The sequence below is a fragment of the Grampus griseus genome (genome assembly GCF_964374135.1).
Source record: "Grampus griseus genome assembly, chromosome: 16".
Taxonomy (NCBI): domain Eukaryota; kingdom Metazoa; phylum Chordata; class Mammalia; order Artiodactyla; family Delphinidae; genus Grampus; species Grampus griseus.
In genome coordinates this window covers 3,664,628-3,808,093 of record NC_139010.1, presented here as the reverse complement: position 1 = coordinate 3,808,093, position 143,466 = coordinate 3,664,628, and the positions used below count along the sequence as shown (strand labels likewise).

Below are 143,466 nucleotides of genomic sequence, written 5' to 3'. Positions count from 1 at the left end.
CAAGTGGAAGCGCAGAATCCTAACCACTGGACCACCAGGGAATTCCTCCTTAATCTTTCTTGTCCTGCTTTAGGAGCACATATTTTTATATTGGAGATGTGTGTCATGGTTTTCTACCAATTTATGTGCCTGACCCAACCCATGAGAAAGTAGTCAAACTTTCCAGGTACGTACAACATACAGTGCTGGCGTCAAGCTGGTCCAACTGGACAAGCAAGCACGCCAGAGGCTTTGATAAGACACAGAGATAATCCGCACAAAGGTTCAGAGGCTTGCAAGCCCCCCCGCCAGCCTGGTGCCTCGGGGTATGACGGTCAGGGGTGTGCTGGGACACACGTACTAAGTGAAAGGCTGATTGCAACTCCTGGCATCCCTCACCACAGAGGAAGAAGCCTCTATGGATTCTTGGATGCCTCCCACGCTCAGGACAACCCCTCCAGTCCATATACCAGGTGACCCAAAGGCACCCCTTCGCATGGGGCCTGGAGCAGGAAGGAAGTCTTCACTGGGCCCAGGCTACAGGCAAAGCAGTTCTGCTCGGGCCACGTGATCCCACGGGCCTGAAGCTAGTGGAGGTGATGCTGTGAGGAGCCATCGGCCAGCTCAAGGGAGAGGCACATGCAGACCCAGCTCTGCTCCTTGGAAAACAGCCCCTGATTATGCTACAGGGCTCTGGAAGGGACTGAATGTCTGACCATGGACACCAAGTGGCCACACAGCAGCACTGCCCATCATGACCTGGGTTCTGTCAGACTCATAGGACTAGGGGAGCCCAGAGACAATCCATAACAAGATGGTGCCTCCAGGCTGAGCCCAAGCAGGACAAGAGGGCACACGCGAGCCGTGTGGGCAGTAGCCAGCCCCCTGCCCCCACCACGGCTGCACTTGTCACACCTCTCCCCACCTCAACTGACATGAATAGCCATGTGGGGGTCCCGTAAAACCAGATGCAGCAGGAAGCAAGTGTCCACACTTGATGATGAGGGGTTGGCTCAGTGAGAGAATTCAAGCCAGAAAATGGATGGCAGCTTCGTTGTAGCCACACTCAGCAGTTACTTGAAGGACAGTGGCATGGGGGAACCTTCCCGATGGGCAGTGTACCTGATTGCATGTGCTGAGTGAAAGGAAAGGCAGCCCAGGATAAAAATATATATGGACTCACGGGCAGTGGTGAGTGACCTGGCTGGCTATTTTGGGCACCTGAAAGACCAAGGATGAGGAGGTCTGGGATGGAGGACGCCTATGTGGATGGACATCAGGGTGTGGGCTCAGGGTGGGAAGACCTGGAGAGCGCACACCACGCTCAGCAGAAAGCATCCACCACAGAAGAGGCGCCCGCCAGTCAGCTACATCGACAGACGGACTCAGCCTGTGGACATCAGCCAGCCAGCACTGGAAAGAAGGTCACAGAAATGGAGTGGCCGTAGTGCCAGAGGTGGACAGCCGACGTGAGCCCCACGGCGTGGACTCCTACTCGCCAAGGCTGATCTAAATACCTCTGCCTCTGAACGTCCAACCTCCCAGCGACTGAAACCATCCCAGAGACCCCGCAGTGGCACTATTTTCTGATAGAACCAACCAGCCACTTAGCGGCAAGTTTCCAGCATCCTGGGAAGGTGTACAACTTGTCCTACAGGAATAAGCACTTATTCCAGGCCGGATTGCCCTTCCTGTCCACAGAACCTCAGCCAGCACCACACTTGGGGGCTGTGAAGTTTCTGACCCACCTAGCGTTCACCCTAGGGACCCACTTCAGCATCCTGCACATCCCAGCCTCGGCGGGACCCAGCACTCGAGGTCCTGCCCCCAGCACAGCGGAGGGGCCCATTTGGAAACAGCCCTCTGCCGCCAGGCTGAGATGCCATCTTCCAGGTTGTGTGCTCTGAGCTTGAGGCCTGTGCGGCGGTGTCTCCAGTAGAGAGGACGCAAGGGTCTGAGAACCAAAGAGCAGAAGTGGGAGCATCCTGCTTCCCATCCTTCTCCAGGGCCCACTGGGGGTCTTCCTGCTGGCCATCCCTCCCCCTCTGCACTCTGGAAAGCCAGGAGACACAACGAAGTGCCCACCGAGCTACAGGATACGGCTGCTTTGTGCCCATGTGTCCAGAGACCCAGAGGTAAGGGGACAAGCCCCACCTTGGCAGGGGTAATTGGCTCTGAGCACCACTAGGGGTAGAGCTGCCGCCCCACAGCAAGGGCAGCAGTCACCACGGTGACCCACTTGGGACCATTGTGACCAGGAACGGTCAAGTGCAGCAACACCAACCCGAGAAGAGGATCGGACCCTCAGAAATGAGGGCTGGGGTCACACCACCAAGCCAGCCACCAGGACTAGCAGGACGGACAGAGGAGGGCAGGAGGAATTGAACGGACGGTGGCGGAGGGGCCAGCGCGCACCATCATGGCCCTGAGTCCTCGAGCAGCAACAGACCGCAGTTCGCCCCACTGTCCAGGAGCCCTGGAGCGGCTGAGCGGAGCCCTGTGGCAGGCGGTGGGCGGGGCTGCCAGGGTGGGTGCGCGTGAATCTCCCTCCAAGACACAGCCCACTGCCAGTGACACTGTAGCCACAGCGTCTGGGGGCTCCATCCAGCCTTCAATCGCGGCCATGCCCTTCCAGGCAGCCCCCAGCCAAGGACTGCCCAAAGTGGGACTCCTTTAAGGGACAGCCTTGACCCTGGCCCTCCCGTTGAGCTGGCCAAAGCTCGCCAGATTGCCAGCCTAGGCGAGGGCCCTCCCTGCCCGGCCCTGCGGCTTTCCTCCGTGCCTTCCACACGCGTGCGTCAGGCCCACGTTGTGACCTGCGAGCTTTTCCCGCTCAGTTTTGCTTCCTCTCCTTGGGTCTTTCGCAAGTTTTCTCCCGCCCCATGCGTCTCCTATCACTGCCAGAACGTGTTACCACAAACCCGGTGGCTGCACACGATAGCAGTTTGTTGTCTTACAGTTCTGGGGGCTAGAAGTCCGAAATCGAGGTGTCAGTAGAGCCGCGCTCCCCCTGAGGACCGAGGGGGGAATCGGTCCCAGCTTCCGGGGGCCCCTAGCCCTTGGGGTGCCCCTCGGCTCGTAGCCATGTCACCCGTCTCCACCTCCGTCCTGAACGTGGCACTCTGTCCTGTGTGTCTGCTTCTCTTTAGTCGTGTCGGACTAAAGGCCCAGGCTGCTCCAGGGTGACCGCCTCCCAGCTTACATTTTGATCACATCTGCAAGGATCCTCTTTCGAAATAAAGTCACGTTCACGGCCACCAGGGGTTAGGATTCCAACATATCTTTTTTTCTTGGGGGCAGGACCCGATTCAACCCACACGCCCCCACCAGCCCACTCGCATTCACTGTCTGCTTCCAGAGGCCCCAACTGAAACAAAAGGTAAAAAGGTGATTGACATGTCAATTCAGTTTACATAGAGAATTAATTATTCAGTCATCTAGCGGAATGCACCAAGTTTGACTTTATTGATCATTTCCTTAAAGCCCAGCTACTGAGAAGCCTACTGTGATATGTGGATTTCTATCAGATAGAAAAGGTCAGCCCAGAGGTTATTGCCCTGTAGGACATTAACCCATTTTGTCTCTATTAGCCAATTCATTTCAGTGTTCCCGGGACTGACTATATAAATCTCTGTTCCTCAAATTCCCTTTTAAACCAGACTTGTTATCTTACTGGTTCCCCCATTAGTTACAAGTTGAATAAAATCTTTGACAGGTGTTCCTTTTGTACATATTTGAGAGTCACATTGCAAACTTGTTGACATTGTGCTTTAACAGCACCTTGGATCTCCCTGTGACCATGAACTCACCCCCTGCATCCCGCCTCCCGGGAGCCGTGGGCAACCCACCCTGAAAGAACAAATTTCTGTGGGCCAGCCTTGCAGAAAAACCACGAGCCCATAATCTTGACACCATAAATGCTTAATGCTCAAAGTTGACAAATTTTCATTGCATTTCATCACCTGATAAATCTATGACGTTGGTGACTAATAGGAAATTGAAGAAGGCCGTTTACAGAGTTGTTCAAATTCAGATTTTGCATGCTAGAATAACGCACTGCCGACAGCTTGATCGGGCTCTGCTACCTAATTCAAACCTCACTATGAGCGACATTACACACACTTTTACAGATGAGAAAACTGAGTCTCAAAGGAATGTAAGCAATCGGTCCGTCTCAGGCACTGCAGGAAGTCAAGTCCACACTTCCAGCCTCTACACCAGCCTTCCTCACGTCTAAACTGCTGAAGAGGGTTCTCTTCCTAAAAGTTACATCACATGTGTTTTACCTAAATACGTGTGAATCTATTAATTATGCACACACAGAAAATAATGGGATATCTACCAGGAATTTCTAAAGTAAATACCACCATTATTTCTCTGTATCTTAGCACAATACAAATCATTACAAACTCAAAAGTGAATCCAAACTCTAAAGTGAATCATGTTTATTCTTTTTTTTTTTTTTTTGGTTGTTTAGTCTTTATTTCATAACCATAAACTTAACTTTGCAATTCAGCTAAACTTGGAGGGGAATAAGGAAAATATGGAACCCAAAGAAGTGCAATGAGAGCACAAAGATTATAGTATATTTGGAGCAGATGGGGATGAAGGGGTGCTCTCCTGAGCTACAGAAGGAATGGTCTGGTGGTTAAGATAAAACACAAGTCAAATTTATTATTAGATTTGTCCACAGTCAGCAATGGTGATCTTCTTGCTGGTCTTGCCATTCCTGGAACCAAAGCGCTCCATGGCTTCTACAATATTCATGCCCTCTTTCACCTTGCCAAAGACCACATGCTTGCCATCCAACCACTCAGTCTTGGCAGTGCAGATGAAAAACTGGGAACCGTTTGTGTTGGGGCCAGCATTTGCCATGGACAAGATGCCAGGACCCGTATGCTTCAGGAGGAAATTCTCATCATCAAATTTCTCCCCATAAATGGACTTGCCACCAGTGCCATTATGGCGTGTGAAGTCACCACCCTGGCACATAAATCCCGGAATTATTCTGTGAAAGCAGGAACCTTTATAACCAAAGCCTTTCTCCCCAGTGCTCAGAGCACGGAAGTTTTCTGCTGTCTTTGGAACTTTGTCTGCAAACAGCTCGAAGGAGACGCGGCCCAAGGGCTCGCCGTCGACGGCGATGTCAAAGAACACGGTAGGGTTGACCATGGTTGGGCTGCGCGGGAAGTTCCGATGTGGCGGCGTCTGCAAAGCCCATGTTTATTCTTTATTTATTTTTTTATGTTGAAGTATACTTGATTTACAATGTCATGTTAGTTTCAGGTATATAGCACAGTGTGTGTGTATATATATATATTCTTTTACAGATTCTTTTCCCTTTTAGATTATTACAAAATATCGAGTTCCCTGTGCCGTACAGTAGATCCTTGCTGATTATCTATTTTATATACAGTAGTGTGTATATGTTGATCCCAGCCTCCCCCCACCCCCTTTCCTCTTCGGTAACCATAAATTACTTTTCTATGTCTGTGAGTCTATTTCTGTTTTGTAAATAAGTTCATCATTTTTTTTAGATTCCATATGTAAGTGATATCATATGATACTTGTCTTTCTCTGTGTAACTTACTTCGCTTAATATGATAATCTCTAGGTCCATCCATGTTGCTGCAAATGGCATTATTTCATTCTTTTTTATGGCTGGGTAATATTAAATTGTATATATATATATATATATATATATATACCACATCTTCCTTATCTATTTATCTCTCGATGGACATTTAGGATGCTTCCATGTCTTGGCTACTGTAAATAGTGCTGCTATGAACATTGGGGTGCATGTATCTTTTCAAATTATAGTTTTCTCCAGATATATGCCCAGGAGTGAGAATGCAGGATCATATGGCAGCTCTATTTTTAGTTTTTTAAGGAGCCTCCATGCTGTTCTCCATAGTGGCTGCACCAATTTACATTCCCACCAATAGTGTCGGAGGGTTCCCTATTTCTCCACACCCTCTCCAGCATTTATTATTTGTAGACTTTTCCATGATGGCCACTTTGAAGGGAGTGAGGTGATACCTCACTGTAGTTTTGATTTGCATTTTTCTAATCATTAGCGATGTTGAGCACTTTTTCATGTGCCTATTGGACGTCTGTATGTCTTCTTTGGAGAAATGTCTATTTAGATCTTCTGCCCATTTTTTGATTGGGTTGTTTGGTTTTTTTTGATATTGAGTTGTATGAGTTGTTTATATATTTTGGGAATTAATCCCTTGTCAGTCGCATAATGTGCAAATATTTTCTCCCATTCTGTGGGCTGTCTTTTTTTTTTTAATGGTTTCCTTTGCTCTGCAAAACTTTTAAGTTTAATTAGGTCCCATTTGCTTATTTTTGTTTTTATTTTCATTACTCTAGGAGACGGATCCAAAAAGATATTTTTGTGATTTATGTGGAAGAGTGTTGTGCCTATGTTTTCCTCTAGGAGTTTTATAGCATACGGTCTTACATTTCAATCATGTTTCTTTAACACAAGGGTAACATATTCCCCTAACACCTTCTCAGTCTGTGAGTATGTGGTGTGGCAGTTATCAAGCCTGGAAAGCATACCCTGAATTGGAGACACAGAAGACCAGTGCTTGATTCAACCTAAGATGCTCAAGTGGGCTGTGTGCACAGGACGAGGGTGGCTGCGCTGGGATCAGCCTACACTCCCACCATTTGTCAGGATGGGATACACAAACGCTTCCTGAAGACCAGATGTGGGTCATGCCAGAGAGCGCTATCATGTGGTCATTTGTGCCCTACAGATACTCTGCAAAGCCCAAGGGGACCCAATAGCAAGATGCTGGAGGCCAAGGCTAAATTCTTAGGGGCTGAGGAAGGAGGACCAAATGAGCACCCCGAATAGTGACGCATCAGCCTAGATCAGGGGAACAAGGGTCCCCAACAGCAGGACTCTCCTGGGATCCTGTGGTATCACCTGCAGAAGGCAACTGACTCATTAGTCAGTTTCAAACATCTACCCTGCCTGGAGAGCATCCTGGACCATGCCAGTTCAAAGAGGGGCTTTCCTACTCTATACGCCGCTCTGCCCCGACCCTTTTCCAACACTGGAGTGGGTCCAAGAAACTGGACGGGATGCAGGAGCAGGAAGACGGGGAGCGAAGAAGAGGCTCTGAGGGCAAGACAGGGAGAGAGCGGAGAAGCCAGCCACCTGCCCCGCCCGCACTGCGGAAGAGAAGGAGATCTGGTGCAGAGCTAGAACTGACTGTTACCTCGGAATAGCAGGACATCCTTGTGCCTGCCTGACTTTTCTTCCAGGAACAAGGGAAGATTACCTCTGCTCAATAACCTTTGTACGGACTGTAGGAGACAAAAGTAAAACTGAATTTCCAGTGTGTTACAAATACCGCTTGTTTCACATACCAGCTATATGCATATTAACGCCCAGTAGGAAGGAAACCTGTTTAGCTTGGGTTTAATGTGTTTATTAAGAAAATTTATCCAAATTTTGGAAAGAGGAAAAAGGGATTATGAGTTGTTGTTTCAGTGTCCCGCTCAGTTTCTAACAAGCTTGCTAGAAAAACCTTCTCCTGACTTGCTACTTAGTATTGGTTAGGATGTTTTAAAGTTCTAAAGGAGATTAACTTGAAGAAAACTGATAGCACAGCAACTGATATTCGTCTTAGAGTAGAGCTAACGCCCAAAAGTATCATTTATTGCCCTGTGGGAAATTAGCCATGTTTGTAGTAATGCAGTAATCTCATTCTACATTTAAAAATAAAGTCTTTCCTGGGCTTCCCTGGTGGCACAGTGGTTGAGAGTCCGCCTGCCGATAGCAGGGGACACGGGTTTGTGCCCCGGTCCGGGAAGATCCCACATGCCGCGGAGCGGCTGGGCCTGTGAGCCATGGCCGCTGAGCCTGCGCGTCCGGAGCCTGTGCTCCGCAACGGGAGAGGCCACGGCAGTGAGAGGCCCGCGTACCGCAAAAAAAATAATAATAATAAAAATAAAGTCTTTCCTGATTAACAAATGGACTCTTGTTCCTCAAATGCTCCTTGAGGCTTTACCATCCTGCTGGTCCTCTCATTAATGACTTAATCAACCCTTGACACATTTTGATTTTATATTTGTATGAGATATTCATGCTTTGTAACTTTTTGAAAATTAAACTTTACAACTGTTTCCAAAACTTACTTAGCTGCCAAAACACTACTAGCTTTTTCCCCTAATCTCATTAAGCCCATTGACATCCCTGGGGACCAGTCTGTCAGCCAGGAGAACGAAGGAAGTGCCTGGTTTGGAAATAGGCATGATGACCCTTGTTGATTAAGCCAAAGGAAGGTTTCAGGCCATCCAAAAAAGACTAAAAATCGAGACAGCGTCCCAATTCAGACACTCCTCTCATCCCCTAATCATCCCTGAGAGTAAAGTGAGGCACTGCTGTTTAGGAAAATGCAACTAACATAAACATCCTCATGTCAAATATTTAATTAGGCATTTGAGCTTTGGTGTAGATACATGTAGGAACATATGAGGTTGTTTTCTAATTAAAAGAGAGGGTTTTTTGTTTTTTGTTTTTGCGTTACGCGGGCCTCTCACTACCGTGGCCTCTCCCGTTGCGGGGCACAGCCTCCGGACGCGCAGGCTCAGCGGCCATGGCTCACGGGCCCAGCTGCTCCGCGGCATGTGGGATCTTCCCGGACGGGGGAATGAACCTGTATCCCCTGAATTGGCAGGCGGACTCTCAACCACTGCGCCACCAGGGAAGCCCGAGAGTTCTTTTTTATTGAAGCCTACTTGGAAAAGACCAATAATCACTAAAGTAAATATTAGAATTACAGGTAACTACACCTTCAGAGAGAATTGAGCCATGTTCAGCTGTTTAATCAACTGTTTGCATTTGCAGAATCAGGATGAAACCTAAGATGCTATTAATGTCATCTCCTTTCTTCATTTAACAATGTCATAAATATTGTCATTAAATATTGTTCTGCATGATTTTTAATGGCCTCAAACTTGTCCATTGTAGGGAGGTACCAAAATTTATTTTATGAATCTTGAACTGTGGACCATTCAGTTTGCTACAAATTCCTAACAATTTCTTTAAGTTAAGTTCCTAGAAGTGGAACATTAAAAATGAAGTGTATTTGTCGAGTTTTTTTTTTAACATGTTGCCAAATAGTCCTCCCAAAAGATTGTACAATTAAGAATTCCACCAATAGGTGTATGAGTGTGCTGTTGCCTTACATTCTCCACAATATTGGGTATGGTAATTTTAAATACTTTGCTGAATTTTAAAAATTGAATTATAGTTGATTGACAATATTGTGCTAGTTTTCAGTGTACAACAAAGTGATTCAGTTATATATATATAAAATATTATATAAATGTTCTTTTTTTTTCATTTTAACATCTTTATTGGAGTATAATTGCTTTACAATGGTATGTTAGTTTCAGCTTCACAACAAAATGAATCAGTTGTATATATACATATGTTCCCATATCTCTTCCCGCTTGCGTCACCCTCCCTCCCACCCTCCCTATCCCACCCCTCCAGGCGGTCACAAAGCACCGAGCTGATCTCCCTGTGCTATGCGGCTGCTTCCCACTAGCTATCTACCTTACGTTTGGTAGTGTATATATGTCCACGCCTCTTTCTCGCTTTGTCACCGTTTACCCTTCCCCCTCCCCATAGCCTCAAGTCCATCCTCTAGTAAGTCTGTGTCTTTATTCCTGTTTCACCCCTAGGTTTTTCATGACATTTTTTTTTTCTTAAATTCCATATATATGTGTTAGCATACGGTATTTGTCTCTCTCTTTCTGACTTACTTCACTCTGTATGACAGACTCTAGGTCTATCCACCTCATTACAAATAGCTCAGTTTCGTTTCTTTTTATGGCTGAGTAATATTCCATTGTATATATGTGCCACATCTTCTTTATCCATTCATCCGATGATGGACACTTAGGTTGTTTCCATCTCTGGGCTATTGTAAATAGAGCTGCAATGAACATTTTGGTACATGACTCTTTTTGAATTATGGTTTTCTCAGGGTATATGCCCAGTAGTGGGATTGCTGGGTCATATGGTAGTTCTATTTGTAGTTTTTTAAGGAACCTCCATACTGTTCTCCATAGTGGCTGTATCAATTTACATTCCCACCAACAGTGCAAGAGCGTTCCCTTTTCTCCACACCCTCTCCAGCATTTATTGTTTGTAGATTTTTTGATGATGGCCATTCTGACCAGTGTGAGATGATATCTCATTGTAGTTTTGATTTGCATTTCTCTAATGATTAGTGATGTTGAGCATTCTTTCATGTGTTTGTTGGCACTCTGTATATCTTCTTTGGAGAAATGTCTATTTAGGTCTTCTGCCCATTTTTGGATTGGGTTGTTTGTTTTTTTGTTATTAAGCTGCATGAGCTGCTTATAAATTTTGGAGATTAATCCTTTGTCAGTTGCTTCATTTGCCAATATTTTCTCCCATTCTGAGGGTTGTCTTTTGGTCTTGTTTATGGATTCCTTTGCTGCGCAAAAGCTTTTAAGTTTCATTACGTCCCATTTGTTTACTTTTGTTTTTATTTCCATTTCTCTAGGAGGTGGGTCAAAAAGGACCTTGCTGTGATTTATGTCATAGAGTGTCCTGCCTATGTTTTCCTCTAAGAGTTTGATAGTTTCTGGCCTTACATTTAGGTCTTTAATCCATTTTGAGTTTATTTTTGTGTATGGTGTTAGGGAGTGATCTAATCTCATACTTTTACATGTAGCTGTCCAGTTTCCCCAGCACCACTTATTGAAGAGGCTGTCCTTTCTCCACTATACATTACTGCCTCCTTTGTCAAAGATAAGGTGACCATATGTGCGTGGGTTTATCTCTGGGCTTTCTATCCTGTTCCATTGATCTATATTTCTGTTTTTGTGCCAGTACCATACTGTCTTGATTACTGTAGCTTTGTAGTATAGTCTGAAGTCAGGAAGCCTGATTCCTCCAGCTCCATTTTTCGTTCTCAAGATTGCTTTGGCTATTCGGGGTCTTTTGTGTTTCCATACAAATTGTGAAATTTTTTGTTCTAGTTCTGTGAAAAATGCCAGTGGTAGTTTGATAGGGATTGCATTGAATCTATAGATTGCTTTGGGTAGTAGAGTCATTTTCACAATGTTGATTCTTCCAGTCCAAGAACATGGTGTATCTCTCCATCTATTTGTATCATCTTTAATTTCTTTCATCAGTGTCTTATAATTTTCTGCATACAGGTCTTTTGTCTCCTTAGGTAGGTTTATTCCTAGATATTTTATTCTTTTTGTTGCAATGGTAAATGGGAGTGTTTTCTTGATTTCACTTTCAGATTTTTCATCCTTAGTGTATAGGAATGCCAGAGATTTCTGTGCATTAATTTTGTATCCTGCTACTTTACCAAATTCATTGATTAGCTCTAGTAGTTTTCTGGTAGCATCTTTAGGATTCTCTATGTATAGTATCATGTCATCTGCAAACAGTGACAGCTTTACTTCTTCTTTCCGATTTTGATTCCTTTTATTTCCTTTTCTTCTCTGATTGCTGTGGCTAAAACTTCCAAAACTATGTTGAATAAGAGTGGTGAGAGTGGGCAACCTTGTCTTGTTCCTGATCTTAGTGGAAATGCTTTCAGTTTTTCACCATTGAGGACGATGTTGGCTGTGGGTTTGTCATATATGGCCTTTATTATGTTGAGGAAAGTTCCCTCTATGCCTACTTTCTGCAGGGTTTTTATCATAAATGGGTGTTGAATTTTGTCAAAAGCTTTCTCTGCATCTATTGAGATGATCATATGGTTTTTCTTCTTCAATTTGTTAATATGGTGTATCACGTTGATTGATTTGCGTATATTGAAGAATCCTTGCATTCCTGGAATAAACCCCACTTGATCATGGTGTATGATCTGTTTCATGTGCTGTTGGATTCTGTTTGCTAGTATTTTGTTGAGGATTTTTGCATCTATGTTCATCAGTGATATTGGCCTGTAGTTTTCTTTCTTTGTGACATCCTTGTCTGGTTTTGGTATCAGGGTGATGGTGGCCTCGTAGAATGAGTTTGGGGGTGTTCCTCCCTCTGCTATATTTTGGAAGAGTTTGAGAAGGATGGGTGATAGCTCTTCTCTAAATGTTTGATAGAATTCGCCTGTGAAGCCATCTGGTCCTGGGCTTTTGCTTGTTGGAAGATTTGTAATCACAGTTTCAATTTCAGTGCTTGTGATGGGTCTGTTCATATTTTCTATTTCTTCCTGATTCAGTCTTGGCAGGTTGTACCTTTCTAAGAATTTGTCCATTTCTTCCAGGTTGTCCACTTTATTGGCATAGAGTTGCTTGTAGTAATCTCTCATGATCTTTTGTATTTCTGCAGTGTCAGTTGTTACTTCTCCTTTTTCATTTCTAATTCTATTGATTTGAGTCTTCTCCCTTTTTTTCTTGATGAGTCTGGCTAATGGTTTATCAATTTTGTTTATCCTTTCAAAGAACCAGCTTTTAGTTTTATTGATCTTTGCTATCATTTCCGTCATTTCTTTTTCATTTATTTCTGATCTGATTTTTATGATTTCTTTCCTTCTGCTAACTTTGGGGGTTTTTTGTTCTTCTTTCTCTAATTGCTTTAGGTGCAAGGTTAGGTTGTTTATTCTAGATGTTTCCTGTTTCTTAAGGTAGGATTGTATTGCTATAAACTTCCCTCTTAGAACTGCTTTTGCTGCATCCCATAGATTTTGAGTCGTCGTGTCTCCATTGTTATTTGTTTCTAGGTATTTTTTGATTTCTTCAGTGATCACTTCGTTATTAAGTAGTGTATTGTTTAGCCTCCATGTGTTTGTATTTTTTACAGACCTTTTCCTGTAATTGATATCGAGTCTCATAGCGTTGTGGTCGGAAAAGATACTTGATACAATTTCAATTTTCTTAAATTTACCAAGGCTTGATTTGTGACCCAAGATATGATCTATCCTGGAGAATGTTCCATGAGCACTTGAGAAGAATGTGTATTCTGTTGTTTTTCGATGGAATGTCCTATAAATATCAATTAACTCCATCTCGCTTAATGTATCATTTAAAGCTTGTGTTTCCTTATTTATTTTCATTTTGGATGATCTGTCCATTGGTGAAAGTGGTGTGTTAAAGTCCCCTACTATGAAAGTGTTACTATCGATTCCCCTTTTATGGCTGTCAGTATTTGCCTTATGTATTGAGGGGCTCCTATGTTGGGTGCATAAATATTTACAATTGTTATATCTTCTTTTTGGATCGATCCCTTGATCATTATGTAGTGTCCTTCTTTGTCTCTTCTAATAGTCTTTGTTTTAAAGTCTATTTTGTCTGATATGAGAATTGCTACTCCAGCTTTCTTTTGGTTTCCATTTGCATGAAATACCTTTTTCCATCCCCTTACTTTCAGTGTGTATGTGTCTCTAGGTCTGAAGTGGGTCCCTTGTAGACAGCAAATATATGCGTCTTGTTTTTGTATCCATTCAGCCAATCTGTGTCTTTTGGTGGGAGCATTTAGTCCATTTACATTTAAGGTAATTATCGATATGTGTGTTCCCATTCCCATTTTCTTAATTGTTTTGGGTTCGTTATTGTAGGTCTTTTCCTTCTTTTGTGTTTCTTGCCTAGAGAAGTTCCTTTAGCAGTTGTTGTAGAGCTGGTTTGGTGGTGCTGAACTCTCTCAGCTTTTGCTTGTCTGTAAAGGTTTTAATTTCTCCATCAAATCTGAATGAGATCCTTGCTGGGTAGAGTAATCTTGGTTGCAGGTTTTTCTCCTTCAACACTTTCAATATGTCCTTCCACTCCCTTCTGGCTTGCAGAGTTTCTGCTGAAAGATCAGCTGTTAACCTTATGGGGATTCCCTTGTGTGTTATTTGTTGTTTTTCCCTTGCTGCTTTTAATATGTTTTCTTTGTATTTAATTTTTGACAGTTTGATTACTATGTGTCTTGGCGTATTTCTCCTTGGATTTATCCTGTATGGGACTCTCTGTGCTTCCTGGACTTGATTAACTATTTCCTTTCCCATATTAGGGAAGTTTTCAACTATAATCTCTTCAAATATTTTCTCAGTCCCTTTCTTTTTCTCTTCTTCTTCTGGAACCCCTATAATTCGCATGTTGGTGCGTTTAATGTTGTCCCAGAGGTCTCTGAGACTGTCCTCAGTTCTTTTCATTCTTTTTTCTTTATTCTGCTCTGCAGTAGTTATTTCCACTATTTTATCTTCCAGGTCACTTATCCGTTCTTCTGCCTCAGTTATTCTGCTATTGATCCCATCTAGAGTATTTTTCATTTCATTTATTGTGTTGTTCATCATTGTTTGTTTCATCTTTAGTTCTTCTAGGTCCTTGTTAACTGATTCTTGCATTTTGTCTATTCTATTTCCAAGATTTTGGATCATCTTTACTATCATTATTCTGAATTCTTTTTCAGGTAGACTGCCTATTTCCTCTTCATTTGTTAGGTCTGGTGGGTTTTTATCTTGCTCCTTCATCTGCTGTGTGTTTTTCTGTCTTTTCATTTTGCTTATCTTACTGTGTTTGGGGTCTCCTTTTTGCAGGCTGCAGGTTCGTAGTTCCTGTTGTTTTTTGTGTCTGTCCCCAGTGGCTAAGGTTGGTTCAGTGGGTTGTGTAGGCTTCCTGGTGGAGGGTACTAGTGCCTGTGTTCTGGTGGATGAGGCTGGATCTTGTCTTTCTGGTGGGGGCAGGTCCACGTCTGGTGGTGTGTTTTGGGGTGTCTGTAGACTTATTATGATTTTGGGCAGCCTCTCTGCTAATGGGTGGGGTTGTGTTCCTGTCTTGCTAGTTGTTTGGCATAGGATGTCCAGCACTGTAGCTTGCTGGTCGTTGAGTGAAGCTGGGTGCTGGCGTTGAGATGGAGATCTCTGGGAGATTTTCGCCGTTTGATATTATGTGCAGCTGGGAGGCCTCTTGTGGACCAGTGTCCTGAAGTTGGCTCTCCCACCTCAGAGGCACAGCACTGAGTCCTGGCTGCAGCACCAAGAGCCTTTCATCCACAGGGCTCCTTAATTTGGGATGATTTGTTGTCTATTCATGTATTCCACAGATGCAGGGTACATCAAGTTGATTGTGGAGCTTTAATCCGCTGCTTCTGAGGCTGCTGGGAGAGATTTCCCTTTCTCTTCTTTGTTCTCACAGCTCCCAGGGGCTCAGCTTTGGATTTGGCCCCGCCTGTGCATGTAGGTCGCCGGAGGGCGTCTGTTCTTTGCTCAGACAGGATGGGGTTAAAGGAACCGCTGATTCGGAGGCTCTGGCTCACTCAGGCCCGGGGGTAGGGAGGGTCACGGAGTGTGGGGCGGGCCTGCGGTGGCAGAGGCTGGCGTGACGTTGCTAGCCTGAGGCACGCCGTGCGTTCTCCCGGGGGAGTTGTCCCTGGATTCCGGGACCCTGGCAGTGGCGGGCTGCACAGGCTCCCTGGAAGGGGGTGTGGATAGTGACCTGTGTTCGCACACAGGCTTCTTGGTGGCGGCAGCGGCGGCCTTAGCGTCTCATGTCTGTTCTGGGCTCCGCACTTTTAGCCGCGGCTCGTGCCTGTCTCTGGAGCTCTCTTAAGCAGCGTTCTTAATCCCCTCTCCTCGTGCACCAGGAAACAAAGAGGGAAGAAAAAGTCTCTTGCCTATTCGGCAGGCCCAGACTTTTCCCCGGACTCCCTCCCGGCTAGCCGCGGTGCACTAAGGCCCTGCAGGCTGTGTTCACGCCGCCAACCTCAGTCCTCTCCCGGCGCTCTGACAGAAGCCGGAGCCTCAGCTCCCAGCCCCGCCCGCCCCAGCGGGTGAGCAGACAAGCCTCTCGGCTGTTGAGTGCCGGTCGGCCCGATCCTCTGCGCTGGAATCTCTCCGCTTTGCCCTCCGCACCCCTGTTGCTGTGCTCTCCTCCGTGGCTCCCAAGCTCCCCCACTCCGCCACCTGCAGTCTCCGCCCGCAAAGGGGCTCCTAGTGTGTGGACAGTTTTCCTCCTTCACAGCTCTCTCCCGCTGGTGCAGAACCCGTCCCTATCCTTTTGTCTCTGTTTAGTTTTTTCTTTTGCCCTAACCAGGTACGTGGGGGGTTCCTTGCCTTTTGGGAGGTCTGAGGTCTTCTGCCAGTGTTCAGTAGGTGCTCCGTAGGAGTTGTTCCACGCGTAGATGTATTTCTGGTGTATCTGTGGGGAGGAAGGTGATCTCCGCGTCTTACTCTTCCGCCATCTTCCCGGAAGTCCTCATAAATGTTCTTTTAAAATTATAAAATTTTAAAAATTCTAAAATTGTAATTTAAAAATTTTTGAATTATAATTTAAATTTTTTTAAATTATAATTAAAAATTTTTTCTTTAAAAAAATATTAAATCTTAAAAATTTTAGGGGGAGGAGCTTCAAGATAGCGGAAGAGTAAGACCACCTTCCTCCCCACAAATACACCAGAAATACATCTACAAGTGGGACAACTCCTACAGAACACCCACTGAACGCTGGCAGAAGACCTCAGACCTCCCAAAAGGCAAGAAATCCCCCACGTACCTGGGTAGGGTGAAAGAAAAAAGAATAAACAGAGACAAAAGGATAGGGATGGGGCCTGCACCAGTGGGAGGGAGCTGTGAAGGAGGAAAGGTTTCCACACACTAGGAAGCCCCTTCGCGGGCGGAGACTGCGGGTAGCGGAGGGAGAAAATTCAGAGCCGCGGAGGAGAGCACAGCAACAGGGGTGAGGAGGGCAAAGCGGGGAGATTCCCGCATAGATGATCGGTGCCGACCAGCACTCACCAGCCCGAGAGGCTTGTCTGCTCACCCGCTGGGGCGGGCGGGGCTGGGAGTTGAGGCTCGGGCTTCGGTCGGAGCGCAGGGAGAGGACTGGGGTTGGCAGCGTGAACACATCCTGCAAAGGGTTAGTGCGCCACGGCTAGCCGGGAGGGAGTCCGGGGAAAAGTCTGGACCTAAGGAAGAGGCAAGAGACTTTTTCTTCCCTCTTTGTTTCCTGGTGCGCGAGGAGAGGGGATTAAGAGCGCTGCTTAAAGGAGCTCCAGAGACGGGTGCGAGCCGCAGCTGAAAGCGCGGACCCCAGAGAGGGCGTGAGACGCTAAGGCTGCTGCTGCCGCCACCAGAAGCCTGTGTGCGAGCACAGGTCACTATCCACACCTCCCCTCCCAGGGAGCCTGTGCAGCCCGCCACTGCCAGGGTCCCGGGATCCAGGCACAACTTCCCCGGGAGAACGCACGACACCTCATGCTGGTGCAACGTCACGCTGGCCCCTGCCGCCACAGGCTCGCCCCGCACTCCGTGCCCCTCCCTCCCCACGGCCTGAGTGAGCCAGAGCCCCCGAATCAGCGGCTCCTTTAACCCCGTCCTGTCTGAGCGAAGAACAGACGCCCTCCGGTGACCTACATGCAGAGGCGGGGCCAAATCCAAAGCTGAGCCCCAGGAGCTGTGCGAACAAAGAAGAGAAAGGGAAATTTCTCCCAGCAGCCTCAGGGGCAACGGATTAAATCTCCACAATCAGCTTGATATACCCTGCATCTGTGGAATACCTGAACAGACAAGGAATCATACCAAACTGAGGAGGTGGACTTTGGGAGCAAGATAGATTATTTTTTCCCCATTTCCTCTTTTTGTGAGTGTGTATGTGTATGCTTCTATGAGAGATTTTGTCTGTATAGCTTTGCTTTCACCATTTGTCCTAGGGTCTGTCCGTCCTTTTTTTACTTTTTAAAATTTTTTTCTTAATAATTATTTTTTATTTTAATAACTTTATTTTATTTTATCTTTATTTTATCTTCTTTCTTTCCTTCTATATTTTCTCCCTTTTATTCTTATCCATGTGGAGGACAGGCTCTTGGTGCTGCAGCCAGGAGTCAGTGCTGTGCCACGGAGGTGGGAGAGCCAAGTTCAGGACACTGGTCCACAAGAGACCTCCCAGCTCCACGTGATATCAAACGGCAAAAATCTCCCAGAGATCTCCATCTCAACGCCAAGACCCAGCTTCACTCAACGACCATCAAGCTACAGTGCTGGACACCCTATGCCAAATAACTAGCAAGACAGGAACACAACCCCACCCATTAGCACAGAGGCTACCTAAAATCATAATAAGGCCACAGACACCCCAAAATACACAACCAGACGTGGACCTGCCCACCAGAAAGACAAGATGCAACCTCATCCACCAGAACACGGGCACTAGTCCCCTCCACCAGGAGGCCTACAGAACCCACTGAACCAACCTTAGCCACTGGGGACAGACACCAAAAACAACGGGAACTACGAACCTGCAGCCTGCGAAAAGGAGACCCCAAACACAGTAAGATAAGCAAAATGAGAAGACAGAAAAACACACAGCAGATGAAGGAGCAAGATAAAAACCCACCAGACCTAACAAATGAAGAGGAAATAGGCAGTCTACCTGAAAAAGAATTCAGAATAATGATAGTAAAGATGATCCAAAATCTTGGAAATAGAATGGAGAAAATACAAGAAATGTTGAACAAGGACCTAGAAGAACTAAAGAACAAAGAAACAGTGATGAACAATACAATAAATGAAAATAAAAATACTCTAGATGGGATCAATAGCAGAATAACTGAGGCGGAAGAATGGATAAGTGACCTGGAAGATAAAATAGTGGAAATAACTACTGCAGAGAGAATAAAGAAAAAAGAATGAAGAGAACTGAGCACAGTCTTAGAGACCTCTGGGACAACATTAAACGCACCAACATTCGAATTATAGGGGTCGCAGAAGACGAAGAGAAAAAGAAAGGGACTGAGAAAATATTTGAAGAGATTATAGTTGAAAACTCCTGTAATATGGGAAGGGAAATAGTTAATCAAGTCCAGGAAGTGCAGAGAGTCCCATACAGGATAAATCCAAGGAGAAATACGCCAAGACACATATTAATCAAACTGTCAAAAATTAAATACAAAGAAAACGTATTAAAAGCAGCAAGGGAAAAACAACACATAAGGGAATCCCCATAAGGATAACAGCTGATGTTTCAGCCGAAACTCTGCAAGCCAGAAGGGACTGGCAGGACAAATTTAAAGTGATGAAGGAGAAAAACCTACAACCAAGACTACTCTACCCAGCAAGGATCTCATTCAGATTTGACGGAGAAATTAAAACCTTTACAGACAAGCAAAAGCTAAGAGAATTCAACACCACCAAACCAGCTTTACAGAAAATGCTAAAGGAACTTCTCTAGGCAGGAAACACAAGAGAAGGGAAAGACCTACAATAATAAACCCAAAACAGTTAAGAAAATGGTAATAGGAACATACATATCAATAATTACCTTAAATGTAAATGGATTAAATGCTCCCACCAAAAGACATAGACTGGCTGAATGGATACAAAAACAAGACCCGTATATATGCTGTCTACAAGACACCCACTTCATACCTAGGGACACATACAGACTGAAAGTGAGGGAATGGAAAAAGATATTTCATGCAATTGGAAATCAAAAGAAAGCTGGAGTAGCAATTCTCATATCAGACAAAATAGACTTTAAAATAAAGACTATTAGAAGAGACAAAGAAGGACACTACATAATGATCAAGGGATCAATCCAAAAAGAAGATATAACAATTGTAAAAAATTATGTACCCAACACAGGAGCACCTCAATACATAAGGCAAACACTAACAGCCATAAAAGGGGAAATCAACAGTAACAAAATCATAGTACGGGACTTTAACACCCCACTTTCACCAATGGACAGATCATCCAAAATGAAAATACAAGGAAACACAAGCTTTAAAGGATACATTAAACAAGATGGACTTAATTGATATTTATAGGACATTCCATCCAAAAACAACAGAATACACATTCTTCTCAAGTGCTCATGGAACATTCTCCAGGATAGATCATATCTTGGGTCACAAATCAAGCCTTGGTAAATTTAAGAAAACTGAAATCATATCAAGTATCTTTTCCGACCACAACGCTATGAGACTCGATATCAATTACAGGAAAAAATCTGTAAGAAATACAAACACATGGAGGCTAAACAACACACTACTTAATAACCAAGAGATCACTGAGGAAATCAAAAAATACCTAGAAACAAATGACAATGAAAACACGACGACCCAAAACCTATGGGATGCAGAAAAAGCAGTTCTAAGAGGGAAGTTTATAGCAATACAATCCTACCTTAAGAAACAAGAAACATCTAAAAAACCCAACCTAACCTTACACCTAAAGCAATTAGAGAAAGAACAAAAAAACCCCCAAAGTTAGCAGAAGGAAAGAAATCATAATGATCAGAGCAGAAATAAATGAAAAAGAAATGAAGGAAACGATGGCAATGATCAATAAAACTAAAAGCTGGTTCTTTGAGAAGATAAACAAAATTGATAAACCATTAGCCAGACTTCTCAAGAAAAAAAAGGGAGAAGACTCAAATCAATAGAATTAGAAATGAAAAAGGAGAAGTAACAACTGACACTGCAGAAATACAAAGGATCATGAGAGATTACTACAAGCAGCTATATGGACAATCTGGAAGAAATGGGCAAATTATTAGAAATGCACAACCTTCCAAGGCTGAACCAGGAAGAAACAAAATATGAACAGACCCATCACAAGCACTGAAATTGAAACTGTGATTAAAAATCTTCCAACAAACAAAAGCACAGGACCTTTTGGCTTCACAGGTGAATTCTATCAAACATTTAGAGAAGAGCTAATACCTATCCTTCTCAAACTCTTCCAAAATATAGCAGAGGGAGGAACACACCCGAACTCATTCTACAAGGCCACCATCACCCTGATACTAAAACCAGACAAAGATGTCACAAAGAAAGAAAACTACAGGCCAATATCACTGATGAACATAGATGCAAAAATCCTCAACAAAATACTAGCAAACAGAATCCAACAGCACATTAAAAGGATCATACACCATGATCAAGTGGGGTTTATCCCAGGAATGCAGAGTTCTTCAATATATGCAAATCAATCAATGTGATACACCATATTAAAAAATTGAAGGAGAAAAACCATATGATCATCTCAATAGATGCAGAGAAAGCTTTTGACAAAATTCAACACCCATTTATGATAAAACCCCTCCAGAAAGTAGGCACAGAGGGAACTTTCCTCAACATAATAAAGGCCATATATGACAAACCCACAGCCAACATCATCCTCAATGGTGAAAAACTGAAAGGATTTCCACTAAGATCAGGAACAAGACAAGGGAACAAGACAAGGTTGCCCACTCTCACCACTATTATTCAACATAGTTTTGGAAGTTTTAGCCACAGCAATCAGAGAAGAAAAAGAAATAAAAGGAATCCAAATTGGAAAAGAAGAAGTAAAGCTGTCACTGTTTGCAGATGACATGATACTATACATAGAGAATCCTAAAGATGCTACCAGAAAATTACTAGAGCTAATCAATGAATTTCGTAAAGTAGCAGGATACAAAATTAATGCACAGAAATCTCTTGCATTCCTATATACTAATGATGAAAAATCTGAAAGTGAAATTAAGAAAACACTCCCATTTACCATTGCAGCAAAGAGAATAAAATATCTAGGAATAAACCTACCTAAGGAGACAAAAGACTTGTATGCAGAAAATATAAGACACTGATGAAAGAAATTAAAGATGATACAAATAGATGGAGAGATACACCATGTTCTTGGACTGGAAGAATCAACATTGTGAAAATGACTCTACTACCCAAAGCAATCTACAGATTCAATGCAATCCCTATCAAACTACCACTGGCATTTTTCACAGAACTAGAACAAAAAATTTCACAATCTGTATGGAAACAGAAAAGACCCCGAATAGCCAAAGCAATCTTGAGAAAGAAAAATGGAGCTGGAGGAATCAGGCTCCCTGACTTCAGGCTATACTACAAAGCTACAGTAATCAAGACAGTATGGAATTGGCACACAAACAGAAATATAGATCAATGGAACAGGATAGAAAGCCCAGAGATAAACCCACGCACATATGGTCACCTTATGTTCGATACAAGCATATACAGTGGAGAAAAGACAACCTCTTCAATAAGAGGTGCTGGGAAAACTGGACAGCTACATGTAAATGAATGAAATTAGAATACTCCCTGATACCATACACAAAAATAAACTCAAAATGGATTAAAGACCTAAATGTAAGGCCAGACACCATCAAACTCTTAGACAAACATAGGCAGAACACTCTAAGACATAAATCACAGCAAGATCCTTTTTGAGCCGCCTCCTAGAGAAATGGAAATAAAAACAAAAATAAACAAATGGGACCTAATGAAACTTAAAAGCTTTCGCACAGCAAAGGAAACCATAAACAAGACGAAAATACAACCCTCAGAATGGGAGAAAATATTGGCAAATGAAGCAACTGACAAAGGATTAATCTCCAAAATTTATAAGCAGCTCATGCAGCTTAATAACAAAAAAACAAACAACCTAATCCAAAAATGGGCAGAAGACCTAAATAGACATTTCTCCAAAGAAGATATACAGATTGCCAACAGATACATGAAAGAATGCTCAACATCATTAATCATTAGAGAAATGCAAATCAAAACTACAATGAGATATCATCTCACACTGGTCAGAATGGCCATCATCAAAAAATCTACAAACAATAAATGCTGGAGAGGGTGTGGAGAAAAGGGAACCCTCTTGCACTGTTGGTGGGAATGCAAATTGATACAGCCACTATAGAGAACAGTATGGAGGTTCCTTACAAAACTAAAAATAGAACTACCATTACAACCCAGCAATCCCACTACTGGGCATATACCCTGAGAAAACCATAATTCAAAAAGAGTCATGTACCAAAATGTTCATTGCAGCTCTATTTACAGTAGCCAGGACATGGAAGCAACCGAAGTGTCCATCAACAGATGAATGGATAAAGAAGGTGTGGCACATATATACAATGGAATATTTCTCAGCCGTATAAAGGAACAAAACTGAGTTATTTGTAGTGAGGTGGATGGACCTAGAGACTGTCATACAGAGTGAAGTAAGTCAGAAAGAAAAACAAATACCGTATGCTAACACAAATATACGGAATCTAAGAAAGTGGTCATGAAGAACCTAGGGGCAAGACGGGTATAAAGATGCAGACCTCCTAGAGAACGGACTTGAGGATACGGGGAGGGGGAAGGGTAAGCTGGGAGAAAGTGAGAGAGTGGCATGGACTTATATACACTACCAAATGTAAAATAGATAGCTAGTGGTAAGCAGCCACATGGCACAGGGAGATCAGCTCGGTGCTTTGTGACCACCTAGAGGGGTGGGATAGGGAGGGTGGGAGGGAGGGAGATGCAAGAGGGAAGAGATATGGGGACATATGTATATGTATAACTGATTCACTTTGTTGTAAAGCAGAAACTGACACACCATTGTAAAGCAATTATACTCCAATAAAGATGTTAAAAAAAAGAAAAAATTAATTTTTAATTAAAAATTTTTTTAAATTCTAAAATTTTAAAAGATTAAAAATTTAAAGCATTAGGGCTTCCCTTGTGGTGCAGTGGTTGAGAGTCCGCCTGCCCCGATCCAGGAAGATCCCACATGCCGCGGAGTGGCTAGGCCTGTAAGCCATGGCCACTGAGCCTGCACGTCTGGAGCCTGTGCTCCGCAACGGGAGAGGCCACAACAGTGAGAGGCCCGTGTACCGCAAAAAAAAAAAAAAAAAAAAAATTTAAAACATTATATATAAAAATGTTGTTTTTCAGATTCTTTTCCATTCTAGGTTGTTATAAGATACTGAATATAGTTTCCTGTGCTATACAGTAAATACTTGTTGTTGTAAATATCTTGGTTCATTTAATATATTGGTTAATGCAACTGGTTTATTTAGTAGGGAGAGACTGGTATCTCATGGCTTTAATTCGCACTTAATTACTAGGTAAGGTCAGTACTTTTTCATATATTTTGGCCATGTTTTCCTAGTTGTATGTTTATTTTTCTACATGAACTTCAGTATCAAATTGATTGGGTCCTAGAAAAGATTTAGTGGTATTTTTATTGAGGTCATGTAAATTCATAAATTAACTTATAGAGAACTAATGTGTTTATGATACTGAGATGTTCCATCTAAGAACACTGGATGTTTTTCCATTTGTTTAAAATTCACTGTTGTATCTTTTAGAAGTGTTTCAAAGTATCCCCATATAAATTTTGCACATTTGTTTTTATGTTTACTCCTAAATACATTCTCTATATTATATTGTCTAAAGGGCAATTGTGTATCTGAAGCCTCTTTTTCTTTTAAGAAATTTATTTCTTTTATTTATTTATTTTTGGCTGCGTTGGGTCTTCGTTGCTGCGCACGGGCTTTCTCCAGTTGTGGCGAGCGGGGGCTACTCTTCGTTGCATGTGTATGCTTCTCATTGTGGTGGCTTCTCTTGTTGCAGAGCACGGGCTCTAGGCACGAAGGCTTCAGTAGTTGTGGCACAAGGGCTCAGTAGCTGTGGCTTGCAGGCTTTAGAGCACAGGCTTAGTAGTTGTGGCACACAGGCTTAGTTGTTCCGCGGCATATGGGATCTTCCCGGACCAGGGCTCGAACCTGTGTTTCCTGCATTGGCAGGCGGATTCTTAACCACGGTGCCACCAGGGAAGTCCCTCTTATTTTTTGTATGCTGATATTGTATAATATTTTGCTATCTTAATGAAACTTTTTGTTGAGTCAGCTTTAATTTTGATTCTCTGAGGCTATTTAGGGTTACTATCATATCATCTGCATTTTTTTTTTTTTTACCAATTCTCCTGTCTCCTTTTATAATTAGCATTGGTTAATACCTCTAGTATCAATACAGTGTTAAGTAGTAATGTACATAATGGGCATCCTTTTCCTGTTCCTGATCTTAATAGAAATGCCTCTAGTATTTCCCCTCTAAGTAGATGGTGGTTTAGAGCTAAGATATATGATATATATACAAATAGGAATAGGAGTTGAATTTTGTCAATGATTTTTCAAAATCTAGGGAGCTGATATTATTTTTCTCCTTAAATCTGTTAATATGGTATATACAGTTGACCCTTGAACAACATGGGTTTGAACTGTGTGGGTCCACTTATACTCAAATTGTTTTCAACAGTAAATACTATAGTACTGCACAATCCATGATTGGTTGAATCCTCAAATGTAGAGCTGGGGATACAGAGGATCTTCAGATAATGGAGAAACTGTGTATACCAAGGGCCAACTATAAATTATTCTTAGATTTTTTAACTGCACAGAGGGTCGGTGCCCCTAACCTGCATGTTATTCAAGGGTCAATTGTACTATATTAATGAATTTCCAAATATTGAACCAACCTTGTATTTTAGGATTAAATTGTATTTGGACATGATGCATTATTTCCTTAATGTGGTGGTACATTCTGTTTACTAATATTTTGTTTAGTATCTGTCTGCTGAATTGTGTCTATCTAAAATGTTGAAGTCCTAAGCTACAGTACCTCAGAATGTGACTGTGTTTGGAGATAGGGTCTTTAAAGAGGTAATTAAGTTAAAATGAGGTCTTTAGGGTGGGTCTCAATCCAATGTGACTGGTTTTCTTATAAGAAGAAGACATTTGGACCAAGACAGGCATGCATACAAATGAAAGGCCGTGTGCAGACTCAAGGAGAAGGGGGCCATCTGCAAGCCAAGGAGAGAGGCCTCAGAAGAAACAAAACCTGTTCTCACCTTATCTTGGACTTTCAGCCTCCAGGACTGTGAGAAAATAAATGTCTGCTGTTTAAGCCACCCAGTCTGTAATATTTTGTTCAGGCAGCCCTAACAAATAATAAAGTATCTTAGCCTTGATAATCATAAGTGACATCACTCTGTAATTGTTTCTGTATTATTTTAATCAGGAATCAGTATCAACATTATACTGGCTTTATAAAAGTTTTCCCCAACATCACTTAGTTGAAGTTCATCCTCTAATAGACTCTTCAAGTGGGGCTCATAAACTCTGTTTTTCCCAAGCTTTTGCATGTTCAAATCAATTTTTCTATAGTCTTGATACTTGAAGGAGAATATAGTGGGTTGAATAGTGTCCCACAAAGAGAGATGTTCAAGGGACTTCCCTGGTGGTCCAGTGACTAAGACTCTGCCCTCCCAATGCAGGGGGCCCAGGTTTGATCCCTGGCCAGGGAACTAGATCCCATATGCAGCAACTAAGAGTTCACATGCCACAAATAAAGATCCCGTGTGCTGCAACTAAGACCCGGTACAGCCGAATAAATAAATTAACATTAAAAAAAAAGAGAGAGGGCTTCCCTAGTGGCACAGTGGTTGAGAGTCCGCCTGCCAATGCAGGGGACGCGGGTTCATGTCCCGGTCTGGGAAGATCCCACATGCCACGGAGCGGCTGGGCCTGTGAGCCATGGCCGCTGAGCCTGCGCGTCCGGAGCCTGTGCTCTGCAACGGGAGAGGCCACAACAGTGAGAGGCCCACGTACCACAAAAAAAAAAAAAAAAGAGAGAGAGATATTCAAGTCTCAACCCCTGGTACCTGTGCATCAACTTATTTGGAAATTGGGTTTTTGCAGATATAATTATCTGCAAATCTTGGGATGAGAGTATCCTTGATTTAGGATGGACCTGAAATGCAATGACTGGTGTTCTTCTAGAGAAAAGAGGGTGAGATTTTAAACAGAGACACAGACATGTGAAGACAGAGACAGAGATTGCAGTTATGCAGCTACAAGCCAAGAATGTCGAGAGTTGCTGGCACCCACTGGCAGCTCGGAGTGAGGCATGGAACAACAGACTGTCCCTCAGAGCCACCAGAAGAAACCAATTCTGCCAACACCTTGATTTCAGACATCTGGCCTCCAGAACTCTGAGAGAATAAATGTCCATTGTTTTCAGCCACCAAGTTTGGTAATTTGTTACGATAGCCCTAGGCAACTAATACAGACTAAAATCTTTAGTTCATACTTTTCTTTTCTGTGCTGCTCCATGGTTGCCTTACTTCGTGTGTTACTTTGGAGAAGTCTGAAGTCTGAAGGCTGTCTAGTTCTCTTGCCCTTGCAAGTTATTTAACCCTTTTGCCTGGAGGCTTTGAGAATTTTTCTGTATCTTTAAGGTCTAATCTACCACAATGTCTCAGAATTGACCATTCTCCGTTAATTTTCTCAAGTGGCTGCGGGTTCTTTATCTATTTTTATAGACAATGATGGAGATTGGTATTTTATATTTATTTATTTATTTATTTATTTATGGCCACACTGCATGGCTTGTGGGATCTCAGTTCCTCAACCAGGGACTGAACCCTGGCCATGGCAGTGAAAGCACCAAATCCTAACCACTACACCACCAGGGAACTCCCTCATATTTTGCTTTTAGGTAATCTTTTGCTATCTTAAAAAATATCTTCTTCCTTTTTTTTCTTATCTTTGTTTTATTAGTTAGTCAATAGTTTTAACTGATTTTTGAATAATGGTGAAAAATCCAAAAGTTACAGGACACCTACCCTTATACCCCATTCACTTCTCCCCAGAGGCAACCACTGTTCATTGTGTATCCTTCCAAATATATTCTATGAATATATGAATATTAGTGTATTTATATTTTTTGTCAGTGTATTTATATATATATATATATATTTACACAAATACACTATATTATACATGCAGCCCTGCACCTTGCTATTTTCATTGTACATCTAGGGTATGGTTCCAAATTGGTGCATGTAGAGCTGCCTCATTTTTTTGAAGACCGCATGGTCTTCCATTGCATGAATGTACCTCAATTTATTTAACTAATGCCCTAATGCTGGACTGTAATTTACAGTCTTGCTATTATAAACAATACTGTAATAAATATTTGGTACATATTTATCATTCCACACATGTGGGAGTATACATATAGCCTAAATTCCTAGAAGTGACACACCTATTAGAATGGCTAAAATCCAAAACACTGACAACACCAAATGCTGACGAGTATGTGGAGCAACAGGAACTCCCATTCATTGCTGGTGGGAACGCAAAATATACAGACACTTTGGAAGGAAGTCTGGCAGTTTCTTACAAAACTAAACATACTCTAATGTTATGATCCAACAGTGGTGCTCCTCTGTGTTTACCCAAAGGAGTTGAAAACTTACATCCACACAAAAAACTGCCCACAGATGTTTACAGCAGCTTTATTCATAACTGTCAAAATTAGGAAGCAACCAAGATGTCCTTCACTAGGTGAATAGATTAATAAACTGTGGTACATCCAGGCAATGGAATATTAGTCAATAATAAAAAGAAATGAACTATCAAGCCATGAAAAGTCATGGAGTAAACTTAAATGTATATTATAAGTGAAAGAAGATAATCTGAAATGCTACATGCTGTATGATTCCAACTATATTATGTGGAATTCTGGAAAAGGCAAAACTATGGAGACAGTAAAAAGATCAGTGGCTGTAGGGGGTTGGAGGGAGGGAGGGATGAATAGGCAAAGCACAGGGGATTTTCAGAGCACTGAAAATACTCTCTATGGTACTATTACGGTGGATACATGTCATTATACACTTGTTAAAATCCACAGCATGTACAGCAGCAAGAGCGAACCCTCATGTATGCTATGGACTCTGGGTGACGATGATGCATCAATGGAGGTTCATCCATTGTAACAAATGTCCCATCTGGTGGGGGTGTGGTGGTTAGCGGGCTGCGCTGTGTGTAGGAAAAAGGGGTCCATGGGAACTCTCTGTACTTTCCACTCAATTTTGCTGTGAACATAAAACTGCTCTAGGAAAATAAAAGTCTATTTCTTAAAATCCTGGGGGCGTCTGCAGGATCAAAGGATATATGCATTTACATTTTTAATAGATATAAGAGCTTTCCAGAACTACTGTGGCAATTTACATCAGCCTTGTCTATTTTTATACCTCACTCTCATCAATACAATATAGTTGAACTTTTTGATCATCACTAAATTGTTAAAGGAATAGGGTATCTGCTTGTCATTTTAATTTTCATGTCTCATTAAAAATTAGACAGAACACCTTTTTTTTCTTTTTTTTAATATGTCTGAGCCATCTGAATTTCCTTTTGGGTGAAGTGCCTGTTCATTTTCTTTGCGCATTTTTCTATTAGGTCTGCACCTAATTTTATAGTTAAAAATCTACAAATTGGAATGGGAATGATGGTGTTAAGATCTTATATTTTGGATTGAAAAATACACTTATCATATACCCTGCAGTCAACCTTGCATCTTTAAGCATGAGGTGAAACTAGAACTGAATGAGAAAAGTAATAGGGTATGGGTACGTTTTCTGTATATCTGGGTACAACCTCAGCCTCTTAACATGAGAAATAATACCATACCTAAATGTTATAAAGAGCATAGAAGCAGGTGCACCGTCTAGTTTCATTTATGCTGTCTTTTGTGGAACAGTCCCGAGCTACATTTCATTAGATCATGCAAGGTTCTTTGTGTAGCCTGAAATCTGGACAGCTGCTGAACATACTTTTTGGTATAATAAAGTAAAGCACTGTACCAGATGTGATCTGCAAACTGACTATTTAAAGTAGCCTGAATAGGGACTTCCCTGGTGGTACAGTGGTTAGGACTCTGTTCTCCCAGTGCAGGGGGGCCGGGTTCCATCCATCGTCAGGGAACTAGATCCCACATGCATGCCGCAACTAAGAGTTTGCATGCCACAACTAAGGAGCCCACGTGCCACAACTAAGACTCAGTGCAACCAAATAAATAAATACATAAATATTTTTAAAAAATAAATAAATAAAGTAGCCTGAATAACTCAGTTGCTTTTTTGGCCAAACATGATTAAGTGGACAAACAGTGAGCATGTGTTGCAGTATCAGACGAGATACTGACCTTTGTACTACTTTCCTAGAGCTACCTTAATAAAACAAAAACAAACTGGGTGTTAAAACAAATTTATTGTCTCATGGCTCTAGAGGGTAGAATTCTGAAATCAAGGTTTTGGAGGGCCACGCTCCCTTTGAAACCTGTAGGGAATCCCTCCTTGCCTGTTGGCAGTTTCTGGTGATTTGTTGGCCATCTTTGGTGTTCCTTGGCTTGCAGCTGTATAACTGCCGTCTCTGCCTTTGTCATCACGTGGCATTTTCCCCGTGTGTCTCTGTCTTCACATGGCCACCTTCTTATAAGGACACCCTACTCCATCTCCAAAATGACCTCATCTGAACTATATCTGCAATAACTCTATTTCCAAGTAAGATTCCATTCTGAAGTACTGGGGCTTAGGATTTCAACATACCTTTTTTGGAGGGACACAATTTAACCTGTAACAACCTTTCTCTAGAATCTTTTGGGAGAAGGTGAGAGAGACAAGGTAAAAGCCAAAGAGGCTGACACCTTCTACATACATTGCATTCAGCCTGCCTGAGCCATATCGGCATTTGCTGTAAGCACAGGGTGGATGACTTACCAAAAGCTTAATTTCAGAGGAACTTACAAAGCACTTCTGCCCCACGTGGATCCTAGTCCTTTCGTTTGTGATTCACTGAACTGTATGCTCCACCTTCAGCCATCACCCTGCCACCCTGTCCCTGACAGGACGAGCTGCAAGCTGCAGAGAAAAAGAAATGAACTAAGAAGGGTCAAATGATCCCCCATTAGATCACAGATCAGACTGCAGGCCGGGGAGACTTCTGTCTGCTTCCCGTGCTATTGTGCTCTGAGGGGGGCCCCCTCCTGTTGTCCACCTTGTCACCCTTTGAGAGCGACAAGGACCCACACATGGAGCTGTTCCTGAAGTAGTCTCAACTGATCTCAAGTTTCAGCCAAAAGACATCCTTTTTGAATTCGACACCTACTGGCCGCCTAACCTATTAAGCATCTATTCACCAAGGGCCAGATTTTACTACTTGGTTCAGTCGCCCCTCTGCCGAGAGCCCTTTCTGTCTCGCTGTGGGTAGCATCTGAACTTCTGCTTGTTGTCTCAGAATTAATGTGCAGCCTTTCCTTGCTTTCCCGAGGAATTTTGTACTACTAATCCACTCATATCTAAGTGGCTTTTTCCCTTCTTTCCCAAAGTCACCTTAGAGCATTTCTTGCCCTTTTCAGTGGCCAAGGAATTTTTATACTAACTTCTAAAAAGGCAGTGAGAAGTTATCCTTATTTTAAAATGGGAATACACACACACACACACACACACACACACACACACATATAAAATTGCCAATATATATTGAATATATATATTTAGAGCAGGCCACACTTTCACTTTTTTTTTTTTTTGGTGTGATGACTATATAAGTCCAGATGAGCCTTCAGCCAATTATTATTCCCTGCTCCATTCCCCCATTGTATTTTTTTTTTAAAGAGCCACGGACGTTTTCTTTAGATTCTTTGCTAGTAAATAAAAAAATTCTTGCCTTGAATATCATATGATAGCTGGGTGGGGTTTTTTTGGTTTTTTTTTTAAGCATGACAGTTTTGTCAGGGATAATTTTCAGATTATCAACTGACTGTTAGAAATGCAAGCAACACAGAGAGTTTTGGTTTTTTCATCAGCTACACTTCAGGTATTTTTCTTTTGACTCCAGGCCCCAGAGATTGCTGGCTGAAAAGGCCTGGCGGACGTCATTCCAGGGAAGGCAGAAAGCAAAGACCAGTCCTGCCTTCCCCAGCGATCAGCAGCAGCAGTTTTCTGGAAAGTAGGAAACAGAAAAGAAGAGGAAGATTAGATTTGAGTTAAAATTGTCACTTTCTCTCCAACTGGGAGAAGGTCATTCTCTGACATGATGTGGGGTATGAGGCACTGTATCTCTCTTGTTTGCAGAAGTCACCTAACAAAATCTTTCCCAGTAGGACATACCTACTCATAAATCAGCAGCGTCAGCTTCAATCACAGCTTGCATTCTAGAATGCAGACACCAGGGAGAGGCTGACCTAAGGTAACCTGGGGGGACTCCATGCCCCCCTGGCTCTCAGGTTGGAATTTAGAGGATGGCATGCTTCCTGCTGTCTTCACAAGGGCATTTAGAGAGCGATTTAATCCCGCATTATCTTTCCATTATGGGTACTTCTCCTCAAAAGTCCTACAGTCTTTATCTACCAGGGCCCCAAGTAGGGGGCGGTAAGTGAGGCACTCTCCTAGGGGCAAAATTTAGGGGAACCCTAAATAGCCCCAGTAATCAAGATAAACGGTATTTTAACGCAAAAAAATTAAACAAACAAATTGGCAAATAAAGCTGCTAACTGCTTGATTTTGGAAATAAGGCTTCCAGGGCTGGGATCAAGGTGAGGAGAGAGAGGTGGGCTCGTACAAGTGCGGGGGCAGATCCTGCATTTGATATTTTGATATATTGTTCATTATGGGTTTTTTGCATTAATTTTGGCCTTTAAAAATTTTTTAACTAAAATACTTATCTTGATTATTGACTTTTGTTTTCGAATCCATAAATACTGCAACTGAGGCAATTGCCTCTCACTGGTCTCACCCGAGTCCCGGCCTTTAAAATACTGACGAGTCAACAAAAAGCTATCCACCTTCCCGAACCACGACTCTTAGATAAGGACCAGGCTCCGGGGTACAGACACCCTGCCGTGAAGTCTCCGCGTCCCAGTGGGTTTAGACCCTCCCCTCCTCCTTTCCGCGCTCCGTATTAAAACACTGCGCGTTCTGCCCGGCCTTAATCGGAGCGGCCGGCGCGCCGGGGCCACGTCCGCTCCCGCACGTCTGTCCACGTTAAGAGATGACCCCTTCCCTCTCAGAGACCCAAGTTTCACTCACCGCCAAGCCCGTCCCGCACAGCGGTCCCCAGGCCCGCGCACTGCCGCAGCGCGCTGTCCGCTCTCCTCTTTCGGGCGCCGGGCCCGTGTGATCGCGCCTGCGCGCTCCGCCGTGCGCGGGCGTGAGAAAGGGCCCGCGCCGCTCCCAGGTTCTTCCGGAGGGGCAGAGGAGGGCGAAACTGCTCCCCGCGCGGCAGTGCGCAGGCGTAGCGGCGCGCGGCGCTTTCTTCCGCCTCAGCCACTGCGGCTCCGGCGGCGCGCCAGTCGCTGGGCTGCCCGGTGGGGGGCGCTGCGGGCCGGGGCGCCCGGGGGTGGTCGGGGCCGGGCTAGCCGCCCCGGGGCGGGGCCGCGCGGGCCGGGATGGGGCGGGCGTCGGGGCGGGGGTCCAAGCCGGCGAGCGGCGGCGGCGAGCACAGGAGAGGCTGCGGACCGAGGCGCAAGGTTCGGACGCGGCGCCATGCGCGGCCCCCCGGCCTGGCCGCTGCGGCTGCTCCTGAGGCGGGGCCCGGCCGCCCGCGACCCCGGGACCCGGCCGCCGCCGACGCTCCTGGCGCCGGCGCGGCTTGGGGACTCGGGGCCATCGCTCCTCAAGGGTGGCGAAGCCGCGCGAGCCCCGCGGTGCCGGGCGGGCCGCTGCCCGGGCGGGGGTCCCGGCAGCCCCGCGGGCGGCGCGGGCCTGGCGCGGCTCCTGGCGCTGTGGACGCGGCCCTCCGGGCCCTCCAGGTGCGGGGCGCTCGCCGGGCCCGGCGTCCCCCGGCTCCCGCGCGCAGCGCTCCCCGGTGGCCCAGCGGCGGTCGCGCGGGCCGGGGGCGAGGCTTGGCTGCGCGAGCCGGCCTTGCCTGCGGCCGCGGCGACCCCCGGACACGACCCGCTGCAGCGGCCCGTGGCTGCCGGGCGCTCGGAGGCCCAGAAGCTCCTAAGGCTGGCGCAGCCCGAGCGCCGGAGGCTGGCAGGTAGGGCCGCCGTCCCCTCCTCTCGGTCACCGCGACCTTACACACGCGAGGTCCGGGGCCGCCGAGAGGGGCACTGCGGTGGCGTCAGGGGGACCCGGGGCCACTGGAAACGGTGCGGAGGACGGGGTGCCTCTACCTAGGCGTCCCCACCTGGAGCGCGGACAGAGCGCGCCTGCTGTAGCGGTGTGGAGCCGGCAGGCCCGCCGGGAATCTGCTCCCAGAGCTAATGTTTGTTTTCTTATCTTGATACATGTTATACAAATGGGGTAGCATCTCAGTGTTGCAGTTTTCGGGTCTATTCCGTTTTTACTTTGCTGGCGTTCTCAGAATGACCTGGGTTTTTTCCCCGTATCTTTGTAAAATTAATCCTAGCCCCAAATAAACCAATGTTGTCATATGTGCGTGCTTCAGGCAAGTTTATTAAGCAGCCAACAATATTTTTACTCTGTGAAGCAAAGCAGTGTAAACTTTTCAGGTTTGTCCCCTGCTTTTGTCTCCTGGGTGGAAGGCAGGAAGTTACTAAGTTCTTATCAGAAGAGTCAACACTGGTCGTGATCACTGATCTGTAAACTCCAGAAGTGTTGAGAAACTGTGAGTCATAACCCAACTAAATCATAATTAAGTAATTTTTAAAAAGAAATCAAAGTGAGTATTTTTAGGGCTTCCCTGGTGGCGCAGTGGTTGAGAGTCCGCCTGCCGATGTAGGGGACACGGGTTCGTGCCCCGGTCCGGGAAGATCCCTACATGCCGTGGAGCAGCTGGGCCCGTGAGCCATGGCCGCTGAGCCTGCGCGTCCGGAGCCTGTGCTCCGCAACGCGAGAGGCCACAACAGTGAGAGGCCCACGTACCGCAAAAAAAAAAAAAAAGAATATCTTTAGAAACAAAATCCAGATAAACAGATTTTTGTATAGCTTGTCATTTTAGCCATAAATGGAGAAATGGTTAAATGCAAGGGCCTTGTAAGATCTCAAAGGTTTTGAGACTTCTCCAAGTCTTCGTTTCTTTAATAAATATTGAGTCTCATTGTGTGCTAGGCCCTTGGGTTCCACTGATGAGCAGGAAGAAGCATGGTTCCCGCTCCTGCTGGGGCTTGCAGCTTAGTGGGGGAGAAACATTGATGAAAAGATATGTGACTGGAGATGAAACTGCACATGTGATGAGGGCTTGCAAAGAGGGCTTGTGAGGTTCTTAGGCTTGAAAGAGGAGAGAATCCCCCCTTTTTTTGTTACAAGTCCATTGCTTTAGGAAGGATAGTCCTAGAGAGCTATTTGTGATGTAGGGCAGGTCGGTGCCGTGGAGGAGGGCAGTAGAGTGGGAACATTTATACCTCTCACTGACTGTTACAGTTTAGGGGGCTTCTTGGTATTACTGAGGTATAAAGAGAACTATCTCATCGCTCAGTTGGTTGTGCGTGTATTTTTATGGAAATAAAGTTTTTTTTCCTTTTTCCTCTTTTAAAAGAAAATTTTGAGGCTAGGAGCTCTCACTGGCCTGTGAGCTGCTTGGGAAAGGGGCTGTGTCTGCCTCATCTTTCTGTGTCTAGTCCTTAGCCTGTGTGTGTGTGTGTGTGTGTGTGTGTACTTTTAAATCAAGAGGCCAAAAACAGCTGAGTTGAAGAAAAGGAATTCCAATGTTAATTTGTTAATTTTTAGGAAAAGGAATACAAAAATCCTTTTTCAAAAATTCCGCTGTACGTTTGAATAACTGTTTTCATCTGTGTTCAGTAGTTTGGTGAGCATGCTGCCTGAACTGTGTGACCAGAAAACTTTGGTCTTAAGTGATTTGTGTCAGAAACTTTAAAAACAGGGTCCGCCATTTGAAATGTTTATAGGTATCTGCTGAGAACAGTCATTTCCATTTCTCTTCTAAAGGAACCACAGTCCTCGATGCTCTCCGCGGCCCCTCCTCCCTGTGTCTCACTTTATGTAGGAATTTGCAGATATCTTCCAACAGCTGTGGCCTACAAGGTTGCTCTGCAGTCTTTTTTCACTGATAATTCTTCGTCTTATCACCTTGGTCACAGGAGTCTTAAAAGATGGAGGAGCTCACTGTGGAGCCCCTGTGGGCTGATGGGATAAGAGGTAACTGGTCAGAGCCGTCCTGCTGGGCCTGGCAGATAGAAGTGGCTGCTGGGGCTCCCAGGGAGTTAGAGGCAGGCTGCGCCGTGCGTGGGGTTGGGAGTTAGGAGGGGGCCGTGAGTTAGGAGGGGGCCGTGAGATGCCGATGGAGGGTCTCTGTGCGGCGGGCCCGGTGCAGGGGAGCTTGTCTTGCTCACGCTTTGCAGGCGGGCCCCTGGTCAGATGTGGCAGGTGCACGTCCAGCCCTCCACCCCCAGGGTGTTCACTTAAACACTGATAAGGGCCTGTGTGGTTTGAGAAGAGGACAGGTCTCAGAACTGATGCCCGCCAGGAGCTTTTGCTGCATTTGTAGTTACATTTTATGGAGATAGACCGTGACGTGACCAAAATGAACAGAGTGGTGAAACCAGTGGGTGCGGTAAGCAAGGAGAGGGCGAAGCATGTTTCCTGCAGCCCAAGTCGGGACAGAGGGTCTGACAAGGACAGCACTGGTGGGACAGTGAGGCTGAGCCTCCGCAATGGAGACTGCTCCAGAAAGCCCTGCGGAAGTACCACGTTGCAGAGAAAACATGAACATTCTGTATCTGTGCTGCGAAATGTGCTAGTCAGAGTTGACTCAAGTCGGAAATACACGCCAGATTTTGAAAGGACTTAGTATGGAAAAAAAATTGTGAACTTTCTTTACTGTTTAATGTTCATCGCATGTTGATTAATATTTTGGATATATTGGATCCAAATATACAAATAAAATACAGTATTAAAATTAATTTTACCAGTTTCTTTTAAATGTGGCAGCTGGAAGATTTTAAGTTCTGTGGGCGGCGCCCGTCGCGTGTCTGCTGGACAGGAGCACCCGATGTTCTGGCCTTGCCCAGACCTTTGTTCTCCAGGTCACTCCACGAGCCTGCGAGGCTTCCTCACCCTCCGCTTCCTGCTGGCTGTCAGCCCCCTTCACCTCCTGCCCTGGCCAGCTTAGCTAGATGCCAGGCTAGCTCAGCCTCCAACCTGCACTGGGCCTCTACTCCTTTGTTCCCTGTAGACACAGAAAGCTCCTTTCCTCCTCTGTCCCACCCGTCAGAGAGTGGAGCTGCTGGCAGGGACACAGGTCATTCCTGACGCCTTGGGGTGACAGCCGTAATGTAGATAATAGCGGATACTTACTGTTTACTAGATACTGGGCACTGGGCCAGAGGCTTTACGTGTGTGTGTGTGTGTGTGTGTGTGTGTGTGTGTGTATGTGTGTGTGTGTGTGTGTGTGTAATTTCTCCTCACAACATTTCTGTGAGGGAGGGGTTCTTTTTATTGCTATTTGACAGATGAAGAAACTGAGGCACAGAGAGTTTGAGTGACCCACTCAAGGTCAAACAGCTAGATGGCAGAGGTAGGGCACTGACCCTGTCAGTCCCAACTTCAGAACTGACCTTCCCAACATGCTTCCCAAATCTGAAATTCTCAGGTCCTGTAGAATCTAGTTCTTAAAAATATCTGCAGTTCTTGTCACTGTCCGTATCCCCTCTGCCCCTCCCCGTTTCACCCCAGTTCCCCTCTCGCCTGGATCAGGGGAGCCTCAGGTCCTTTCTTTTCACTCTGCTGCCAGAGTGGATCATGTAAAATGCAGATCTGACTGTCTCACTCCCCAGCCCGAGGCTCTTTCAGGCCTGCCTTGCTGCAGAGTCCCAGTTCTGCTTTAGAACCCGGAGCCTAGTATGCCTCCACCTTATTTCTCAGTACTTCTCTGCACCAGAGCCCCTGCTCCAGCTTTATCCTGCAGCCTTCCTGCTCCCTGGCTGCCCTCACCCCCAGGCGAGGCCCCTGCTGTGTTCTTGGCTTGGAATGTGAGAAGACGAAGAAGACAAGCTTTGTCTCAGAATGTGGTTCTTCAGTGTATGAACTGGGTGACCTTGGGCAAGCTCCCTCACCTCTCTGTGCTTGAGTTTCCTCTCTGGAAACAAAAATGAGGGTGATAAAAGCATTGTTGGAGAGAGTGCATATCAAATGCTTCAGAGAGTGGTGGGTGGTTGGTGCCTTAGTACTTGAGTGACACGGGGGTAGCTGCACCTGCCCAGCACAGTGAGCAGACGAGTCATTAAAAGATCTGTCCCGTATCCAGTGGTGATAGACATGCTTGAGAGCCTCCTCCGCCCCCCAGACCTGTCCATCCAGGAGCTGTCTACCGGCCACAGCCCTTCTCCCAACAGCCTCTGTTTCAGGTTTTCCATCCCCTTTCTTTTGGAGGAGATTTCTCTTATTCTTTGAACGCTGTGATGCAGTAGAATGAGCGTAACGGAAAGATACTTGAAGATACCTGTCAAGAGACAGATGACAGTTGCTTGGGACCCGTCAAGCAAGGATAGGAACAAGCAAGATGCTTAACCATGGAGAAAAGGTGGAGAAGAGTTTCTAGAAGGATTATGGTATACTTGGCTTGTCAGGTTTGGGGAGGAATCAGAGATGATAGTTGTGGCGCAAATCTACATGATTCATGAATGTCCGAGATGGTGCTATGTAGTAAAACCTTAATTAACAGGAATCCAGCTAACCCAACGCTGAAAAAAAAAATTTAACTTTGTATACATTCAACTTGTAGAAGAAAGAGGCAAATGGCAATAAGACAAGCTGTCAATCGTTCTTTGTTTTTTTAATTAAAAGGAAAGAGAGGGGAGATCCTGGAAAGAATTTTGATTCAGCCCAATTCCTTTCTCTTTGTAATCATTATCATTACTGTGTAAGAACTAGTGTGTGTTCATGAGATACAGGTTCTTATTTCGGAGTTGTAACTCTGAGTTTGAAAACTAGAGGCGGGAGGGAGAGATGGACCTTGATGGCACTCTGCATACATTACACTTACTGAAGTATTTGCCAAAGGGAAGAAACAGACCAGAGAAGCTGGCTGCTGATGACAGATGAAACAGGCCTTTCGGGTTAACCCCCGGCTCGCCAGGCCACTGCTTTCTGGAGCAGCCCGTTTGCCACGACCGTGCCCTGCAGAACCCGAGCTACACTTGCCTCCTACACCCTTCGGGCTTCCAGTCCCTCTGAGAACTGTCATCAGGAACACGGCGATTTGAAACAAGACCCCGGGTCTTAAAGCAGAAGGAAATGGCCCTTGGCCAGGTTCACATTATGCAGTTCGGTTGTGATAAAAGGGGTTTTCAGCCAGTCACATGGGCTTTCTGGCTCTGGTAAAGGAGTCATTGCCACGCACGGACTTCCTGAGCCACCAGATCTTACGATTCTCTTTAGGCGGTTGTCGAACTCTGATACGCTTTCATGCCTCCTTTGCCAAAGTTCAGTTTATTTGTTCATTCATCCAACAAATATTTATTGAGCTTTTCCTATATACCTGTCCCTGTAGGCAGTGGGGATACAACAGTGAACAAAACAGACAGAAATCTTTTATCCTACTGGAGAGAGACAGTAGACAAGTGAAGTGTTGGGAAGTGCTGGGAGGAGAACGGAGGGCGAGGCTGCTGTGTTTGGGTCTGTATTAACAGATAGGACTGCAGAGCAGGCCTCCTTGAGGGGAGGCCGTTAGAAGACCCCCAGGAGGGGAGAGAGTGTGTGCAGTGTTCCCGACTTAAGTCAGGCTCACATTCCTCCTAGAGCTCTGTTTGCCAACTGAACAACCGGTTCACACTGAGTTCGTTCTCTACTCTTTTTATTAAGGTTTCGTGAAAGTAAAGCCTTTCACTGAAGTGTGAGCATTAGGCAAGACACAGATAGAGAAGCTGTTTGCAGGGTGTTGGCAGCGCTCATTCCCCAGGGCTCAACCCACATTGTGTCCACTTGGGGTTCTCGCCATTGATTCTCCAGTGATGGAGCTAGCTGGGCCCCAAGCGGGACCAAACTCAGAAGGTGCACAGTGGCACGTGCCCTGCCCCAGTCACTTGATGCCACTCTTCAGAAGGAACCTCTGTTACTTGTTTCTTGCTACTCTCCTGGAGATATTCTGTGCATTCATGAACTTGAAAATCAATAAGCAAAAAAGTGCCACAGATGTTAACATCTGTGTCCTGGGCTTTTTCACTAACAGTGTATCTTGGTGGATGGTTTCATGTCTCTTCCTATAGACTCACCTCGTTCTTTTTAACGACTGCATAATATTTATAAAATAAATGCTCCATAATTGATTTAACTTTTCTCCATTAATGAACGTTTGGGATATTTTGAATCTTTTGCTGGGATGAGCAATGTCATAATGAACACCCTTGAGTGTACATTTTTTGCATACACATATGGGAGTGTATCTGTAAGTTAGAATCTTAGAGCTGGAATTGGTGGATGAAAGGGAATGTGCATTTATGTTTTGACTGATAAGATCACATCGCTCTGCCATTGCAACTGTACCAGTTTGCACACCCACTAGCAGTGTAAATGCTTCCTTTCCCACAGCTTTGCCAACACCATGCTGTCAAATTCTTTGATCTTTGCCAGTCATTAGATGAAAGTGTAGTGTAAATATGCATTCCTCTTATTAGGAATGTTGTTATCTGATACATGTTGTTCCTAATTGGATTTTCTCGATATTTTCTTTTCTGAAAAGATACTGTGTCCTGTGTCTTTTTTGTTTTTAAGCCGTGTGAACAGTTGTGTTCTTACATGTTTTATTATCATGCTCATACTCTGGTACTTTATCTCCCAGAGCAATAATATTAAGAAGGAACGTATCACATGTGTAATGGCTGCCCATAACTGCTTTCCAAAGGTTCAAGTGTTTTGAAATATTAGACATAATCAAGAGCTTTACCTGCATAGTTTGATCTTCAAGCTAAGATACAGTTAGATGCCAGGAAATAACAGTGTGTAGCACGAGTGTAGGAAAAATGTCATCTCGGGAGGGAGGCCAGAACGGATTTTTGTGGTTAGCTGTCAGTTACTCCTGAGGAAGAAGAGAGCAGCAGACCAGGGTAAAGCAAAAGCCGTCTTGTCTGGGTACTTGGGGACGATCAGTGCCCTTACAGTCATCCTGCCTGATTTGGCCCCAGAAACTACTCGGTTCTTCCCTTTAGTCAAGGGTCCAGGAGCTAAAGGGAGGAGACTCCCGGCATCTGAGAGCATCACATGATCTGAAAAGTTTATTCGGGAAAGAAGCGTGATGAACTCAGCACCCTGCCCCTTGGCCGAGGCACCGATGAACCGGAGAGTTGCTTGTGTTTTCCAGCTGCAGTTGGGTTTCTGACGGTGTCCAGTGTCATCACCATGTCCGCCCCCTTCTTCCTGGGGAAGATAATCGACGTCATTTATACAAACCCCTCTGCGGACTACAGCTCCAGCCTGACCCGCCTCTGCCTGGCGCTCGGCGGCGTGTTCCTGTGCGGCGCCGCGGCCAACGCCGTCCGCGTCTACCTCATGCAGACGTCAGGTGCCACGACCCACCTCCTGGGCCACATGGGGTGGGGGTTGGGGGGGCGGATCTCGTGGGTTACCTGTGCTCCGGCCCCCACCTGTGCTCTCCGGCCCCTGTGCTCTCTTCCTCCACCGCGTGGGGGACAGGGCCAACACTGGGCTGGGGATTGTTGTAGATCATGTGCTCTGTGCTCAACCTGCCTCTCCCGTGAATTGGAGCGCAGTCGCCTGTGTGCCTTCCGGGAGGTTTGAGTGAGGCGGCCGCAGAAGCCGGGCCGTGCCCCGCGCTGTGCCGCCCCTGCAGGCGGAGCCGGGCGATAGTGGTCGGTGTCACTGTGAGGCCTGCTTGTTAGTAGGCGGTGACACCACAGTGACGCTAGAGCCCGGCACACCCGACTCCAAGTCGGTTGCTGGCCATTTAGCTGATGAAATAGTCTGTAGAGAAGTAACCAGTTCTTGCCGTTCGAAGTTAAATCCAGGAAAGAATTGCGAAGGAGAAGCAAAATTAGCTTTTGAGAAGTTAAGGTCGTAAAACTTCTCTGTAAGTTATACTTTACGAAAGTCTCTTGGTCACGTTCCGTTTACTACTGTATCCTGTCCTCGGCATCCTCGGGCTGTGGGCACCGAGAGGAGATCGGTGCTGGTCAACAGCGCGTGCCGATTAGTGCGCCCGGGCTCCCACCGCACCCAAGCCGGCGCAGACAGGCCTCCGGGGCTGCGGCTCAGAAGAGGCGCCGACCTCGGGCCGCGTGGCTGCGTGTTAGCGGCTGAGCCCAAGCCGATGCCACTGCTCTTTGCCTTGCAGGTCAGCGCATCGTGAATAGGTTGAGAGCTTCGCTCTTTTCCTCGGTTCTGAGGCAGGAGGTCGCTTTCTTTGACAAGACGCGCACCGGAGAGCTGATCAACCGCCTGTCCTCAGACGCGGCCCTGCTGGGGCGGTCGGTGACCGAGAACCTCTCGGACGGGCTCAGGGCCGGAGCCCAGGCTTCCATTGGCGTTGGCATGATGGTATGTCGGCCCGGCTGCCGGGGCGCCCTGCGGCCGGGGCTCGGCCCGCGCCCTCTTCTCAGGCGTGAGGTGCGCTCCGTTGAGCTGTTCTCATCGCTGTCGCAGAGGCCACGGGGACCTGGAGCAGCTGCTTCCTTGGTGGCACCTGCGCCTTCACTTCTCCGCCGTGAATTCCTGTCTGGAGAACGGACCGTTGGCATTTAGAAAAACTTAACCTTGTTGCCTGGGTTTTCCGAGAACGTGTGAAAGTGGTGGGAGGGCCCTCGGGTCCTGAGTGTGGGTCAGAGGAGGGGTGTCAGTTCCGTCCCCAAAGGCAGGAAGCTGCCACTGCCGTCTGGATGGGACAGAGGCCTCATTTCCTCTCCTCCTCCTATCAGGAGCAGGTCCCCTCCTGCACGCAGGCAGCTCTGCCCTCCCTTAGGGGAGCCGGCTCCACCCAGGCCCGTGTCCCTTCCTTAGCTGGGGGCCTGAGCCCAGCTCCCTTCTTCACACCAGTGGTCTCTTCAGACCTGCGCAGCTGCCTGGTAGGAATGTAGTGCAGGCCACGTGTGCCAGTGTACATTTTCTAGTAGCCACGTTTTAAAAAGCAAAAAGAGGGAATTACCTGGCGGTCCAGTGGTTAAGACTCCGCGCTTTCACTGCTGTGGGCCCGGGTTCAGTCCCTGGTCGGGGAACTGGTACTAAAATCTCACAAGCTGCGTGGTGTGGCCAAAAAAAATTAAAAAAAAAAAAAAAAGCGAAAAGAAAGGTGAGGTGAGATTAATCTTAATAATTTTACTTAATATAAACAATATTATCAATTCAACATGTGTTTAATATAAAAATTGTTAGATATTTCAAATTATTTTTTCATATTAAGATTTCAAAATATAGTGTGTTTTCTTTTATAAATTTATTTATTTTGGGGTCTTAGTTGCTTAGTGCAGGTAGTTGCAGCGAGCGGGGGCTACTCTTCGTTGCAGTGCACGGGCTTCTCATGGCGGTGGCTTCTCTTGTTGCGGAGCATGGGCTCTAGGCGCACGGGCTTCAGTAGTTGTGGCTCGCGGGCTCAGCAGTTGTGGCTCACAGGCTCTAGAGCACAGGCTCAGTAGTTGTGGCACACGGGCTTAGCTGCTCCACGGCATGTGGGATCTTCCCGGACCAGGGCTCGGACCCTTGTCCCCTGCATTGGCAGGCGGATTCTTAACCACTGCGCCAGGGAAGCCCCCAAAATATAGTGTGTATTTTATACTTACGGAACACTTAAATCTGGATGCTAAATTTTCATTGGGAATACCTGATCTGTATTTAGATTTCATAAAATTTGTGGTTGAAAAAGTATATTAACATACCCAAATTCCCAGACATTCTTAAAACTTTACCAATAACTAAATAGAAATGGAGTATCAGTTTTTAAATTTAAATTTTAATTAAAACTAAATAAAATGTAAGGTTTAGTTCCCCAGCACACTGGCCACATTTCAGGTGCTCAGTAGCTGTGAGAGGCTGTCATCTTAGCACAGTTCTAGACCCCTAGAATGAGGACGGTGACTGATCTTTTCTCACAGGTGGAAAAGCTTGGGTTTCTGTCCTGTGTCCCACAGGGCATTCAGTCCAGAGCAGAAGAATATGTTGAGCCTGTAAGATCTGACATACAGAGTGGAAGACAGCTTTGAAATCTTATGTATGCCCAGCCAAGAGAGAAGCAAAACTCTGGGAGAAGGGCCCTCCTGAACTAAAGCACCATTTCCAGATATTAATAGTCCAGGGCTCAGGAAGAGCTGGGAACCTCTTTTTGTAGCAGGTGAAGAGAGTCCCAGTGTAGGGCAGGTGGCTCATCAGGGGGAGGGAGCCTTAGTACCTTGAGCTGCATAGCAAAGTACCACACCTGGGGGCTCAAACAACAGAAGTTTATTTCCCGTGGTTCTGGAGTCTGGGAGTCCCAGATCAAGGTGCTGACAACGTAGGTTCGTTCTGAGGCCTCTTCTCTTGTCTTGTGGGCAGCCATGCTCTCGCTGTGTGCTCCGCTCACAAGGTCTGTCCTCTGTGCTTGTGGGGAGAGAGCTGACTCGCTGGTGTCTCCTCTCTTAAGGACCCGAATCCTATCAGATCAGGGCCCCCGCCCTTATAACCTCATTTTACCTTAACTCCTTCCTTAGAGGCTCCATCTCCAAGTCCAGCCCCATTGGGGCTTAAGGCATATGAGTGTGGGGGGGACACAAACACTCAGCTCATAGCAGGGCCTCATAAGGGGGCATCCCCTGGGACCTGGCCTTTAGCTCTGGAGGAACAGAAGTGTGCTTTGTTTCTCATGGGCTCCCTGGACCTGACTATGGTAAGCCTGCTCCCAAGAACCTAATGATGTCTGTACCATACTGCCAGTTTGGTAATTTACGTTCGGGGGTCTCCCTCCCACCATTAAGATGTGTGTCCTGATACTCCAGCGCTCCTTGTATGACAGCACCCTGCAATATTCTTCAGAAGGATATTTCTAAGCGTGGAACCGGAGCACGGGGAGGGAGGGTTCTGAGCCCGTCCCCAGGGCCTGGGGGGCACCGAGGGATGCTCCTGCCCCCCGTGCAGAGGGCTTGCTTGGGCTGTGCTGAGACCTGCCTGGGTGCCTCGCTGCCCCTGCATGTGTCCTGTGGCCACTGCCATCCCAGCGTCTGCTTGTCTGCTCAGGGTGGGTCGTCCCATGGATCAAGGTGCTGAGCTCATTGCTGCCTCAGGGCCTCTGTGTACTTGCTCTTCCAAGACCACATGACCCTGTGGTTTCTCTCTCTCTCTCTCTTACCTGTTTGCTCTCCGACTCTCATCTTTGCTGTCCCCTTGGATGAAGCTCCGTGTGGGTCAGTTATCTCCCAGGTGCCTAGAATAGTGTTCGCTGCATGACGGCATTAGGCAACCAAGGAGTAAATAAGTGAATGATTGCGTGCTTCGTCCTTTACTTTACATTTCAGTCTGCAGCTTTTCCTCAGCATTTTAGGAGAGCCTTGTACTGATGATACTATTTTATAATTAATAATTTGTCGAAGAAATGCTAGTACCATTTAAAATACAATCACCTAATTGCAGGGTTGGCTACGGGAAAACCCCACTGTGTTACTTCCCCTTCGAGCAACTCCAGTTGTTAGGAGACTCCTCCTTTTGTTGAGTCTAGATCCATCCGACTGCGATTCCAGTCCTCTGAGCCGCGGAAACAGCTCTAACTTGGTTGTTACACCCCCTGCCAAGTCCTCTTTCAACTCTGTCATATGATGTGGGTATTTTTGGTCTTGCTGCCACCTGAGTCATTTCAGTGAGATATTGCTCAGGTTGTTCAGAGCCCTTGATCTGGACCTGAATGCAGAACTCCTGGTGAGGTCTGGCCAGCGTGGAGCAGAAGGCGGCCTCCTTCCTCTGCTCACATCCTGCCCCCCTTCTCTGTCGGTGAACAGCGTGGCCTGATTTACACAGCACTGGTCCTGCGTTGTGTCAGTAGTGGTGCAGCAGTGGAGGGTAAAAGAGCCCCACCCTTGCTTCAGCAGCTCTCTGTCGCGTCACTCCTGTGTGGCAGGCTGAATATTCATGGGGCTTTGTGAAGATTGAAAATGTTTGAAAAGTTCTACCAAAACTGGATGTACGATTTTGAGACAGCAACCTTTAAGCCTGCCTGTTAATTTCAACACACGCACACACTTAGAGCGGGCAGTGAGAATGTCTTGCTACTCTGTGTAACACAATACGTTTTGGCTTTTGTTTTTGACAGTTTTTTGTCTCCCCTAATCTGGCCACTTTTGTTTTGAGTGTGGTGCCTCCAATATCCATCCTTGCTGTGCTTTATGGCCGATACCTACGGAAACTGACCAAAGTCACTCAGGACTCCCTGGCACAAGCCACTCAGGTAAAGGCCCCTCCCTGGTGTGGTCTCCACTTGAATGAACTCAGAGCCAGGGTATCGGTGGGCAGACCCTAAGGGATGTGCTGAAGCTTTTCAAAAAAGTACTTCCTTTTCCTTACATTAGCCCCCCGGATCTTAGCAACACAAAGTACTCTGCCTTCTAGACTAGATTAGTACCCACACCTCAGCGTTGAGCCCACTTGACTGTACATTGTGTGAACTTCTTACTGTCACTATTTCTTATAGGACGAAAAAGCTAATTATATTCTGAAAATAGTTTCTGGATGATACTCTGTCCTTCATTAATGAATAAGGGTAGCTTTGTAATGCTATTCAGTATTGTCTTTTTTAAAAATTAAAAATAACTTATATTTTCATGTTACAAAACCATGCATATTTATGAAACTAAAATTTTGAGAATATAAAGAGAAAAAATAACATGCATAATTCTAGCTCTCAGAATGAATGTTATTAACATTTTGGAGTCTATCCTTTTCATCTATCTTTTTCACTACGTAAAATATATGTCTTTATCTACCTACCTTCCCATTTATCTCTTTATCTACCTATATATATGATGTGTCTATGTATAAATATATATTTGTTTCCAAAAACAGGATTGTTTATCATATACTCTACTTTGTAATCTATTTTTGACGTAGTTGCGTATCATGAGCAGCTTTCTATTGATAGTATCTTAAAAATGAGAACCACATTTTAATTTTGCCTCCCTCGAAATATATGTATTATTTCTCCCAGCTAGCTGAGGAACGTATTGGAAATATAAGAACTGTTCGAGCTTTTGGGAAAGAAATGACTGAGATAGAGAAATACACCAGCAAAGTGGACCATGTGATGCAGTTAGCAAGGAAAGAGGCATTTGCTCGGGCTGGTTTCTTTGGAGCAGTAAGTAGATCATTTTGGAAAGAGTGGAAAGGGTAGACGTTATGACTGGGAGGGGTTTTTATTCTGTGAATCTTGCCATACGTAGAAAATACTTCTCCCTCAAGAGTAAGAATTACCATCCTTAAAATATTTTTGTGAAGGAGGAGGAAAACAAGTAAATGTAATTAAAAGAAAGGTGGTGAGACCAAGACAGTGTGGGATTGGGCACTGATTCTCAGAGTGTGGTCCAGACCAGGCATGTCAGCTTCACCTGGGAACTGGTTAGGCACACCAGCTCCACTCTGGATGTCCTGAATTGGAAACTCTTGGGATGGGGCTGGCAATCTGTGTTTTAGCCCCAGGTCATTCTGATGCAGGCAGTTTGAGACCCACTGAGGATTAACCAAAATAATCTCAGTGTATTTCAAGAAGGAAGTATAAGAAAATTGATCACGTTGATCACAATGAACTCGGGTAGGACACCGAACTAGAAAATCACCATGATGGCAGATTCATAATATGTTCAAACTGGAAAGAATGTTAGAGGTGATTCAGTAACGGCCGTGACTTAACGGATAGGAAGGCCCAAGGAGGCAGCACTTACAGAGACCACGCACCTAACGCAGGTCAGGGCAGGTGAGCGAGATGCAGGGCTCTAACTTCTCAGTGCAGCCTGCCCAGCCCAACACGGTACAGTGTACTGATTTCCTCCAGTTAGGGAAGGCCTCCTTACTATCATTTTTCTCCTTTGCAAATTGATTAGACTGAGTAAAATAGGGATCTGATGGGTGACTTAGTGTTTAGGTTTCTGTGTTAATGAGATTATTTCCTTCAATACTGTGATATTTCAAAAGTATTTTTAAATTCAGATTAAAACTTATTTAGTATTTTGGAAAAATCTTGCTTGATGGTGAAATGCATAAAGGGAATTATAGGCCATGCAAATGCTTTTTGCATTTGGCGACTTTGGTTCCCACCTGACTTCTGTGTTTTCTTCCCTTGACAGACCGGGCTCTCTGGGAACCTGATCGTGCTTTCCGTCCTGTACAAAGGAGGACTGCTGATGGGCAGTGCCCACATGACAGTGGGTGAACTCTCTTCCTTCCTAATGTATGCTTTCTGGGTTGGATTAAGCATTGGAGGTATATAATTTAAATAGGCTTGGGAATTTACAAATCAAAAATAGGGTTATAGTTTCTGAAATGAAAAGTTAACTTTCCCATTACTCCACCTCTCATCAATTAACTAACTGCAAAAACCTCTCCTAGAATGTTACTCCAACTTGACTTTGAAAGAAAGAGCAGAGATACAAGTGGGATCCTCCGTGGGGTCTGGAATTTCCAGGGTTTTGCAGGCCCCCCGTAGCTGGTGGAGCTCCGGGTCTCACTGGAGCTCTTTCCAGCTGCATGTAGGGCAGCCTGTTCCCTTTCACCATAGGATGGATGCTGGGGAGGAAGGGTGGTGTGAACAGACATGTACAGGAACCCCCGTCCTCTGGTGGTGATGCTTCCATGATGGGCAAGTCACTGGTGGGGAGTAAAGTTCCTTCTGTACAAAGTCAGCCATGTTCAAAACTAGTGAACAATCACAAATATAAGTGATAAAGTACATGAAGCACAGTTGCTTGCTTTTGTCAAGAGCCTCTCAGATGAGCTTTCATCGTCTACTTCTGAGTGAAGGGAAGCAAGACCCGTGGAGTCTGCGAGGTTTTCTTTTCCGTAGCTTTCCTGTGGCCCCAGCCAGCTGGGAGCAGATGATTTCCTGCTTTGGAAAGGATGGAAAGGTTAGATAAACACTGAAGTCTGGTTCAAGGAGCTCAGGTATCCCATGGGGGTCACCTCAACCCGACACTCTTGTTGTTTTCAGGGTTTCAGGGTTTTCTACTGGTTAAAGGTATAGACTTTTCCTTAGACATCTGCAGGCAAGTGAGGATGTTTTCTGGACTGAGATTTCCAGAGACTCCTTTAAAAATAGCATAATAGTTCCTCTGGCTGGTCTTGAAGACAAACCTGATCAAGACACTTCCGGGTGCTGAGTGACTTGGGATGCGAGAGGGCCAGTTCAGGAGGACAGAGCAATGACAGTGTTTCTCTTTTCTCTCCGTCTCTTGGGTTGGGCCCGTCGGGCTGTAGGCTCGCACACCCGTGTGGGTGGGTTCCTTTCAGCCTTTTGTCCCACCTCAGAGCGAACTTGTCTGCCGCCACCTTCCCTCTCTGTGGCCTTCCTGTGCACGGTCCACGCTTGACCGCTGTCAGCTTTCCTCCTGCCCCCCCCAATCTTGAGTTTTCTGCCACATTTGTCTTGATCTTTCTTAGTCCCTCTGCTGACACCTCCTTTTTTCCATAGTACTTGACCTGATAGACACTACCTCTGTTTTGGGGTGTTCTGCTGCCCTATCTTTTGTCCCAGGTTCATAGCTGTGTCTTGCACAGAAATTGGTTGGAAACACAGTTCCCGTCCCCTGGGAGTCAGTTACCTCCCCTGGTCACAGATGTGCTGCTGAGGCTTTGTCTGTGCTTGAGATTTCGGGGGGCTCGGCCTCCTGAGCCACAGGCCACCCCACAGCTCTGGTTGATGGTTCCTGCCGTCTGGAGGTGGAGAGAGGAGTGAAGTGTGGGCGGGACTGTAGGGACCTGTTACAGGTTGAGTTGGGTTTTAAATGTTTTTGTGAAGCTCACTGTTTAGAGTGATTCTGTAATGAATCTGCAATCAAGAAATCCTGTTTTATTTATTAAATAAATCAGAATTTTTATATGTTGGTTCCTGCTTAGAATAGATTTTACTGAAAAAAAAAACCCACAGTAAATTCTACATTTATTTTCTGTTGTGAGAGTGTCAGAGGTGCTATTTGAAGGAAAACATGCTTGTTTCTTTTATACCAGAGAAGGCTCTTACATCTTCCTATCAAACCCAATATCTTTTTTCTTACATTTTTATTGAGGTGAAATTCACATAACACAAACTTAATCATTTTTAATTGTACAGCTCAGTGGCATTTAGTACATTCACAGTGTTGTGCAACCACTACCTCTGTTTAGTTCCAAAGTATTTTCCTCACCTCGAAGAAAGGCCCATACTCATCAAGCAGTCTATACCCCCCTCCCCAGCCCCTAGCAACCAGTTTGCTTCCTATCTGTATGTATTTACTTACTCCGGATATTTCACGTGAATGGAATTATATAGTTTGTGGCCTTGTGTGTTTGGCTTCTTTCCCTTCGCATGTTTTCAAAGTTCACCCACATTGTAGCATGTACTTCATTCCTTTTTGTGGTTGAATAATATTCGATTGTATGGATAGACCACATTTTGTTTATCCAGGGCCATTTTGTCTTTGTTTCTGTTTTCCAGAGTCTAAACTCTTTACTATGTTGTGAACTACTTCCAACTCTTTCCCTTGACTTTTCCTTCCTTCCTTCCTTCCTTCCTTCCTTCCAATTAATAGACTTCTTAAAAGAGCAGTTTTAGGGGCTTCCCTGGTGGCACAGTGGTTAAGAATCCGCATGCCAATGCAGGGGACACTGGTTCGAGCCCTGGTCCGGGAAGATCCCACATGTCACAGAGCAGCTAAGCCCGTGTGCCACAACTCCTGAGCCTGTGCTCTAGAGCCTGTGAGCCACAACTACTGAGCCCATGTGCCACAACTACTGAGCCTGAGCTCTAGAGCCCGTGCTCTGCAACAAGAGAAGCCACCGCAATGAGAAGCCCGCGCACCACAACCAAGAGTAGCCCCCGCTTGCCACAACTAGAGAAAGCCTGCGTGCAGCAACGAAGACACAATGCAGCCAAAAAAAAGGAGCAGTTTTAGGTTCACAACAAAGCTGAGCAGAAAGTACAGAGAGTCCCATAGACCCCCCGCCCCCCATGCACAGACTTCCCCATTTATCAGCATCCCCCACCAGATGGTGCATTTGTTATAATCGATGAACATACACCGAAACGTTATCACCGAAGTCCAGAGTCTACCTTAGGGGGTCACTCGTAGTGTTGTACGTTCTGTGGGTCTGGACAAACGTATAATGGCATGGATCCACCACTGTAGTATCATACAGAGTAGTGTCACTACCCTAAAAATCCTCTGTGCTCTGCCTATTCATCCTTCCTTCCCGCCAGCCCCTGGCAACCACTGATTTTTTTACTGTCTCCACAGTTTTGCCTTTTCCAGATGTCATGTTGTTGAAATCATGCAGTGTGGAGCTTTGCACCTTAGCTTCCTTCACTTAGTAGTAGGCATTGAAGGTCCCTCCATGTCTTCTCATGGCTCAATAGCTCTTTTCTTTTTAATGTTGTCTGGATGGACCACAGTATCCATTAAAAGGACATCTTTGTTGCTTCCAAGTTTTGGCAATTATGAATAAAGCTGCTGTAGACATTTGTGTGCAGGTTTTTGTGTGGATATAAGTTTTCATCTCCTTTGGGTAAACACGGAGGAGCACGATTGCTAGATTGCATACAGTAACAGTATGTTTAGTGTTGTAAGAAATCGCCAGACATTCTTCCAAAGTGGCTGCACCACTGTGCGCTCCCACCAGCCCAGAATGGGAGTTCCTGTTGCTCCACGTCCTCACCAGCATTTGGTGGTGTTAGGATTTCGGATTTTTGCTGTTCTGATAGATTCGTTGTTGTCATAATTTGCTTTTTTCCCTGGTGACGTGATGCAGGATATCCTTTTATATATTTATCTGCCATGGGTGTATCTTCTTTGGTAAGATGTCTGTTTGTCCATTTTTTAATTGGCTGTTTGTTTTCTTATTGTTGAGTTTTAAGAATTCTTTGTATACAATAGTCTCCCCTTATCCTCGGTTTCACTTTCTGTAGTTTCAGTTACTGGTGGTCAACTGCAGTCTGAAAATATTAAATGGAAAATTCCAGAAATAAGTCATAAATTTTAAATTGCACACCATTCTGAGTAGCATGATGAAATCTCACGCTGTCCTGCCTCCTGCCTGGGACATGGGCCATCCCTTTGTCCAGCGCATCCCACCCGTTAGTCTTTTGGTAGCCGTCTCAGTGATCAGATGCACTGTGTAGTACTGCAGTGCTTGTATTGACATGACCCTTGTTTCACTTAATAATGGCCCCAAATTGCAAGAGTGGTGATCTGGCAATTCAGATATGCCAAAGAGAAGCCATGAAGTGCTTCCTTTAAGTGAAAGGGTGAAAGTTTTTGATTTCTTAAAGAAAGAGAAAAAATCATATGCTGAGGTTACTGAGATCTATGGTAAGAATGAGTCTTCTGGTCATGAAATTGTGAAGAAGGAAAAAGAAATTCATGCTGGTGTTGCTGTCCCACCTGAAACTGCAAAAGTTACACCACACTGCTTAGTTAAGTTGGAAAAGGCATTTAATTTGTACAAGATACTTTGAGAGAGACCATGTTCACATGACTTGTTACAGTATATTGTTATAATTCTATTTTATTATTAATGTTACTCTCTTACTTTATAAATTAAACTTTATCTTAAGTATGTGTGTGTAGGAAAAAAATACAGTTGACCCTTGAACAACACGGGTTTGAACTGTGAGAGCCCACTTATACAGATTTTTTTTCAATAAATACGTACTGTAGTACTACACGATCCACGGATGCAGTTACAGAGGGCCTGCTACAAAGTTATATCTGGATTTTCACATGTGAGGGGGTTGGCGCCCCTAACCCCTGTGTTGCTCAAGGGTCAGCTGTAGTATATATGGAGCACCACGGTTTCAGGCATCCACGGGGTTTTGGAACGTATCCCCCGCGGATAAGGGGGAACTACTGTATTTTGGATACCAGTCCTTTGTCAGATGTGTCTTTTGCAAATAATTTCTCCCAGACTGTGGCCCATCTTCTCATTCTCTTGACAGTGTCCTTCACAGAGCAGAAGTTTTTAATTTTAATGAACTCTAACTTCCTTATTTTTTTCTTTCGTGGATTGTGCTTTTGATATGATACTTAAAAAGTCATTGCTGAACACAAGATCATATATGTTTTTCTCTTATGTTATCTTCTCAGAGTTATATAGTTTGGCGTTTTACGTTTAGACCACTTTGAGTTAATTTTTGTGAAAGGTGTAAGGTCTGTGTCCTGAATCATTTTTTGCACATGGATGTCTGGTTGTTCCAGCACCATTTGTTGAAAAGTCTACCCTTTCTTCATTGAATTGCATTTGCTCATTTGTCAAAGATCAACTGACTATATGTATGTGGCTCTGTTTCTGACCAATGCATTCTTAATTTAACCTGAAGGTTTTAATCCACCGTATCTTGTATAAATAACCGTATACCTTAGACAGAATATTTGAATTGCATTTTTTCAGCATCCTTACTGAGGGAAAGTGTTACAAGTATATGTTCTGGCAGTTGACATGGAGTGTACTTGGAGTTTAAATCATTAATTAAATCATAGTTCAAAGGTGGCTTTAAGAAGAGGTTGGAGGCTTCCCTGGTGGCGCAATGGTTGAGAGTCCGCCTGCCGATGCAGGGGACATGGGTTCGTACCCCGATCCGGGAGGATCCCACATGCCGCGGAGCGGCTGGGCCCATGAGCCATGGCCGCTGAGCCTGTGCTCTGCAATGGGAGAGGACACAACAGTGAGAGGCCCGCGTACCAAAAAAAAAAAAGAAGAGGTTGGAGTATTTAACATTGCCAAATTTCTTTTCAGTTTTTAGCCTGGTAAAAGTTGTATTTGTTGAGTGTCTGAAAGGAGGGTTTGATTATGTGGATATGTCTTTTAAATGAATATTGGGGTACCTTAAGTTCCTTATAAGTATGGGATAAGCATTATATTTTATTTATATTGCTATGTTTTTGAGTAGGTAGACTTTTATGTAACATTGTGATTTGTTTTTTGTTTTTTTTTTGCGGTACGCGGGCCTCTCACTGTCGTGGCCTCTCCCATTGTGGAGCACAGGCTCTGGACACGCAGGCTCAGCGGCCACGGCTCATGGGCGCAGCCGCTCTGTGGCATGTGGAATCTTCCCGGACCGGGGCACGAACCCGTGTCCCCTGCATCAGCAGGTGGACTCTCAACCACTGCGCCACCAGGGAAGCCCTAACATTGTGATTTTAATTCAGTGGTTGATTAGTATGACTATATGTATTTATAAATTCCTTGATCTGACCAAACATTAAATCCTTACTAGAAATAATGAAATTGGAGGAGGAGAAACTGAAGGAACACAAGGGTATGAGACTGAGGGAACTCTGATGGATTCCCAGGTAGCTGCTTCAAATCAGATTCTGTATTAACAGCAGGTTGTGGTCACTGTTTCCAGAGGTGCGGGAGTAGCAGAGGGCCGTTTCCTGGTACCAGTGATAGACGTGTGCCTTTGCTTCTCACCCAGGTCTGAGCTCCTTCTACTCAGAGCTGATGAAGGGCCTGGGTGCCGGGGGCCGCCTCTGGGAGCTCCTCGAGAGAGAGCCGGAGCTTCCTTTCAATGGTAGGTCTGAAATGGGTTTGCTCCTCTTGGCTGGGGTTAAACAAATGTGGTTTCGGACCGTGACACCAGCTTCCTGCCCCACTTGGGATGGACGAGCTGGAGCGGGACTCTGTCCCTTGCATGTGGCAGGGACAGGGCCATCAGCGGGGTGGGCGGTGAGGAAGCACAGCTGCTGGGCGCTGTCATGGGGCCCCAGGGCGTCCCTGGAGGCGTGGGGACTGACCACAAAGTGTGCAGCCACTGTTTACCTCCCTGCAGGCGATTTGCTACCACAGACAGAAGGGTAGAAGTGAGTGCCTCTCAGGGGTGCAGATAGGAAGGGCCTGGCCAGTGCCCAGACTCGTCTCCCTTGGTGCTTTTGACGTTTGTGTGGGCAGGGGGAGGGAGGCAGGAAGAGGGATCACATGTATAAAAGCCTCTGAGTTGCCTGGCTTCCGGGGTGGGGTGGAGGGTGCTGGTGCTAATTGGCTGGAGCTGTCTCCTTCATCAGCTGCTTCCCGGAAAGCCGGTGCTCGGGGCAGCTGTGCGGCCTGGGCCAGCCAGCCAAGGGGTCGGGGGACGGGGCTGGGAGCGGCAGCCACTGCCAGCTACTCGCTGATCCCTAGGTACTGGCATTGGCCCCAGGTCAGTAGTGAATGCCCAGTATTCTCCACTATGACAGGCTGGGAGAGACTGAGCCCCTTCTCCCAAGTCAGGAGCAAGGTTACACAGGACAGAGCAGACCTCTGACCCCCCTCTAGCTCCGGGGCTGTTGTGCAGCGCCCGCCTGTTCATCATCATCCTCTGAAAACATTGATTTAGAGAAGGTGAGGTAAACCCTAGACAAGGGAACCGCGGAGGCAGCGTACAGGGAGAAGGCCACTGGGCTCGCCCGGATGGCTCCCGGGCTGGAAGCTCCATCCACGGCTCGGTTGGCACGGGCAGGCTGGCCCCTCTTCACCTCGGCGTCCCGTCAGTAAGACTGGGATGGGGACTTCTGCCTCTCAGGGCTGCGAGGCTCCAGCAAGGTGGCGGGCGTATGGTTGTACTGCCGATGCAGAGCGGGTTCAGGGAAGCGCTGGTCGGAGGCCTCCTGACTTGCCCGGGAAGAGCCCAGACTCCAGGACTCGCCATGCTGGGCCGTGTCTGCAGTCAGACAGGCGGGCACTGGGCTCCGCTGTGAGCCTGAGCTTTGCCCTGAGTGATTGGAGCTCATCTTCCCTTGCAGAGGGGGCCATTTTAAACGAGAAGAGCTTCCAGGGTGCTTTGGAGTTCAAGAACGTGCATTTCGCCTATCCAGCTCGCCCAGAGGTGCCCATATTCCAGGATTTCAGCCTTTCTATCCCAGCAGGATCCATCACAGCGCTGGTTGGCCCAAGTGGTTCTGGCAAATCAACAGTGATTTCTCTCCTGCTGAGGTTGTACGACGCCAGCGCTGGTGAGTGGCTGAGCACATTGTAGGACGGGAGGCCTCTCCTGGGCCCCCAGAGAGGGTCAGGTTACGCAGGGGCCGTGCAGTGCGCGAGTTCTGAACACAGAGGGTTTGTTCCCAGCAAGGAAGTCCCAAACAGAGGATTCACTTTTCGGGCTATGGCAGCTCACACAGAGGGCCCATCAGGCACATTGTATCTTGTGTTCGCCACTCAGGTCCAGAGTGACTTCCTGAACCCCACCTCCTCGTCTCCTGTGTGGTGCTTCCTCCACCAGGAGAGGGGCTCCAAGAAGGTGCCTCGGGGCTGCTGAGCACCACCGGCCACGGCAGCACCAGGAGTACGTGCCACTCTGTGCCAGCCCTGAGCTTGTGCAGGAGCCTGGGCTCTCCCTGAAGCCCTCCGGTCCTCCTGCCTGGGGCTGGTGTGCAGACAGGGCATGTGGCCGTCACTGATTCACTTCTGGGCCGCTGCTCCATTGAAGCTTTCTTGCGGTAGTAGAGATTTTCTTACAGACTTTTCTCATTCAGATTTTTTTTTTTAAATTTTAACTGGATTATAGCAGCTTTCAGAGCAAAGAACATATTATTTTACTTCTTTGTATCTTTTTAAAATATATAGTTGACCTACAACATATTAGTTTCAGGTGTAGAGCATAATGATTCCATATATGTATATACTGTGAAATGATCACCACAGCGTGTCGAGTTAACATCCATCACCACACACAGTTACAGAGTTGATATCCTTCTTTGTATCAGAGCTCGGAGAAGATAGTCTGTTTTTGGATTAAGAAAACAATGATGGGGACTTCCCTGGTGGTCCAGTGGCTAAGACTCTGCGCTCCCAATGCAGAGGGCCCAGGTTCGATCCCTGGTCAAGGAACTAGATCGCACATGCATGCCGCAACTGAGAGTCCGCATGCCGCAACTAAGACCCAACGCAGCCAAAGTAAAATTAAATAAATATTTAAAAAAAGAATGGTATTTCTCAGCAAGAAAACAATTGTCAGTATAAAATAAAACCATGAATTTGAAGAGTATGTCTTATGGTCTTTTTGGTTACAACAGTGTGAGAGCTGGTTATGTGCCAGGTAATTATCTGACTCACAGGTCCTGACCCACAGAACCACGAAGTGCATTAAAATGGGTATTACTACACTGTTGGCCTCTGGAATCACTGCCTTGGTTTACCCTCTACTTGCTGTAAAATTCTGAGTTTAAAAAAATCCTAGTGAGTGGGATGCAAATCAAGTCAAAATACTAAGCCTCTAGTTTCTTCACAACGGTGAGTAAATCAAGGAGAAAAGCAACTACACTTATATTCCTGCCTTGTGTAGCCTATAGAACACTACACTTTTTAAGTCAAGACCTCAGGTTTTGGTAGGTTTATGAAAGTTTACAGCTGGCTTGTATAATGCCACACACCTAACTGAGAAGGAATGGGATTTCTTGTGTTGGTCACTGTCATTGTCATCGGGAAGCATGATTGCGTTCCCTCAAGGTGTAGAGGTAATTCTGTCAGCTGAGGTCACAGAGTTACATCTGACTGTTGAAACACTCTGCCACCGTGTCAGAGTGTTAGTTGCAGACAGCAGACTCTCCAGCTGTGCTTACTCGGGAAGGCGAGCTGGATGGATGAGCTAGGTGGGCTTAGTCATCTAACCACTGCAGGGAGATAGTAGGCGTGGACAATCCAGAAAAGTCCCTTTTAGCTCTGAAATTCCCTAAAATACGTTGGTTTTAGATTCTGTTTGGAGATTTTGAGTATCTGATCTTTAAAAAACTGAGTCTAGAATTTTCACATCAGAGCCTTTCTGTGTTTACATGAGTCATTGGCCCCATGACACTTAGTGACTCTTTCCTTCTTCTCTGCAAGGAACGATCAGTCTTGATGGCCGTGACATCCGTCAGCTAAATCCAGTCTGGCTGAGATCCAAGATTGGGACAGTGAGTCAGGTAGGAGGAGAGGGCTCCATTTTTATTACATTTTCTTTTAAAATTGCTTTTGTCATTTGCTTTTTTCTTGGTCTTGAACCTTTCAAAAGAAAAGGAATGGAAGTTTTCTAGATTTATGAAACCAGTCTCCAGGGCAGGTTGTTTAGGTTTGTAAATAGTGCTGTTTCCTGAAGACCTTAAACATTTTAACCACTCGAAGCATTGACTTTATCAGAAGCTGGGGACTGGCATTACTTTGTAATGCAGATAGTCTAGAAGATTGGGGAGAAAAAGATACAACTGTTTAGCTGCTTCTGGCTCTTCCTCAATTCTCATTTTCATTGCTAGCCAGTCTACTGTTTTGCATAATGGGTTTCAGAGACAAGCAAGCAAAGGCTGTGGCCAGAGCCAGGGTCTCCTTGCAAAGAGGCTGCAGATTTCAAGAACCTTGATGGAATGCGGTGTCTTTGATGAGGCTGTTTTCACAGGACCACTCGGTGCAGGGGAGTTTCGACACAGCTATTGGTATTTTTATCACCAAGCTTCGTGCACAGCAGGCAAACCCAAGCACCCCGACTGCTGAGCCTCTTCCTCTAATGAGCCTTCCCTCAGCACCACTCCATTGGTGGGGGGCAGCGATGGGGGGCTTGGCTCGGTGGTGCAAGGGTCACGGCAGTGCCACAGCCTTATTAGGGAGGGAGAAAGAAGCTGGGAGTTCATTTGCTTTTTAGCACTATTCCACAGAATAGCTCTGTCCAAATGCCACGTTCCCTTCTGCTCTGTGTGTATATCAAAAAGTGATAGAAATGGATTCTCCCATTGCCCTTGGAAGGCAGGCAGCTGGAGAATGCCGACGGGCTCGGGGTCCTCCTCGGGGAGGGGGACTTGCATTTACAGAGCGCCTGCTGTGTGCCGGACGCTTGCAGGTGGCTACTGTGGGACCCCGTGTCCTGCAGTGGGGGACCTACAGGTGATAAAGGCAGTCCTGCTCGTGCTAATGCATGAATTTTTTAATCGCCCATGGGGTATATTTATGGAGAATGAACCAGAAAAACAGTATATATTCTCTGGGAACCGTTTAGTGTCTTAGCTGTAAGTATTGTACTAAGCTCCACTGTATTTACTAGACTGTTGCAATTTGCAATAAATACGTTTTATTGCCAATGTGTAGGAACCAATTTTGTTTTCTTGCTCGATTGCGGAGAACATTGCCTATGGTGCAGACGACCCTTCCTCGGTGACGGCTGAGCAGGTAGAGAAAGTGGCTGGTGTAGCCAATGCAGCTGCTTTCATCCGACACTTCCCTCAAGGGTTCAACACTGTGGTCGGAGAAAAGGGTGTTCTCCTCTCAGGTACCTTTTTGTTACCCCTTTGCAGCAAACACTCTCTAAACACTTCCTGTCGCAGTGTTATTTTCTAATTAGGCTCTTGTCCTTAGAGTTTATGAAATTAACCTTTTTCGTTTTCTCACATCTCTTTTGTATGTGGACAGCTCCCCAGTTCCTTTCACTTTCTACCCCAGACCTGTTTCCAGATTCCCACTGGTGTCCCACTGGGTAGTACTCAGCCACAGCAGCTTTCTCTCATCCCAGAAAAGATACGTTTTGTAACTCGAGATCCTTGAAAATTGTAGAAAATAAGACAGATACCGCAGATGGCAGGATGATTTGTCCAGGAGGCAGAGACTGCATCAGGGCAGACGTGCAGCTGAAGGGGCTCCTTATTCCTCACTTCGTAGGTTATGTGTAGACCCAGGACTTACAAACTTTTCTGTAAAGGACCAGAGAGTAGATGATTTAGGTTTGTGCGTCACACGTGGTCTCTGTCACAGTCTTCTTCTTATTTTTTAACGACTCCTTTAAAACATAAAAAGCATTCTCAGCGTGAGGCTGTGCACAGACAGGCCCTGGTCCAGACCTGGCCCAGGTGGAGTCCGCTCTGCCCCGTCCTGGACGAATGGGGGCTCGCAGGGCTGTGGCACCATCTGGCCCATGGTATCGGCTCCCCCCGCAGGTCAGATCGCCTTTGGGGGTGGTGTTTCCAGGAGGGAAAGAGAAAACAGTTCTATTGCTTTCAAGTACAGAAGTGGGACCAATGAATAGAGGAGTAAATCTTTGGTGAAACACAGATTTTTTTTTTTAATTACAAATATTCAACTGTACTTCCTTTCACGACGAGCTCTGTCACGGGATGTGTGCGAGCAGGGGGTAGAGACCTCCACGTCAGAGTGAAGCTGCCGGGTTGGGTGGGGGCAGGAGTCCTTCCAGTGCTAAACCGTTTGCTTGAACTTAGACTGCAGACTTTAACACAAAAACGTTTTAATTTTGTTGTGTATGATTTGTTTCAATGATAGGCAGTAGATGAAAAAATATTTTTTGATAGATTGGGGAAGTTCCGGGGTTTTGATAGATTGGGGAAGTTCCGGGAGTAGAACCACTACTGTGTCGCTGGAACAGACGTGTCCTTGGGCAGGACTCCAGTGTAAGCTGCTGGTGGTGAAATTACCGAGATGGAGGGGTGGGGTTGGGAGCTACCTGGCTCTGTCCCATGAGCACAGCACCTGCTCGCTTGGAACAGGTGCTGCATGTCCTTCCCTTCGACCAGGATGCTCAAGCTCCACCTCCAGTGAAGTAACCGAAGGTCACGGTCTACCCTGGAGGAAGGCCCCTGTGTGCGCATTGGCACTGGGGTTTTCAGAGCTGACCAGAGCCCTTGCTGGCCGCTCTGCTGGCCCACACCAAGCACTCCGACCCCCACCAACCAGAGAACTGGGAAAGGAAGGGTTTTTCCTCCTTCCCTCCTCATGAGGGTGGGGTTGCCTGGTTGAGGACAGCTTTTAGCAGCACCACCCATTTCAGTTTAAATGATTAACTTGTCTCAGATGAAATAATAAGTAGGTTCAGCCAGTAACATCAACCAAAAAGGAATGTTTTCGTCACCAAAAGTGGAATTGAGTTTCCTAACATGAACTAAGTTGGGAGGAGTGAGTTGAGTCCTGCGCTGAGACTTCACCAGTTATAACTTAGGAGAGCGTCCCTGGGGGGAAGGAGAGGGTGGGGTGCAACAGGGGTGAGGAGGGGAAGTATCATCTGTCCGTCCCTCCCCCTTCCCCCACACCACCCCCTGGCGTTTAGTCGAATTTGAGTTTTACAAAGGGGGCTGGCTAGCATGGCATAGTCTATCTGTTGCCCCCATTTTCATACACGCACAAAGTACCGCGTGTGTCGGTTGTTCCCTGGGGCAGGAAAAAGAAAACAGCGTGAGAGTGGAAGTATGGAGTAGTGTTCTGGGCGGACAGTGGAGTTACCAGTCCCAGCTCCTTTCGCTCCTGTCCATCTCACGTACTGCTCTGAAACCTCTAACTTCCTCGAGTTTCCCGTTCGTTTCCTGCTACAAGAGGTGCCCTCTTGCGGGGCACGGCACGTGTGTGGTTAAAAGCGCACAACACTGTTCAGACCTCGGCTCTGCCACTGACCAGCTGTGAGGCCTCTCACAGGATATTGTGCCTCAGCTTTTCACCTGTAAAAAGAGAATCATTATAGGATCTACTTCAAAGGCTTGTTTTTGAGATGAAATGAAATAATACATGTAATGCATTTAGGAAATGCCTGGGACGTAGGAATTCCTCAATGTTAGCCATGATAATAATTATTGTTATTATTAATCTTGAGATAGATGAGGAAACATTATAATATTTAAAACGTAGGTTTCTGTTCTCGCATCTATCTCAACTATGACTGGGAGAAACTACCTTCAAATTGCCACATGGCTCATCAGAAAAGCCTGTTACCAAGAATTTTTGTTAAGGCGTTCAATTTTAAAATGTATATATTGTCATTGTCAGGTGGGCAGAAACAGCGAATTGCAATTGCCCGTGCTCTGCTTAAGGTAAGCCGGAAGCCTCTCAGCGGGGGTTGGCATTGTTCTTAATCAGGGACCTTGTAATTTGTAATGTGCAACTTTTCTTCTTCCTTTTTCTTGGGAAGGGGCGGGTGGGTATATGGTTGACAGTTCTGGTGAAAGATGAGTTGGGAATTCCACTGAGTACCTGTGGTCCAAATTTAGCAAGTGTTTCCTGAGTATTAGGAGCCAGAGGGAGAACAGTTTAACACACGGATCTTCCATCAAGAAGCATACAGAATATTTTAAAACAAGAATGTCTCTATGTGTGTAACTGAGTCATTTTGCTGTGCAGCAGAGCACAGCATGGTACATCAACTACACTTCAGTACAAAAAAATAATAAAATTAAGCATACAGTCTAACTGGTAGAGTAGTGATTATATCAAAATACCAAAATAATACAAGTATTCTTACTCGTATAATCTGTAATCACCTGCTAAACTGAATAGTACAGACTTGAAATACTTATACAAGGCTCCTAAGAGGAGAGGGAAAAGCTGAAAGTCATAGACATTGTATTTTGTAGGAAATGATGGCCTTCTCCTTTGTTATATAACTATTCTCCTCAGATTTATAGGTGATTTTTTTTAAAAAAACAGCTTTATTGAAGCATGATTTACATATCATAAAATTGACCAGTTTTAAATGTACTTTTCAGTGACTTTTAGTAAATTTACAGAGTTGTGCGCCCATCACACAATCCAATTTTAGAACATTTCTATCACCCTGATACCCTTTTGCAACCTTTCTGCCTTCCCAGCCCCAGCCTGCCACTAATCTACTTTCTGTTTGTCTAGATTTGCCTTTCTGGACATTTCAGATAAATGGAATCAGACAAGATACAGTCTTCTGCTTCTAGCCTCTTTCAGTAGTATAGTTTTTGAGGCTCCTCCATGTTGTAGCCTATATCAGTACTTTATTCCTTTCCATTCCTTTGTATGGACAGACCACAATTTGTTTATCACCCAAGTGTTAATGAACTTCTGGATTGTTTCCGGTTTAGGGCTGTTGTGAATAGCACTGCTCCGAATGAACAGTGTACAAGCTTTTGTGTGGGCGTGTTTTCATTTCTTACGGACGGATTCCTAGACAAAGCTAGAATTTATGTGTTTCTCAGTTCTGTGTGTACTACTCCTAGCTAAACTACAAGCAGGACCTTGAGAGTCTAGACTCCATGTGACTCACTTTAGAGCCCCACTTCATACTGTTGGTTGATTCACCAGCAGGTTAAAGCTGCACTATGAAGAATATCCGATTCATTGATCACTGTGATCATGGTTTCTGTGTGAGATCATGCGATCTCAGACACTTACGAGTTTGTTTTTCTTCTTTTGTAGCAGCTTTATTGTGATAGAATTCACACACTCTACAGTTCACCCATGGAACGCGTGCAGTTCAGCGTTAGCGTATTCAGAGTTGTGCCTCCATCACCATAATCAATTTTAGAACATTTTCATCACCCCCAAAATAGCATCCACACACCACCCTGCCTATTTCCCCATTGACCCCAGTCCCAGGTAACGACTCTGCCCCTGCAGAGCTGCCTGTTGTGGACATTTCCTCTAAGTGGAATCGCACACGAGGTGGACTTCTGTGTCTGGTTCCTCTCGCTCAGCAGAGTGTTTTCAAGGGTCATCCATGTTGTATCACGTATCAGCACTTTATTTCGTTTTATTACTGAGAGTTTGTGTTTTTCTAATAAAATTATGTTTTCTTTTCCTTTTAATGTTTTTCCTTCTTCAGAATCCCAGAATTCTTCTCCTAGATGAAGCAACCAGGTGAGGCTATCTTAATGTGTAATTGGATTAAACCAAATTCTTCCTCTATCACAAACTTTTATTCTGTACTTCAAGTGATACGGCTGAGAATGCCTTACACTTTAAAGTCACGGGGTCTGAATTAATCATGACAGTTGGGAGGCAGTGAGCAGGCCGAGTCATGAGTTGAGGGTTCTAGTTTCAATTCAGACATTTGTGGTGAATCCCTGATCACCAATCAGCAACTGTGCAAAATGCTTTTAACTTACATGGCAGTAGTTCTATGGAGATCAAGGGTCCAAAGCTTCTTTTTTCTATAGTAACTTTATAATATAAAATATAGATAGTTGACCCAAGAAGTTGCAATTTTGATCATAGTGAAAATTGGCTGCTAATGAGGGGCCAGTGTACGTGCACCAGGAAATACACGCGTGAACAGTGTGCGTGGCCCTGACGTCTTTGCTTTCCTGTGGGCTCTCCTATTCAGTGCACTGGATGCTGAAAACGAGTACCTCGTTCAGCAAGCTCTGGATCGACTGATGGAAGGAAGGACGGTGTTCATCATCGCCCATCGTCTGTCCACCATTAAGAATGCCAGTATGGTAGCTGTCCTTGACCGGGGGAAGATCACCGAGTGTGGGAAACACGAAGAACTGCTTTCGAAACCAGACGGGATATACAGGAAATTAATGAATAAACAGAGTTTTATTTCAGTATAAAGAAGCAATTATTGGTAAACTTAATATGAGACACTTTACATCAAAGCAGCACTGCAGGAAAAACATTTTTTAAAAACCCAGGCTGTATGAAATCTGTAAATCATACTTCAAGTTATTTGAGATCTGCCTATTTTTTCCAAAGATTGTAAAATACTGTTTTGAGATCGACCTGTTCTCAAGACCTTTTTATTCAGAGTTTTAATAATTGTAACTTTCTAAATGTCTAGTTCACTGAAGTTATTTTCAGGTTTTGTACTTTTATCTTGGAATATTTTGATTAATATAGCCTGGCACCTCACTTTCTTTTATCTGCTGTTATAAATTGAAGCTATTGTCAAATGACAACTTTTAAAAGGGAATTATAAATAAAGAGCCTAATTATTTTAGGCCACTTTACCAATCACTGTGTAATCTCTTGGTAGTACTCTACCTACTTTGGGTATCATTGTACCAGGTAGCATAACAGAAGGTGAAAATGTAACCCTTTATTTTATCCTGATAATCTCATAAAGCAAACCTGACATATATATATATATGTATATATGTATCTATATATATGTGTGTATATATATATGTATATATATGTGTGTGTGTATATATATATATATATATACACACACACACACACACACAAATAGTTAACATCACATGGCAAGGGGGGATCATGTATGTTCCCCATCTCCTCTCTTCAGAGGTGTGAAAGTTCAGGGACATGGTGTTCCTCTGGGCTGAGACTGTGTTTGGATGTGTGCGTTTTCAACATTTTTGGCACATAAGAACCTGATGAGTTGTGAAAAGGGAAGAGGCCCCATCCTTTGAATATGAGAACTTCTGATTTCATTATTTACATATTTGTTTCTGTGAATTTGGGAAGCCAGGTATTATCAAGAAGGATGTAAAAATGAATTTTACACTTATGTTGTCTGAGGCATGTATCTTGAAAATTATCTTTTAAGAGTTTATAATTCCTAGCCAAATTTTACAGCTTTTTATCAGTTACTTAGTTTTGAAATTTCATTCAATGAGGCTAAATTCCAAAATTATTAATATAACTGTAATGTTCAACCTTAAAACATTTGAAGGAAACTTATACGTTCTTGCTATTCTGCAGAAGATCAAGAAAGCTTAAGAGCTTTTCACTCTTCTGAAAAGAGGACATAACTAACCATCTTTCTTTTATTTGTGGTTATAGTTTTATTCACCTAAATTCTGAAAATTCCTCAAGCAATGCTGACGCCATTGGGTTTGTCGTATTTCATATCGGCACCATTAATTTGCTGCTGCCTCAAGAAAAAGTGCTTTTCTACATTGATAATGCCAGAACCTAAGAAGTGACAATGTTGATGTGATTCAAATGGACGTTTCCTTGTGTCCTAAGTATTGATTAGTTTCCTGATTATACTGGAAGAAACCACTATTTCACGATAAGCATGGAGTATTACATTTATTCTACGTAAGGGAATTTATTAATGAATAAAATGAGTTCAGTGAATGAATGAACTCAGTGTTCTTTGAATTAGTAAACAGTACATCTGTGACAGTAATTTTAACAAGCTTTACTTGTTTTCTTCATGGTTTACTGCTATGGTATAGTTCTCAGAAAGATACAATCACAAGGTTGGATCTGAGGGAAATCTCTGTGCCATAGAAATATTTACAAAATTGAATTTGATCATTACATTTTATTTTCTTATACAATGTGTTAATTGTGTCTTGGGTAACATTTTATGTCATGGATTAAAATTCAAGCACATTACATTTATTGTGCACTTTATTTCTATTATTATTACAGATGCAGCTTGTCACTTGCCACTCACTGATAGGGTTTTGATATGAGTCTGCAAGCAGTTGATTTACTATGCAGTCAAACCTCTCTGCTAAGGATAATCTGTATCTGCAGCCGCTCCCCAGCGCTAGCATCACCACCTCAGCTCCACCTCAGATCACCAAGCATTAGATTCTCATAAGGAGTGCGTAACCTAGATCCCTCGCATGCGCAGTAGGGTTCACACTCCTGTGAGAATCTAATGCTGCCGCTGATCTGACAGGAGGCGGAGCTCAGGTGGTAACGCGAGCGTTGGGGAGCGGCTGTAAATACAGATGAAGCTTCGCTCGCTCACCCACCCTTCGCCTCCTGCTGTGCGGCCTGGTTCCTAACAGGCCACGGACTGCTAGCGGTCCGTGGCCTGGGGCCGTGGCCTGGGGTTGGGGACCGCTGATCTAGAAGATAAGCAAAAAGAAGTTTAAATCACATGAAAGTCTCCACGTGAAGATAAAATGTCACAGTGAGCTTAGTGTTCTGTTGTCTGCTCTCCCAGGCTACTCTCTGTGTAAGGTCTCTGACCTTGGACCTGACTGGTTCCCAGGAAATAATCACAAATTAAACCATTACAGGCCGTACCCTGTATATGTACTTTTATAAAGTAGGGCTCCACTCAGGGAAATCCATTTTATTCCATAAAAGTGCCAAAGCTGTTAGAAAATAAGTGAAAAGAAATGTTGTAAAACATTAAGTATATTAATGAAAGAAGTATATGGAAACTGCATTGTAAATGTTCGTTTGAGGGTGTTTGTTTTTCTACGTTTTTACGTCTGAGGCATCATGGAGCTTAGCTGGTAATCGCCATTCAACCCATTCAGTAAACATTTATGGAGCATCTTCTATTTTGTTAGGTCCTGTGCTAGGTGCTGGCTGCACCTCCCTCATGAGGCTGGCACAGGGGTCCACAAGCTGTGACCTGCTACCTGTTTTGTATGGCCTGCAAAGCTAAGGATGGTTTTTACAGTTTTAAATGGTTAAAAAAAATTCATAATACATGAAAGGTATATGAAATCCAAATTTCAGTGTCCATAAGTAGAATTTTATTGGAACACAGCCATACTCAGGGCAACAGACAGCAAGCTGGAGATTCTTCCTCTCTGGCCCTTGACAGAAAAAGTTTGCAGCCTCCAGCACTGGGGAAAACAACACACAGTCTTCACTGCTTGAAGGATGTTTAAACTATGCTGAAATTTAGAGTTATCTCAAGAAGTTCCATTGCCACTAGATGGGGGCCTTGGAAATGACTAGGCCTGGATAATTTCCATGATGAGTTCTTCATTGCACCCCTGCCTTTCCATTTGAAGAGGATCATAATTACTGTGTTGCTGAGAATGGAATTCTGATAGTTCTACCACATCTGCAGGAAATACTCCTGGCTGCTTCCCTGTTGTTGACCGCAGGGATGAGTCCCACATCAATCAGTGTGGTCGTAACAGAATGGGCTGAGTTTTAGGAAGGTTGGACAGAGGGAGGCACACCTAGGCTGAGAATCTTACACACACACATGCTGCACTTGTGGGGTATTTTTCTTTTTATCTTAATGAAACAAAAATGGGCTTATATTGGACATACTAATTTTTAACCAAACTTTTTTTTTTTTTTTTTACCGGTATGCGGGCCTCTCACTGTTGTGGCCTCTCCCGTCGCAGAGCACAGGCTCCGGACACGCAGGCTCAGCGGCCATGGCTCACGGGCCCAGCCGCTCCACAGCATGTGGGATCTTCCCGGACCGGGGCACAAATCTGTGTCCCCTGCATCGGCAGGCGGACTCTCAACCACTGCGCCACCAGGGAAGCCCGCTATTTTCATTTTTTAAAACATTCCTGCTGGTTCAACAGGCAAACAGTGCTGATGGGTGGTTTAACTTGCATTTCTTTAATTAGTAGTGAAGTTTAAGACTTTTTCATGTGTTTTTTGTCATTTTTAGTCTTTGATTTAGTGCTACTTCATGCCCTTCATACATTTCCATTTTTTTCTATTGGGGTAGCTTACTTTCTCTTACTGATTTTCTTTAAAGTTTACTATTTTATTATAAATATTTTTCCTTCAGATTTTTTGTGTTTTTTGACATCCACAAATGTAATGGTGTCTCTGTTCTCTAATTCTCACAAGTGGGCACTATTAGCAGTTTATCAGAGGCTCAAAAAAGTGACACAGATAGTAGACAGCAGAGGCGGGATCTGAAACAAGTCCCATTTAATTCCAGAGTCTATACACTCTTGTCAGTTACTACACAGTAGTTAGCAAAATGTCCCAAGACAGCTGTCTCAATAACACTTGGAATAAAGACACAGACCTACTAGAGAACGGACTTGAGGATATGGGAAGGGGGAAGGGTGAGCTGTGACAAAGCGAGAGAGTGCATGGACATATATACACTACCAAACGTAAGGTAGATAGCTAGTGGGAAGCAGCTGCATAGCACAGGGAGATCAGCTCGGTGCTTTGTGACCACCTAGAGGGGTGGGATAGGGAGGGTGGGAGACACAAGACGGGGGAGATTTGGGAACATATGTATATATATAACTGATTCACTTTGTTATAAAGCAGAAACTAACAGACCATTGTAAAGCAATTATACCCCAATAAAGATGTTAAAAAAAAATAACACTTGGGAATGCAAATTGTTAGAAATGCAGACTCTCAAGTCTCAGCCCAACGAGTCCGACACCGAGATGGGGCTCAGCCGTGTAGCTTAGCCAGCCTCCAGGTGCTGCTGGTGCCCACTTAGGCTGGAGAGCCACTGCACTACACTACCCTTCATTCTGGATTTCTAGAGTAAGTGGCTGCACTAGCTTAAATGAGGTAGAAGGATAAACAGGGAAATGGCAGCACTGGGCAGGGATAGAGAAGCCCTCGGCTGCCCCAAGGTGTATGTGATGTCTTCTGTTCCACGTGCCTTCTCCACTCTATCCTCTGGGAGGCCGGCCTCCACAGACTGTCCTCGTGTCCTCCTCCCTCACACCCTGGCCTCCCTGCACTGAGGTCACAGTACGAACACTCCCAGTCCCCTTCCTTCCGGGTTGCCATGAGTTGCTGCATCTCCTGACCCAAGGCTACGGCTCTGGCAGGTGGCCCTATTTCTCAGGTTCTGGTGACCACTTCCTTTCTTGGCCCATCTGCTGTTAGGAGCCTCAGGGCTTTACACAATCCCTAATAGTCCTCTTTTAAAATTTTATATATTTATTTTATTTTGGGCTGCGTTGGGTCTTTGTTGCTGTGCACGGGCTTTCTCTAGTTGCGGTGAGCAGGGGCTCCTCTTCTTTGCAGTGCATGGGCTACTCACTGTGGTGGCTTCTCTTGTTGTGGAGCATGGGCTCTAGGCACTCAGGCTTCAGTAGTTGTGGCATGAGGGCTCAGTAGTTGTGGTGCACGGGCTCAGCTACTCCGTGGCATGTGGGATCTTCCTGGACCGAAGCTCAAACCCGCGTCCCCTGAATTGGCAGGTGGACTCTTAACAACTGCGCCACCGGGGAAGCTCCCCTAACAGTCCTTTATTAAACTCTCTACCCAGCTTGAGGGTGCTATCTATTTCCTCTGGGATCTTGTCTGATAGAGTTTACAAGGCCCTTCCTGGACCCTCATTTCTCCAGTCTCCTCTACTTTTACTCACTTGTTGTTGGTTGGTTTGTCTGAAGTCCCTGGAATGCACCACGCTCTTTGCTGCTTCAGGACCTCTGCCTGAGGATCCACTGCTTCAAACACTCTTCCTCCTCTTCTTTGCCTGGCTGACGGCACGTCTCAGCATAGACGGCCTTTTCTCTCAGAGGCCTTGTAGATTCTTCCAAAATCAGGTACCCCAGTCATTCTCTTGTCAGACACCCTGCTCTTTTCTTTCATAGTACACATCTCAACTTGTAGTTGCGTAAATAAGTTGTGTCCATTTGTTCAGTATCCGTCCTTCTCACTGGCCTGTGACTCCACGAGGGCAGGGCCCATGGCTGCTTTGTTTACAGTCATAAACCTCAGCACTTAGCGCATAGTCTGGCACGCGGTGGGTACTCAATAAATCCAGAATGAATGAGTGACTGTCTATTTGCCATCCTTCCTTAGTCATACATCTGGGCTCCAGGGAAGTTCCTTTGAGCACAAAGGTGCTGGCGAGTCGTTTCAGCCCCTGCAAATAGCAACTTTTATAACTGGCTGGTGGACAAACCACTAACCAGACCCACAAAGCCCAAGAACAGATTTATCCCACCAATACCCACTCAGCCACGACTACTCTCATCCCCCTGGTAAGAATGAAACAAGAGGGGAATGCACGGGGCTATAAAAGCTATAAGACTCAAAGATGAGGTGCAAAGTTGGGTTATAAATCTAAGGGGAAGAAAGAGCAAAGCAGCTTGCCTATATAACCTTTGAGTGACTGTCCTGATGCTATAACGTGCACAAAAGAATGGCTTCCCAGGGGAAGTGCCAACACCTGACATCCACATTGTGGTCTCCCACATCATATGCCAGTGTTTACTTAACCATTCCCTTATTTCAACAAATATTTAATGAAAGTCTATGTACCTGTTATGGTGTGCACAAAGGGAACAGCTGTTAAGGCATTCAAAAGGAGCTAAGTGAGAGAGGGTTATGTAAACAACTGTCATGCAGTGTAAAAATATTATAGCCTCTACGTAGGAGCACAGCGGGCAGACGATAAAGGGATGCCTAGTCCTGTGGAAGGCTGCACCGAGAAGGCAGCACTGAAGTAAGATGATGTAAGAGGCAGACGCTTGTGGGCAAAGGGGGAGGGAAGGCATTCCAGGCAAAAGACACATGTGCAAGGGCAATGCAGGGGGGTGTGGGTTAGGGACAGAAAAGCCAGCCAGAGTTATATCACAAAGGACCCTGCAAGGGAGCTTAGCAAATTACCTTTGGGCAACGATCAGCCAGAGCATTTAGAAGCCCAAGAGCAGCTTCTGGTTTTCCTTAGTTTGTTAAGCGGTGTCAATTAAAAATATATATTCACAACCTGAAAGTTGAGAGTTGTGTTTTATTTGGCAGGAATTTTTAGGACTTCAAGCCCAGGAGGCAGCATCTCAACTAACCCTGAGAGAACTGCTCCAAGGAGGTGGGGGGGGGGGAGCCAGGATATATAGAGGTTTTGCAACAAAGGGCAGGTAGTCTGAATGTCAAAATATTACTGTTAAAGAAAACCAGGTATGTCAAGTTATGGAATTTAGTATTTTTCTATGTATGGGAAGATGCAAGAGTCTGGGCTCACCGAAATCATTCCTTTGATATGCACCTCAGCTATCTGGGGCCAGCATCCTGTGTTTTAATATCCTGAGTTTCCTCAAGGCGCCTCAGCTCACCATCAGCTGTGGCTGCAATCGCTGATGACTGACATTCTCTGTTTACTGATACGACAGGCAATATTCCATTTATCAGCTGGCAGCATGGGAGGACAGTGTTGTAAGACTACACAGAGGCACGGAGACTCAAAAAAGAGGTGAAAGTCTACAAGAGAGGGAAAAGGTGAACACGTGAACCAAGGCAGAGGCAGTGCAGATGTGGTTTCTACTACAGATGCTCAGTACAATGTCCCAGGTGTCACAGTGGAGGAGAGTGTGAAGAATGACCCTAGGACAGAGCTCTTCCTTTTTTTTTTTTTTTTTTTTTTCCGGTACGCGAGCCTCTCACTGTTGTGGCTTCTCCCGTTGCGGAGCACAGGCTCCGGACGCGCAGGCTCAGCGGCCACGGCTCACGGGCCTAGCCAGTCCACGGCATGTGGGATCTTCCCGGACCGGGGCGCGAACCCGTGTCCCCTGCATCAGCAGGCGGACTCTCAACCACTGCGCCACCAGGGAAGCCCAGAGCTCTTCCTTTTGCCTTGGCCAACTGCCCAGTTTTACCAAATGTGGCAGAGGTGGTAGTAAGATAGGGGTCCTAATGAAATCGTGAAACCAGCTTTTAACGACTGAATTGTGAGGGGTCTGCAGGACTTCCAGGTGAAAGCGTCCACTAGGCGGCTGTCAGAAGCCTGTGGTTTTTGAGCAGGATCTGGTTAGCGATACGGACTTGTGGCGTCACCAACGTGAATGGGAAATGACAAACCTAAAGAATAACATCTAAAACACTGAGTGTGAAACCCAGTGTCAGATTTAACACTTTTCCTCCCTTCTCAGCTTGGACCAGGGAAGAACTCATTTCCCGAGAGGCTCAGGAAGGACCAGCGTGCAGAGGCTTTGCGTTCCGGTTGCTGGAGGGCCACCCCCACCCGCCGGACTGGAGAAGGGCACCTGCTTTTGCTGCTTCACTTCCCTGGAAACTCCGGATTCTCGCCGCTCCAGGACGGGTCCACGTGCACACAGACCCTCTCCCCCTCTAGGGGCCGCCGCCTTGACCACGCCCCGTGGCTCGACGTCACCAGCCCACCCCCTCCTTCCCGGTTTCTCCTGACTTCCCGACCACGCCCCGCGCCTTGGCGCGGCGCTTTGGCGTCATCACAGCGCGCCCCGTGGCCTGGCGCTGCGCTTTGACGTCTTCACCACGCTCTCCCCCTCCCCTCAGGTGTTCAAGCTTCGCGCGCTGCCCGAGCCTCAGCTCCACGGTTGAACGTGCGCTCTCTGTAGCCTCTCCCTTGCGTCATGTTCCCGGCCGTCTCCTCTCCGCGGACCCCGGGGCCCGGGGCTCGAAGGGGCCCGCTGGGCGGAGTCGGGCCGGGCTCCACGCCCCGGGCGACCAGCAGGAAGGGTTTGGCCCTGGGGTCTTCGCTCAGCTCTCCGGTGCTCTTCTCGCCGGCCGGCCGTCGTAGCTCGCTGAGCTCGCGGTGAGTGATCGTCCCGGGTTTGGTTTGGCGACTCACAGGCTCACGGGCCTCCAGAAGCCACCAGAACCGGGGACGGCGCGGGACGCCAGTGTATTGGGAGAAGAGACCTCTGTCACCCTTGCATCCTTGTGTGTTATTTTAGTCTCGCTTTAATTTATCAATTGAGTCTTCGCATCATGCACTTTGCATGGAATTACCTTTGTGTAGAGGTGAAGAACACATTGGATTAGAATCAGTGGTTACCCGCCTCACTCTTAGTACCCCTGTGATCTGGTGTAGGTCACTCATGATCTCTTCGTCTGCGAAATGGCGATAATGATACCTGACCAGAGCCTGCGAGGAGTCAGTATGAAATGCCACCATGCAGATGTAAAGTGGCGAGTGAGGACCTCAAACCCTGGAAAATCATTATATGTGCTTAACATACTAACTGTCCTTAATATCCGCTGGTGGATAATTAAAGGGATTTTAGCTACAGAAGTTAGCTTTGTAGCCAAATTAATAGGGAAAAGGCTTTCCATAAGCAATGCGATAAGACTAGTAGTTTTGTTACCAAATAAAAGCGTGGCACACCAGTTCACGTCACTCGTGAAACCGTGGTCTGCATCTCCCTTTTCATAATTAAACTAGAATTTTAGAAGAAGCTAACATGTGTCTTGAGTGGTTTCTTTTGAATTCATCTATCAAAAATGAATTTTCCCCTGCAAAAAGACGGTGATACTGGATCTTGAACTTATAGTTAAAATTTATCTATAGAAGTTTGCAATACTTTAAAGGAGAAATGATTTTTAAAGAATACCTTGTATCCTTTTGCGTTTTGTAAAGTGCTCTTCAAATGGTAATCTTGTGATTGTTTTCTACTCCTTTTGAGAAAAGTCAGTGAATAAAAGTCATACTTGGTTTTCTTTTTTTTTTATTTCTTCTTATCTTTCGGTAATCATTGAAAGGAAAAACCTTTGTTATAATACTTTGTAAGAAACAATGCTCTCAGTCACTCTGCATCTCCTCAGTTAATCCTGTGATAAGAGGTAGAATAACTTTTATACTAATAAATTTACACTGGTTTTCTGAATGTTAAGAAGAAGGGGAGAAGGAAATATAATTTCTACTGCTGTATCTGTTATCGAAGACCAGGTAGCAGCAGATACTCACGACCCTATTTAATTTCTTGATTTTGATTGTATAAATCTGGTAGATTCTTATAATTCTGTATCTGATGAGAGCTTAAAGATAATCTAACCCAATGTTTGTAAAACATTTTTGACCACAGAGTATGATAAACTCTATATTCTATTTCGTTTTTTAAAAATGTTGATTGAGACCCATAATTTGAAAAACACTGATCTAGTCCAGCCTTCTTATTTCACAGCTAAGGAGGCAGAGTTATAAAGAGTTTAAGTGAGTAGATCATGCATCTAATTACTAGAGCATGAAAGTCTGAAACCAAGTTTTCCTAAATCCTGTCAGTCTTTTTTTTTAATGAAAAATAAATTTAATAACACAGTATATATGAGCCAGAGTTTTTTCACTGTTATACTTCATCTTTCTTCTTGTTTATCAGAGATTTTCTCTTTATTGCGAAAATATATACATAAAAATTATAATGAATAATGGAAATTTTTAAGTTATGAGTGAAATAATATGGTCCCGTTTCTTTAGAGGAACACCTACACGAATATTCCCACACCACTCCATAACTGAGTCTGTGAACTATGATGTGAAAACATTTGGATCTTCTCTCCCTGTTAAAGTCATGGAAGCCTTAACATTGGCTGACGGTGGGTATCATTTTCCATTTGTCTCTGTTAGCAATGCAAAATGAAGCCTAGGTCTGGCATGGAGATTGAAATTTGTGCGTGCTCTGGTATACCTTCACTTCAGTGGAGAGAAATAGTGGCTTATTTGGTTTTTCATTGTAATTGAGAAATATAAATTTGGGAAGCAGAATGAGTTCATTTTAGCACAATCAAAATAAGTGTTTATGGTTGTACATACTGTATATGCAAAAGTTAGTCCAATTTCAAAAGTTGATTGAGTATATGAGTATATGCTTTTTAAATAAAATCCAAAAAACTACTGCCTCACATTACTGGGTTTAATAATTCAGTAGAATCAAGTTTTACCTCCATTTCTGGATCCTATGTAGTACCCTAGAGGCTGTATGCACAAATTTATGTTATCAGTTTGGTGCACCATTAGAAGATTCTCCTGGCAGACAATTAGAGTGGAAGTGTGGGTGGTGCAGCCAACACAAGCTTTAGAAAGACACCGTTAAGGATGAGTTGGGGTGACTAGAAGAGCAAAGTTCAGAGCATCCTGTGATTTCCTGGAACAGTGTTTTTGAGACTGCAGGTAGTGACTGAAATCAGTTTAGTGGTTCATGACCAGCATTTTTTTAAAAAATGAAGTAAAATAGATTGCAAAATATCAGAGTGCTTCTCATTTCGTTTTATTAAAATTGTGTATGAATGCATCATGATGTAAAATGGATTTCATACTGTGAATGACAGGCACAAAAGTTTAAAGTACTCCGTTCAACAAGAAGGAATATTTCTCATCAACTTGAACCGGCACATCTTGCCAGTAAGTCCATGGGAGCTTCAGGTCCAGTTATTTTCAGGCAGCGAAACTTCCATGAACCTCTGTCATGCATTGTTCCTATTTTAAATATATATTTTCTTTTCCTGTCTAAAAATTTCAGCTGAAATTGCATTTAAACCTTTTGACACACTCCTGGTTCCTGCCACCAGATCATGTTAATAACAAATAGTACACAGCCTCAGAGGAGAGAGTCTCCAGAAAGCAGGGTGTGTAAATTGAAGCGTGTGTAAACTTGAGAGGAGCTCGTCCTCACGTGGAAACTTCCAAGTGCTAGTCAGTTGGTGTGCTGTGTTAGCGTCCTCGAGGGTTCACCAGTGGAGGATTTGGAGCTGCTGTAGTGCTTTCAGGAAAAGAAAATACGGAGCAGATACTCCAGTTCAGCAAAAAGCCCACCCTTAACCTAGGTATGATGTGGTATTTTAGCTTGTACATTATTGATGCCTTTTATTTTGCCCCTCTACCCTGACTTTAGTTTTATTTATTTATTTTTTTTGCGGTACGCGGGCCTCTCACCGTTGTGGCCTCTCCTGTTGCGGAGCACAGGCTCCGGACGCGCAGGCCCAGCGGCCATGGCTCACGGGCCCAGCCGCTCCGCGGCATGTGGGATCCTCCCGGATCGGGGCATGAACCCGTGTCCCCTGCATTGGCAGGCGGACTCTCAACCACTGCGCCACCAGGGAAGCCCTACCCTGACTCTAAACGAAGAGCAAAGCTCACATTAATTAAATTTCTAGGGCCGCTAATACATTTACTCAGGTTTACCACATGTAACAACAGCATGTACAACAGCAATAGAGCAGTCTCCCTTATCCACAGGCGTATGTTCCAAGACCCCCAGGGGATGCACCAGACCCTGTGTGTACTGTATTTTTTCCTGGACGTACATACCTGTGATAAAGTGTAATTTATAAATTAGGCACAGTAAGAGAATGTCCAAGTTGCCAGCGTCACTTCTCTGTGCTTTCAGCCATGTTTAAGTAAAATAGGGTTACTTCAACACAGGGACCGCGATACCGCAACAGTGACTCTGATAACCTGCACTACGACTATAATTGGCTAATGGCCGGGTGGCAAAGGAATGATTCACCTCCCCATCAGGACATCAGGACAGTGTAAGATTTCATCACAAACTTAAGAAGTGTTATTTCTGGAATTTTCCATTTAATATTTTGGACTGCAGTTGACCACGGGTAACTGATACCATGGAAACTGAGGATGAGGAGTGACTACTGTATACTAATTTAGTTTTGTCACTTAATACGGAATGTAACCCTTTAGGTCACCATATAATTAAGTAATTTATCATACTTTCAGAGAGCTCTTATTTGAAAATCTTGTTCTTTTGAAGGAACGTGATTTTTCCTTGAAATATTTTATATATTTAATGAGGTTTATTACTTGTGTTGCTTTATCAAAATTATGAATGTTACTAAATATAATATTATAAAAAGTAAGATATCTGTCTCTAACAAAACTTAAGAAATATTAAACCTAGGCCCAAAATATACTTTTTGCCTTTAGATATATTTCTAAAAGTAGTTGTCAAAGTTAAATGGATCTCTTGTTTCAGATATTAATAACTCTTGAATTATTCAAGAGTATTTTTTGTTGGGAGTTAACCTCGTGTGTGTGTGCTGATTACTTTTTTAGGTGAAGATGGTGCCAATGAAGAAGATTTTGGTGTGAGGAAGTTTTAAGTTTTTCTTATTCATACTTTAAGATTAATTACGTACCTCATTTTTTTTCTTCAGTTGACGATCAGCTGACTGTTCACATAGATGAAGGTGGATGGGCTTGTCTGGTCTGCAAAGAGAAACTCATTATTTGGAAGATTGCTCTGTCACCTATTACCAAGGTAATGGTTCTTTAGAGAGCTGGAAAGAGAGGAGAGGATTCCTGATTGGCTCTGAATTTTTACCCTAAATTTTTAGAGTTGTTGGAGGACCATAATTTGAATCTACTCAAGCATTATAGATTTGCATTTTCACAGCAATATGAAATACTGAGCATATCATTTCAAAAAAGTTTCTCCCCTTATCATGATTTTAAGCAAGATCCATCTTATTTACATTTAATAAAATTAGAGACATGGAAGTTTTTAATGAATGTCATGCTAGTCACTCTGTCTAATGAAGTCTAAGACTAAAAGCCATCCACATAAGCTGATGAACTGAGTTTATTTATTTTTTTTAAGGTTTTCAAAATAACATTTATTTCTTAAAAGTTAACATGTGCATAATAGGACACCAAAGAACACAAGAAGCGAAATACAAAGTCATCCATCATCACAAGCAGTTTACCATTTGATGTGTCCTTCTAGGTCTCGTTTGTGTATTTCAACACAACTAAGCATCCATTTTTATGTAATTAAGATCATACAGTTATGTATCATGCTTTTTCATACATCGTGAATATTTACCATTTCAAAGTCCCAGAGCTATGAGTATTTTGATAACCAAAAATACACTACACCAACTCAATCTGGAAGGGAAAAAAATGTAATCCTTTCTTGGCGACAAAAACTTCAGAAAAGACAAAAATGGCAACAGGCCTCTAGATAAAGATATTGGCAGAGTTATGATTAAAATACTACATTCCCTTAACGTTCAATTAAAAATGAGACATAAAGCAACAGAGTACCCAAAGTATAATGCTTTTAAGAGAATTCATTATCTGATCTAAACTATTAAAGTATTAGCAAGGAGGTATATTTCTGCTAAATTACTTAACAATGTATTCCTATAGTACAGCTAAGAGATGCACACACATCAATGGTTATCATCAAAATATAAAAAGGAACACATCCACATACTTCCCTCCCTTTTATACTTCCTTCTGCCCCTCTGCTGCCAACCTAATGAACAAGTCCTGGTGTACATTTCTCAAATGGTTTAACAATTCCATGTCCAAGATGCTACTTTTTTACCAATTATAACAAAGATATTTACAAATTGGTTAATTCGCTAGCTCTACTTTTTATCATACATTGTCACCTCAGGACTCCTAAAAAGCCTAGATGTTGCAAAATAATGAATGAACCTTGTCCATAGTAACCATTGGTACTTTACAAAAATGCACATTTAGACCTATGGTTATAACCTAAAACTGTCTTCTAGATATGGAGATACTAGCTAAGAGCCCTTCCCTTCACCCTTCCTCTTACCCCTCCTCCAGCATATCAGCGACTAAGTACAGGACTATATCTAGCTCCAAGAGGTGGATTAACATAGACGCTCCCAGAAGACACAGCCCTTCCTAAAAACCAACAAAAGGGCATTTATTAAGGGGTTATTATACTACCTCTACTTTTAATATACTTTGGGCATTAGGACTTGCTCATTCTTTAATACACAGCAATATTAACTAAAACACACAAATAGAACAATGGTTAGACAATCTGAACTTGTCTAAAGACTCATGGGCACAGATCCCTTCTCTGTACTTCCTTCCCTGTCCGCTCCCGCCTTCCCACTACCCAGTGAATAGTCAGCTCACTCTCCAAGACTCAAGTTTAACAATTTCCACTCCCCCAATACAACCATTCCTATGAATTAACAGAAAACAATACTTAAAAGGTGTTACTTTTAACTCTCTACTTTCAACATATGTTGTGCACTTTTACACATCTAGAAAGATTAGATGTTTCAAATCCAGATTTAAGTTTGTCCACTATGTATACACGTAGTAACACTGAAGAAACTGCACACAAAGGCTATAGTCACAAAGTGTCTCCTAAACAGGAACACTGGCCTAGAAGCTTCCCCTTCTCATCTCTATCAACCCAGTGGACAAGAATAATAAGCATCTGTAATGCTTAGAGGGGATTTTAACAATTTTACTTCCTCCAGTTGTTTTCAGAAGTCTTTCCTATGAATTTTAACACAAAGTGTACACAATGTATTTGTCAGCTATTTTTGTCATACACCGGCAACCTCTTTAACATCTAGGAAGACTAGATGTTGTAAATTTGGACCCTCTGTCCTTTATGTACGCTATGTACACAGCCAAGTAAAACAAAACGCAGAGACACACCAGACAATGGTTAGTCTTGGTATAAAGCCCTTTACACCTTCTTCTTTCTCCCTGAACCAGCACAAATAAAATAATGTGTACTGCTCAGAGAGGTGGTTTGATCATTTTGATCACTCCATTTCTAAAAGACAGTAGTTCATATGAATTTTAACAAAAGGGTATATCTACAGAATATGTTACTTCACTACCTCTACTTTTAACATACTTTGTGCACTTCTAAACATCTAGAAAGACTAGATGTTTCAAATAAGGACTAAAGTTTGTCCACTGTATACGCAGTAGTGTTGAATAAACTACACACGTGTAACAATGGTTAGATCTGAAATTGTCTTCTACATAGGAACATTCTAATCTAGAACACTTCATTTCTCCCAGTACCTCCTTTCTGCCATCCATCCAACATTGGGCAAGTACAGGCACAGGTGTCACTTAGATGTGATTTACAATTTCACTTCCAAAGGCCCTTTTCAGAAGACGGCCTTTCAATGAATTTTAACACAAAGTGTACAAAATGTGTTAGTTTACTAACTCTACTTTTGTCATACATTGACAACCTAATATCTAGAGACTAGATATTATAAAATTGGGACCCATTGGTCCAGTATATACAAAATATATACAGTAAAGTTAAATAAAATGCATGTAACATATAGAGCAATGGATAAGTTGAAATGTCCTAGTACCTGCTAGCAAAACATCTTTTGCAATCTTCCCTCCCACCTCCCTAAACCCAATGAACAAGCACAGAGTATACTGTTCAGAGAGGAGGTTTAACAATTCCATTTCCAAAGACAGTATTTCCCATCAGTTTTTAAAAGCTATTTACAAGAAGCATTATTCTACTAAAATTACTTTTAAATACATCAAGCACTTCTAAACATCTAGAAAGAATAGATATTTCATATAAGAACTTACTTGTCCACTATGTACACAGCACTGTTAAATAAAATTGCACACATGTAACAATGGTTATAATCTGAGGTGTCTTCTAAATATGACCATTTTGGCCTGAACCATTTCCTCCCTCACTTCCTTCTCTCCACCGCCAATCCAGTGGACAAGTACATGCATATGTAATGCTTAGAGGTGGTTGAACAAATTCATATCCAAAAGTCATTTACAGAAGACAAGCTTTCCTATGAATTTCAATAAAGTATACAAAATGTGCTCATTTTACTACTTTGTCATACACTGGCAACCCCTTTAACATCTAGAGACTAGATGTTGCAAAACTAGGACTCAATTTATCCATTATATACACGATATACACAGCAAAACAAAATGAACATACAAAAAATGGTTTTGTCTGAAAATGCCCAGGTATGAACACACTAGCATATTACCTTTTGCAATTCTTTCCCTCCCTCCTCCAAACCACTGAACAAGTATAGAAAATAGTATACTGCTCAGAGAGGTGGTTTAACATTTAACATTCCCAAAGACAGTGCTTCCTGTGAATTTTAGCAAAAAGTTATTTACAAAGTGATAGTTTACTACCTCTACATCTAACATACGTTGGGCACTTCTAAACATCTAGATGGACTAGATGTTTCAAATAAGGACTTAATTTGTCCACTATATACAGAGCAGTACTGAATGAACTGCACACATGTAACAGTTATAATCTGAAACTGTCTTCAAAATACCAGCATTCTAGCCATTCTAAGACCAATCCCCTTCTCTCTCTCCCCCCTCCACCAACCCAGAGGGCTATAATGCTCAAGTTTTCAGAAGACAGTCTTTCCTATAAATTTTAACACAAAATGTATTATTTACTAACTCTATTTTTGTCATACACTGGCAACCTCTTTAACATCTAGAAAGACTAGATGTTGTAAATTAGGACTCATTTGTCCATTATATACACTATATACACAGCAAAGTGAAACAAAATGCAGGAACATAAAAAAGACAATAGTTAATCTTGCCTCACTGTAAACACACTGGCAGAGATCTCTTTGCACTTCCTTCTCCTCCCCGCGACCTTGAACCAGTGCACAAACACAGTGCATACTGCCTACTGTTCAAAAAGGTGGTTTGGCCACCCCTCCCCCCAAAACAACATTTCATACGAATTTTAACAAAAAGATATTTACAAAATGTCTTTTTACTACCTCTACTTTGAACATATATCAGACACTTTAGAAGATCTAGAAAGACTAGATATTTCAAAAAAGTACTTATTGTCAACTACACATACAGTAGTAAGGAGTAAAATGCACACACAAACCAATGGTTCTAATATGCAAATGTCTTCTGTGACCAGTCTGGCACAGAACCTTCTTTTCTTCCTCCTCAACGTCTTCCATTCCATGTCCTCTAACCCAGTGAACAAACGTGGTCCTTTGTGGCTCCTGATGTCGCCTCTAGAGGCGGTCAAACAACTCCATTTCGAAAAGTCATTTCTAGAAGACATTTCTTTTCTACGGTTTTTTTAAAGAAACAAATAGGCATTTACAAGACATGTGACTTTAACTCTATCATACGTCGGCAACCTCTTCACATCTAGAAGGCCTATATGTAGCGAAAAGTTTTCTTTCGAAAGGTTAGGGGGAAAGTTGAGAGCAGCTTTTTCATATTATATACACAGGCCTTCTATAAACGGCCAGTAAGTCTTCCCGAAGGGTGGCGGGCACTTCCTACTGGCGGCACGTGGTACGTTATTCTACCATTTCTATCTTCCGACATCGAGGTCTTGGTAGAACGACGACCAACCGCCCGATGACCCGATAACGTTCCACCCGTCGTCGACCTGGGCTCCGCTCACCTTCCGGGCCCGTTAAGGCCTTTGTCCGTCGTTGTCCGGACGAGGTGAGGTCTCGTCCAACTGGGGCAGAGAGGTCACCTCAGGTCCTGGATCCGCGCGGGCTCCAAGGCCTAAGGGTGGGTGAGCTGGCGTCCACGTAGAGCCCCCTTCCCAGGCCCTCGAGGCTCTAACGACCCTCCGCAGCGTTCCAGTGGCCGCCATTCTTCTCGCCCTGCCACGCCCGACGCCCAAAGGCGCCACGTCCTCGGTGGGCTCCCGGAGGCTTCGCCTAACCCCTGCAGTGTGGGGTCAAGAGACCCGGCGGTGGGCGGGATCTGGGCTCCAAGGGTCCGCCGCCATTAGGTCGCGGAGGTGGGGGTGTGGGAGCAGTTCGTTGCTGCTTCCAGGCTTGGGCCCTGCCAGTGGACGGCTGCGGCGAGGGCTCTGGGGCTCGGTAAGACACAGCCTGAGCTTGTCCCGGGGGCCCCCCAGTTCACCTGCCCACCAGAGGCCGGAGGGCCTGGAGGGCCCCGGGCTAGAAGGCCGCGATCCGCTTCTCACCGCGCTCTCTGCCGGAACTCTGAACTGAGTTTCTTAGAAGATAGGAATGTATTTCACTGAATGTACTGAATGATGCATAATAAAATAGGAAAAAATGATACCAGTTTTTATAACGCTAATTTAACTTTCAATTGTCATCTTCTCACACGGGGGTTTTCATTTGTACATCCACTACCGTGCCCTCAGCAGCCTCTTTTTCTTTCCGCTCCAGATCAGGCATACTCTCCTGTACCACTTGTGTTCACTGGGCCGTTGTTCCACTGGGACTTGGGCTCCCACTTACCTAAACTCTTCACATCTACTGGCCTCTGTACTGCTGCTACCTAGAAAACCGTGTTTGTAGTTTTAGGAGCATAGGTGAGGGAGAGGGCCTGGGGTGGGCATCCTGAGTTAGCAGAGGAACAATGATACTTGGCTGAGTCTAAGAAATGTTTTCTAGGTGACTTGGAATACTAACTCTGTGGTCATGCAGATTTTAAATGTCAACTAAACAAATCAAGATTAGACTGGGAACATTCCATAGGAAGCCTACACACTTCTTTCAACCAATAGACTTTTTGGTCTGGGAAGAGATTGGAGTAGTTTATATTAAGGGTCTGGTCTAGCTGCTACGTTTTCCTGATTCTATATCTCTTAAAATATTTTGTTTTAAAATTACTGAAAATGATGATGAAAGCCTGATCAAAAAGATATGAGAAGAAAGAGTATTTGTAGAATGGTATTTCCAGCAATGAATTAGAATCTAAAATATGCAGAGAAGGGAAATAGTGAAGCCAGATACATATTCAAAAAATTGGATTTGACATGAAAGATTTTTTGTTTGGATTTGTTCTATAGTTATCTGTTTGCAAAGAACTTCAGCTACCACCTACTGATTTCCACTGGAGTGCCAACTTGGTGGCTCTCTCTTACTCTGCTACCTCAGGTGAAGCACATTCTACTCAGGTAGGTGACTTAAATGCTTACTGAAGTACATTTTTTAAAATAAGGGAGTTCTAAAGTTGGAGGAATCATCCAGCCCAGTTCTGAAGCGTAGCTGTAAAGCTACAGGAATCAAGACGGAGAGGCGACGGCAAAGAGATGGACACACAGGGCAGTGGAACAGAATAGAGAGTAGAGATATAGACTCGCTCAAGGATGGCCCTTTGATCTTTGACAAAGGCACAAAAAAATTCAGTGGATCAGGGATGGTCTTCTCAGTAACTGGTGTTGGAATCATTGGCTGTCTTTATGGAAAAAAGAAGCATTCCTTCTAAACCTCATTCTTTATGTAAGGATGAACCCAAAATGGATCATAGATCTAAATGTAAAGTGTAAAACTAAAAACTTTTGGAAGAAAACAGGAAAAAAAATCATCATGACCTGGGATTAGGTGAAGAGTTCTTAGAAATTACCAAAAGCATGATTCATAAAAAAAAAAAGATAAATTGGACTTAATCAAAATTTAAAACTTGGCTCTGCCAAAGGCACTGAAAGAAAATGAAGCGAGAACTACAGACTGGTAGGAAATAGTATATTATATAAATATTAGATACGATTTATATATCCAACAAAGGACTTGTGTGTAGAACATAAAATGAACCCTCAAAGCTTAGTAAGAAAACAGACGACCCAATTTAAAATAGGACTTGAATGCTTTACCAAAGAGGATATAAGGATGTCAGATAAGCACACGAAGAGGTGTTCACATCATTAGCCATTAGGAAAATGCAAAGAAAACAAGTGAGATACCACTAGACCCCTATTACAGTGGCTGAAATTAAAAGCACTGACACTACCAAGTGCTGGCGAGGATGTGGAGCAACCGGAACCTCATACATTGCTGGTGGGCCTGCTGGTGGTACAGCCACTTGATTTTCACTTCTTATAAAGTTAAAGTACCCTTGCCCTATGACCCAACAATTTCATTCCTGGCTATTTACTTTAGAGAAAGTAATGCTTATGTCCACACAAAAAACAGTACGCTAATGTCATAGCAGCTTTATTTGTGATAGCCAGCGGCAGAAACAATCCGAATGTCCTTTCAACTGATTTATCCATAGGATGGAATACTACTCAGCAGTAGAAAGGTATGAGCTACTGATACATGCAACAACAACCTGGATGAATCTCAAAGACGTCATTCTAAGTGAGATAAAGGTTATATTCAGTGTCAGATATAACCAGAGTCAAAAGGTTATATTCTATATGATTTCATTTGTTTGGCATTCTCAGAAAGACAGAACTATAATGATGGAAACGGTGATTGCCAGGGGTTAGGATAGGGAAGGGTATGACAGTAAAGGGAAAGCGTTAGGGAGTTTTGGGTGCAGATGGAACTGTACTGTATCTTTATCATGGTGGTAGTTATATGAGTCTACACGTGTTTTAAAATTCACAGAACTGTAAAAAGCAAAAGATTTTATGTGGTCTGAACAGAAACCAGAGTATAAAAATTCATAGAACTGTAAAACAAAAGGGGGAAAATGTCAGTTTTACTGTATGATAATTTTTTTAATATGAAAAAAAGGAATTTTTATTTCTGATTTCTGTTAATCAATAGTACATTGCCCTGGTTTCTTTATATCAGTGTCAACAAACTCCCGAGTTGGGCTCCTTCTTTTATTGTGGTTACTGAGTGTTATGGTCTTGTTTTGAGGCTGTTGCTGTCATGGTTGCCACCAGAGAAGGATCCATCCGCTATTGGCCAAGCCTTGCAAGTGAAGACACCTACACAGAGACGTCCGTAGATCTGGGAGGTGATAAGACTTGCAGTTTCCTAACAACAGTGCAGGTATATGATATTCTTTTATATTTATTGGAAAGCTGTGATTTGGCTTGGAAGTGGGATTTAAATGACTAAAAATATGGGGTTTTGAGCACATCATACAGGCAGGGGGTGGGGGGAATCAAAAAGAGGCAAAAAAAGAATGTCAGGATCTAGGATTTGGACACTTAGACAGAGGGAAGCCCTTCTCATAGGACTCTGCAATATCAGTAGTGCATAGTAGCTGATGTTATTCATTTCTGTCAGAAAGATCTTCATAAAATGATGTAGAAACTCTTAGACAGTAGGAGGAATGGTTTGCTAATATATACTCTGCAGGTTTACTGAAGAAATAAAATCTGATACTTGATTTGTTGAACCTGCATGATGGTGAACCTATCACTTAAAAATCAGAATTAAAAAATACATGCAGTTAAAAAAATTGCAACAAAGTTATTCTGTGTAGAATTAATATTAAGTGAATGGATTCATAAGTAAGTGATTTTAATAAAATAGCACTGTTCTTTTTATTCTTTTAGATTTGTTTTAAGGTACAGATGATTTCCTTCTGTATCAAAGTGATTTGTGTTAATTTTCTTTTCTTAGTCTTAACTGCTTAACTAATTTTGCTATGTTTGTTCACAGGGAGGAAGTTTTATTTTATCCTCATCGGGAGGCCAGCTGATTCGCCTGATACCCGAAAGTGTAGGAAAAATTCATCAGCATATCCTGCCTCAAGGGCAAGGTGTGCTTTCGGGAATTGGTCGGAAGGTTTCTTCTCTTTTGGGAATTTTATCTTCTAGCAGTGATCTCATAGTAAGTTGATAAAATAACCTTGTTTTACAAGCTTCTCTTAGTGAAATCAATAAGTTGGCAGTTCCCTATGAAGTTGGTATTGCCTCTGTATGAACTGTGGTGTACATGAGCTGAAAGCTTTGATCTTTTAGTGAAGCATTTTTATTATGATGGTCAAATGAGTTCATACCCTGTAACGTTAATATTCTTAAGTCACACAGATTATCTTATAAGTAAATTCTTTGAACTAAAACTATGATGTAAAATTATAAACGTGTTTAAGGATTAATTTTGCTTTCTAGACATAACCAAAAGTGTGTTCTCTACCCCCATGACTCCAGCTATCTGTGTGGATGACTCAAACCTCTGTCTGCTGGGCTTCTGCCTCAGTCTCTGGAATAGTGAAGGGAGGCTGATGGGAACTAACGTGTGGGGGGCATCTGCTCTCTGCTAGGTGCTCCATGTTTGTTACCTCCTGTAATTATTAGATGACCTGTAACGTAGAGAGCTTCATTTCCAATTTGTAGATGAGGAACTGGCCTCAGTGAGGCTAAATTGCCCAAGGTTACAGAACCACTCAGCGGCAGATTCATACCCAAGTCTGTTTGAATTGAGAGCACACCTTTTTTTTAAACTATGCTGTTCCCTCTAACTTCAGGTTGCTATTATTATCTGCTTCCTTAACTGGTCTTTGAACCTAAAACGTAACATGTCTGGAAGCAAATTGCTGATATTCTCTTCTCTCCTGTTGACTTACAAAACTCATTTCTCTTTTGACCTATTTCTAATGGCACTGTCACTTTTTTCAGAGACCCAGGTATAAAACCCTGGTGCGTGTGTGTGTGAGTGTGTGTGTGTGTGTCTGTGTGTCTCTCTCTCCTTACCAGGTTCTATAGGTTTGGCTTCTTTCATGTCTCACTGCCATCCCCATCTTCCTGCTTCCATTGTAAGGCCCTAATATGCACTTTTGGTTAATTTCCCCTAATTCTTGGTGCCAGGCCGCTTTACTCACTGTTGGCCCCTCCGGTCCCATTAGTGACTAGAGTCATGGTGATAGGAGAAGTGGAGACAATTAGGGTTTTCACTCAACAGTCCTGTATACCCAACTTAAAAAACACATCTGTTCAGAAGCAAGAAAGACGAGGTTAACATACCCACGTGGAACTACACACAGCCCTACCAGATTCCTTCTCCTGTAACACAGCTCTTGTGCTCACAAGCCATTGAGACTATCTCCCTTGCTTATTAGGTTTACAGGCTCACATTTAAGACTGTGCTGTGTGTGAACCTTATTTTTGCTTCTTTCCTGGTTGTAATCCGCATCCCAATTAAGCAGGACTGTGTCTTGTTCTCTGAAGATCCTGTGACTTTCCCACCTCCCGACTCTGCTCTTCCTGGGCCTTCTGCCTTTATATTTGTGCCTGTGGAAACCCTCCTTACTCAAGGTCTGTTTCAGGATCACTCCTTCCTTCGAGTCCTAAATGAAGAATTCTGCTAGGATTACTATCAAATAGTTATAAAATGTACTAATTTTGAATTTCAGAAAAATAGTTCATTAACATTAGAACGTAATAATCTATAAACTTTTTTCTCCTCTCCATATAGCTTTCAAGTGTCCTTTGGGATAGAGAGCGATCAAGCTTTTATAGCTTGACAAGTTCAAACATCGGTAAATGGGAATTAGATGATTCTTCAGAAAAACAAGCACATAGTTGGGATGTAAATAGAGTCCTGAAGGAAAACATTATTGATGCTGTCTGGGTAAGGAACAGTAACATTCATCTCTATAATTTTCATTTATGTGAGACTGCTAGTTCCTTTAGTTGTTGTATTTATTAGAACATATTTCAGTGTAATACACAAAGTTTTAGCCATCAGATAAGCTGAAATGGAGTAGTCAATCTTTAGAAGTATTGGAAAGCACTGATTTACTTAACTTTTTAAATGCATACATTCATTCAATAAATGTTTGACTTACTGTGGATGAGGCACTTTAGTAGGTGGTGGGGATATAAAGGTGAAAAGAAACGATTCCTAAACTCAAGGAGTTTACGTTATTGATATTTTCATGTAGGGATCTGAAAGTAACTATGAAGCTATTAAAGAAGGGGTCAACATTCGGTATTTGGATTTGAAGCAAAACTGGTAAGCAATTAATTTGTCATGAAGAACATAGGAGTTGTTTGGAAAAACAAACTGATGTTTGTTATAAAATGATGAGCAGTCTTGCTATCTGTTTTTCGAATGCCTCTAATGCTAATCTTATACTATTATGTCTTAACTAAATCGTTTTGTGTTGTCTAGCGATGCTAATTCATTTGAGAAATATAGGCAGTTGTCAGCCTTCCACTGTGTGTTCCATTAGCTGTCTGCCCTCAGTAGGGATCCGTCTGTTCTGCTGTCACAGCCGGAGCCTCTAAGAGCTGCCTACCCCGCTGCTGGGGGTGCTCCATGCTGTCATTTTTCCCGACTCAGTGGAGATGCCAGGCGCTCTTCTCCAGCCCTTTTTCTGTTGCTGAAGAAGCTTTAGCCTGTGTTTGTCGCTGTATTGAATAAAGGAAGGATGGGTGAGGTTTTGTCATGGTGGTACAAGTTAGAATTCAGTCATGGTTTATACTCAGAGTGAATTTCCTCTTAGAAATGGTGCTCTAAATGGTGCTTAAGATCCCAGGTTAGTCTGATAAAGCTACTTAATCCCATGTTATTGTTTAGCTTTAATACCAGAGGCCATATGGAACTTAAAAATCATTTGTAATACGGCTTCTGTGGCAGAGCTCATAATGAGTGCAAATACATGACTTGTAATTTTTCAAAACGCAACTTACCAGAAGTTAAGGAGTATTTTTATGTGTTCTAGAGTAATTTAGTTTAGTAGAACAAATTCTACTTGTTTCTTGGCTTGAAGTTGTGCTGTTTAATTTTTCTCTCTTGGGCTATTGGGACTATCAGGACCCTTTATAGTTTCTGAAAACCACATATGTAAACTATCAAAGAAGTAAAAATAATAGTATATATTTAATTTCCCAAAACAGTTGCATTAGATACAGTGTATCTTGTTTTCATTTAGCTTTACCAGACCTTCATAAATTTAGAACTGCTGCCAGGACACAGCCCACTGTGGGTGTAGGATGCGGGGATGCAGACGTTTCCTCATGTGTAGTTTTCAGAACGGAGACACGGGTTGAGAACAGAGAAACCTGCTTAGGACTGGCTGTGCCGAGGCAGACCAGACCCTGGGCGCCTCCCCCGGTGCTGTCATGCTAACGCAGCTCGATTCTCGTGAGGCCTGTGAGATGCAGCTCTCACCCTCCTTCTGGGCCCCTCCCCACCATAGCTCCAAATGATGCGGTCATCGCTCTTTTGAATACTCTTGTTCTGGTGATCCGTTCACCGCGTCTGGGTGGGCCTCTTCTGTTTAAGGAGCGTGTGTGTCTCCCTGATGCTTATTGCTCCTCCTCGGTCGATTGCTCCTTTTGGCCAGAGCTGCAACCTCGGCCCTGTTTGCAGTGAACAGCCTCATGAGTTCTTTTACCAGACGATTACTGACGCAAAGCTCAGGTAGCTTCATTCTGGATTTTTTGAAATCATAAACGTATTGCCCTGTATATACTCGCATAAAAATTTGTCAATTAAAAAAAAATTCTGTTTATTTATTTATTTATTTTGGCTGCACCGGGTCTTGGTTACAGCACATGGGACCTTCATTGAGGCATGTGGATCTTCTGTTGCGGCACATGTGCTTCTCTCTAGTTGTAGCACACGGGTTTTCTCTTCTCTAGTTGTGACGCACAGGCTCCAGAGTGTGTGGGCTCTGTAGTTTGTGGCATGCAGGCTCTCTAGCTGAGGTACGTGAGCTCAGTAGTTGTGGCGCGTGGGCTTAGCTGCCCCGCGGCATGTGGGATCTTAGTTCCCCAACCAGGGATCGAACCTGCGTCCCCTGCATTGGAAGGCGGATTCTTTACCACTGGACCACCAGCGAAGTCCCTGTCAAATTTTTACTGATTTGCAGAATTGGTTATCTTCCTATCATCTTTACTACCTAAAATACCTTCATGTTTTTTTAATCAGGAAGATTTTTTTTTATAAAGATGTCAAATGAAACTGGTCCAAGCACCACTCCCTGAGGAATCCTCTGTTAGCTGTGTCTCTGGGCCTCAGGGGGCACCCATTACCCCACAGCGGTCCAGTCTTTGGAGTGACTTCAGTGTCGAGCCTCATCTGGACGTGGCCGTCTCTCCCTCCCTGCCTGGTGCGGAGGGCAAGAGACCGCATTCTCTGCGGCCTCAGTCGCTTCCTTCTTACGTGTCATCAGTAGCTCTTTAGGTCACTGCCAGTATGTTTGGATGTGGGCCAGTGTCCTTGAATTCTTCCCGGGAATTCAGGTAGAAGTGATAAGGGCTGGGGAGCTGGAGGAAGAGAACAGTGGAGAAGGGAAATGAGAGCCGCGTTAGGACTGCTTGGTTTGAAGTGCATGTTGTCCAGCCACTAGCTCGGTTTATTATTTTTAGTTGTCAGTAGAGGGTGCTTGCCACCCTGTTAATATTTCTGAGACTTGAACCGAGAGTTGCTAAAAATGCTACTAAATGTTTTAGAAGGGTTGAGATTAGAGACCATTTAATTGGTTGGGGGCAACAACTTTGATAGACTTAAGAGGACCATATACACTTTAAGATGGAAAAAGGTTTGTTTTTCACATATACAGCAGCTTGAATATACAGCAGCAGTTCTATGATTGGTTATTAAAATTAAAAACAACATGTTTTTCCTCTGTACAAAAGTAAGCTTTAAAGAACAGATCAGATCAGGGGTTGGCAACCTTTCCTGTGAAGGTTCCAAAACTTTTATATTTTCAGGCTTTGGGGACCATGTGGTCTTCACTGCAGCTCTTTTACTCTATCAGTGGTAGCATTAAAGCATCCATAGACAACACATAACAAGTGGCGTGGCTGCATGGCAGGAAAGCTTCATTTACAAAGCCTCAACCTGGGCTCAGTTTAGTCTGAGCGCTGCACTTTGCCAATCCCTGTAATTGATGATTTGTTGGTCTTTTTAAGTCAGATTTGTTGAGTTACATTTTACATATAGAAAATACCTTGCACCCTTTTTAATGTATAATTTGGTGAGTTTTGACAAGTGCGTAGTCATTTAACTAGAACCGCAATCAAGATACAGAACAGTTCTATCACTCCAAAATTTCCTTGGTACTCTTTTGTCAACCCCTCTCTCCACCTGCGGCTCCTGGCAACCATTGATGTATTTTCTGTCCTTATAGTATAAATGGAATCATAGGGTATAAAGCCTTTTGAGTGTGGCTTCTTTCACTTAGCATAATGCATTTGATATTTATTCAGTGGTTTCTTCCTTTTTACTGCTGAGTAGTAGTTCATTGTATAGATTTACCAGGATTTGTTTATCTATTCAGCAGTTGAAGGATGTTGGGTTGTTTCCAGTTTTAGGCAATCATGAGTAAAGCCACTATGAGGTCCCAGTCTCTAGGACTGGGCTTGCTAGGTCATACGGGAAATGCGTGTTTAACTCTTCAAGACATTGACGGACTGTTTTCCCAAGAGACAATAGATCTTTCTTTCTCACTAATTAGCGATGGTCTCCTGATTTTGTCAGCGGCATGGCACCTGGCAGACAAGCCCTGTCTCGTCTATTACTCGCTGGTAACAGTAGAAGATAACGGCTACCAAATGTCAGATGCAGTGACTGTGGAAGTCACTCAGTATAACCCACCTTTTCAGGTAAGGTTTCCATCTGTAAGTTAAAGTACAAAGTGACAGTAACATGCTGAGTTCTTTTCCTAACCATTGCAGGGTCAGATTCTTTGAGAAATTCATCTGCAGAGCTTGGAAGTACATTTTATTTTATTTTATTTAAATCTCTTTATTGCTTTATTGTTATTATTTTTGGCAGCTTGCGGGATTTTAGTTCCCTGACCAGAGATTGAACTTGGGCCCTTGGCAGAGAAAGTGCAAAGTCCTAACCACTGAACTGCCAAGGAGTTCCTGGAAATACATTTTAAATAGCTAGTTTTTAGGCATTGCATTCTGTTTGCCATCTCATACTCAGTCCTTTGTTCAGCCTTAGCTAAAGAGAAGTGAGAGTGGGAGCCCCTCACAGCGAGGAGTGTGCCTCTCCTGCCGTAGCTCTGTGAAGGGGTCTTCATTTCAGTATCGCTGAGAAGGAAAACATTGATGATGAACTGCAGAGTGAAAAATAAGGAAGAAACCTGACATGAACTGGGCTTTGGTTTTGAGCCCTATATACTATAGAAAAATCCCATTTTTCCTCAAAGTAGGATTATATTTGTAGGTAACCACATTCTATACTTGTCAAATTTCATGTGAACGATTAAAAGGCAAGCTCTCTAATTTTAAGCTTCTTAATAGCAATTGAACATTGTTGAATAAGTATGATGTTTTTGAGGAAAGGCCTTAACTGCTGTAAATTCATTTCATTTAATCTTGTATAGTATCTAATTCTGTTGAACTCTCACTCTTAATATGATTTGTGTAGCTGAGTGCCCTAAGGAAATCTTTTAGTTTGGTCTTTATTTCAAACAGAAATAAACCTTATGTGTTCTGATTATACAAGAAAAATATGCTCAGTGTTAAAATTTTTCAGACAGTGGGAAAGGGTATAAAGAAGACAATTTGAGAATAAAAAAAATTCCATGTTTATGTTATGTTTGTAAAATTCTTTTAATAAACGGAATATCCTTTTTAGCTTTCGCTAATTTTATGATTTAATTAGGTCTTATTTCTATTTTTAATTTCATATATGATCAAATTAACTCAGTTTTCTTGTGCTTGATATCTGGACAGTGAAGAAAAAGACAATATTTATCAGGGGTCGTTTATAAATAAATTTGTCGATTCTAAAATAAATAATGAACTAATCCTTTTATTTTCTTCCTCACATTTGTTACAGGCGGTTAGTTAAAATCTTATCACCATGGAAACGTTTTCAAACTTTGCTAATTATTTGCAACTCAGCAAATGGTCTCTCTAATTGATGTTTATAAACTTATTGTCATGTTTTGTAAATCATCTGATGGATAGTGTTTAGGTTTTCACAAGGATAATCAACAAATTATTTTATCATTTTTATGAGCGTACAAAAGTGTGAATTACAAAATCATACAAACAAGTATTTTTGTTTCAATTGTGATTAAATGTAATCTTAAATTTAATTTTCAGTCTGAAGACTTGATTATGTGTCAGTTGATGGTCCCAAACTTTTCAAACCAGACTGCCTATCTGTATACTGAAAGTGCTGTCTACGTGTGCTCCACAGGAACTGGGAAGTTTTCTCTTCCTCGGGAGAAAATCGTCTTCAACACACAAGGTAGGGTAGTGGTTTTAGAAAACAGGATTAGGGAACTCGTTAGTCATTCTGAGCAGTTTTTGTTCTCTTTCCATGAACTTTGCTTCAAGCATGATGCCTGTGACATTCAATACCACGCCTACAGTAGCTGAAAAACTGGAAGGGTGGTAGAGTTCCCAAACTGATACATTTATGGGCAAAAAATAGTAACGTTTTTCCCAGAAGAGGCCAAGAAGAAAAGAACTGATGCTAACAGAAGTAATTGCTTGTTCCTGATCAGTAAGAGTGACTTATTCTGAGCTGATGTTCTTTAAATGTTTGTCCAGACCCCTGGGTAAGAAGAATCCCAGGTGCTGGACTCATGCAAGGGGGCTGGAATTGGGGGGGAGGTGTGGGTGATGGGGGGAGCCAGCCAGCAGTGAAAAACACCAAGCAGACAGTCTCATCAGGGTCTTAAGGGGCAAAGGGCAAAATCCATGTGAGGCAGCAGGATGGAACCTCAATTCTCTAGTCCCAGCACCAGAGCCTTGACTCTGGTGAGTGGTGAGTGGGATGCTGTTAAGACTCCAAGAGAGCTTAAACCTTTTCCTTCCGCATTGGCTTACTCAGTAAGTCAAGGTAGGGTTGGCAAGCTGTACTCTGAGTCTTGCAGAAGGGATGATTTTCTCGTTTGGTGCTCTGTACCCACTACTCTTGCAAGGCACAGTGAAGGACACAGCCTACCACTCCAGATAGCGGGGAGCCTTGACTTTTGATGCGGGATTACAGAGTAGGAGTAACACGGCAAAGGATATCACCAGGATTTTCTGCTGGGAGGTGGATTTAGGAAAGTACTTTTTGGTTATGTCTATCTGATCGTGTACTTTTCTTTCTCTTAGGAGATAGTATTTTAGGAGCTGGTTCCTGTGGGGGCGTTCCTATCCTTTTTTCTAGAAACAGTGGATTGGTGTCTATTACTTCAAGGGAAAATGTGTCCGTATTGGCAGAAGACCTTGAAGATTCCCTGGCATCTTCAGTTACTGGACCAGGCAATGAGGTAACGTGGTTCCATAAGATTTTTTTTTTTTTTTAAGTATAGTTGATTTAAAGTGTAGCTGATTTGCGAAGGATTTAACGATTTTTATCAGGGTGTTTCCCACAAATGTTTAAAAGTCAGACCCTTTTAAAAGAGTTGTGATGAAGACATTAGTTCTTTTATCTCTCTCATCTCTTTTGTCCTCTTATTCAGAAGCGACTACTTGTAAGTCCTTCAGCTGTTTTTTTTTGGTGTTTGCCTCCACATTTCTAAGTAATATGCGTGTATTGCTGTCTCTCATTCACTAATTCTCGTCGTCTGTAGATCTCCTGTTGGAGGATGAGGACTTGGGTAACCTACATTCCTCTCTGCGTTTATCACCCCAGTGTACATTTTTTCCATTATAAGGGCTATGTGAATGTTGTTTATAGTCCAGAGTGAAGCAGTGTGCTGATTACATTTCCTTTAGTGTACAACTTTGTGCGATTCTTGGAGTGGACTAATTTCATATTTGCTTACTTTTCTTTGATATATGGCTTAATCTTCCCACACCCTCCAGCAGCTGCGTAGGCGCCTTTCCGTAAAGCTTTGCCCAGGGTCACGTCTCTAGAGAAGCCCCTTGCCTGCTATCTGCCTGGAACTTCCCTATTTCTTGGCCTCAGGGCCTGTCCCCGCACTGCACGGGTTTGCCTGGCCTCCTCCCTGCTCTGTCACTTGCTGCTCCTCCCTTCTGGTTTCCATCTTTGTGTGTTGCAGTTGGAACTGCAGATGTGTGGTGGTTGTGTTTCTTTTTCTTCTGGGATGATTTTTGAGGGGAGAGTGGGGGAAAAAAACATCATTTTTTTTTCCTGTCATCTTGAATTCTGAAATACCCTGATCCGTAAAAAAGATTTTTATCATTCTTTTACAGGAGGCTAAAAATTAACACTGTTTGGGGTAATTTCCATTTGAATAGTATGTAAAATATATAGACTGTGTAATTCAAAATGAAAATGATTTGATACAGGTTCAACAGAAAGTAATTTTTTTTTTTTTACGTTTTTTCTTTTGTAATCATGTGGTTTTCATAATACTGCTGTATGTTAAGATTGAAATCAACCATTATGCTTAGAAATACACTTTGTGATGAGTTGTATAAGGGTAAGCCTATAAGAAGGTTGTGTTGTGATGAAATCTGCAAATGATTTTACTCACAATATAATTCCTGAATTATATATACATTTTCTATAGGACTTCAGTTGATCATTTGGTGTGTTTTATCTTGTTTCAATAAATGTCTTAAGTATCAATATATAAACCGTTGGTATAGAGAGTACGGCAAACAGCTGTGTGTCTGTACTGTTGCTCTCATAGGTGGGTCCAGTGTTTAGTCCAATAACTAAGAATATTCTTATACCTTCACCTCTAAACTATAGTTTGTTATTTTACAGAGTGTGGTTTTTGACACCTCTACCAAGAATGAAACTATTGCCCGGGAAGATAAAACCAAATTGCTAAAAGCTGCTTTTCTGCAATACTGCAGGTATGACAAGTCTTTAAAATTACTGCCCTTTTGATGTTTGAGGACACATGTTACTGACGTGTGCTGCTTACTTGTTGGCTAGTGGGAACGAGTTGGAGGAGTGAAGCCATCCAGGAGAAGATGCTTTTCTGAGCTTTAGCACTTTAACAAACTCTTGTTCTGAACTTGGTAGCCGCGGGGGGGCTCCAGCTAGGCTGGGAGAGACCTGGTGTGACACAGCCTCTCCACTCGATGGAGACAATGTCCCACTAGAAATGGTGGTCATGAAGGCAGCTTGCAGGCATGCTTTATGTATAATGTGAAGGCAGTGAAGTTGCGTACAAAGGGTTATCATCGCTGTTGTAAAGGAATTAGTCTTGGCCTGTTGGTTGAGTTCTGCTGTGTAGAAATCACCACAGAACTCAGTGGCTTATTTAATACAGCTTCTGGCCCTGCGTCTGGCTGTTTGGGGCTGTGCTGGGGTGGCAGTTTTCCTGGTCCTGCCTGGGCTCGCGCATGGTCTGTGGTCAGCAGCCAGCTGTCTGGTTACACTTGCTCCCATCTGGGGACCCTGGCTGGTCAGCTCTGTCTGCCTCATGTGGCATCTCTTCCTCTAGCAGGCTACCCTGGCCTGCTCACAAACCTCAGGGCTCTGGAAGTGGAAGAGAGGAAGCCTCGCTGGACAAGTGCTCTTCGGGTTTCTGCTTGGTCACATTTGCTAATATCCCGTTGGCCCCAGCGAGTCCCGGGGTGAGGCCCCGTGGAAGGCTGCTCGCAGGAGGGTGTGCGCGGGGTGGAGGAAACAACTGCACTCGCTCTGTCGCACTTGCTGACCCTATACAGTCATTTCAGTTTGTCCTGCACACACATTCTGCACGTTCTGTATCTGGTACCTTCCATTTATATTGGAATGAATACTCGGGAAAATTGTGATCCAGCCCTTGCTCTGTCCCGATTAACTGTGCGAGACTTTGAACAGATTGCTTAATGTCTCTGGAATTGGGGTTTAGCAGATTTTTGTTTTGAAGAAATAGTCAGACTTTACCGCCTCCATTTTTGCCGCGCTCAGCTCACGGTCCCGTAATTCCACTCCTAGTGGCGTCTGGTGCGTGGAGGCTCCCTCTCCCAGAAGGGACACACTTGAGACTTTGCAGTGCATTCACAGTTTGAAAATTCTGTGCCATCGTACTGATGGTCTCTGAGCTTAATTTCCTGTCCAGAAGAGGGCACCAGTGTTTTGTTTCTGTTTTTAAATAGTATTCTTTTAGTCTTGTTCTGTTGCATGGTGTTCAGTCTGACTGCCAAGATTTGGATTAATACTCTGATTTTATCTTGTATAAATTTATCCTTTAATTAACAGTTCTGTCAGACTTGTGGCATCTCAACATTTAAATGGTAATGGAGTCACTGTACTAGTTTCCTGTGCCTGCTGTAGTGAATTGCCACAAACTGGGTGGCTTAAAACAATAGAAATTTATTCTGTCACAGTTCTAGAGGCCAGACGTCCAAGAGAACGGTGGCAGCAGGGCCGTGTACCCTCTGAAGGCTCTGGGGAAGAGTCTTCGCTAGCCTCTCCCTTAGCTCCTGGTGATTGCGGGCAGTTGTTGGCTTTCCTTGGCCACATATGCATCCCTCCAGCTGTCTGTATTGGCATATGGCCTTCTTCCCTGTGCATCTGTCTTCACGTGTCCTGATGATGACACCAGTCATTGGGTTTAGGGCCCACCCTAATCCAGTATGACCTCAGCATGAACTTAGCTGATCGTATCTTCGAAAACCTTATGTCCAAATAAGATCACGTGCTGAGGTTCTGGGTGGACTTGGATTTGGGGGAACACTATTCAACCCAGTATAGTCATTTCTAAATGTTTTACTGGGGAAGATGATTAAGTACGAAAAGGGGTCCCTGACCTCAAGTGCTCGGAACGTAGTAACCTTAGGACTGGTGTTATTGGGCTTCTGACACAACTGTGTTATCCTGTTTAGCATAAAGTACCATGAGGTTAACAAGAAGTCATTTCTGGGGTGGTGTCAGCCAATGGTCTAAAAAAATTAGCCTCTTCACAAATGGGATCATGGAACCTTTAAAGCAGCATTTCTCAGCCTTCTCACTACTGACATTTGAGGCCAGATGGTCTTTGTTGTGGGGCCGTCCTGTGCACTGTAGGGCGTTTAGCAGCATCTCTGGCCTCTTCCCGTTTGGTGCCAGTAGCATCCTTCCCCCCAAACCGTGACAACCAGAATTATTTTCAGGGGGTCAAAGCTGGTGGATAGAACTCTAAACTATTATCCATTCAGTTTTTTGCTAAGGTAATATTACTATTTTTATAGCATGGTTTCTTTGAAATTAATTTTTATATTATTTTGATTTTACTTAATATAAATATAAAATCTTTCGTTCGTGAGAGTTTTAAGAAACTTAGTCTTTTGATTAAAATAGTTCATTATTGAGTGATCATGCTATGGTCCACTTTGTATTCCCATGACCTCTAGCATAACTAGGTTTCCGGCTTCAACCTTGCCTTTAACACTTCGCGGCAGTTTTTCTGTGTTTCTCTGGTCAGCTCTGTCTCCTCTTCTGCAGAGACCATTTCAACCCTTTCCTCGCCTCGCTACCTTCCCATTTCTCTGCCCCTTTCCCCCCCAAGCAGCTGACTCAGGCTCCTGTTGCACAGAGATAGTAGAAGCCATCAGAGGACAACTCCCTGTACTTAGCGCCCACAAACTTACCTGCATCCCGGCTCCTCTTCCCTTTCCCTCCCTGGGGAGTAGGAAGAGGTGTTCTTCTTCCTAAGGCCAGTCTCTCTGTTCTGAGTGCCATTGTGTCCTGTTTCCCTTGAGACTGTACTCTCTCAGTTACTCCCCTTCTACATCTTTAACCTTGTGCTGGCCTCTTCTCATCAGCTGTTAATCATATTTAATCTGCCATTTTTAAAAAAGACCAGTCTTTGATTTGTTGTCCCCCTTTGAGCTAGCACCTCTTCTGTTTGTTCCTGTTTACAGCTAAACTGCCTGAGACGTCGCCTCCAGTTGTTATCGTCTTCCATATTTTTCTCTTTCTACTCCCTGTGCCATCTTTCCTCCTTCCTTGGCTTCATTTGCTGAAGAAGCACAGCCCTACCTTGCTCTGGGCCATTACATACAAATGAAGAATGTTCAGAAGCAGTTGTGTGTTCCACAGGAACCTAGTTGTAACACATGTGAAACTGTGCTTGTCTTCTCCAGAGCTTATTCTTTCTTTCCTAGCCCCTGTTCCAGTGGCAGGTCCTAGCAGCCACAGTCAGTTGTTCAGTCATCCTTACGCATCAGACCCAGCCGATGGCCAGAATTTCCCTCCTGTGTCTCTTTCTCAAAGCTGTCTGCCTGTCTCCTTCGCTGCTGCAGCTGCTGCTGATGGAAACTCCCGTCCTCTCTTGCCTGGATAGATTTCTGCAGTAACTTCCTCACTGGATTTTTCTCCCTCCTGTCTGATCCCTCATCTCCATAGCGTAGTTAGAATGATCTTTTAAAAATAGAACAGATCGCGACATTTCCTTCTAAGCTCAAACTCTGTCACGTGCTTTACGAGACCTTCTGTGCTCTGTCCTTTGCTTCTAAGAGGTCTGCCTTGGACCCTTCTTCCCTCTCTCCTCACTGGGTGATCTTCTCTCCCCCAGGGCTTCCGTTCTCTGCTGGGATGCAGGCGTACTTCTTAGAGGTGTGCCTTGTGCTCTCTCTGCTGCTGTGTGCCCCTCCCACACTCACCCCCACCCCCCTGCACCTCTTCCTCCAGGAAGTGTTCCCTGCCCGTCGGGGGTTTTGGTTTTCCCTCTGTGTGCTATGTGGCCTCTGTTCTTTCCCTGTCTAGTGTGTGTGTGTAACTGCTTCTTTAATTATCTGACTCCTCATGCCACTGTATACTTTGTGAAGTCTTAGGACTGTGTTCTGATGTTTCGTTTATTGTTCTGTCTCCAGAGCCTGCATATTATCAGTGTTCAACACATATTTGTTGAATTAATGAATGCATAATTGTCTCCCTTTTAAATAAATGTTATTAGAAGTAATAAACTTTGGGCTAACATATGGGACTTTTAATTTCACAATTAACTTCATGATGAGTTTAATACTTCTACTTTTTTAAAAAATTTTTATTGGGGTATAATTGCTTTACAATGGTGTGTTAGTTTCTGCTTTGTAACAAAGTGAATCAGCTATACATATACATATATCCCCATATCTCCTAATACTTTTACTTTTGTTTTCTGATTTGATTTCAGAAAAGATTTAGGTCATGCTCAAATGATAGTTGATGAGCTGTTTTCCTCTCACTCTGATTCGGATTCCAATTGTGAACTAGACAGAGCTGTTACCCAAATCAGCGTGGACCTGGTGGACGACTACCCTGCTTCTGATCCACGGTGGGCTGAGTCTGTCCCCGAGGGTAAGAGCATCCTAATTTTAATGTTATGGAGAAGAACATTCTGGTTCTTTTGTTCAAGCGTTTCTTAGTGCATATTTTTTATTTTCTGAAACAATTTAATATTAATTCAGTATTTTATAAAAGTTGTAACTTTCCTTATAGTAGATTTTTTTTTTTTTTTTGCGGTACGCGGGCCTCTCACTGTTATGGCCTCACCTGTTGTGGAGCACAGGCTCTGGACGCGCAGGCTCAGCGGCCATGGCTCACGGGCCCAGCTGCTCCGCGGCATATGGGATCTTCCCGGACAGGGGCACGAACCCATGTCCCCTGCATCAGCAGGTGGACTCTCAACCACTGCGCCACCAGGGAAGCCCATAGTAGATTCTTAAAAGGGCTCAGAACAGGGAGCTCCTGGATGGTCTTAGTGGTTAGGATTCGGAACTTTCACTGCCATGGCCCGGGTTTAGTCCCTGGTCGGGGAACAGAGATCCCGCAAGCTGTGCGTCATGGCCAAAATAAGAAAAAAAGAAAAAAACACCTCATCTATTTTACATACATACAGGCATACATACATAAAGGGCTCAGAACAGGTCTACATAGTAGAATAGAAACGGAGGAAACATTGGAGCAAATCCTACATGTTCTGTCTGAACAGATTAATCAGCCCTACTTAGCGTTCTCAGCATTTTATTTCTAAAAGGAAATTGGTGGCATAGGTAGGCATTTGACACTTGCCCCAAATTAAATGATAATTTTAGCATAACTACTGAATTTGGCTAATGGAAATTATGTGCTTCTCTAAGAGCAGCAGTGGTCAGATCTCAGCCTGTAGAAGTGGGCATGTGTCCTCCTGTTCGGCCTGGGTGACTGTCCGTCTTACCCTCCACGCAGCATCGGGGCACTCAGGGGTCCCCAAGGACCATGTAACTGTCACAAACATCCTTTCAATCCCTAATTTCCTGCCTAGCAAGTAATTCTCATTAGAGTCTTAGGAAGAAAACATCAGTGCTCACCTTCTTTCTTTGACTGTTTTGAGCTGTCAAGCTTAGAATGATACAAGTGATTAAACTAATAATAACATATTTGTGTTTTGAATAAATACGGTATGAATTGTATCAAACCCCCAAAAGTTTCATCTAAATTTTTAACCTCTTGGATAATGTAATTAATAATTGCATTGAAAGGTTAGTACTTTCCTTTTGTATAGATTTTTCTTAACTTTTAATAGCAGTACTTTTTGTCAAGCCAGTGTATTATGTTTTTGTCTTGTTATTGTGTTTCACCAGAAGCACCTGGGTTCAGCAATACATCTTTGATTATTCTCCACCAACTCGAAGACAAGATGAAAGCCCATTCTTTCCTTATGGACTTCATTCACCAAGTAGGCATCCCAGTCGCTGTGAACAGGGATGGCCAGACACCTGGCTTTACTGTGCCCTTTGTGGCTCTCTCCAGGACAGTGGGAGACCCTTTCTCACTAATTCTGAGGTGTTTCATTGGGTGGGACATGACTAGTGTTGCCCATTTTCTTTGCTGACTTAAGTAAATAATTCCAGGGCTGTGTGGAGGCCTGTTACTACAAGAAGCAAAGCTGCATTGAAAATAGGATAAAAAGAAGAAAAATAGTGTATTTCAGCAGAAATGTTGTTTCAGCTTTTCTTGTTACATCCTATGATACCCTGCTTTTCATTCGGATTTCCTGTGTGCTTTTATATAAAACTTAGGTTTTCCCGAGTTGATTTTGTATTACTAGAAAGACAGTGAAGAATCTGAAGGTGGTGACAGGTTTTTCTATGTGGATGTTTAATTTCGAGGTGCCATTAGCATCAAATACTCATATAAAGTATTCTTTTTTTTTAAGGGGTAAGGGAATTCCCATTTATATTGAGTCTAATAATAGAAAATGTTTTTGCTGCTAGCCAGAGTTGTTACACAAAATCACCCATCCTTACCTTGTTGATCAGTTGTGGCTCCCAGGCATAATCCAAAAGAATTAATTTAAATCCATTTTTGCACACTTTTCCCCAGAATCAGTATGCCTCCCTGTTAAAGAGACTGAAGTCAGTGCCACCTAATAGAACCTTCTGTGGTGATGGGACTGCCCTGTGGCTGTGCCGCCCAGCATGGCAGCCTCAGTCCTGTGTGGCTGCTGAACACTTGAAATTGCTGCTGCAGCTGAGGAACTGAAGTTTTCTAAATTTAAATTTAATTAACTTAAAGTCACCACTTTGCTGGATAGTGGCTATCTTATTGGACAGTGTGGTTCTAGAGGATTCCAGAAATACCTTGGTTGTTTCTAATACCTCACTCTGCTTCAGTTTTTTTTTTTTTTTTTTTTTTTTTTTTTTTTGCGGTACGCGGACCTCTCACTGTTGTGGCCTCTCCCGTTGCGGAGCACAGGCTCCGGAAGCGCAGGCTCAGCAGCCGTAGCTCACGGGCCCAGCCGCTCCGCGGCATGTGGGATCTTCCCGGACCAGGGCACGAACCCGCGTCCCCTGCATCGGCAGGCGGACTCTCAACCACTGCGCCACCAGGGAAGCCCTCTGCTTCAGTTTTAATGCACAGTCTGGCTCCAGTCTGCTCTTACTGTCTGGGCAAGAGAACTTTATTTGTTCATTGAGTCTTTTCTTAGTGTTTTAGGTGGGCTGCAGATCAATGGGGAAAAAACATGTTTTCTTCTGATGTAATTGTCAGGTGTTATCAGTTAACTCTTAATACATAACAAATACCCCCGGATGTGGTGGGTTAAAACAACTGTGGGTTAGCAGGGGCGGTTCTTTGCTGATTTCCCCTGGGCCCTCTCCTTGAACTGCATTTGGGGTGGGCTGAGCTGGCAGGTCCCCAGGCATCTCTTGTCAGACTGGCAGTCGGTGACACCGTCCGCTGGGGCCTCTTGGTTCTCCCCCCACTTAGTCTTATCCTCCTCTAGGCTGGACTGGCCTCCTGTGGTCTCCAGGCGGCACTTCAAGGGGATGAATTTAGAAGCTGTAGGCTTCAGACGTCACATATTATCACTTCCACCAAAGCGACGTTGGTCAAAGCAAGTCACAAGGCCAGGCCAGATAAAAGGGATTGGGAACTTGATTGTGCCTCTTGATGGGAGGAGTGGCAAGGTCACTTTGCAGAAGGGTGTGCAGAAGGTTGGGGTGGGAGGAGTCCGTGGCCCTCACATGCCACACTGCGGGGATGCTAAGTTATCGGCGGGGGGCGAAGGGGGGAGCCATGGGGCTGGAGCCGTTGTGGTATCTCCTGGTACAGCCTCCCTGGGCCTCAGACCCTCATAGAGTCACACAGCTGTTGGCAGTAGCATCCGTTGCAAGGGAATGTCTAGCCAGATCTAAAAATCCCAGTCTGCCTGTGCCTTTATATTTCCTTTAATATTTAGAGCTCATTTCATTGAAAGATTTACATTAATAATCAGGAAAAATGTACAACTGGATACTTGTATCTAAGAAAATAATTCTGAATATAAAACTCTCCTCCTCAAGCCAGAAATGGGCATCAAGCAAATCAGAGGCAGCTGATGCAAAGGGTCAGAGACACCCTCCCCCCCAACCCTCCCCATGGCTTTAGGGTTCTGGAAGGTGGAGGCTGCTGAGTTTCTAGTTCTGAAGGTCTGGAGTCTAGGGGAGTTGATCAATGTAGCTAGAAAAGAACAATTTTATGATTTTGATAACCATAAACAATCATTTGAGGAATAAGGTAGGTAGAGACAACAGTAGTTGACCCTAATCTTAGAACAGGAATGTCTGTACTTTCTTACAGGTGTAAATGGCCCTGGCTGAAGAGAGAGAGAGAGAGAGAGAGAGAGAGAGAGTGTTAGGAACAGCCCCAAAGACCAATAGACGGAGGTCTTTCTGGGGGAGGATGGGGCCAGCATCTCTGTACCCAGTGAGCTGCTGGTGGAAATGTGACTGCGTTCACCTGTATGTTACTGTGAATGCTTTCTAAGAATATGTGTTCGTCTTGCCTCAAGGTCGGCTTGTTTGGACGTCTCGGCACTTTTCCAGTGAGAGGGCTGCCGATGGCCACACGGCTGCTGCTCTGTGAACACGCTGAGAAGCTGGCCGCCGCCATCGTCCTCAAGAACCACCACTCGAGGCTTTCCGACCTTGTCAACACAGCGATACTGATGGCCTTAAACAAGAGGGACTGCGACATCCCGTGCAACCTGACTCCCGCAGACGTCTTCTTCAGAGAGGTGAGACGAGACCCGTCCTCCCCTTAGTGCGGCTCTGGAGCGCTGTGCCATTTACAGAACGGGCCCCCAGTGAGGAAAGGATTGAGAACAAAAGATGTCATTGAAGTTTTAAATTGGACTCCATGTTTTCTGGGTAAATTATCCCTCAGAAGTATCACTCATCTATCGCTTTCCCTGTAAGTTAGGGCTTGTAAAGATGACTACAAAGTCTTCCCTATCACGTCTGGATGTTTTCCTTGTGTTTCTCCACACCACGTCTTGACTCTGCCCCAGAGGGCATCTCCATGGTGGGCTCCCCTGTCCCCCGGCTTCTGTTGTTTTGATGAAGGTGCAGCACCATCAGGTCAGAGCTTGGAGCTGTCGTCCCCAGCTTCCTTCCTTGCTGCTTCCACCTGTTTGCTGTGCCTGCTGTCAGACCAGGCTCCTCTCAGGCCGCCCTCTCCGCCCCTCCAGCGACTGCTCTGTCCCAGTTCCCCTTCAGGCCTGGACCTAATTGTGGCTCCCCATCTTGCTAGCCCAGGGCTGCACCATCCCGCCTTGGTCCCCTGACTCCTGCTCACATCTTTGTAAAGAGTCCCTTCACTAAACTCTCCTCAGCTGCCTGCTGGGATCCTGCTCTACACCTCACTTTTAAAGTCAGATTTATTTTCAGAGGAAAAGAAAAACCTGCTGTAAACTTGGGAGGGAGAAAAGATGAAGGTGCTGGCCAGCTGGTGGCAGCTGGGCACTGGTCAGAGCACACAGCTCTGGTACCTGAGTGACACCTCACAACCTCATGAAAGGCAGGGCTGACTTTCCCGTCTCCCTTTACAGGTGTTGACGCCAAGACCCAGGGGCCGGTTGACTCAGCTGAGACCACAGATCCTGGCTCTGAGCCACCATTCAGCAGGCTGTTTTGGGTGTGCTAGTCAGTTGCTTCAGGAGTAGTCCTTCACTAGGGCTGTTCCTTCTCCCTTTGTGGCGTTATCTGAGTTTAGAAACTGCTAGCTCTTCCCCCAGCTCTGTGGAATTTGGAATTGTTTTTTGCATTTGGGAAGTTTTTCTGTTTGGTGCCTCTAATTTTATCTCCTTCCTCGTGCAGTCCGGCTGTCATCTAGCATCTAACAGCCTGTGCCAAGGGTCTCTTCTACTCTGAATATTTGATGTACTGCAACCAAAAATAAGACACTGAACTATGTTCAGTTCTGTTGACTCCTTAAATGTGTTTAGTTTGAAGGCCTCATTTTTATACATTTGGGCTTTTTCTAGGGAATGTAAGGCAAAGCACTTTTCTGTTTTATTTTGTTTTTTAGTCAAGTATACCTGAAATCTGAATGAAAAAAAAGAAAGACAGTTCACCTCAAATTTCATGATCTAACCAAACTGTTGTCATTTTTGTGTCCTTTTTTGTCTTTATTCATACATAATTTTACAAGGTAAAGTTTTTGTTTTTCTTATTTAATTATTAATGACAAATTGAGTTGAGCAAGAACCTGGTTGCTTTTTCTGCTTTTGGATCAAAGTGCAAAGCATACTAGTTAATTATGTATAAGTACATTTTTCCAATTAACTGGAAAAGAAATAGGGTCTGGAAATTATCAATTGGATGAATACATAATTCATGAGTAGCACCGTAGGAATGTGATAGGAAAAAAAAAACTAAAAATGTGATTGGTTCCTCAAAAGAATGCTCCATATGGAAGATAGTAATGTTTAACACTGTTTACATCACCATTTATCTTAATTTCTCTTTACATTTACTGGTCTTAAGTTTCCTTTGGGTGAAGTTCTAAAGGTCGTCCCACATGGCATAACCATAATAAAAAGAGAGAGCTGAAGAGGTATGCATGTGTTTAGTGAAAAAATATGTATCAATTTTTTTTTTTCTTTTTACCTGTCCATCCACTTGGGAGTGGTAAATTACATTACAAACAAGTATGCATTTTAAGAGAAGAGCTGGATAACCCAAGTCAGGCTCTGATTGGTGGGCTGTGTAGGGGAGATGTGATCTCATAGCCCTGGATAGAAGGTAAAATAATACAGACTCTGCTTGAGGGTTGACCCTCCACCTGTAGCCAGTCTGGAAGGAGCCCCCGCACCGCCTGGGTCTCTATAAAGCGAGTTAACTGCTTCAGAACAGGCCCTCAACAGTGTTGGTACAGCTTATGAGCAATGTTTGAAACCACTGAACATGTAACTCACGTGGTAAGGCTGTCTAGCAAGTGTCTTGGGATTTTATTTGCTTTTATGTTATTTCGTGCCTTTTATATCACATGCTTTCATTATCTTTTTCACATTAACAGTGTAAAAAATTCTTACAAATTCAACGTGCCAGAGGTTTCTTGCTAGGGCTGTTAGGATGCCTTTGACTGACATCAGAAATACTAAAAGAAGAAGAGTGATTTTGTTTGGGCTCCATTGTGCATGTGTTTATGAATCGTTCCTTCAACTAGTTTGTAAGTTCCTTGAGGGCAGCAAATCTAATTTCCATTTCTTCTTATCTCTGAGCACCCAATGCTATGCAAACTCTAAATACCAAGTAAATATCCACTTGATAAATAAAGGGGGAAAAGCTTAACTGGGGGCTGAAACTGGAAACAAGTGTTTCAGTGCTTAACATTTTTGCACAGTTACCTTCATGTGTTAATTAATGACAAAAAATAGAACAGTTACAAGTTATGTATTTAGTTAGTTTCTATGTAGCTACTGCTGTTCTACAAACATTTCTATTATGTCTAAAGAAAAGAAATTCTTCAAAGAAAGAAATTAGCAAGTTCATTGGTTGGATAACTATTTTAATCCATTAGTTCATTCGTTTAATTCATTACTTTGGGGTCTCGCATTGTTATGTGACATCATTTGTAGCCTAGTACTATTTAAAGGTGGCATTGAGCCCTCATAGCTATAATAAACAAATATTTCAGTTACTTGATATTTAAATACAAAACCTACCGGCTACCAATCCAGAATTTGCTTATTTATCAGACTCAGTTATTTGGGCTCTCCACCTTTTAAAAGTTAGGAGATTCTAACTTTTCTTGGCTTTTAAATTTGTTTTCATCACTGACTGTCCCTTTGACTACTGAGCAGAGCGTGTGACTTAGTGAGGAAAGCCTGCTGAGTCGATTCCAGGCAGCTGTAAGCGTGGCCCATCGGCATGGTCTCTGTTCCTAGTAGGTACCGTCTCTGTCCTTCCTCAGGTGTCCCAGGTAGATAGCGTCTGGGAGTGCTTACTGGAGCACGAGGAGCAAGTCTTGAAGGACACGGCCTTGGAGCCAGTTGAATGGGCGGAGGTGGCGATCAGTGTGAACAGTATTCTCAAGGTACGCACACATGCTGAAGATACCAGCAACTCAAAGCCCAGGCTGTGGATGGGGGAGGAAGTGGTCTCCATGTTCCTACTTTGCATCACCAGTGATCCATAATGGTTTAGCCATTCGTTCATTCCAAAAAGTTAGGAAAACCTCAGTCATTTTATCAGTCAGTTAATACACATCTGAGTGTTTGCCTTGTGCATGTTAAAAGTTTCTATTTGGTAGAATAAACCTTTTATTTGGAGAAGACATGTGTATCATTGCAAAGGTATTAATGTTACTGTAACTGTATGCTTTTTAATTACACAAAAGCACACTACTTATATTATTGATTAAAATGTTTCATTTAATTTTAGCTCATGGACTTTATAGTAATGGTCTTCCTAGTTCGGTTACCATAGTTCTCTAAAACTGAAGTTAAACTCTAGAGTAAAACAAATTTCAAATGCAGAAAGAATCAAAAAGTAGTGCAACAGGTCTCTGCCGAGTAATTTTTTGTAATAATAGACTTGATGTTTCCAATTATCTTAGAGATCCTGGGATCCCTTGCTTCCTGCATGTGATAACACATTTCATATTCCAGGACATGCTGCAAGCTGCTAGTCATTATCGACAAAATAGAAACTCCTTGTATAGAAGAGAAGAGCCAGTAGAAAAAGAACCTGAGTATATTCCGTGGACAGGTGAGATTGCAAGCACTGAGCCCAAATACACTGATTCATTAGCAGTTGATCAAAACATATTTCTAATGGTCTGTTATTTTCAGAAGCCATGTTGTTCTCCTAGTGCAAGTTTGTGAGTGAAATGAAAAATAACATAAGTGCCATCCCCCAGATGAGTAGTTCTTACGAAAATCACTTTGTTGCCTTGGAATAATTTGTAGATCTCTTTGTAACTCATTTTTTTAAACTGGTACTCAGGCATCTACTAGGTTTTAGTATGTGTAGTTATTCATAGCAGCAGGCCCTGGATGTACTGACTGTAATTTTTGTTGTTTTAATACAAGGAAATAAGTGGAGTAGCATTAAAGGAAGTTAGAAGGAAGAAGAATCATGTTTACCTGGCTCTGCTGAGGCCATCCTCATAGAGAAGATGGGTTTGAGCAGGACATAGAAAAATATCAGCTGACCTCCTATTGGATTTCTTTTTCCATCCATCAAGGCTGACGGGATATAATTTTTAGGCAGTTGGTCTTTCCCGTAGCCATTATAGAATCCTTACTTGTCATATTATTTTGTGTGATTTTACAGCAACGAGTGGTCCTGCCGGCATCCGAACAGCAATAGTGCGCCAGCATGGGATTGTCCTGAAAATGGTTTATCCTCAGGCGGATAGCAACCTCCGAAACATTCTGACAGAGCAGCTGGTAGCACTGATTGATTGCTTCCTGGATGGTTATGTTTCTCAGCTCAAGTCTGTGGACAGATCCAGTGATCAAGAAAGATACAACAATCTGGAAATGGAATACCTGCAGAAAAGATCAGACCTCTTATCTCCGCTTCGTAAGTGCCTGATATTTAGTGAGGGCTGTGGGTCTTGAGTCTGCAGAACAGATGTAGGAGCCAAATCATTCACACAATGTGTTATGCAGCGTAATGTCGTTAACCCAGCTGTAGCTCAGAGCTTAAAGCAGAGCTTTCCTGTGTACAGCTTTCTGTGTTCGTTTATTCAGCCTCGTTGTCATTACTTACCAGGTAACAAGTGTCCTAGATGGTGTTAAAGATGATTTAAAAATAAATAAATTAACAGCATGTGGAGACTGCTTACCATCTCAGAGCTTCACAGGAACAGCTAGACTGCAGGGTAGAGCAGACGAGGGTCGTTCCACGGTGTGGAGAGGTGGTACGGCTCTTCAGAGGAGAACACGAGACGGTCACAGCCAGGATTCAGAGAAGAAGCTTGTCTTGCTACATGAAGGAAGGGGATAGCATCTTAGGTGGGCAGTGATGAAGCAAGGGACTGAATTTACATCTTTAATGAGTTTATATGGATTATGAAACTAAATGCCAGTAACTGGAAAGGTTTCTATTAATTAACTTTAGTATATAATATGAATAAAGGTAAAATTTCAAGGAATATTTTTTTTATTACATATTAAGTTTTCGCTAACAGGATTTTTTTCCATCTGTTCTCATTTCCATAGTCACACTAGGCCAGTACCCATGGGCTGCTTCATTAGCAGAAAAATACTGTGACTTTGATATCTTAGTACAAATGTGTGAGCAGACTGACAACCAGGCCAGACTGCAGCGCTACATGACACAGTTTGCTGACCAGGTAACGAACCCTGGGGGTGTAGGCTGTGGACCCTGTAAGAAGACTTTACCATTTCAAATCTTACTTGGGGTTTTTGGAAGATGATACAGTCTTTTTGCAGATTACCAGATACTAATTTGTACATTATGTTTCGTTGTAAATAGGTAGACAATTCTTTATATATAAATATTACTGACGGATTCTTTGACCTCTGAAAAATATGTTAAGACTTTTATTTCTATTCTTATATTTTCAGTTATAATTAAAAGTACTTAGGGATACGGATATTGCTAGAGTTCTAAAGTTTGAGTAGAAGATCTTGGGAGCATGGGATGCTACTTTTAGAGAGCTCAGATTTCTGTACACCTAAGATTCTTGTTTTCCTTCTTTGACATGCTTCCTGTTGTTGTTTTTTTACGCTTACTATTTTTTTTTAAAGTTCGCATTGTGACACTATTCAGGTACCTTTAAGTTGTTCCTTAAAGCCAGTCTATTCAGTCAGTTGATCTTTATGTAAAAACTGATTTTTTTTCTTACTATAAAGGTAACATTGTATAAAGTTCAGGAAACCACTATAAACAAAAAAGATTAAAAAACCGTTCATAATTCTGCCACCCAGAGAGAACCCTTTTTAACATTTGGTTTTATTCTTCTAGTCTTTTTACTCTACCAAACATGTTTCATTAACTGCTTATTTCTCTTAATACATAACAGACATTTGTCCATATCATTAAATATTACACAACCACATTTTTAATGTTGTTATGGTATTTCATGGACTGGATGTAACTTATTTGATCAGTACCTGATTGCTGGACATGGCTTATCTCGTATTTCACAGTAGTGCTGAAGTAAGTACTTTGTGCCCATCATAATTTTTATTCCTTTTAAGGATTCTTATATTCCGTTGATATTTTCCATCCTTTTGTGCTTTGTTCCTTTTATTTTCTTTAATATGTTTACTAGTTATTTTAAGTCCTTTTGTGCTGATTCCAAAATGATCATTCTTAGGTCTGCTTCTGCTGCCTGCATATTCATATTTTTCTGCTTCTTATGTCTTACAATTCAAAAAATATACATTTATTTATTTTTATTTTGGCTGTGCCAGGTCTTAGTTGAGGCACATGGGATCTTCGTTGCGGTATGCAGGATCTTTTTTTTTTTTTTAGTTGCGGCATGCGGACTCTTAGTTGTGGCATGCATGTGGGGTCTGGTTCCCCGACCAGGGATTGAACCTGGGCCCCCTGCATTGGGAGCATGGAGTCTTACCCACTGGACCACCAGGGAAGTCCCTTGCAATTTTTTAAATTGTATTTTGGACATTGTGTATAAAAGAACCGTAAAGACGGAAATCAATGCTGTTCTTTCCCCTGGGAGACAGGTAAGATGAGAGGCAGATCACTCAATACATCAAGAATAGAGGTGGGTCAGGGCTTGACTGCAACTTCCGTTAAATTCATTCATTTCTGGTTTCAGATGTCTTATGGGGCTGGTGTGTTCCTTGCAGAATTCCCCCTTTAGTGGAAATATCTCTTAAGTACTGTGAGACTGCAGGACACTTTTGTCTTCCTTTCCAGCCCAGCCTCTCACACCACCCCAGAATCCAGCAAACGTCCTGTGGGGAAACTGGATGTGCCTCTCTAGATTCTGATTTATTGTGCCAGCCCACATGGACACGTGGCACCCAGTTCTGCCCCTGAGAATCTTTCATTCTGGAAGGATAGCGTCTCAGTACCGTCCAGTGGAACTTTCTGTGGTAATGGAGATCTTGCCCATATGTGCTGTCCCAAATGGAGTTTCTGACCACAGATGGCCTTCAAGTACTTGAAATGTGACTGGTGTCTCTGAGGGACTGAATTTTACATTTTAGATTAAGTTTAAGCAGCTACATGTGACCGGTGACTGCCATATTATTGGACAGTGCACATCTGTGTGACCCTGAGCAAGATCCCCTTTCTGGATCTGAATGGCCTCATTTGTTAAATGAGGTGATTTGAGGACCCTACAATGCAGGAAATGAGTGTTTAAAACTGGATTTCTATTCTGGAGTCTAAGACCTTTGGGAGAAATTTAATACTTTATTATCAGAAATGTGTGTTGTTTTTTTTTTTTGGCACTACGCGGGCCTCTCCCGTTGCGGAGCACAGGCTCTGGACGCACAGGCTCAGCGGCCATGGCTCACGGGCCCAGCCGCTCTGCGGCATTTGGGATCTTCCCGGACCAGGGCACGAACACGCGTCCCCTGCATCGGCAGGTGGACTCTCAACCACTGCGCCACCAGGGAAGCCCCAGAAATGTAGTTTTAAAAACTGTATTACTATATATTCTTGAATTCTTGGCTTTGTTCTTTATAGAATTTTTCAGACTTTCTCTTCCGTTGGTATCTGGAGAAAGGAAAGCGAGGCAAATTATTATCTCAGCCTATTTCTCAACACGGACAGTTGGCCAATTTTTTGCAAGCTCATGAACATCTCAGCTGGTTACATGAAATTAACAGCCAAGAATTAGAAAAGGTAAGAAGGATTCAGTTATATGGAGCAGATTTAGGCAATTTTTTGTTTAGTTTTAACTAGTTTAGTTTTTTGTAGTTAAATACTACTTATGGATTTTTAAAAAATGTATATCTCCTATTCTCTCACATAATTTGATAAAAGTATTTTTCATTTATGATGGTACTGCCATTACTTGTTATATCTCAGTAAAAAAAAAAAAATGAAGACTATTGTGATTTGACTGTTATTACAGTAAAATAAAGCACAAAAACTTTAACACATAATTAGCAGTTATTGGCCTTTTTTTGTAATGAGTATTTTCTTGTAATAAAAATGTTCAAATTATCAGTAAAAAGAGTACATGAATTAAAGTTTGTCCTTGACAGGGTATTGACGTGAGAGCAAATGTTGGGATTTTGGGGGGTTTTTTTGGCTAGGCTCCTGTTACAGCCCTTTTTTTTCTTGAATTGGGGTATAGTTGTTTTACAACGTTGTGTTAGTTTCTACTTCACAGCAAAGTGGAGTTCCCTGTGCTATACAGCAGGTTGTTACTAGTTATCTATTTTATACATGTTAGTGTATATACGTCAATCCTAATCTCCCAGTTCATCCCACCCCCCCACTCCCTACCCCCGACTTTCCCCCCTTGGTGTCCATACGTTTCTTCTCTACATCTGTGTCTCTGTCTCTGCCTTGCACACGGGTTCATCTGTACCATTTTTCCAGATTCCACATATATGCATTAATATATGATATTTGTTTTTCTCTTTCTGATTTCACTCTGTACGACCATATCTAGGTCCATCCACGTCTCTACAAAAGACCTAATTTCATTCCTTTTTATGGCTGAGTAATATTCCATTGTATATATGTACCATATCGTTTTTTTCCATTCGTCTGTTGATGGACATTTAGGTTGCTTCCATGACCTGGCTATTGTAAATAGTGCTGCAATGAACAATGGGGTGCATGTGTCTTTTTGAATTATGGTTTTCTCTGGGTATATGCCCAGTAGTGGGATTGCAGTAGTGGGATTGCTGGGTCATATAGTAGTTCTATTTTTAGTTTTTTAAGGAACCTCCATACTGTTCTCCATAGTGGCTGTATCAATTTACATTCCCACCAACAGTGCAAGAGGGTTGCCTTTTCTCCACACCCTCTCCAGCATTTATTGTTTAGATTTTCTGATGATGCCCATTCTAACCGGTGTAAGGTGATACCTCATTGTAGTTTTGATTTGCATTTCTCTAGTTAATGATGTTGAGCAGCTTTTCATGTGCTCTTGGCCATCTGTACCTCTCCTTCGGAGAAATGTCTATTTAGGTCTTCTGCCCATTTTTTTATTAGATTGTTTGTTTTTTTGATATTGAGCTGCATGAACTGTTTATATATTTTGGAGTTAATCCTTTGTCCGTTGATTCATTTGCAAATATTTTCTCCCATTCTGACACTTGTCTTTTCGTCTTGTTTATAGTTTCCTTTGTTGTGCAAAAGCTTTTAAGTTTCACTAGGTCCCATTTGTTTATTTTTATTTCCATGACTGTAGGAGGTGGGTCAAAAAAGATCTTGCTGTGATATATGTCAAAAAGTGTTCTTCCTATGTTTTCCTCTAAGATTTTTATAGTGTCTGGTCTTACATTTAGGTCTTCAATCCATTTTTTTTTTTTTTTTTTTTTTGCGGTACACGGGCCTCTCACTGTTGTGGACTCTCCCGTTGCGGAGCACAGGCTCCGGACGTGCAGGGTAAGCGGCCATGGCTCACAGGCCTAGCCGCTCTGCGGCATGTGGGATCCTCCCGGACTGGGGCACGAACCCGTGTCTCCTGCATCGGCAGGCGGACTCTCAACCACTGCGCCACTTCAATCCATTTTGAGTTTATTTTTGTGTATGGTGTTAGGGAGTGTTCTAATTTCATTCCTTTGCATGTAGCTATCCAGTTTTCCCAGCACCACTTACTGAAGAGACTGTCTTTTCTCCATTGTATATCCTTGCCTCCTTTGTCATAGATTAGTTGACCACAGGAGCATGGGTTTATCTCTGGGCTTTCTATCCTGTTCCATTAATCTATATTACTGTTTTTGTGCCAGTACCATATTGTCTTGATTACTGTAGCTTTGTAGTATAGTCTGAAGTCAGGGAGTCTGATTCCTCCAACTCTGTTTTTTTTCCCCTCAAGAATGCTTTAGCTATTCGGGCTCTTCTGTGTCTCCGTACAAATTTTAAGATTTTTAGTTCTAGTTCTGTCAAAAATGCCATTAGTAATTTGATAGGGATTGCACTGAATCTGTAGATTGCTTTGGGTAGTATAGTCATTTTCACAATATTGATTCTTCCAATCCAAGAACATGTATATCTCTCCGTCTGTTTGTGTCATCTTTGATTTCTTTCATCAGTGTCTTACAGTTTTCTGAGTATAGATCTTTTACCCACTAGGTAGGTTTATTCCTAGATGTTTTATTCTTTTTGCTGCAGTGGGATTGTTTCCTTAATTTCTCTTTCTGATCTTTCACACTTAGTGTATAGGAATGCAGGAGATTTCTGTACGTTAATTTTGTATCCTGCAACTCCACCAAATTCATTGATGAGCTCTAGTAGTTTTCTGGTGGCATCTTTAGGATTTTCTATTTATAGTATCATGACATCTGCAAACAGTGACAATTTTACTTCTTCTCTTCCAATTTGTATTCCTTTTATTTCTTTTTTTCTCTGACTGCCATGGCTAGGACTTTCAAAACTATGTTGAATAGTAGTGGCGAGAGTGGACATCCTTGTCTTGTTCCTGAATCTTAGAGGAAATGCTTTCAGTTTTTCACATTGAGAATGATGTTTGCTATGGGTTTGTCATATATGGCCTTTATTATGTTGAGGTAGGTTCCCTCTATGCCCACTTTCTGGAGAGTTTTTATCATAAATGGGTGTTGAATTTTGTCAAAAGCTTTTTCTGCATCTACTGAGATGATCTTTATTCTTCAATTTGTTAATATGGTGTATCACACTGATTGATTTGCGTATATTGAAGAATCCTTGAATCCCTGGGATAAATGCCACTTGGTCATGGTGTATGATCCTTTTAATGTGTTGTTGGGTTCTGTTTGCTAGTATTTTGTTGAGGATTTTTGCATCTATGTTCATCAGTGATATTGGTCTGTAATTTTCTTGTTTTGCAGTATCTTTGTCTGGTTTTGGTATCAGGGTGATGGTGGCCTTACAGAATGAGTTTGGGAGTGTTCCTTCCTCTGCAATTTTTGGGAAGAGTTTGAGAAGGATGAGCGTTAGTTCATCTCTAAATGTTTGATAGAATTCACCTGTGAAGCCATCTGGTCCTGGACTTTTGTTTGTTGGAAGATTTTTAATCATACTTCCAATTTCATTACTTGTGATTGGTCTGTTCCTATTTTCTATTTCTTCCTGGAAGAAATAGAATGGAAGCTTATACCTTTCTAAACATTTGTCCATTTCTTCCAGGTTGTCGTTTTTATTGGCATAGCATTGCTTGTAGTAGTCTCTTAGGATGCTTTATATTTCTGCAGTGTCCATTGTAACTTCTCCTTTTTCATTTCTAATTTTATTGATTTGAGTCCTCTCCCTCTTTTTCTTGATGAGTCTAGCAAATGGTTTATCAATTTTGTTTATCTTCTCAAAGAACCAGCTTTTAGTTTTATTAATCTTTGGTATTGTTTTCTTTGTTTCTATTTCATTTGTTTCTGCTCTGATCTTTATGATTTCTTTCTTTCTACTAACTTTTCTTTTTCTTCTTCTTTCTCTAGTTCCTTTAGGTGTAAGGTTAGATTGTTCATTTGAGATTTTTCTTGTTTCTTGAGGTAGGCTTGTATAGCTATAAACTTCCCTCTTAGAACTGTTTTCACTGCGTCCCATAGGTTTTGGGTCGTCGTGTTTTCATTGTCATTTGTCTCTAGGTATTTCTTGATTTCCTCTTCGATTTCTGCAGTAATCTCTTGGTTATTTAGTAATGTATTGTTTAGCCTCCATGTGTTTGTGTGTTTTACGTTTTTTTCCCTGTAATCAATTTCTAATCTCATAGCATTGTGGTTGGGAAAGATGTTTGATATGATTTCAATTTCGTTAAATTTACCAAGGCTTGATTTGTGACCCAAGATGTGCTCTGTCTTGGAGAATGTTCCGTGTGCACTTGAAAAGAAAGTGTAATCTGCTGTGTTTGGATGGAATGTCCTGTAAATATCAATTAAATCTATCTGATCTATTGTGTCTTTTAAAGCTTCTGTTTCCTTATTTATTTTCATTTTGGGTGATCTGTCCATTGGTGTAAGTGAGGTGTTAACGTCCCCCAATATTATTGTGTTACTGTCGATTTCCTCTTTTATAGCTATTAGCAGTTGCCTTATGTATTGAGGTGCTCCTATGTTGGGTGCATATATATTTATAATTGTTACACCTTCTTCTTGGATTGATCCCTTGATCATTATGTAGTGTCCTTCCTTGTCTCTTGTAACATTCTTTATTTTAAAGTCTATTTTATCTGATATGAGTATAGCTACTCCAGCTTTCTTTTGATTTCCATTTGCATGGAATATCTTTTTCCATTCCCTCACTTTCAGTCTGTATGTGTCCCTAGGTCTGAAGTGGGTCTTTTGTAGACAGCATATATATGGGTCTTGTTTTTGTATCCATTCAGCGAGCCTGTGTCTTTTGGTTGGAGCATTTAGTCCATTCACGTTTAAGGTAATTATCGATATGTATGTTCCTATTACCATTTTCTGAATTGTTTTGGGTTTGTTTGTGTAGGTCCTTTTCTTCTCTTGTGTTTTCTGCTTAGAGAAGTTCCTTTAGCATTTGTTGTAGTGCTGGTCTGGTGGTGCTGAATTCTCTTACCTTTTGCTTGTCCATAAAGCTTGTGATTTCTCCATTGAATCTGAATGAGGTCCTTGCTGGGTAGAGTATTCTTGGTTGTAGGTTCTTCCCTTTCACCACTTTAAATATATCATACCACTCCCTTCTGGCTTGTAGAGTTTCTGCTGAGTAGTTAGCTGTTAGCCTTATGGGAGTTCCCTTATATGTTATTTGTCATTTTTCCATTGTTGCTTTTAATAATTTTTCTTTGTCTTTAGTTTTTGTCAGTTTGATTACTGTGTCTCGGTGTGTTTCTCCTTGGATTTATCCTGCCTGGGATTCTCTGCACTTCTTGGACTATTTCTTTTCCCCTGTTAGGGAAGTTTTTGACTATAATCTCTGCAAATATTTTCTCTGGTCCTTTCTCTCTCTCTTCTTCTGGGACCCCTATAATGCGAATGTTGATGTATTTAATGTTGTCCCAGAGGTCTGTTAGGCTGTCTTCATTTCTTTTCATTCTTTTTTCTTTATTCTGTTCCATGGCAATGATTCCCACCGTTCTGTCTTCCAGGTCACTTCTCCGTTCTTCTGCCTCAGTTACTCTGTATTGATTCCTTCTAGTGTATTTTTCATTTCAGTTATTGTAGTATTTATCTCTGTTTTTTGTTCTTTAACTCTTCTAGGTCTTTGTTAAACATTTCTCGCATCTTCTTGATCCTTGCCTCCATTCTTTTTCCAAGGTCCTGGATCATCTTCACTATCATTATTCTGAATTCTTTTTCTGGAAGGTTGCCTGTCTCCACTTCATTTAGTTGTTTTTCTGGGGTTTTATCTTGTTGCTTCATCTGGGACATAGTCCTCTGTCTTTTCATTCTGTCTGTCTTTCTGTGACTGTGGTTTTCATTCTGCGAGCTGCAGAATTGTAGTTCTTCTTGCTTCTGAGAGCAAATGTTTTATACATGTCTCTTTTCCCAATAATTAGTGTGGGTGGCCGATACTTTATGTGTAATTACTCTCAGCGTATGGTACTCATCTGTTTTTAGGCTTGCTAGCAGTGACTTGATCTTTCATTGATACAGCTTGGGGGGAAACCAAGTTTGGGTTTTACTTAATCTTTATTGCAACTTGAATTAGTATCCAAGATTTTATCATAGTTTTCATATTTTGTTTATTGTAGGCTCATGCAACACTTCTGGGTTTGGCAAATATGGAAACTCGTTACTTTGCAAAGAAAAAAACCCTTCTTGGCTTGAGTAAATTGGCTGCATTAGCTTCAGACTTTCCAGAAGATACACTGCAAGGAAAAATTGAAGGTAAAATACAGTATTTGAACAAGAAGACATACAAATCAGTCATACTGTCAGTGTATTCTTAGAATGTGCTCTTGTTATCATTTAATGGGGTCCATTAGAAACAGGAGCCATCTCCTTTGAGAGGAGTGCTTTCTATTCAGTGTCCTTAGGCAATTACTCAGTTACATAATTAGGATTCTCTTTTTATGGAAAAAGTAATTTGTGCCTTAAATAAGAATTCCTAAAGAGTAAATTCAAATGATTTGAACAGAGTACTCTGATTACACCCCTAGTGACTCATATGCTAAGAAGAAACTGCAAAGAAACTTGACATTTACTCAGTGGGTTTGCTGTAGGTGGTGGTAATTCTGTAGTGGTGGTCTGCTGTAGGTGGTGGTTTGGGAAATTCTTCCTCATTCTTTTATTTTTAAACGCTAATAGTGCCTTTTGTTCTAGAGAAGTGTGTATATGTTCTGCAAGACTGGCTGGTAGTCTGAAAGGGGAGCTGTATTTTAACCTGGCCACCAGAGTTAGATCATGTTAATCAAAATATCTTAACACAAGGCTTTATTATTGCTGGTTCCCCCCCAACTTCTGGTCATCACTTTGCATTTTGATCACTTCTTCTTAGCTTTTGCTTTCTTAGCACAATGAGAATATTTTCAGGTCTCAGTAATTTCCTACAGACTATTATCACAGTGTATCTAATTGAAGGGAGTAGATTTTTAAGAGATAACTTTCTATTGGTTATACAAGTTTAATTATGGAAATTAGTAAAGTATAGAAAAAACAACAACAACAAAATAAATTGTCTATAATCCCACTGCCCTAGAGATAATTACTGTTACTTTTTTAATCCTCCCAGTCTGTTTTCTTAGGTATGGAAATTGCACAAAACAGTTTTAATTTTTACAAGCTTGGGATCATGTGGAATGATGCCAGTATTTGAATGAGCATATCTGTGATTTAGTCACTCCATTTTGCTGTAACTGCTGTTAGCAAACAGTTCTCCGTCCTTTTTTCCTGCAGCCCAGCTCATTCTCGTGGGTGAAGCCAGGTTATGATAGTTTATGTAAATCAAAAGCTCCTGTCACCCTATCGTATGGCGATAAATAACCATTGCTGGGTAATAGGTCTAGTGCACAGTCCTCTGGCCTGTGTTTTTCCTGGCATGTACTCATGGTGGCTTTTAAGTAGATCATTTCCCTTAGTGAATGAAATTATACTAGAAACTCTGGTAAAGTGAAAAGTAGTACTTTACAGAGTAACCTTAAAATGGCCTGAGAGACCTCAGATTTGGGGGACTTGTGCTTCTGAAATCCATCTGCTCTACAGTTGCTTCAATCAGTAGGTTTGTTTTCTTAGCTCTTCTCTCCCCTCCTAATATTTCCGGTTGCTGTGATAATCCACATGACTTGGATCAAACCCTGAATATTTGTAACATAACTAGGAATCAAGAATAAGCAGAATTAATAACATTCTAGGATCACTGAATTAGTGATGGGATTACCTTTAGAGCTGTTCCATTTCTTTTTAAATTCAGATTTGTTTATGACAGAGCAAAAGTGAATGTTTCCCCCTCCCCCTGTGTTGCCTCCTAGAAATGGCTGAGCAGGAGCGCTTCCTGCTGCACCAGGAGACGCTGCCTGAACAGCTGCTGGCCGAGAAGCAGCTGAGTCTCAGTGCGATGCCGGTACTGACTGCACCACAGCTCGTTGGCGTACGTGCTTTTCAAATCCCTGCACCACTTCGTAGTCTCAAAACCACCTCAGTGTTTCCTGGACCACGTAGTACAGTTCCTCAGAGTAGTCATCTCTCCATTTCTTATTTTCCTGGTCACTTTCCCCTGGAGTCAGGTGTCAGAAGCTGCTTAGGAGCAGGGTGCCAGTTAGCAGAAAGCAGTGGATCAGCCTCTGCCCCCCATAGCTCTCTGCCTGTTCCTCAAGACGCTTATCCAGGCGACGAGAAGAAATTACTTCCATTGTGCTTTTCTAGTACAGGACAGATATGTACCATGAGACATAGTTCAGGCTCTTCAAAAACAATGGTTTTAGGAACTGGATTTGCATAGCCTCTAAGTGCCATCGTCACCATTTCCCTCTGCAACATAGCACATTCCTGAGGACATAGCTAGATTAGGGGCTGCAACCCAGATAAGGTAATTTTGTTGCTGTGCACACTTAATAGCCTTAATTCTGCTTCTCTCTTTTCCTTTCAAGAAAGCATTTCCAATGCAAAAGGGGTGTCATAGAATCACCTTGAATTGCCCTAATTATGTTACTAAGAAAGCAGACAATTCAAAAACTTCAGTATTATAGTCATTATTAGTAACACATTTCCTATCATTGAGCTCACAGCAGCCTCTCCTGATAGAGCACATTTAATTTAAAAATCTAAGGGGCTGTTGCCTCTACGACTCACCATTATTTTATGTATTGGTAAGAAGGAAAAAGTTGTCCAAATTTACCTTGATACTGAATCAATTTTAATACTACCTTCCAATTTCAGGGATGTTAACATTGTGGGGAAAAAAGGTTCAGAAACAGTGAAATAAAATATTGTTTTCAAGTGTTGTAAGACAATGACAACAAGTAGATAGCTTTTCTTCTGAAATGGTTTGAGTATTGTCTTTGCTGTTAAAGGATTATGTGCAGTATTTTAAAATGAAATTTGTTATGTTATAAATAATTTTTGGAAAAAGAAGTTAGGAAAAATTCAAATTGATATTGTTAATAAGGCAAGCATTTTTCTGATTATAAAATTACGGGACATTTATGATCATATATAGTCAGCTGTGATCTACCCAACCAGGGGTAACCATTGGTAACATATTGGTGTGTTTTGTTATCTCTTAAGTAAACTGTAGACCAACTGCATGCTTTCTCATAGGTCTCAATTTTTAAAACTATTGAAAGGGCAACATTTCAAAAGCATTATAGCCAGCTTTAAAAATGCAAGGGCAGCTGTTTATTACAGAGTATGCTTGAAAGAGTACTGAAATGTATACTATCTTGAACTTATGAATATAAATTTACTGGCATTTTAGAAGTATATATACCAAGTTATACAAGTTAGTTACTGTGAATGAACATAGGTGTGTTTTAAAAGACAGTTTGCTGTGAGGTAGATGGAGTTTAATTTCCAAACGTGTTGCTGTTCTTTGCTATAAAGATACCTATAGACGTGATGACTTCTCTGTAAATCTCTCCAGTCTTGGTTATATGAAGAGTTAAAATAATTCTCTACCTTATTTTAACTTGCCATAGCTGTATATCTGTGAAGAAAACAGAAGAGCTAATGAGTATGATTTCAAGAAAGCTTTGGACTTGCTTGAATATATTGACGAGGTAAGTAAAATCACTTGATGATCTCAGGCAAGGATCACAATTTGTGTATGGTTTTCTGTAGAACTGAGTACATCTTGAAAATGTCTTAGTTTTAAAAGACTCTCAAAAAAATAAAATAAAAGACTTTCTGGTTCAGCTACCCGTAACTCTTGGAATACGTATAGCTCTTTAGAAAAGCTGTCAAGAGATCTCACCTCTTGATAATTCTCACACATTTCCAGGTGTCTTTTTCCCTGCACAAATAAAAAATGTTGCTTTTCAAGGTCCTGACATATTTTTTCTCTTTCATTTATTGAGTCGTTGTTACTTTCTCAAACTGATATGCTGCTTGTCGATTTATTCTTCATAGTATTCACCCTAAGAGAAGCTGTTTCTCAGCCTTCTTTGAAAAAAAGATTATAATGATAATTCTGTAGGGTGAGTAGTCGGCCCTGCAATTGAAAGTAGTTTGGTAGATTATAAAGACAATAATATGTTGGCTTTTATGTTACTCTGTTTAAAATCTTGACTCTCTCAAGCTTCTTGATAAAATCAGATTATCTCGGAATAATCGGAAACAAATTCACACAAAGTTCTTAATAGTTTTACTCTTCTGAGTAGTATTAACGTCTCAAAGAAAGGGAAATTTTTTAAAATTATAAATTAAAGCATAATAATATTTATGTGGAATTAGGAATTGACATAACTCAAATTTAAGCATGTATTTTTTTAAATCAGGACTTAATGAGGATTTTTTTGTTTTGCTGTGAAGGAGGAAGATATAAATATAAATAATCTAAAACTGGAAATCCTTTGCAAAGCTCTTCAGAGAGATAAGTAAGTTCCCATAGTGTGAATATAAGACATGGTTTTGGAAAAGGACTCTTTAGGAAGATTATGATACCATACACATCAAATCGTTTTGTAACCTAATTGTATTGTAACGTATATTATAAAAATGTTAATGGTTTCATCAGCAATCCTAATGTTTTTATTCAATAATTAAGGAATAGCTTAAGGACTTGGGACCACTGGAATAATTCTCTGCTTTTGATTTTAAATTTTACACTGTCAGTTGGCACAGAAATGTGTATGTTCCTTATTTTCACAGAAGTTGGGCCAGTTCTGCCAAGGAAGACTTGAGGCTACAAATTTTTTTTTTTTTTTGAATAAGAAGTTAGTACAGTTTGAGAATCAGTACCCTCTTCTAAGTTATTGTGACGTCTTTTTCACTGTAATCTCCCTACATAGGAGGATTTCTGTCCACTGGAACGGTGGTATTAAGATTCAGTGGCAAAGAGAGACAGAATAATCAGCTGTAGAGATGGATTTTTCCCACGGAAAGAATTTTAAAGAGAGCATGACTTGAGTGCTAAAAGCCTTCTCTACTCGGTTTTCCTTTTTCCTGTGGCTTTGAGAAATTGCAATGGAACTATTTTTACTAAAGCATTTCTTCCTCTAATCACTCCCAGATAGTTAAAATTGTTGTCAAATTTGGTCTTGGAGTTCATCCTCCAAAGCATCTAGCTCTGCCTGTTGGATTCTCCGTCGCAATCATAAAAGATGTATTATGTCATTTGACTGGAATACCTTGTCTTGGCTTCCTGATTAAACACTCTACGGTATCATGAGGGGTATAGCCATTGATTACTACAAAGGAGTGGTTCTGTGGATTTGTATTTCAGTAGTAGATAATCTCCACTAGATAAAGGAAGCTTTTTAGGTTACACCAGACACTGGTTGCCATTTTACTTTTATGAGAAACAGAATATAACATTCTTTAACTATCACCTGTGCTCTGAAGGGTCATACTTTAGGGTCGTTACTAGGTTGTTACATATAGAATTTTCTTGGGAAAGATACCTCACTACTTGGTTTTGACATCAAATACATGCTGGTTATATTGGGCGAATAGCTACCTGAGTATAGCATCTCCTATCTAATAGAGAGACTCTGGGTATATCCAACATTTAATAAAGCTCCTTTATTTAAATAGTTTTCAACAGTATCACAAAACTCAAGATTCTTCACCCCCTACAAACATCAAAACAAATCCACAATAGCAAACAAGTCATTTGTTTCAGATTGTGGCCACAGTTCCATTTTCTCCTCACAGTGATTTTGTTTTCTAGCTGGTCCAGTTCAGATGGTAAAGATGATCCAATTGAAGTATCTAAAGACAGTATATTTGTGAAAATCTTACAGAAACTTTTAAAAGATGGTAAGTGGTTTGTTCATGTTGGAAATTAGTGTCACTCCTCAGTTTTAGAATCTTAGAATAATGGGGATTTGCCTAGGTGTCAAATGCCAGGGGGTTAAAATTAAACGGTATCATACTTAGAATTAGAGAAACTTGTTTAAAATAAAGGGAGGGCTCTTTCCTCCCCTACATGTTGGGGAGCTGTGTCATGGTGGAGTTGCCGTCTGCTTGGCCACTTAACTCTTGTGAAGATTGAAAACCTAAAATGTGACTTTTTTGGTATATCCCGTACTGAACTGGCCATACCATGCCTGAGAGCAAACTACAAAATGTTTTATCAATCCATTTTGGACATTAATACTATAAAATTAGTTTTAAGAACAAAATAAGGGGCTTCCCTGGCGGTCCAGTGGTTAAGACTTCACCTTCCAATGCAGGGGGTGTGGGTTCGATCCCTGGTTGGGGAGCTAAGATCCCACATGTTTCAGGGCCAAGAAACCAAAACATAAAACAGAAGCAATATTGTAACAAACTCAATAAAGACTTTAAAAATGGTCCTCGTCAAAAAAAAAAAAAAAAACAACAAAATAAAAGGAGACAGGAAGGGAGTATGTTTTGTACCTAAGACAAGTGAGCAAAATTTCATTTGCTGATCGAGGTGCAAGTAAGTAAAGAAGCGTTTATGGTTAAATGTTTATTATGAAGGGAGAAGATGAATTAGAGGGTACTTAACTTTTACTTTAATATAACTGGAGGTTAATATATGGAGAAAGACTAGAGGTGAGAGATTTTCCACATTTTATACATGAAGACAAGTGTGGCTCATTTGTTGTAGAATTATTAAATCAAAATATACGATGATGGGCTTCCCTGGTGGCGCAGTGGTTGCGAGTCCGCCTGCCGATGCAGGGGACATGGGTTTGTGCCCCGGTCCGGGAAGATCCCACATGCCACGGAGCGGCTGGGCCCGTGAGCCATGGCCGCTGAGCCTGCGCGTCCGGAGCCTATGCTCTGCAACGGGAGAGGCCACAACAGTGAGAGGCCCGCGTACCGCAAAAAAAAAAAAAAAAAAAAAAATATATATATATATATATATATATGTATATATACACACACACATATATGATGATAATCCAGGCAGTGTGCAAAATAGGCTAACCTAGTGTTTACCAATCTTTTCAGGTGTAAGGACACTCTCTTTAATACCAGCTGGAAAAAAGTACACAATGACAAAAAACCACAGTAAATTCAGCAGCCCTTCTAAACGGATGTGGATTTTATTCATGATGCTGATATTTACACACATTCGGAAATTTCTGTACATATATCTGCAAGACACATTATTTAATCTACATAAGACATGCGCGGCCCAGTGCCTGGTACATAGTAGTCACCCAACAAACATTTGTTCTTTGAATGCCTAGAATTATTTTACAGATTCATAGCCCCAGTTCTTCTGTAATAGATTCCACTCTCCGGTCCTCTGCTTGAGAATCACTGGCTTAACCGAAATGACGCGGGCCTCAGAGAAGCACTGCGGAGCTCACCACACCAACCAGTGTGCCGAGGGGAAAGGGCGCTGAACTTGGTGTTTACACCGGAAGTTCACTCCGGATAGAGCTGTCCACCTCAGCTTTGACCTGGGTCTTTACTTATGAAAAATGAATACTTGACTACCCCACATTGACAGTAGATTTACTGAATGCTTTTATTTTCAAAGATGAATAAATAACACAAAGGCAAGTAAGCCTTTTCATTGTCAAAAAAATAAAAAATTAAATAATGAAGGGGTATAGCAAAAGAAAATATCTTTTGCTTAAAAATACTTGAAATTCAGACAGAGTTAAAATATATCTATTAGGCTTTTTCTCTTTGCTAGATTTGGAATTGAAGAAATAACTGGATATGGTTGATTTCTCTGTGCTGTTGAAGAGATTCATTCGGACCCATATCTGATGCTTTCCATGAAGTTAGCTCTTGTAAAGGGGCCACTGAACCGAATTGTGGCTAATTAAGTATTTGGTGCTATTTAAAGTTCACTTTTCAGTTGTTGCTATTTTTAGATTATAAATCATAGATGGAAAACAGAAACCTATAATTTTACAAAAAGAATTATTAAATTTTGACCAAAGGACAAAAACAAGTGGAAACTATTATATATAAATTATAATATGTAATGATATAATATATAATACATACATATTAATAACATACATTTATAATATTATATATATATTATAAAACCAAGCCAAAGACATTTATTTTTGGAACCTTTTAATAATATAGCTTCCATGTACAAGAATAAATGTTTTTTTTTGGTTTTTGGGGGTTTTTTTTAATTTATTTTATTTATTTTTGTCTGTGTTGGGTCTTTGCTGTACGCAAGCTTTCTCTAGTTGCATCAAGTGGGGGCTGCTCTTAGTTGTGGTGTGTGGGCTTCTCACTGCAGTGGCTTCTCTTGTTGCAGAGCATGGGCTCTAGGCACACAGCCTTCAGTAGTTGTGACATGTGCACTCAGTAGTTGTGGCTTGCGGGCTCTAGAGCGCAGGCTCAGTAGTTGTGGCGCAGGGGCTTAGTTGCTCCACGGCATGTAGGATCTTCCTGGACCAGGGCTCAAACCCATGTCCCCTGTATTGGCAGGTGGATTCTTAACCACTGTTCCACCAGGGAAGCCCAAGAGTAAATGTTTTTTAAAGGGCAGATTCTGAAGGTAGATATAGATAACTTCACATTGTATTTCATAGACTTGGGCAGCCCAACAATTACTTCAGCCTGTGGAATGAATTCAGCCTGCAGATATATTTAAATTACCCACCTGGAGCTTTTCAGTTTTTACATGTTATTAAAGTACATTATACGTACAGAAAAAAATGCACGTCATTGCATGGAGTATAACATTTTTCCTAATTAGTCGCTGGCATTTAATAGTTGAGAAGAGTTCTTACGAAAGTCTTGTTTTCTGACTTGTCTTAAAAATCAAAAGATTTGCCTATACCAGACTGAAATGTTTACCTGGCAGCTGTCAGCTGGAGCTGATGAGCACTGCCCACTTTGAATGGGGCGCTGGTCCTAAGTTTACCAAAGCCCCTAGGCCATCTTCCTCATGGTACCTGCCAGGGCTTTGCAGGCATTTGAGTTTTTTTGACTCCTGCTCTAAAGAAAAATAAACCATCAAATATTATGTCTAACAGAAGGCATGCATTATAAAAATAGAAGTTAAATAAGATGGTTTTTTTAAGAGAATTAATCTTTAGGAAATTAATGTGATATTTTCACAAGTGTAATGCTGTTTTAGAGAGAAAAAGTCTCTCTTGAAAGTGTGTTAATTGTAATAAATGATATATAAATATTGCAGATTTAGTCTCATAACACTTATTATGAGATTTTTTATTGTATAATAATTGAGTATCAAAAATGGTGCTAGGCACTTAGATGGTATTAAAAATAAACAGTATTTGATTATGAGAAACTTATGATAATGTAACAAACTATAAAATATTGCCTTATTAATTTAAAATGTTTCCTCCAGTTCTCTTTATTTATAAAATGAGAAAAATCGTACATACTGTTTTGTGACTACACAGATGCGCATTGACTTTCCAACTCAGTAGAGGACTGACTGATGAAGACATGGTTCTTCCCCCTCTCCAGTTGTAGAGAGAAACTGTGATACGTTTGGCGACACTGTAGATAGCTTTCACGGCAGTGTTTCTACTAAATTATTTTCCTGAATAGGAGAATATTGTTTGACCTACTTGTTTTCTTCTCTTTTTTAAAAATTTTTAAACAATTAAATAAACTTGAAATACAAAATAAAGTTGATCAACTTCAAGGAAAATACATATTACCAAAGTTGACTCTAGAAAATAATTTTTTAAAAATTAAGCAGACCAATCACCCCAGGAAAAAAACATTAAAAACCGGTTCTCAAATAAGCACCTCTGCAGTGAAGCATTTCTAGAGTGTGGGAAGACCACCCATCCAAGCAAACAGTGGATCTTTGATCTGGGAGACAGATAAATGTCTGAAAGTCTTTTAAGAAGATACGGTATAACTTGTCTTCCTTGATAATTCAGATTCCTGTCTTTCAACTTTTACATGTGGGTTATAAGCAATCTTTCACTGATACCTTCTACCTCTCACTCTACAGCTGCTTGGAAAGCTGTTTCCTCGGGCTTGAAATACTTATTTTCAAGTGATTATTAGTTTAAAACTTCCACACCGAAGGAATGGCTTAAGCTGTGGAGAGACATGAAAGTGTTTCAGATTGTATTAAATACTTTAAATAGAGTGGCTGTTTTGACCACTAGGGCCCCTGCTAAGTAAGGAATGTCATATTCTCAGGCCTGCGAGTATGCTTGGCAGATGGGAAGGAATTTAGAACAGAGTATTTCCCAATAGCAGAGTGACGTTATATTTTAAATAGAAGCACAGGTGTTTTTGTCATCAGTCATCTCAGTTCGTTTGAGAGTTATGTGAAAAAAAAAAAAAAGTTCTGTGTTTGTGTTTATAGGCATTCAGCTCAGTGAGTACCTGCCAGAGGTGAAGGACCTGCTGCAATCAGACCAGTTGGGAAGCTTGAAGTCCAATCCTTACTTTGAGTTTGTTTTGAAAGCTAATTATGAGTACTATGTCCAGGGACAAATGTGATTTTGCTAAAATGGTCATTGTTCCTGAAAATTTGTATGAGTGTGTCCTTATAAAAATTTTAGACCTTAAATATCTAGAAGTTTGTACAGTTTTATAACATGTATTCCTGAATTTTTTATACTGTATTTGGAAGCTACTACAAAATATTTGTATGACTGTGGTTTTAGTTTTTGGTTACATGATAATTTTTTCTTCCTCTTTTCCTCTGAAGTTTATCTGTGGGTTTCATACTTGCTCCCCTTCCTTTTTATCTCACTCCATCCAGGGCCCTGGTTCTGGCTACGTGTATGCACGGGTCACTTCTAGGCTTCAGCCTCTGTAACTCTAAAAATGGCAAGACTGCACTAAGTTGTCTCTGAAATTGCTGTGGCTCTGGATGTTACGTACTGGACAGTGTCTGGAATAGTTGGTGTCCATTTTGGTTAGGTCTGGGGAAAATATCTAGTGGGATAAATGTCAAAATTTGCTAACTTACTATGAAACTAAAGGACAAAGTGGGCCTAATTCATTGTGAGCTTGATAACTGATTACTTCACTGGGAAAAATGTCAGACTTTTCTACATAAATAATAGAGTATTAATAAAAGTATTTTGGTGAATAAAACATATTTATGTGGCTTTCTAATCTATCTATAAGTTACCATATAATAGGTTATAACCTGTCAGTATGGGGATTCAGTCAGGTTTATGCATTTTCAGGATGATTTACACTGAATTCCATCTTTACCACAGTCTGTCTAGCTAATCTAAGGTGTGTGTAATGCTAGAAACCTTTATAGGTTTTCCTAATGTGGCAACTGATTTAACTGAAGAGTAGTTGTTCTCAAAGGTTTGTCCTGACCAATGTTGTCACTCAGTTTTTATCGGGCTTTAAATAAAGATGGAGTTGCTGGCATATTCAGGCTTTGGCCCAGTTGAATCCTCACTAAACAACTTGCTCCAACAGCTGAAAAGGTCAGGAGTTAAATATGGTGAAGAGAGTCCGGTTCCCGGCTTCACAAAGTGCAGCTCTCGCGCTGTCCCCTGCAGGCTTTAGACCCCGCCTCTGAGCATGTGTGGAAGGACGGCTTCATGGAGGAGCTGCTCTCGGCCGGCCGTCACCAAAGGAGGGAAACGGGCAGCCTCGCCTCTGTCTGCAGCGCGGGGTGCAGTTAGGGATATCCTGAAGGGCACTAGGGGAAGTTAGGGAGAGGAACTTGTCAGACGGCACAAGAATTCTTGTGTTAGAAGACTTTGGTTTTACCAAAAGGTGAGGGCCCTATGGTTCTCACCTGTGAGATCCTGTCAGGTGATGCTGTGACTGGGACACAGGACCCTGCCACCTTCATGCGCTGCCACAAACCCAGTTATCCCCGTGTGACGAAAGCCAGTCTGACGATGACCCCGGCCCATGAACCCGAGGATGTGAAGCTGCTGCTCTCACAGCAGGATGGATGGTTGTCTCATTTTGAGGGAGAAAAAGGCTCTCTCTTCTACCCCTGTTAGAGATGGTAGCCATAGCTCCAAAATGGTTGGGTTTCTTAAAAGTTCTTTTAACAGGAGTACTGAAATTAAGGCCTAAAATATTGAGTAATTTTTTCTTCTAAATTTTAAAAATTTGTTGCACAACGTAGTCTTCATTAAAGAATTACTGATTTTTATATAAACTGAGTAGTTGACGATGACAAAGTGTAAAGGTGCTGTAAAGGGTGAACATGTTTACTAGGAAAGAGAAAGTGTACTGACTTGGAAAAGGTTTTCTTCACTCCTGTCTTTGAACGCTGCTTGAAAAGTCACAGCTTGTGGCCCCAGTTAAATCAAACAGGAAGGTTGGGGGTTTGATCGTGAGCAACAGGCTTTGTGTGTGGCTGTGTTTTAGGAACTTGTGAACGTGTCGAGGATTAAGACAGAATTTGAGAATCACAGCAAGAGACGGTGCTGGAATTCTTGGTGAGGTGGAAGGCGACTGATGCCCTCAGTTTTAGGGATTTCATTTCTGAAGAAAACTTTTTAGAAATCGGGTTGTGCTGCTTTTTATACTTTGGGGTCTGAATCGTGTTTTTCACAGCTTCACCCTCCAGGTGTAGGGGGCTGTCGGGAATAGGTGTGAAGCATGCTCCTCGAGGTGACTGGGCCTGAAGGAGAGACACGCCGAGGTGACTGCAGCCTCGCTCCCCACGCACGTGTGCGTTTTGAGGCTAATAACTACGAAAGTATTAGTGTAGCCTGCCTACCTGTTCCTAGAGACTTTATTCAAGGAACGCTTCTAAAGAAAACAGCTTTCTATATTCCTACGTAAAATTCACTCATTAAAGACCAAGGTATAAGTACTGTAGAAAATGTGAAACCTATTAAGAAAAAAGAAGTGCGTGGAGGAAAATAAACCCCTGTAATCCCACCAGCCAGAAATAACTTCGGTTACCATTTTGAAATATATCCTAGATTGTGCATGTATCAGTATCGGACTGTGCATGTGTTACCTTTTGTAACCTGCTTATTTTGATGTGAGATATTGTGAGCATTTCTGTGTATCTTTAATCTGGTATTTCTCAACCTTCCTTTTTTTTTAAGCATCTTTATTGGAGTATAATTGCTTTACAATGGTGTGTTAGTTTCTGCTTTATAACAAAGTGGATCAGCTGTTATGTATACATATATCCCCATATTTCCTCCCTCTTGCGTCTCCCTCCCACTCTCCCTATCCCACCCCTCTAGATGGTCACAAAGTACCGAGCTGATCTCCCTGTGCTATGCGGCTGCTTCCCACTAGCTATCTATTTTACGTTTGGTAGTGTGTATATGTCCATGACACTCTCTCACTTCGTCCCAGCTTACCCTTCCCCCTCCCCGTATCCTCAAGTCCATTCTCTAGTAGGTCTGTGTCTTTATTCCCATCCTGCCCCTAGGTTCTTTATAACCTTTTTTTTTTTAGATTCCATATATATGTGTTAGCATACGGTATTTGTTTTTCTCTTTGACTTACTTCACTCTGTATGACAGACTCTAGGTCCATCCACCTCACTACAAATAACTCAATTTTGTTTCTTTTTATGGCTGAGTAATATTCCATTGTATATATGTGCCACATCTTCTTTATCCATTCATCTGTCAACCTTCCTTTTCATTATCACTCCTCCTAAGGAGACTTCTTAAGACAATTTTCTTTAATCACTCTGCTCCCTTCACCCCCTCTGAAAGTTTAATACCACAAATCTATTGTATATCTTTTTATGTACCACAGCCTTTGGAGCCACGCATCATTATAATATCTAAGATTTTTTTTTTTAACCCCCTAAGAACCAACTTTTCCCCCTTCAAGAATGTATGTCTTCAGGGGCTTCCCTGGTGGCATAGTGGTTGAGAGTCTGCCTGCTGATGCAGGGGACGTGGGTTCGTGCCCCGGTCCGGGAGGGTCCCACGTGCCGCGGAGCGGCTGGGCCCGTGAGCCATGGCCGCTGGGCCTGCGCATCCGGAGCCTGTGCTCCGCAACGGGAGAGGCCACAACAGTGAGAGGCCCGCGTACCGCAAAAAAAAAAAAAAAAAAAAAAAGAATGTGTGTCTTCAGTATTCTTCAAGGTACAATTTTTTTTAATGACTGCCTGACACTTTACCATATATGGCTGTATCATAATTTAACAGGTCTCTCTCTTCTTAACAGTCTTAAAAACACTTGGGTTAATGGTTTGGGGTTGGGTTGGGTTGGGGTTTTGTCTTTTTTCTTACCGTAATACTGGAATAAATCTGTACAAAAATCTTTGTTCATTCCAGATACATTTCAAATGACACCGACTCTTCCTGTTCAGTTAGTGATGACATTGATAAGCGGTCAGTGAACTGTTCTAATGATTTTTAGTGTCCTTTGCTCACCTCCCCCCTCTGTCCTCCTCCAAACACTTAGAAGAAAGGTACTGTACCATTTATCGTTTCTTGTGTTCCAGGCACTTACCTAGTTTCAACCTTCAAATCAGTCTTAAAGGAGTAGGTGGAGTGTCTCTGGAAGCCACCGGCCCCAGGCCACATAGCCCGTCAGAGGGGCGGGTACACCCAGATGTGCTTTACCAAAGTGCAGGCTTTCTTAACTAGTGGGCTGGGGTGGGGACGAGGGGAGCGGAGGGGGAGGAGAGGGGGAGGAGGCCAAAGGAAGCCTCGGATGGAATCATTAGTCCCTTAGAGATGCCAAAGCAGAGCGAGTCCCAGTCTGGGAAAACCAGTAGAAGATCAAAGTCCTCTCTTCCTGCCTGCCACGGTCAGCTGGACATTTGTGGGTGTGTGGCTTGGGAGGGCAATGAGTTGGTTTTTTCTTTCACCCCCCTGCTCACTGGAACGCTTCTGATCTGTGCCTTGCCAGGCAGCCCCCCTCCCTGTTCTTTTTGAGATGACAGAGGACGGCTGCACATGGAGCCATGGCTTCATTTAAGATGTCTTTGGCCCTTCACTGGAAGAGATCCCTCGAGGATCTGTTATGTTCCCGAACATACCAAGTGTTGGAGGAGGTTAAAGGGAGATAGGAAGCAGCCCCGAGCACTCCTAGGGAAGGGTGGGTCTCCCAAGCTGCTGTGTGTCCCAGGACGTGCTGCCTGGCTCATGGAGCCTTGGTTTGCTTCTTTTTAAAGCTAGCGCAGATAGTACCTGCCTCATGTACCTCCAGACAGTTACAGGATTAATGGAGCAACACAAAAACATGTGAAGCACTTTACAGATTCGTGTCTAAATAGGTAGGAAACACAGTAGAAGGCTTAGACTGCTTGAGATTGGGGACCACAGATATGTGAGGAGCTGAGGGGATGCGGCTGGATTGCGTGTGAGCACAGTGGCTGGGCCCCAGTAGAAGGGCCTGTCAGAGGATCGAGCTAAGGCTGCCCCCGAAAGCTTAGAAGCAGGAGCTCTATGTCGAGCATACCCTGCATGGCTGACCTTTCCTCAGAGTGTCTCTCAAAAGGCTGTGCAGGCAGTGACCCACTTACTCAGGCGTGGGGTGCTGGGGTGATCCCCAGAGTGTACATGTATGGAGACGGCCTTCCACCTGCTCCTCAAGGCCATTTATGAGCCAATGAGAACTCAGCAGGACCAGGATGGGCCTGCGGCTGCCCTGTGATAGCCCTCGGGTACTATTTCAACCCGCGCAGGTGTCCCAGCTGGTGTTCCCAAGCCCACCTCCCCAAGGTTTGCTGTACCAGCAGATCTCCGCTAGCTTGTGACTGCTTGATTCATAGCTTTTCATGTGTGTCTGAATCTAACAGACCCTGAGATTAGAAAAGCTTGCTATAGGAGAGGAGTTGCCCTGAGCAACAGTTCTGGCAAATACCTTCTTCCCCTTTAAGATGTCAACCAAATTCTTAGGTATTCAGTAAATGACAGCATACTTTTTCCTACCTTCAAAACCAAAATTTATTTATTCCCCTTACACTGTACATAGAGTGCATTTGCCAGGTTTTGTTTTGTTTTTTCTAGTGTCGCCACTTCACACTGCCACAGCAGGACACAAGGTATCGAAAATGAAATGCAGCTCTGCCCATTATTCATGCATTCTCAAATTTCAGAAACTGAATACGAAGCCACAGTGGCATTATACTCACTACCGAGGCCCCGTACTAACCAAACTCCTTATTTTGTCATTGACTTTGGCCATTTTGGGGAAGGGCTGCCATGATGTGGGCTGCGGAGACGGGTTTCATATACTTTTATATCCCTCCTCAAGAGGACCCACACCTGGAGTCCCACCGCCAAATGTGAATGGTAGCTATTTTGGGAACACTCAGCACATCAGAAAAATGAGTGGTTCCATTCTGGCTCACACCGCATCACTGATGTACCCCTTAAAGCATGTCACTGAGTTCATCACAGAAAATTGTTTCTCCTTGTGCCTTCCACAGCAAGGTTAGAACTGTTCTCGTCCGGGAGCAGAGGTGGGGCGGGGGGAGTGAGAAGCGCCAACTGGATAACCTCCTCTGACCCCCACTCCACCTTACCATAAGTAGATAGATCCAAATCCTTCTAGAAAATTAGAAAGGCATATCCCCGTATATCAGCGGTATAAATAGAACCGCTTCCGCAGGCGCTGGTGGACCGGTGACTCTACAAGGTGGACTGGGAAGCGGCCGGCCTCGGCTGGGCGTCACCCTCTAAATATAACGATGAGTTTGTTCAGCCTTTGCGGCAGGAAAACGTTTTGCCCATCCTAGAGCGCGACGTCCTTGTCCTCTTTACTGAGAGAAGAGACGGGCGCGGCTTCATCTAGTAAGAACACCTCACCGTTCCCACCTCCAGGTCGTGGCCTGTGACCTTTGCCTTTCGGCCCCAGAAGCAGGGCCCTCAGTGAGCTCCGCCAAGGATGCGGGAGGGTAGGGCGCTCCGCGCGGCCCGCCGCACCCCGGAGCGCGCCAGTCACGCCCTGAAATTCACTGCCTTCACAAGCCCCCGAGCGCTCCGCGCGTCCCCGAGGCGGGCAGGTCCACGGGCCCTGGCTTTGCGCCCGGCGCTGCCACAGCCGGCCCGCGCCTCCTCCCCGGCGCTCCGCCCTTGCCTCCCGCCGCTAGCTGTCTGCCCCACGACAGCTGCGCGCCCGCCCGCCGCTGGTGACCCTCTCCGGTGGGGGTGGGGGCCGACGGGTCAGCCCTCTGGATTCGGGGAGCTCGGGGTGGGGGGAGAGACCAGGTTCGCTGGGGAGCTGGCGGGAGGGGTCGCCTGCCTCCCCTGCCCGGGACGCGGGTGTGACTGCTCCCCCGGTCCTCTCGGGCCCACCACTTGAACACGGCTCCCTCCTCCCTGGAGCCGCACTTGAGGTTCTGGGGTCTGAGCAAAGAACCTGAAGAAGGGGCGAAATGTGGGGCGCACCTCCCCGAGGCCCAATGCGCGCCCAGCGGCCGGGGTCGGGGCAGGGCGGCGGCGGCGGACAGGTGCAGCCCGGGGCGCAGGCGCGCTGGCGCACGCCGCGCACGCGGTGACCCTCGCCGCACCCCAGGCCCTCCGCCGGGCAGCTGCGCGGGGTCGGGAGGGGCCGACCAGCGGGGAGACGCTCCATATACGGCCCGGCCCGCGTTACCTGGGCTCGGGCCAGGCCGCTCCTTCTTTGGTCAGCGCCGGGGACCCGGGCGGGGACCCAGGCCGCGAACCGGCCGGGGGAGGGGGCTCTAGTGCCCGACACCCAAATATGGCTCGAGAAGGGAAGCGACATTCCTGCGGGGCGGCGCGGGGGGAGCGCCCGAGGGCTATATAAAACCTGAGGTGGGAGACGAGCGGCCACCGCAGCACCCCAGCCGGAGAGCAGCAGGTGTAGCCACCCGCCGAGGTAGGCGGGTTCGGGGTGGGGACAGGGGGACGGGGCACCACCGCAGGGAGTCCGGAGAACTCCGGGTAGGGCCCAGCCGACTCACTATATCAGTCCCAGCCCTGCGTCCTCAGTGCTGCGCCTCCGACCCCAGAGCCACGTGCGCTTTAAAGAAGAGACAGGAAACCTTCGTCCTTTGGAAACTTCTCCAAATTTATGCCCAGCCCCTTCGGGCTGCTCTCCCTGACACTTAGTTTGTGCCCAAGTAGATGAAAGGTTTTGCTCTAGTCGTCCTCAGGGCAGTTCCGTCCCAACCGAGCCAAAGGACAGCAAGGGCCACTACTCCCCGGGTTCGCCGTCAGGCCCAAGGGCGCCTCGGTTGCGAGTCTGGTGTGTCGTGGGGGTCCGGAATAGACCATTCGTCCCCGGGTGGAGCGCCTAAGCCCTTCCCACGGCGTCTCCTTTCACCCTCACAGTCGCCCAGCGGGCAGGGTTCGCGGACCTTGACCCCCTAGGTGAGACCCCGGAGGTGTGGAGAGGGCGGCGCCTGCAGCCAAGGAAGAGAACCCTCAGGGACAGTGTGCCCTGGGTTCCCGGATGGAGAAAAGCTCCGTGTGGTCTCCACCCAGCGCAGGGCCCGGCAGCGAAGCTCGGCCCGGGTGGCATTAATTTCTTCCCCTTCGGGACCGCGCCGGGCTGGGGGCTGGGGGTGTCCATAGGCCCCGGGGGAGGGAGGGCGCTCGGGATGGCGGGGCCTTCCACCTGACACGCTGAGCGTCTCCACGGCCTTCCCGACCTTGCAGAAACCAGACACCATGTGTGACGAAGACGAGACCACCGCCCTCGTGTGCGACAATGGCTCCGGCCTGGTGAAAGCCGGCTTCGCCGGCGACGACGCCCCTAGGGCCGTGTTCCCATCCATCGTGGGCCGCCCTCGCCACCAGGTCAGGCTGCCAGTCCGCGGAGGGAGCCGGGCCGGGTCCCCGCTCAGCCCAGCCCCGCGCCACCCGGAGCCGCGGTAACGAGCTCGTGGTGTCTCCGCTCCGCAGGGCGTCATGGTGGGCATGGGGCAGAAAGACTCCTACGTGGGCGACGAGGCGCAGAGCAAGAGGGGTATCCTGACCCTCAAGTACCCCATCGAGCACGGCATCATCACCAACTGGGACGACATGGAGAAGATCTGGCACCACACCTTCTACAATGAGCTCCGCGTGGCCCCCGAGGAGCACCCCACCCTGCTCACCGAGGCCCCCCTCAACCCCAAGGCCAACCGCGAGAAGATGACCCAGATTATGTTTGAGACCTTCAACGTGCCGGCCATGTACGTGGCCATCCAGGCCGTGTTGTCCCTCTACGCCTCCGGCCGTACCACCGGTGAGTGCCCGGGAGCCGCCCCACCCCCTTCCCGAGCGCCGGGCACTGAGCCGCCGCTCACCGCCCGCCCCACCCCCGCGCAGGCATCGTGCTGGACTCGGGCGACGGCGTCACCCACAACGTGCCCATCTATGAGGGCTACGCGCTGCCTCACGCCATCATGCGCCTGGACCTGGCCGGCCGCGACCTCACCGACTACCTGATGAAGATCCTCACCGAGCGCGGCTACTCTTTCGTGACCACAGGTGCGCTGCTCCCCGGGCAGGCGGGCAGGCGGGCGGCCCGCGGGTCCCCGGGCGCGCGCTGAGGGCTCCTCTCCCGCCCCGCCCCCCGCAGCCGAGCGCGAGATCGTGCGCGACATCAAGGAGAAGCTGTGCTACGTGGCCCTGGACTTCGAGAACGAGATGGCCACGGCCGCCTCCTCCTCCTCCCTGGAGAAGAGCTACGAGCTGCCCGACGGCCAGGTCATCACCATCGGCAACGAGCGTTTCCGCTGCCCGGAGACGCTCTTCCAGCCCTCGTTCATCGGTGAGCCCCGAGCGCCCGCCCCCGGCCCCCGCCCGCTCCCGGGGCCCCTCGCCCGCCCGCTCACGCTCCTCCCCGTGGCCCCCAGGCATGGAGTCGGCGGGCATCCACGAGACCACCTACAACAGCATCATGAAGTGCGACATCGACATCAGGAAGGACCTGTACGCCAACAATGTCATGTCGGGCGGCACCACCATGTACCCGGGCATCGCCGACCGCATGCAGAAGGAGATCACCGCGCTGGCCCCCAGCACCATGAAGATCAAGGTGGGCGGCGCCCCCCCCCCGCCCCGCTTCCCCGGCCCGCGAGGGGCTCCGGGCCGCGGCCGCGTCCCTGACGGACTGTCACTGTCACTGTCTTGCAGATCATCGCCCCGCCCGAGCGCAAGTACTCCGTGTGGATTGGCGGCTCCATCCTGGCCTCGCTGTCCACCTTCCAGCAGATGTGGATCACCAAGCAGGAGTACGACGAGGCCGGCCCCTCCATCGTCCACCGCAAATGCTTCTAGACGCCTCTACGACAGCCGCGACTTCTCCCCAGGACGACGAATCCGCTTGCGGCGCAGGCGGCTGACCTCGAGCCACCGCGCGGCAACTGCCCTCCAACCACCTGCGCTGCTGCCGCCGCAAACCGACACTGTTTATAACGTGTACATACATTAACTTATTTACCTCATTTTGTTATTTGTAAAACGAAGGCCTGTGGAAGGAAATGGAAAACTTGAAGCATTAAACTCAGCCGTTCTGTTATGCTGCGTAAAGTTGTCTGTTGTGTTTATTTGCGGGGGCGGGGAGCGGCCGGGGTCGGGGAGGAAGAGGGACCCCATCTTCCTCCATCACTTTGCACAATACTCCGAATGAGTGCACGCCTTTCAAGACCGTAAGTTAAGTCTTCCCCTGCTCACGGCTCTCCCCTCTGGCTCAGATCCATTCCCCAGACTGGCAGGCGCGCCGGGGTCCGACTTGACCTTCGGGCGTGTCCGGCTCTGCACTGCGCTCGGGTCGGCGGCGGCGCTGGGGCCGCGCGCGGGTGGCCAGGGGACGCCGCAGGCAGGGCGCTGACCGTGGTGCTGGGCCCAGGGGCCGCCCCGCAGCGCGCACTTACGCTCCGCCCGCGGCGGGCGTGGCCTTACAGAATCCGGGTTCCCTCCGGAATCTGCGATCTAACTGAAAGGGCTGTGCTCATTTGTAAGGGAAGATCCCCACTTCTCTTCCCGATTGGGAAGTCCTTTGCTTCGTGCCAGGTGATGGTGGCATAAAGAAGCGCCCTTTCCAGGGTGGGGCGGGGGAGGAGCGGCGCTCAGAGGTGGGAGAAGGGCGAGGAAGGATCAAGTGAACGCTCCGAAAGAAGGACGGCGCATCCTAGCCGGGGAAGGGCACTGGGGGCCGGCCAACAAGGAAATGCCTGCAGGGAAGGGAGCCCAGATGGTGCTGAAGAAGAGGTCAGCAGGAGAGAAGAAGCAACCCCACTCCACTCCCGCAGTGTCTGAAAGGCACAAAACATAGTAACAGTTTGCATTTCTATGAGCGAACACTGCGTCTACATATTTTAAAGTAGCCCAGTGTTTCCCAGTCAAGACTTTCGGGAAAAGTGGTCCCTAAATGAAATAGATTCTGACTCAAAGAAGGTAGTACACTCATTCAGAAATAAGTTTATAAGTAGAATTAACAACATAGCTGTGTTATATGCCACTTTGCCATATGTTTATTCCCTCCTGTTATGGCCTATTGAGAAGCTTCCGAAATCATTGAAGCCTGCAAGGTAGGAATACTGCCAAATCCAGATATGAAGAGAATCACCATTCAGTAGAACTTACGATTTTAATAAAACAAGTATATGATACCAAATCCGCTGAAAACCATGCATTTCTCCACCTAGGATGGATAAAGGTTAGAAACGAGCTAGGGCTTCCCTGCTGGCGCAGTGGTTGAGAGTCCGCCTGCCAATGCAGGCGACGCGGGTTCGTGCCCCGGTCCGCGAAGATCCCACGTGCCGCGGGGCGGCTGAGCCCGTGAGCCATGGCCGCTGAGCCTGCGCGTCCGGAGCCTGTGCTCCGCAACGGGAGAGGCCACAGCAGTGAGAAGCCTGCGTACCGGGAAAAGGGCTAAATTCTAGCCTTCCAGAGATACCCAGGTTTTATGGATAATAGTACATTGACACAGGCATATCTGAGCAAACAACACACACACAGCCTGAATAATTCGTATAGCCAACAGCTGGGAAAACATGTCAGAATTACACGAGTCAGCTAACCAGCACGTTAAATCTTTTTTAACCAGGACCCCAGGTCTCTTAATTAGGATTTAAGTAAGATATTTAAGGAGGTAATGACCCATTTCTCCTGTGGTCATAATCATCAAATGCCCGAGAGAAGTTTTCAATATAATCTGTAGCATTTCCTTCTGCCCCACCTTTGACGTTGCTCTACTGAAAACATGTGCAAAAATTAGGAATTGTGTGTTTTTACTGGAAGTGTGCCAGATGACCTTTTCTTTTCTGGTTCTTCTCTAAAAGGAAACAAGCATCACACATTTCATTGGTGTTCTGTATCTTTCCTGCTCTCCTAGTAGGCTGTGATTACAGGTATTTGGTAAATTGTGTCACCTATATTAGGCCTGAAAGAAGATATTTGGTTGCTATAGTAAAGAATTATATATATATAACATATATATTATATATTATGTATATATAATAATGTATAATTATATGCATATATAATTAATGTATAATTATATGTATATATAATTATATACATTTTTATATAATTATATATAATTTTACATGTATATATAAAATATATATAAACACACACACACACACACACACACACACTGTATATAGAGTGTATATAGTGTGTATAGGGATATACACGTTTGTGCTGGGTGAGGAGAGCACCCAGCAGCTCTAAGTGCGTTTGCAGTATGAAGAAGCGAGAAGCTCCTGTGTGACAGCAGTGTACTTGGCACTAGAGGGAATAATATTACGGCTAATTTCCCACTGAAAAGCCATCTCAGAGAATCAATTTTTGGAGCTGTGAGAGAATTGAAAGCAACAAAAGCAATTTCCCCAGCAATCACTTATGGTGTGTTTCCTTAGACCTGGTAGGTCTTATCAGGGATCTCACTGCAGTTATTTCATTCTCTCAAAAGCTCATTAAATAGCCGTAATTTTTTTTCGCACCAAATCTATATTGCTAGTGCCCAGTTGAAGGAAGAAGGGACAAAGAAGAAAATGGGAAGAGAGGATGTGTCAGGATTAAAAAGAAGGATAAGGCTGAGTGGGAAAAATAAAAGGGTCTGGGATTGGGGTACAGTCTAGGTTTTATCATTTAAACCTTCAGCAGTTAGAATTAGACCATGGAATACTGGAGTACCTCCCAGCTGTTTAGTCCCCTGAACTGTCACCCCAGATTTGGCAGAACCCTAAGGGGTTAATGAAATATTTTATTGCCCATCTACTATGTGCCAGGGGTACGGAGAAGGCTAAGATGTGGTCCCATCCTGGGAGTTCACTGTCATGACCCCCGCCATCACCAGGCACTTATGCCTTGACTCCGATCGCCGCCAAGCCTGTTGGAGGAGCTGCCTGGGATATCGGATGCTGTGGGTATCTGGCTGCTTTGCACTCGCCACCACCAGGCCGGCTTCCCTCCCGCACAGCATTGTTTTCTGATGAGGCTGGATGGTTCCAGAAATAGATTCTTACAGGGAAACATCCATCATTGTGCTGGAGAAGACCTGCCCACCCCTGGCCTTGGGGACACAGATTACTGCTGCCTCTCACCTGGCAGTGCCTCTACCCTGAGGACAGGAGTCAGAATGGGCTCAGGCCACAGACCAGCCCTGCCCCTGAGGGCACTCATGTGGCCAGGCCACCTGCCTGCCTTCCTCCCTTTCCTTCTTGCCTCATTTCTGTCGCTGACATTTCCTCTCTGCCCCACACTGTCCTTGGAAGTCACCCTCTTTTGCACTGTCGCTATGTCACGGTCCTTTTGGGGAGTTCCCACAAGCTGATGCGCTGTGTCTGACCTCAGCTCAGAGAGAAGCCGAGAAGACCTGGTGTGATGGCGTGCTGGTGAGGTGGGCAGCATGGCGGGTCCCACGTCCGGGTCCACCTGCGTCCTTGTCACCCACAGCCAGAGACACTCCCCCCAGCAGGCCATGGGCTGCACCTTCCAGAAGGGGCACAGATGGCAAAGGCAGCTGGAGGTTAGCTGACGTGAATGAGGAATGGGGGCCCCTCATTAAGGGTGGCCCTTTCACTGGGTGCAGGAGCCCTGAGCCTTCTGATTGACCCTGCCCCTGCTTGTCAGTTTCTTAATGGCTTATCCTGATGGAATGGAGCGGGACCCTAAGGGGTCTTCATAGAACAGAAACACCCCCCTCTATGTCCTCTGCCTGCCTCTTGTCTGTAGAAAAACTTTAGCCAATGAATAAATTTATTCAGAGAAGTGAGAAAATGCAGAAGCAAAGAAAAGCAGTCAAACAAAAATAATAATAATTTAGTCATTAAACAAAGTCAAGGATTTTAGTTCCTCCTCAAGGGTTATAGATAATATTCTGAGCCATATCCTGTGAGCTACCTTGTAGACATTGAAACTCCCACCAGGTGGAAGAAGTTAACTACATGATGACCAGACTGTAGCCATGACATAAGCTGCCGCAACTCCCAGAACTGGCCTCAAAGAAAGGGGAACAAACCGACCCTGGAACTGAAGGCTCACTGTACGGAAAACAATCAGGCTGATGCTGCTCAGACCACCAATGACCAGTTTCAAGACGACGGTCAGAGCTGGCTGTGCTGTTGCTGCATGCAGCCCCCTCCCTCTGCCCATTCACCCCTGAAACTCCCCTTTAAAAGCTCTTGCCCTCTGATTGGCAGGGGAGAATTGGCCTTTGGACATGAGCCCGCCTTCTCCCCAGGTTGCCAGCCTCCAGAATAAAGCAAACTTTCCTTTCTACCAACACTTACCTCTCAAATATTAGCTTTCGAGTGATGAGCAGCCGGACCTGAGTTCAGTAGCACTGATGCTGAACAGTTTCTGGGGGTGGTGATTGGGTGAAAGACTCAAATGTGCAAAGGTGATGTTGGCAGTTCTCAGAGCTGTGCATAGAATCAGGATTGCCTTTCCTGTGACAGTCATTGGGGTTTCCTAAACCTTATCACCACGTGGAGAGCTCTGGTCACTGGAGATGGACTCGGGAGTAGAAGTCTCTCTACGTCATGGACCAAGGGTGGCCGTAGCACCCCTGGATCCTTGTTCACCCCATCTTTCCTAGTTTCCTTCATGGGACCTGTATTAAGTTCCTGTAACAGATTACCACAGACTGGGTGGCTTAAAACAACAGGAATTATTTTTTTCCACAGTTCTGGGGTCTAGAACTCCAAAATAAAGGCAGGATTGTCGTCACTTGAGGCTTCTCTCCTTGGCTTGCAGATGCCATCTTGTCCCTGTGTCTGCACGTCCTCTTCCCTCTCTTCATGTCTGTGCCCAAATTCCTCCTTATAGGACACCAGTCATGTTGGATTAAGGCCCACCCTAAAGGCTTTGTTCTAATTACTCCTGAAAGGCCCTGTCT

The 143,466-nt window shown here is 44.0% G+C and overlaps 4 protein-coding genes across 6 annotated transcripts; 3 read left to right on the top strand and 1 right to left on the bottom strand.

Moving 5' to 3' along the window:
- Positions 1-4,423: 4,423 nt before the first annotated feature.
- On the bottom strand, positions 4,424-5,184 carry LOC309834633 (peptidyl-prolyl cis-trans isomerase A). Its single transcript, XM_082673617.1, has one exon. The coding sequence runs from the start codon at positions 5,149-5,151 to the stop codon at positions 4,657-4,659; it is 495 nt and encodes a 164-aa protein (XP_082529743.1). The 5' UTR covers positions 5,152-5,184; the 3' UTR covers positions 4,424-4,656.
- Positions 5,185-33,092: 27,908 nt separating this feature from the next.
- Positions 33,093-65,657, top strand: ABCB10 (ATP binding cassette subfamily B member 10; the record flags this gene model as incomplete). Of its 2 annotated transcripts, XM_082674030.1 has the most annotated exons (14): positions 33,093-33,588; positions 40,828-41,028; positions 41,818-42,020; positions 45,748-45,882; positions 46,639-46,785; positions 47,771-47,906; positions 54,088-54,183; positions 55,391-55,600; positions 57,471-57,550; positions 58,701-58,881; positions 61,374-61,417; positions 63,175-63,209; positions 63,676-63,921; positions 65,100-65,657. In XM_082674030.1, 13 exons carry the CDS (start codon positions 33,093-33,095, stop codon positions 63,905-63,907), a joined length of 2,196 nt encoding a protein of 731 aa, XP_082530156.1. In that variant the 3' UTR covers positions 63,908-63,921; positions 65,100-65,657. The 2 variants fall into 2 exon arrangements, with proteins under 2 accessions (XP_082530156.1, XP_082530155.1); XM_082674029.1 differs by having other exon boundaries at positions 63,676-65,657.
- A 6,569-nt stretch (positions 65,658-72,226) lies between these two features.
- NUP133 (nucleoporin 133) lies at positions 72,227-129,484 on the top strand. 2 transcript variants are annotated; one of them, XM_082674077.1, is made up of 26 exons: positions 72,227-72,492; positions 74,152-74,270; positions 76,845-76,948; positions 83,270-83,377; positions 85,071-85,205; positions 85,824-85,994; positions 87,579-87,734; positions 88,048-88,118; positions 91,573-91,720; positions 93,179-93,326; positions 94,184-94,341; positions 95,751-95,842; positions 100,078-100,241; positions 101,507-101,601; positions 104,197-104,421; positions 107,601-107,723; positions 108,298-108,397; positions 108,965-109,216; positions 109,858-109,991; positions 112,325-112,483; positions 118,449-118,584; positions 120,165-120,256; positions 121,830-121,910; positions 122,662-122,726; positions 124,022-124,110; positions 128,603-129,484. In XM_082674077.1, exons 1-26 carry the CDS (start codon positions 72,311-72,313, stop codon positions 128,737-128,739), a joined length of 3,444 nt encoding a protein of 1,147 aa, XP_082530203.1. In that variant the 5' UTR covers positions 72,227-72,310; the 3' UTR covers positions 128,740-129,484. The 2 variants fall into 2 exon arrangements, with proteins under 2 accessions (XP_082530203.1, XP_082530202.1); XM_082674076.1 differs by having other exon boundaries at positions 120,165-120,283.
- A 6,372-nt stretch (positions 129,485-135,856) lies between these two features.
- On the top strand, positions 135,857-138,647 carry ACTA1 (actin alpha 1, skeletal muscle). Its single transcript, XM_082673913.1, has 7 exons — positions 135,857-136,005; positions 136,788-136,928; positions 137,034-137,358; positions 137,442-137,603; positions 137,695-137,886; positions 137,972-138,153; positions 138,252-138,647. Exons 2-7 carry the CDS (start codon positions 136,800-136,802, stop codon positions 138,393-138,395), a joined length of 1,134 nt encoding a protein of 377 aa, XP_082530039.1. The 5' UTR covers positions 135,857-136,005; positions 136,788-136,799; the 3' UTR covers positions 138,396-138,647.
- The last annotated feature ends 4,819 nt before the right edge of the window (positions 138,648-143,466 follow it).

Coding starts and splice junctions, on each gene's coding strand:
- LOC309834633 (XM_082673617.1), bottom strand. CDS start 5,151: ATGGTCAACCCTACCGTGTTCTTTGACATCGCCGTCGACGGCGAGCCC.
- NUP133 (XM_082674076.1), top strand. CDS start 72,311: ATGTTCCCGGCCGTCTCCTCTCCGCGGACCCCGGGGCCCGGGGCTCGA. Junction 109,217..109,857: donor AGACCTCTTATCTCCGCTTC/GTAAGTGCCTGA, acceptor TCATTTCCATAG/TCACACTAGGCCAGTACCCA. Junction 118,585..120,164: donor ACTGCAAGGAAAAATTGAAG/GTAAAATACAGT, acceptor GTTGCCTCCTAG/AAATGGCTGAGCAGGAGCGC.
- ACTA1 (XM_082673913.1), top strand. CDS start 136,800: ATGTGTGACGAAGACGAGACCACCGCCCTCGTGTGCGACAATGGCTCC. Junction 137,359..137,441: donor CGCCTCCGGCCGTACCACCG/GTGAGTGCCCGG, acceptor ACCCCCGCGCAG/GCATCGTGCTGGACTCGGGC. Junction 137,604..137,694: donor CTACTCTTTCGTGACCACAG/GTGCGCTGCTCC, acceptor CGCCCCCCGCAG/CCGAGCGCGAGATCGTGCGC.